Source organism: Acomys russatus, chromosome X (assembly GCF_903995435.1).
Source record: "Acomys russatus chromosome X, mAcoRus1.1, whole genome shotgun sequence".
NCBI classification, from domain to species: Eukaryota; Metazoa; Chordata; class Mammalia; order Rodentia; family Muridae; genus Acomys; species Acomys russatus.
Window position 1 is genome coordinate 21408719 of NC_067169.1, and position 112201 is coordinate 21520919.

General features: G+C 39.6%; 2 protein-coding genes and 1 pseudogene across 4 annotated transcripts; all 3 read right to left on the minus strand.

Moving 5' to 3' along the window:
* Nucleotides 1-5815: 5815 nt before the first annotated feature.
* On the minus strand, nt 5816-57940 carry Rragb (Ras related GTP binding B). 3 transcript variants are annotated; one of them, XM_051142494.1, is made up of 11 exons: nt 57157-57940; nt 56321-56354; nt 53110-53209; nt 48773-48856; nt 46858-46924; nt 45038-45260; nt 37395-37490; nt 35165-35287; nt 30003-30094; nt 24388-24503; nt 5816-6083 (listed from the first exon to the last, which is right to left on the minus strand). In XM_051142494.1, the coding sequence occupies exons 1-11, from the start codon at nt 57246-57248 to the stop codon at nt 6076-6078; spliced, it is 1035 nt and encodes a 344-aa protein (XP_050998451.1). In that variant the 5' UTR covers nt 57249-57940; the 3' UTR covers nt 5816-6075. The 3 variants fall into 3 exon arrangements, with proteins under 3 accessions (XP_050998451.1, XP_050998448.1, XP_050998450.1); XM_051142491.1 differs by lacking the exon at nt 5816-6083 and adding an exon at nt 23212-23463 and having other exon boundaries at nt 57157-57938; XM_051142493.1 differs by lacking the exons at nt 5816-6083; nt 48773-48856 and adding an exon at nt 23212-23463 and having other exon boundaries at nt 57157-57938.
* Nucleotides 57941-73323: 15383 nt separating this feature from the next.
* Foxr2 (forkhead box R2) lies at nt 73324-74211 on the minus strand. The gene has a single exon (XM_051141199.1). It carries the CDS (start codon nt 74209-74211, stop codon nt 73324-73326), a length of 888 nt encoding a protein of 295 aa, XP_050997156.1.
* Nucleotides 74212-89525: 15314 nt separating this feature from the next.
* Nucleotides 89526-96999, minus strand: LOC127184776 (mitochondrial assembly of ribosomal large subunit protein 1-like; annotated as a pseudogene).
* Between the last annotated feature and the right edge of the window lie 15202 nt (nt 97000-112201).

The window sequence follows — 112201 nt, forward strand, 5'->3', positions numbered from 1 at the left end:
TACACCACCATGCCTGGCCATTGTTTTTTTTTTATGATTTTTTGTTTGTTTGTTTGTTTGTTTTTTGAGACAGGGAATTACTCTTTTTTTTAAACAAATTTTAAAAGATTTATTTATTTATTACGTATGCAGTGCTCTGCCTGCATGTACACCTACAGTCGAGAAGAGGCATCAGATCACATTATAGATGGTTTTGAGCCACCATGTGGCTGCTGAGAATTGAACTCAAGAGCTCTGGAAGAGCAGTCAGTGCTCTTAACTGCTGAGCCACCTCTCCAGCCCCCCCCCCTTTTAAAAAAGGTTCTAAAAATTTATTATGTATACAGTGTTCTGCCTGCATATACACCAGCAGGCCAGAAGAGAGCATCACACAACAGGGTAGGCTCCTGGGAGGATATGGCGGCGACTCTTGCTGAGACCCCTAGTAACAGAAGTTATGGAGACTGAAGAGGCCAGGACAGGAGTCTAGACAGGACCCGTAGTGGAGAGGAGAGAACTCCAATCCACCCACAAAACTTCGATGTGCAGGGATAAAGATAGAGCAGAGATTGAGGGAATGTCCACCCCATGCCTGGCCCGACCTGAGACCCACCCCATGGGAGAGTGCCAACCCCTGACACTGGTTTTTGTACAAGGTGAAAGATAAGAATCTAAGTTCATTCCCCTTCAGGTAGTAATTGAATTTTATCACCACCACTTGTTGAATACTTTTTTTTTTTTTTTAACCAATGTATATTTTTGCCTTCGAGGCCAGCCTGGTCTACAGAGTGAGTTCCAGGATACCCAGAGCTACTACACAGAGAAACCCCATCTCAAAAAACCAATATATATATAAATTAAGTGGGCATAGGTTTACTGTTTTATATACAGGTCCTCTATTATATTCTATTTTGTTCCTGTCTATTTTATGTCAGTACCAGACTGTCTTTATCACTATAGTTCTGCAGTATAATTTGAGGTTTGTCATTGTAATACCTCCAGAATTGTTCTTTATTTACTTTTTCTTTTTTGATTTTTTCAAGATAGAGACAGAGGCAGAGACAGGTGGATCGCTGTGAGTTCTAGGCCAGCCTGGTCTTACAAAGTGAGCACAGGACAGCCAAGGCTACACAGAAAATTCCTGTCTCAAAAAACCAAAAAAAAAAAAAAAAAAAAACCACATGTTTGGGTGGTGGGGGCACACACCTTTACTACAAGCACTCAGGAGGCAGAGGCAGGCAGATGACTGAGTTCTAGGCCAGCCTGATCTACATTGTGAATTTCAGACCTGGCAGGGCTACATAGTGAGATTCTGTCTCAACAAAACTAACCAAGTACATGACGTTCATTCATAACCACTTACCCACAATGCACTGTTCATGCCAAATAGTCCAGTAGAAACAACAAAGATTTTTGCATTTAGAAGGATGTGACTTGGAATTTCACTTTCTGTCTGTGGGATCTTGGGCATGTTACTTTACTTTACTTTACTAAGCTTCCATTTCTTTTTCTTTCTTTTAAAACTTTATTAGGCATACAATGTTCTGCCCGGAGGCCAGAGGTTAAGAGCACTGGCTGCTCTTCCAAAGGTCCTGAGTTCAGTTTCCAGCAACCACATGGTGGCTCACAAGCATCTCTAATGAGATCTGGTGCCCTCTTCTGGCCACCTCTCCAGCTTCCATTTCTTTATCTGCATAGTGGAAGATTTTTAAGGCCCATACCGCATAGGATTGTTGGGGAGACAAAATGAGCTCACAGTACTTGATTATGAAATTTCTGTCTTCCTTTACTTCCTTCCATGTGTCTGCTCTGATTTAAACTACCTGACACAACACACTCATCAAGTAGCTCGGAAGCATTCTAGACAGGAGTTTTGTTTTCTTTATCCAGTGTAGTGAGGCTGTGGTTTTCATTCCCCATACCTAAGACACAATATGCAGAATGTGTGTTTGCTCTCATATGGAAACATTTGTTGAAGTTTGGCCTAGAAGGTAAGTGCTTGTTAACATTTAATACCTCATCAGTAATATTATGGAACTCGAGACACAGCTTTAACAAACCTGAGTATTTATATATTAAAGTAGCCAGAAGCATATGCTGTTAATATACAGCTTAATATGGCCATCCTAACTAGTGGAATGGTTTGAGTTATAGAAACCAGGGGAGGTCCAGATAGCATCAATAGGAAGTAACCAACTCTGATGCCCATATCTTGAAATCCAGAAATGGACATCATGGTCTTATTTTCCTCCCCTAAAAAAAGACAACAACAACAAAATACCACTCCCTTTACCACTACTCCCCCAAAGACAAAATACTTGGTTTTGTTTTTTGCACGTGGGTTTTATTTTTTATTTTTATTTTTTACTTTGTTTGTTTCTTCTTGAGAACGGGTCTTAGTCTTCAGTCTAACCTGGCCTGGAACTCACTAATAGGTAGCCCAGGCTTGTCTCAAATTCTCAATCATCCTGCATCAGCTTCCCAAATTCTGGGTTTAGAGGTGTGAGCCATCAAGTTCAGCTAGAAGATAGACTCTGGATGACTGTCTTTCAACTTCATCTGTACGGCTTTTTTTTTTTTTTTAATTCTGGCCCTCTTTTGGTTTTATTTCCGTTTTTTTTAAAAAAAAGATTTATTTATTTATTATTTATACTGTATTCGGCCTTCATTTGAGCCAGCAGGCCAAAAAAGGGCACCAGATCTCATTATAGATGCTTGTGAGCCACCCTGTGGTTGCTGGGAATTGAAGTCAAGACCTTTGGAAGAACAGCCAGTGCTCTTAACCTCTGAGCCATCTCTCCAGCCCTAGTTTTCTTTCTTTCTTTCTTTCTTTCTTTCTTTCTTTCTTTCTTTCTTTCTTTCTTTTATTTTTGAGACAGGGTATCTCTGTGTAACAGCCCTGGCTGTCCTGTACTCACTTTGTAGACCAGGCTGGCCTTGAACTCACAAAGATCCACCTGCCTGTGCCTCCTGAGTGCTGGGATTAAAGGTGTGCGCCACCAGGCCCAGCCCTAGTTTTATTTATTAAGATTAGAAAGAATATATATGTGTGTGAGTGAGTCTGTGTTGGGGCATGTGCCTATAGAGGCCAGAGGAAGGCATTAGATCTTCTGCAGCTGGATTTCCAGGTGATTGTGAACCAGAGCTGAATTTGAGTGTTTTGTGGGAACAGTGCTCCTAACTACAGCACAGTCTCTCGAGCCCCATCCTTTGGTGTTTTGGTTTGGTTTGAGACAGACACAAATTGGCCTTGAATTCCCTATGTAGCTGAAGAGAAATTTGAGCTCCTAACCCTGCTGCCTCCATCTCCCACGTGCTGGGCTTACAGAAGTGGACCATAGTGGTGGGTAGCACTCTATTAAAATAAAGTTACTTTCCTTGTCTCAGTGCTTGTCTCTTGACTTAATTGGCTTGTGGTACAGTAAGGTCGGTAAGCAGGTGGGTCAAGTAATCTTGTAAGCCCTATGGTCTCCTGTTGATCGTCACTCTCAGCTAAGCCCCTAGCCCGTATTCTAGGCTCTTGTTTATCGATGAGCAGTTCTGGAGGAATGTGATGGAGGACACCTTGTACTTATTCCATAGAAGACAGTGTTCTAAAACACTTGGCTCTGGGCTATTGCTAAACACATCCTCGTAAGTTTGGTTGTGCAATATAACTATCATGTGTGCATTTTAGACCTCTTTCACAAAAGAAACATTCATTCATACACACACACACACACACACACACACACACACACACACACACACTATAGGTATTTATCTACCTCGCCCAAAATACTGAAAAAAAAAAATTTACCGCAAGAGAAAAATGTATTTTGTAAACCCAGAAAAGCTATTCCTATACTAGATAAAAATTAGTGCAATCGAGTAGATTGCTCTAATCTAAGGAGTTAGGCAGAGCCCACCTGTATTAGTCAGAGTTCTCTAGAGGAACAGAACTGATAGAATAAATGTCTCTGAATAGAAAAAGGACCTAAGACTGTGGTCTAGCTAGTCCAATAGGGCTGTCTACTAATGGAAGGTACAAAAATCTAGTAATTTCTCTGTCCATGAGCTGGCCTTCAGTATTCTCTGGAATCGCAAAGAAGCAGGCTCTAGTGCCTGTGAAGGAATGGACTTGCTAAGGAGGCCAAAGCAATAGACAAACAGAGCAAGCTTCCTTATTCCATGTCTTTATATAGGCTTTCTTCAAAGGGAGTGGCTCAGAGTAAGAGTGGAGTTTCCCATCTCACAAGATTCGGAGTAGAAGTGGTTCTTTACTCTTCAAATGATTTAATTAAGCAAAACTCTCTCCCAGAGTCCCCAGCCACTTGGGTTTCAGGTAATTCGAGGTGTAGTCAAGGTAACAAGAACAGCCATCACACCTCCACATATTAGTAGCAGAGCTGGGATTTGAAGGCTTGATTCCTGGTGCCTCAGTGGAATACATCTGAGTTGGCAAACTGACACAGAAATGTTTTGTCTCCCTGAGGGAGTGGCCATACCATTGTCCCATTTTTATTTCTCAGTAAGTGGTTTGACAGCGATGCTCAGTGGAAGCACAAAGCATCTGGCCAGAATCCAGAAGTGCACAATTTCTAAGAGCTTGGATCCCAAGCACTTCTCTTTGTTGGGTTTGAGCAATATAACAGCAGAGAACCGAAGGGAGAATGTGCAGATGCAGTGCCACATGCCATTGACCTGTGAAATTCTAGGTACTCAGTCATGGAGTGATTCTGGCACATTTTCTTTTTCATTAAGTCATGTTATATCAGAGGAGATATGAGGAGCCAGCCTGTCACAGCCGCTTTCTAACTGTGACTCTCTGCCTCATAAGTGATGCAGTTCTAGTGACCTTACCAAGTCTCACATGAACACGCCATGTAATGCTTGCTTTGGGTAACCGTCCAAACGTTTCACTTGTATCTACTATGTTTTTAGTTCTGGTTTTGTAAATACATAAAAAATTTGAAATTATTTCAGAGAGTAGAAGGACCAGGGAAGGATCAAAAGGGCTGGATGTAGTAGCACACGCCTTTAATCCCAGCACTGGGTGGGGGTGTGTGTGGAGGGGAGAGGCTGGTGGATCCCTGTGAGTTCCAGGCCAGCCTAGTTTACAAAGCAAGTCCAGGACAGCCAAGGCTACACAGAGAAACTCTGTCTTAAAAAAAGCCAAACCAAACCAAGCAAGCAAGCAAGCAAACAAACAAAAACCAAAAGAGGAAAAAAAAAAAGAAAAAGAAAAAGAAAGATAAAGTAACAGATGGCTCACTTGAGGGCCAGGTGGGGGTGAGGGGTCCTGCCTACATCTCTCATACCTAACAAAGCAGTCTGAAAACATGCTCAGTATTACTAGTGTCAAGCCTAATTTCATTTTTGCAAACTTGGGGCAGGGGGCAAACATGTTCAGGTAAAGGATAAGGATAAAACCCAACTAGATAAATGACACAAATGACTCATTCAGTTTTTGTTTTTGTTTTTGTTTTTGTCTTTTGCAATAAAGATTTATTGAAAGCCTCCTACATTCCAGGCATTATGTTAATCCTAAAGCTATAACAGCAGGCATGGTTCTTGTGCTTCTGGAGCATACAAATATACAGATATACAGCAAAGGATAGATTTTAGTCAGTTACCCTGAGGCTGTATAATTATATACGTGTGACTGTATATTAGTAAGGATCCTCTAGAGCAGCGGCTCTCAACCTGTGGGTAACAAAATCTTTGGGGGTCGCATATCAGATATTCTGCACGTTAGATATTTACACTATGATTCAGAACAGTAGCAAATTACAGTTATGAAGTATCAATGAGATAATTTTATGGTTGGGTGTTGCGACCACATGGGGAACTGTTTTAAAGGGTCACAGCGTTGGGAGAAGGTTGAGAACCACTGATCTAGAGGGACAAAACCAATAGAGTGAGTATATATTGTGAAAGGGGACTTAGTGAATTGGCTTACATGATATGGGCCAGTTAGTCCAACAATGGCTGGCTGGATGCTGGAGAGACTGAGAATCCTGTAGTTGCTCAGTCCACAAGGCTCGATGCCTCAGCAGTCCCAATCTGGTGCTGAAGCCTCGAGGATTCTTGGAGAGCGCTAGTCTTCAGTTTATGTTAGAAGGCTGAAGAAGATGGGTTCTGATGTCAGTGAAGGTAGTAGCAGCAGCAAAAGCAACACAGCAGATGCACTGACCAGCAAGGAGCAAAGGCAGATAAACAACAATACTACCTTTCTCTGGACCTCTTTATATGACTACTAGAAAGTTATGCCTACACTGGAACAACCAAGAGTCATGTTTCTTAGCAGATCCAGATCCAACCAAGTTGATAGACAATACTATTATTTTCCAGTCCCACAAATCCAGATACAATGATGGTCAGTTTCAATTGGCAAGTTCATTAACAAACACCTGGGGTATCACTAAAGCATACCTTTCAGTGTCTGTGAGGGGTTTTCCAGAGAAGATTAATAAAGGGGGGAAGACTTGCTCTGAAACTGTGTGGTGCCATCCATGGACTGGAGTACTGATCCAATAAATTGGGAAAAAGAAGTCAGCTGAGCTTTACTGATTTACCAGGATGTGAACAAGGCAACCTTCCACTGTTACAGACAGGAACTGATCCTGCTGTCAGACCTGCCTCAGGACTGTATCCCCTGATACAGTCCTCCCTTAAGTTGCATCTTGCCAGGAATTTGATAATAGTTATGATAAGAAATGTCATTATATGGGAAGTGGAAGATAAGAGCAAGGGGATAACAATCAGGATGTAATGTGAATAAATTATAAAGAAAAAAGAAATGTCATTATCTATTTTCTTCAACTAAGAAAATCTAGGGGCTGGAGAGATGACTCAGTGGTTAAGAGCACTGGCTATTCTTCCAGAGGTCCTGAGTTCAATTCCCAGCAACCACATGGTGGCTCATAACCATCTATAATGTGATCTGGTGCCCTCTTCTGGCCTGCTGGCTCACATGCAGGCAGAATACTGTATAAATAATAAATAAATCTTTTTTTGTTTTGTTTTTGGTTTTTCAAGACAAGGTTTCTCTGTGTAGCCTTGGCTGTCCTGGACTCATTTTGTAGACCAGGCTGGCCTCGAACTCACAGAAATCCACCTGCCTCTGCCTCCTGAGTGCTGGGATTAAAGGCGTGCGCCACCACACCCAGCAATAAATAAATCTTAAAAAAAAGAAAAAAGAAAAAGAAAATCTACATATTTGGTGTCAGAAATATTAGGAGTGAAAATTACAGGAGTAAAGTGACATACACGATGGCTAAATTTCTCCATTTAACTTGAAGTAGTAAAATACTGCCTCTAAGTAGACCATGAAATATTAATTATGTATAGTAAGATTCTAATACCTTTCTTATGCCCATTTAATCAGAATGGTAGGACATACAATGTAAAGCTATAGTAATAATACCTCTGGAACATTCTGTCTCCCATTCCCTATCCCAGGCAACACTGTAAGGAATTGTAGACCATTTAATCAGCCCTCTTCCCAGATTGTTTTTCATAATGTATGATTTTATATAAAACCATGTATGACCCTTTGCCATTAAGATCTTCTGGGAGTGGGTGATCACATGCTTGCTTTTAAACTTGGTGAATTTGAAGGGCTTCTAGATAATTCTAGTAAAGATATGTGATCATTTGCACTGATTACACAGGCAGATCACAATATCAAGTTGGAAGGCTTCGTATACAATGTAATTTAAAGTCTCTGAGTTTGTTTATACAGAATATGCAGTGAGGGGGAAAGCTTTTTTCTCTTTCTTTTTTTTCTTTTCTTTTCTTTTCTTTTTTTTTAAGATTGCTGTCTTGAGTTTCCATTGCTGTGATAAAACACCATGATCATGTAACTTGAGGAACAAAGGGTTTATTTTCTTTACATTTTGACATCACAGTCCATCAATGAAGGAATTCAAGGTAAAACTCATGGCAGGAACCTGGAGGCAGGAGCTGATGCAGAGGCCACGGAGGGGTGTTCCTTACTGGCTTGCTCTCCATGGCTTGCTAAGTCTGCTTTCTTATCGAACCCAGGACCACCAGCCCAGGGGTGGTAGTTCCCACATCGATCATTCATCAAGAAAATGAATCATAGGCTTGCCCACAGGCCAAAATAATTCTCAATGGAAGTTTCCTCATCCCAGATGGCTGTAGCTTTTGCCAACTTGAGAAGAACTAGCCAGCACAAATACTGAAAACAACAGCCAAAAAGGCAGGGACAGTTGTGCTATCACAGAAATAGAGGAAGAGAAATAAACAAAGGGAGAGACTGTTTCCCCTCAAAGTGAGCAGTAAACATTGCCAAATATTGTCTTAATAATCAGATAAGATGAATAGAGAACGTTCCCATTGGCTTTTCTGACACGCTTGCCATGGTGATATTAGCAAGAGCTGTTTTGGTAGAATGATGAAGACAGACGGAAGACTGGAATAAGCCAAGAAGTGAATGGGAGGTTAACAACTTTTGGTTATAAAAAGAAAAGAGATAAGATGGCTCTCCAGGAAGTATGCAGAATGTAAGTAAATCTTTTGCCCAAAGATGGGTAAAACTTTTTTTGTTGCTTTTGTCAAGACAGGGTTTCTCTGTGTAACAGCCCTGGCTGTCGGACATGCTTTGTAGACAAGTCTGGCCTCAAACTTACAGGAATCCACCTGCCTCTGCCTCCCAGAGTGTTGGAATTTCAGGTATGTGCAACCACATCCAGTGAAGACTTAAGTGGGTGCTCCAGGGAGAAAAGGGGATTCTTCTTACACAGAAGACCCTTCTCTGTCTAGGCCCACAGAAAGAAATGTTATTCTACAGTATGTCAATTAAATGACATTTTCCAAAAAGATCAGTAGATATCAGAGAACTGAGCAGGGCCTAAGGAAGAAAGATTGGCCAGGTGTGGTGGCACATGCCTTTAATCCCAGCACTTGGGAGGCAGAGGCAGGTGGATCTCTGTGAGTTTGAGGCCAGCCTGGTCTATAGAGTGAGGCGAGGACAGCCAAGACTACACAGAGAAACCCTGTCTTGAAAAACAACAACAACAACAACAACAAAAAACCCAAAAAAAAAACCAAAAAAGAGTAAGAAAGATTGAACACCATGGAAAGGCTGGATGGAAGAAACCATCCTGTATGACACTGTCCTTTTATATTTGTCAAAGCCCATAAATTACAGAAAACAGTGAGTCCTAATTTATCATTATCAGTGCATCAATTGTAACAACCGTGCCACACATTTGGCAAAACGTTACTGGTAGTGAACACTAGAGGGAGTTCCGGATATACAGGACGTTCTCATATATCTGTACTTTATAGGAATTATTAGAAAAACCTAAAAATGCCGATTTAAAAAAGAAAGAAAGAAAGAAAGAAAGAAGAAAGGAAAGAAAGAAAGAAAGAAAGAATGAAAGAAAACACAGGCCAGGCACAGTGGTGCATGCCTGTAATCCCATCACTCGGGAGGCAGAGGTAGGCGGATCTCTATGAGTTCCAGGCCAGCCTGGTGTACAGAGTCCAGGATAGCCAAGACTACACAGAGAAACTCTGTCTTGAAAACAACAAAAAACTCCCCCAACCAACTAAATAAACAACAACAACAACAAAAATACAAACACAGTCTACTTAACAAAAAAATCCTTTACCAAAGGCCTTGTGACAGTTATTGGTGTGGTGTCTTTCCAGTATTTTTTCTTTCACTTTGATTTTGTTTGTTTGATCTAGTTTGTTGTCACATCTGTATCTCAAAACATTTGGAGATGATTTTCAGAGAAAATAGCATAAAAGGAAGGCATACTGGCTGTTTTATGTCAAGTTGACAGAGTCTAGAGTCATTTGGGACCAGGGAACTTTAAATGAAAAAAAGGGCCACCAGATTGGCCTATGGACATGCCTGTGGTATATTTTCTCAATGGATGATTCATGTGGGAGGGCCTATTTCACTGGGACAGTACCATTCTTGGCTGGTGGTCCTGGGTGCTATAAGAAAGTAGACTTTGACTCCCTGGATGTTTCCCAAGAGCACCCCACATCCCCCACCAACCCCTGTCCCCACCCCACACAAGCTGCCCTCCTGAGAGGCGAGGCCCCCCCCAAACCCCAGCTTTCCTCACCTGTGTTCCATTTGACCAGCACAGAAATATTAAAGTCCTCTATTTACTGGGGGGGGGGGTGTAAAAAAAGTAGACTTAGCAAGGTAGTAAGCAGCACCCCACCATGGCCTCTGCATCAGCTCCTGCCTCTAGCTTACAGCTTCTTAACTGTTCTGTAGAACTGTAAGTGGAAGTAAACCTTTTCTTCAACTTACTTTAGGTCATGATTTTCTCGTAGCAATAGAAAAGTGACAATGAAGCCTGGAGTGGTAGTACACACCTTTAATCCCAGCAATTGGGAGGCAGAGGCAGGCAGATCACTATGAGTTTGAGGCCAGCCTGGTCTACAAAGTGAGTCCAGGACAGCCGAGGCTACACAGAGAGACTCTGTCTCAAAACAACAACAACAACAACAACAACAACAACAACAACAATAAATAAATAAATAAACAAATAAGAAAGAAAGAAAGAAAAGAAAAGTGACAATGAAAGCAGGTTTCCTAACTCTCTAAAAACAAAACGGGCACTGAGTCCATTCTGTAATATCAAAGCAATTCGTCACAAAAAGTTCCTTTCTCTGATAATCTGTCCAACCAGCTCCTCAAGGACGTACAGTGAAGAAGCTCTCGTAAGTACCGTGAGCAGCACAGTGAGTGCTGGGCATATGCCAAGGTCTCCCAGTCAACCACATAGCCTGTCTCTCATACTCTCTGCAAGTAATGATTCCTGAACATATGTGAACTTCTGTCGCATTACTTTCCACTCTGCAGTCCTTTGGGCAAGCCATTTAAGTTGAAGCCATGAGATCTTGCAAGATGAGCTACCATGCCTGCTCTGGGGCCTCTCTGGGTCACTGATGCAGTCCTACACAGAGATGGTAGATAGGAAGCAGCATCAGTATCCTCTGTACACCCAGCTCTTCTCCCATGTTCTAAGGGAAATCTACTCAAGGGCAAGATAAACGGATATTTACTGACACGTCTAGTCTACTGTGCTCCAAAAATGTACATTTTCTTCTTAGTATCTGTACGTAATTTTATAGAAAATAAAACAGTATACTCTTTCACCTCCTCAAATGACCTGTTCATCTTTTTCGGTGTATGTTCCAGCAACTCGGGATGAGAAATCTTGAAAGCCTTAGTAATTAAGTCATTTCACACAGATGTACATTTGAATTATTCAAGAAAAACTATCTTCCCACTAAAAAGTAAAGCAAAATATCCTTCCTCCTTTCTGCCTATTGTTATAGAGGCAGAAACAGGCACCCAAATGAACAGTTTTCTCCTTTTACAGATTTAAGATTGTTAATGCCTCCTTTAATGGTGGTCTATGCATAAAAGATTTTACCAGTTCATCTCAGATATATAAGCTTGTAGCAAAATGAACTGCTTTTTAAAAATTATTATTCCTACATCCATTCTCCAATTTCTTTAGTGAAAAACATGCTATTTCATTTGGGGATGCAGTTTACCTAATGAAAAGATGACACTTTTTTGTTGTTTTTTTTTTTTGAGACAGGGTTTCTCTGTGTAGCCTTGGCTGTTCTAGACTCACTTTGTAGACCAGGCTGGCCTCGAACTTACAGCAATCTGTGAGTTCAAGGCCAGCCTGGTCTACAAGACAAGTCTAGGACAGACAAGGCTGTCTGGAAAAAACAAAACCAGCCAACCAACCAAACCAAAGCAAAACAACAAAACAAAAGAAACCGGGTTTTTTGTGTTATTTGGTGGCAGTCCAATTCAAGACAATATGATGCTCTATTGCATTACAACTTTAGACAACCATTACGAATCTGAAATGTTCCCACTGTTTGCTATTATTTGTAGTGCAGAATTATTTCTTCTTTAAGAAATTCCTTCAAACATACTTTGGCCATTTCCTTAGTTATTTTTCCTAATAAAAGGAATCATTACATCAAAGTGTTATAAACATTGTGTCACATTAATTCTGCCATTACACTTATCAGAAAGGGCAGGTTTGAAGCCAGTCATGGTGGCAAAAACCATTAATCCCTGCACTCAGGAGGCAGAGGCAGGAGGATCTTTGTAAGTTCGAGGCCAGCATAATCTATAAACCAAGAGAAACCTTGTTTGAAAAAACAAAAACAAAAACCAAGGCCAGGCGGCAGTGGCACACACCTTTAATCCCAGCACCCGGGAGGCAGAGGCAGAGGCAGAGGCAGGCGGATCACTATGAGTTCGAGGCCAGCCTGGTCTACAGAGTGTGTCGAGGACAGCCAAGGCTACACAGAGAAACCCTGTCTCAAAAAACCAAAAAGTAAAAAAACAAAATTACAGGCCAGGCAGTGGTGGCACAGGCCTTTAATCCCAGCACTTGGGAGGCAGAAGCAGGTAGATTGCTGTGAGTTCAAGGCCAGCCTAGTTTACAAAGTGAGTCCAGGACAGCCAAGGCTATAAAGAGAAACCCTGCCTCGAAAAACAAAACAATACAAAAATTTAAAAATTAAAAAGGACGAGGTTGAAGGGACAGTGGTTAAAAGAGAAACTTACAGCTGGTCAGAGTACACAGAATAAGTGACAGTGGAGTGTTCACCCACAAATGGAGCATTTATATAACCGTCCAGGGCAGAGCCCATCACAGAAATGGAGGCAAAGATCATAAGACCCATATGTGAGGGAGGATGGAAGCTAAACAGTGCCTTCTGGATGTGACAGGACTGCTTCACATGTGAGCTCTAGGCAGCTGGGGTTGCCTGTGTAGGATCATGCCAACCAACAGTCTAATCTAGGGGGAGGGGGGCAATTACAAGCCTCCACACATCTCAGGAGCTATTGACAGTTGGTGACTTCTGGGAGATTAGTTTCCTATAAGGTTGGGGTCCCTGGTAAGTTGATCATGCTCCAGTGGATGACCATATGCCCAGGAAGTATATGGGCAACACAAATTGGAATCAATGGATTACTAAAAAGCAAACAAAAAACAAAAAATGATGACACTAAATTAAGAAAGTACAGTGGTGGGGGTGGATTTGGAAGGAGTTGGGAGTGAACATGATAAAAATGCATGCCATAAATTTTTAAAAAGAATGACATTTTTTCAAAGAAAGGACAATTTGGGGACACTCAGAAATAAACAAGTATAGAACTAAATGTTTTGTATTTTGAAAGGTGCATAGTGGTATCTTAAATGCATTTTTATGGCTAATGAAGCAATGTACATTTTCTACAGACTTATCTTCGTGTATTGTTGCATAATTTCACCCAAACTAGATGAAGGTTCTCTAATAGAGCAGAGCCAAATCCAAAACATCTTTAATTTTTAATCTATTGTATTTGTACCACATTGTCAGGTAACAACTGTGATAAGATTTGTGGACTAAATAAGCAAACTATCTTTTCATAGTTTTTGTGGGTGGAGCACTAACTATATCTCTATCTCGAGGTCTCCTTGGGGCTGCCACTCATGGTAGTGATGGGGATTGTGGTGTTATCTAAGGGCTATACTGAAGGAAAATGTGCTTCTAAGATCATTATGTGATTAATAGAAAGCTTCAATAAAGCCTGGAAACTTATTAAATTGAAGTCTTTTTTTCCCCTCATTACTGGCCAAAGGCCACACTCAATCAGTTTGTCTAGGTAAATGTGCAAAAGAGAGAGGAAAATTAAAATGTAACCCAATCCTAGAAGTGACAGCCCATAATTTACAAAATTCTACTTGTAGGAAACAGCCCTCAGGTGCAGTTGAACCTCATGGAATGGACTAGGTGAATGCATGGAGGCTGCTGACTGCAACTGCTGAGAGGCCTGAAGGAAGCATTTGTTGAAAAGATGAATTATTAAAAAAAATCAATATTAAATTTAGACACATATTTAGATTGTGTGATGGCTATTTTTGGTTGTCAATTTGACTACATTTGGAATTAACTAAAAACCAAGTGGCTGAGTACACCTGTGAGGAACTTTTTCTCTTTCTTTTTTAAAAACATATTTATTTATTTATTGGATATGAGTGCTCTATCTGCATATACACTTAGATACCAGAAGAGGACATCAGATCCCAGTTAGGCTCCATGTGGTTGCTGGGAATAGAACACAGGACCTCTGGGAGAGCAGGTGTTCCTAGCCCCTGTGCCATCTCTCTCTCTCCAGCCCTGAGGATTTTTCTTTTTCTTTCTTTCTTTTCTTTTTTCTTTTTTCTTCTTTTTTTTTTTTCTTTTTGGTTTTTTGAGACAGGGTTTCTCTATGTAGTCTTGACTGTTGTGGACTTGCTTTGTAGACCAGGTTGACCTCGAACTCACAGTGATCCGCCTGCCTCTGCCTGAGGACTTTTTCTTAATTAAATCATTTGAAGTAGGAAGATACACCTTTAGTCGGAGCCGCAATTTTTTTTTTTTTGAGACAGGGTTTCTCTGTGTAGCCTTGGCTGTCCTGGACTCACTTTGTAGACCAGGCTGTCCTTGAACTCACAGGGATCTGCCTGCCTCTGCCTCCCAAGTGCTGGGATTAAAAGCGTGCGCTACCACGCCCTGTGAGCCTCAACTTTTGATAGAAGCCTATATAAGGACATGAAGAAGGAAGAATGCTCTCTTTGTCTTCTTGCTATCTTGCGGGCAAGTTCCTTCCTCCACTGGCACTACAGCCTACTTCTTCAGGATTCCAGTGTACACTGAAGACCAGTTGAAACATCCAGCCTCATGGACTGAACAACTCCTGGCTTCTTGGACTTTGTGTTCACAGCCTGTCGTTGTTGGATGATCTGGACCACAGCCTGTAAGCCACTCTAATAAACTCCTTTCCATGCACACAAAGATATTCATTCTATTGGTTCTGTTCTTCTGGAGAACCCTGACTAATAGAGAGTTTGGTACCAGAAATGGCTCTAGAGCAATGCTTCTCTACTTTCTTAATACTGCAACCCTTTAATACAGTTCCTCATGCTGTGGTGACCACCAACCACAAAATTATTTCACTACAAATTCATAACTGTAATTTTGCTAGTTGTTCTGAATTGTAATGCAAAATCTGATATGCTATGCAGGGTATTACTCACAATTGGGTCACAACCCACACGTTGAGAATCGCTGTTCTAGAGTAACAGAAGTATAAGAACAAAATTTTAAAGGATCTGGAATGGCCTTTTCAAGTTGCCAACACTTATAGTTACTGAACACTTCTCTAGTTACTGAAGCCTCTCATGGAAGATCAGAGAGAACTAAAAGCCCATAGTGTGAACTATTTTGCAAATGCTTATCCTAATTTACTGACTGTGAGAGGCAATGGATTTGGTGACGGTATATAAAACATTTCAAAATTTGTGGAAAAATAAGGAAAATGGTGGGACTGGTCCGTTGCTCATACCATCTTTGGATAAATTGACAAAGGAAAAGAATGAGTTCCATGATAAAATTAACCAACTTCTAACATCTCAGAATACAGCAAAGGACAACAATAAATGATAAGATTGCCCATCTCCAGATGTACACGGACAGTCTAAAGAGTTCAAGCAGAGGTCTGGGCAATGTGTGTGGGCATAATTATGATCTGGCATTGCTTTCATTTGGAAATAAAGCATTACATAAGGAGGTAAGACTGTATATTGAGTTGACAAGGGGTGAACTTTGATGCCTATTCTTGGTTGTCAATTTGACTACATCTGGAACTTAAACCCAAGTGTCTGGGTAAACCTGCGAGATCTTTCTTTCTCTTTTTTTCTTTTTATTTCCGTCCCCCCCCCCACCCCCGCACAGGCAGGGTTTCTCTGTGTAGCCTCGGCTGTCTTGGACTCACTATGTAGACCAAACTGGCCTTGAACTCAGAGATCCACCTGTCTCTGCCTCCCAGAGTGCTAGGATTACAGGCCAGTGCCACCTGCTGGATTTTTTTTCTTAGTTAAATCATTTGAGGTAGGAAGATACACCTTTAATCCAGATCTAGGCACACCTTTTCCTGACAACCTATATAAAGGGCACGGAAGAAGAAAGCTTGCTTCCTTTGCTTGCTTGTTTTCCTTCTAAGAGTCACACTGAGGCCTTTCAACCCTCTGACACTTGTGTGAAGTCATTTCTTTTCTGCAAGAGTTAACATTTTAAATTCCCTTCCTCAGTCATCTTATCTACACTTAATGTTTATTTGGTTCACACAATATCAAGACTAAATGTGAATGTCTAGGCTCCATCTCACCTGAGGTAAGACTGCTGTATTAGACTATATCGCTGTTCATGCCTGACATAGCCCAGCAGTTCTTTTCAAGCTGGATTCTCCTGCAGTTACTCAGTTTCAGATATCTCTATTAACCTAGCTACTCAAGCTGAAAACCCTGGCTTATACCTGAATCTCATTGGCCACACCTCATTAGGAACCCCTTTTGGCTGTAACAAACTAGCTAGAATCCTTTTGTTGTTGTTTGTTTGTTTGTGTTTGTTTTTTGAGACAAGTTTTCTCTGTGTAGCCTTGGCTGTCCTGGACTTGCTTTGTAGGCCAGGCTGGCCTTGAATTCAGAGACTGGCGTGCTTCTGCCTCCCTGAGTGTTGGGATTATAGGCATGTGCCACCATGCCTACTGCCAGAATCCTTCTAATTTTCATTATTCTGGGATAAAGTCCCAACATTTTATTTGCTACTCTAAAAGCCTGCATTCCATTTAAACATATCTCAAAACATGTTTTCTAGCAGGAGTTGGGTTTTGAAAGTATGATAATATCAGTCCTTGGCCTAAAAACTCTCTAGTTGCATTCCCACTGTAGTGGGAATGACCATCAAAAACCTCTGTCACCTAAAGAACATGAGAGTCTTCCTCTCATGCACTTATTTTTAGATTTCATCATGTGTGCATGTGGACACACATATGATGGTACACACATGGAGGTCAGAGGACAACTCTGTGGTGTCATTTATTTCCCTTTCCTTTCCCATAGGATCTGGGGAGTGAACTCAGGTTGCCAGGCTTGCTCTATTTCTTGCCCCCAATTAAAAAAAAATCTTATTAAACCATCTCATCTATTTCTCACTACTGTTTCCATCCATTTAGTTATGTTGATCTTGCTACTGCTCTTCTGAGATTCCAAGCATCCTCCCAAAGCACAGACTTTATGCTTATTTCCTCTAATGCACATGGCTCATTAATTTTTCACATCTTTGTTCAAATATCACTTCATCATGGAGGTTATTTCTGCTTTCGCTAAATAAAATAAACCCGTTATTAGTTTCTGTCAACTTGACTAGGCCATCGGTTGTATAAATACATCATGTCCACGACCCAGGTTTTACATTAAAATAACATTTGCACTGGTAGATGGAGTAAATCAAATTGGCTCTTGACTGTGGGTAATCTTTATCCAATGAAGACAACAAATAGAAAATAAAGGATGATCTGTCTGGTAGCAAGAGACTGGCCTGACTGACATACGTGGGGCCAGTCATCCTTTTTCTTCCTGTTTTGACTAGCACTGGCTTTCTTGGGCCAGCATGTGGACTGGAAACCTCAATTCTGCTGTTTCTCTAGCTTTTGTGTTAGAAGGCTGATATCAGAGTTAGACAGTAGATAGTAGAAGCCTAGAGGACATTTAGGTTGGACACCTTCATAGTCAACTGCTTGGCAATAGACCCAGAAAAACTGAGTATCAGAACTGTAATAGCTATCAGAAAAGTTGGACCTGAGTCATATTTCATGCCCTGGGAGGAAACATGGCATCCTTAACTGCATGAAGGGTTAAGTAGGTAACTACTTACACCTGGTGCCAGGACCACCAAACCTTAAGACATAACCAGTGGTAGTTTGAGTGAGAATGGCCCTTATAGGTCCCTATGTTAGAATAGTTGGTCTCCAGTTGGTGGAATTGTCTGGGAAAGAGTAGGAGATATTTTGAGGTTTCTAAAAACCCTGCCCACCCACCTCACCCTCGGATTCTCTGCTTCCTGGGATCTAATAGAATAGTGAGCTCCCAGGTGCGGCCCACCAAGATAAAGTCTAACTTCTGAACTCATTCGGTCAAGTAAATGCTCCCTTCTATAAGTTGCCTTGGTCATGGTGTTTCATCACAGCAACAGGAAAGTAACTCATGCATAACCCAAATAGGCTTAGCAGTCACCTGGACAGGACAATGTCCCTCAGGAATAGCTGCTTATTCATAAGAGAGCTTTTAGAAAATAAGATTCAGCCTGCCTAAACTGCATCTCAAGGCTCTGGTCTCCTTGGCCATTGTTTGTCCTTGCCTCATAATTATATACTCTAAACTAACTGTGTCTGTCTTCGATGCTACATTCTGTGTGTCTCATCAGAATTCTTTTAATGAAGATCACAAGGGCTAGGGAGACAAAGAGAGTCCAGACCAAGATACTGGTGACATATGAATTCAGACTGAGGCATCACTGCCTGTTTGTGTATCTCCTGTTTACCAACCATAGACCCCTGGAACTTTTCAGATCTCTCTAACTACATAGGCCAACCCCTTATATTCACACACACACACACACACACACACACACACACACACACACACACACACCACCACCACCACCACCACCACCACAAAATCCCCACCTCTTTTTCTCTTGAGAACCCCTAATATGTTTTCATTTCTTGCTTCAATAGATTATCCAGAATTTGGTAGTTTGAGGTCATAGAAATTTCTTATCATTCTGGAGGTCAGAAGGATGCCGTGTTTCACAGGTCTGAACTCCAGGTGTTAACAGGGGTATTTCCTTCTTAAGCTTGTTGGAGAATCCACTTCGTCCATCCCTCTGTCAGTTCCTAGTGGCTCTGCACATTTCTTGGCTTGTGGCTGCCTGCTTCTCCTTTTAAACCCCACAACAGTGATTGCAGCCTTTCTCACTCTTGATATTGATTGTGCTGCCTTCCTGGTATAAATTTTAAAAGGCCTTTATATGTTGTGCTACATGGATCGCCTAAGAAAATCTTATGTCTTTTATGGACAGATGGGCAGTAGCTTTAATTATATATGTAACCTCTATTTCTTCTTGTTACATAACATACTGACAAATTCAAGGAATTAGGTGGGAATAATTATTCTGCCTACCTGAATGCTTTCCTCCAATATTGGTTTGTTTTTGTTTTTGTTTTTCGAGACAAAGTTTCTCTGTGTAGCCTTGGCTGTCCTGGACTTGCTTTGTAGACCAGGCTGGCCTTGAACTCACAGCAATCCACCTGCCTCTGCCTCCCAAGTGCTGGGATTAAAGGCGAGCACCACCACACCCAGCCACTATTGTTTTAATTTTCTTCATAATAGTTCTGTCTCCCAATATAGCATACTTGGTTGTTGTCCATCTCCATTGTTAAAATATGAGAGTCCATGAATCAGGGGGATTTTGTTCACTCCTGTGTCTTGGGCTCTGAAGATATTGTTTGAGCTATAATAGATTGTGGACAAACTATCTTCTGACTAAAATTATAAGGCTTGCAATTTTGTTAGTGAGAAATTAGTGTTCCTTTTTAAAGAGGAGCCCTAAATTTACATAGGCAACCATAAGCTGTGTTTTGCAAAGCATTGTTTTTGGAGACCTAAAATGGTTAAACACTTTGTTCCTTCTGGAGTAAAGTGGAGACTATAACCCTTCACTGTAGCAGTTAAGAGAAAACTTAAATATTCTAAAATTGCTTAGGTGTGGCCTAAGTCCTTGAAGTATTAGAGGCTTTCCTTTTGGTTTCTTGTCTTTTTTTTTCTCCAGAGCTGAGTACTGAACCCAGGGCCTTGTGCTTATTAGGCAAGCGCACTACCACTGAGCTGAATCCCCAACCCCTTCCTTTTGCTTTCTTGTTAACTGTTTTGCATCTTCTACTGTGGGAGTTTCTTTCTTTTTTTGAGGGGAGGGGTTCAAGACAGGGTTTCTCTGTTTGGTTGTTCTGGAACTCACCATGTAGGCCAGGCTGGTTTCAAACTCAGAGATCCACCTGCCTCTGCTTCCCAAGAGGTGAGCCACCACTGTCTGGCTTCTGTAAGAGTTTCTGAATCCATGCAGCAAAGCTCCAGGGAAAATGTAGTAGGAAAGATTTGTAAGTGCTTGCTTTACTATTTTTATAGAATAGATCCAAAGGTAGGCTAACAGACAAGTTGCATACACATGGGCACCTCCTACCCATCATTAAGTTTAGGAAGGTCATGTAACTTCATGAATGGGAATGAACTGTGGATTAGACTACCGGAGTTCAATGCTCAGCTTCTCCAATAGCATATAACTATGCTTAAGTTTTTCTTTTCTTTTCTTCTTCTTTTTTTGTTTTGTTTTATTTTGTTTTTCGAGACAGGGTTTCTCTGTGTAGCCTTGGCTGTCCTGGACTCACTTTGTAGACCAGGCTGGCCTTGAACTCACAGCGATCCGCCTGCCTCTGCCTCCCGAGTGCTGGGATTACAGGCATGCGCCACCACGGCCGGCAGTAAGTTTCTTAAACAGTTTCCACTTGCAAAGTGGACAGCCTTAGCTGTCCCAGACTCATTTTGTAGATCAGGCTGGCCTTGAACTCACAACGATCTGCCTGCCTCTGCTTTCCAAGTGCTGGGATTAAAGGTGTGCGCCACGGCCCAGCTAGCCAGTGGTCTCAACCGCTGAGCCATCTCTCTGGCCCATGTTTTGAAATTTTTATTTGGGGTTTATGTGTTTTTCTTGATTGCGCGCGCGTGCGTGTGTGTGTGTGTGTGTGTGTGTGTGTGTGTGTATGTATGTATATATACATACGTGTGTATGTGACATATATGTCACATGTGTACTTGGTGTCTACAGGTCAAGAAAGGGCTGCTGGATACCCCAGCACTCGGTTTACAGATGGTTGCAAACCACCACAAGAGTACTGGAACCAAACTTGGGTCCTCTACAAGAGCAATGGCTGCTCTTAACTGTTGAAAGGTGTTAGCCCCAAAGAATGTTTTTTTAACAAGCTATGTTTAAGCAGTTGTGATGTATGCCAAAGTCTGAGAGCCACTGTTCCATCCCACTCACATATTAGTATAAGCCAACTTCACTATGGCATTCTCCCTTCTCTGTTTTTTATTTTTATCCACATTTCCATATGCATGCTTCCATTGTCTACCTACCCACTTAAAAGCTTTCAAGGGCCTGGAGAGATGGCTCAGAGGTTAAGAGCACTGCCTGCAGGCTGGAGAGATGGCTCAGTGGTTAAGAGCACCACCTGCTCTTCCAGAGGTCCTGAGTTCAATTCCCAGCAACCACATCGTGGCTTACAACCATCTATAGTGTAATCTGATACCCTCTTCTGCAGATAAAGCAATCACATGCAATAAATAAAGTAAATAAATCTTTAAAGGAAAAAAAAAAGAGAGCATTGCCTGCTGCTTTTCTAAAGGTCCCAAGTTCAATTCCCAGCAACCACGTAGTGGCTCACAATCATCTATAATGAGATCCGGTGCCCTCTTCTGGCAGGCAGGCAGAATACTGTATAAATAATAAATAAAATAAATCTAAAAAAAATTCTCTTACGAAGTTCTTTTGAGCCTATGTAACATAGGGTACTTTGCTTAAAAACATATTATTTTCTACTTAATAAAAACTTCTTATTTCTCAAGTGGGAATAATAAACCAAGACAGAGGAAGCCATGCTGGAAGATAATGCTTTTTCTTTTTTCTTTCATTTTTTTTATTTTTTTATTTTTTGAGTCAAGATCTATGTAGACTAAAGGCATACACCCCATACCTGGCACTGGAAGACATTTTATACCATGAGGCATAGGAGCAATGAGATGAGTCAATAGAGCTGTGCATTCCCCAAATACGTGCCTGTGTGTGTGTGTGTGTGTGTGTGTGTGTGTGTGTGTGTGTGTGTGTGTTCTGTTATCATTCTGTTATCAGTTAGTGGAAACCGAAAGTTTAGAGGTGACAGCAATTCTAATTAAGATTTTAAGGTTCATCTCATTTGTAGTTATGGATTATATCATTAAAATGGTAACCACAGCTGGAACTCAACATTTTTCATCTCCTAAATCTTACTTTCCATCCAGATTTTCTTCATTCATTCTCTAGGTGCTTCCTAGAATTACTTTTAATTGTTTAACATTTTATTTATTCAATGTGTCTCTCTGAGTATTCGTTTATATATGTGGGCATCCGTGTCAAGATCTCAAGATAACCTGCAGGGAACAGTCTTTGCCTTCCACCATGTAGTTTTTGGAAACTGAACTCAGCTTGTCTGGCCTGGCGGTGAGGGCTTTTATCCACTGAGCCATCTCACCAGCACTGGAGGCCTAGATGACTAATATAGCTTCTCCAACTTTTGTCAGTCCGTACAATATAAATAAATTAATTTTTCAAAATATTTTTTAAATTTATTATGTATACAGTGCTCTGCCTACATGTACACCTGCAGGCCAGAAGAGGGCACCAGATCACATTATAGATGCCTGTGAGCCACCATGTGGTTGCTCGGAATTGAACTCAGCACCTCTGGAACAGTGATCAATGTTCTTAACCTCTGAGCCATCTCTACAGCCCAAATAAATTATTTTTTAAACATTGAATTCAAATAATTATCTTGCTCAGTAGCTTCTTGTGTTTGGCATTTGACTGTCAAATTCAGATATCATAGCTATCAGACATTTAAACTATTCCCTGGAATGAGGCTAAAATCTGGCTGTAGTCTTTCATTAACTTTGGTTTTTACTTTTCCCCAATAAGCAAGCTCTATTCTCTACCATAAGTGACACTTTTAGCTCTTAGTGCAAAGTTCAAGATAGAAGAAAAAGAAACACAGACACTGAAATCCCTAACAGCACAAGTTTATTTACAATTGAAGTTAAGGAATATATATATACATATACACATATGTCTGTATATGTATATATGATTTTTTTGAGACAAGTTCTTAATATGTATCCCTGGCTGGCCTGGACCTCCCTATGCAGACAGGCTGGCCTCAAACTTGCAGTCATCCTCTTGCCTCTGCTTCCCAAATGCTGGGGTCACAGGCACGAGCCACCGTGCTTGGCTGAGTTACGGAATATTTTTAATTCATGCTGAGAAAACAATAATACTTCAAACTTACATGGATATATTTGATAGTGAATACAAGAGGGTGCTGAGAAGGACTTTGGCATACACAACTACTGAAAGCAGGTTATCAGAACACTGGAAACACCATTAGAATCAAGTTATCAGAACACTTACATATATCACCTACGTATACGTTACACCAACTTCATGGACACCTCATGTTCTACCTCCTCAAGCTATTTGAATAAATAGCATTCAAAGTTAAGCGTTAAGACTGGGAGTAGAGAAGAAAAGACAGAAGTGATAAGCATCACAATATCTCAGAGCCTACATATATGAATACAACAATAAAATTAAGAAACAGTGTTTCAATATTTTTGTGTGAAACAATAGTCAGCAATGTTTAGCGCATGAGAAGACACTGTTTTGGTCCATCCACTTTCTCCAGCTTTTCAAAGTGTTTTCTGGCATTGCGGATGTTGATCAGAGTAGCTGCAGAAGCTGAGGGTGGGGGCAGGGAGACACCCAACAGAGTAAGAAGGGCAGTCAAAGGAATGTCTGTCTAGTAAAAGCAAATAAATTAAAAGATCCAAATCCTTCAATGTATGCCAGAATACAGGAGCAGGAAGCCTCAAGCTATCAAGCTTTAATATTTCTAAAGCAGACTTGCATATATCCTAAACATAAAATTTCACAATCTTTTGGTTTGAGACTAATAGAATAAACCTCAATATTTTTGTTACCTTTAAGTATTAACCTAAAATAGATAAAACCAGAAGAAGAGAGATAATTTAAACACACAGGAATGTTCTGGAAATACTGTGAGAACTTTTATTCTAATGGTTGTAGGAGATATGGCTTCCATGGTATGGAAATGATAAATACTGCCCCTTAACGCCCAGAACAGAAACACAGAGCTGTAGAACGTACAGTGATCCACAAAGTGGCTCAGCTTTAATAACTTAGAGGGTACATGGCTAGTCTTTTACAAGTTCAGAGATCTGGGTTCTCATTTCTTTAAGACTCATCAATTTAGTAATCTGAAATTTTTTTTTAGCAATCTGAATTCTTAACTTCTCATGGAGAAAAACAATACGTGAGAAAAATTATTTTTCATCCCTAAAATTATGCCTATTAAATAAAGTGATTCAACATGACTACAACCACTAGTAGTAAGTGCTTTAACTGTAGCTTTATATGTATGGATGGATGTGCATATGTTATGCATTATTTATGTGTAATATATCAGCTTTGCCATGCTTACCATTTGTAAGTGTCCAGTGCAGTGAGATTAAGGGCCTTCATGTTATTGTACAACGACTTCACCAGGAAATCATTTTTAAATATCTACTAAAGTACTAACTTGATGGCATTTGTTTAAAAATGCTATGACTTTGAAACTTTGTCAGCCAAGTTTAAACTTACGAATGGATGGATCAGACATCACGACCATGACGTAAGTGTTGGATGTAAATATGTCAATGAAAGCAGCAAAGTTAGAGTTCCTCACTTCCATACTCTGGAAAGAGGCAGCCAGCTTGCTATGGGAGAGAGGAAAACGGTAGTTAAAGAAAAGACTAAAATACGTTGCTTTTTATTATATTAGAAAGCAGTATAGTACTGTATCTTAATTTACCACGTTTTAAATGTCCAAGGACACTGTACTGATAAACTTAACATGCTTAGAGAGTGACTGGGAAATAGGATATGGACTGGTGTAGACTCAGAAGGAGAAGTGAGCTTCAATCTAGACATATATTAAAAAGTGTTACCAAAGATTTGCTAATAGTTCTTATAATTAGCATACAAAGTAATGGGTTTTATTATGGCCTTTTACATACACACACACACACAGACACTTTGTTCATATTTGCCCACATTCTCCCAGAACCGTCTCCCCTCATTACTGCTAGCCTCCTTTCCCCAAAAATAGTGTACCTATCTGTTATCATGTCATGTGCTTCACATTTTCCTTTCTTCTCCCTAATCAAACAAGATATCTTACTACTCTCTCATGGTCCCATTTCTTATTTTTATGACCTGCACAGAGTGCCACACATTTAATATTTACTATGTACAGTGTCCTGCCTGCATGTACACCTGCACACCAGAAGAGGGCACCAGATCTCACTATAGATGTTTGTGAGCCACCATGTGGTTGTTGGGAACTGAACTCAGGACCTCTCGAAGAAGAGACAGTGCTCTTAACCTCTGAGCCATCTCTCCAGCCCCCAAGAGACACAAATTTAATGTAGATTCCTCATACAAGGGAAAACACTGTATTTGAGTAGCTTATTTCACTTAACATAGTATTTCAAGTTCTACTTATTTTCCTGCAAATGTTTCTTTTTCCTTATGATGAATAATATTTCATACTGTATATGCATTAAGTTTTCTTTATCTGTGAATCTGTTGATGGGCACCAAGCCTGGATCTATTATAAAGATACTGTTAGTAGATCAGCAATAACATGGATGTCCAAGTATCTCTGAAGATCAGTGGTTCTTCACCTCCCTAATGCTGTAAACCTTTATGTGTGGTGACCCCCAACTATAAAACTATTTCATAGCTGTAATTTTGCTACTGTTATGAATCATACTATAAATACCTGATAAGCAGAATAGCTCACATGCAACTACCAAGGAAGTCATGACTCACCAGTGGTTGAGGACCACTGGTCTATAGTATTCTATTAATCAACATCTGCTTTAGTGTTGGTATCACAACATTTTTGTCACTATGGCTCTGTAGTATATGAGATTAGGTATTGTGATACTTCAAGTGCTGGTCATTCTTCTTGGGACTGCATTGGCTATTCAGGATTACGTGATTCAATATGAATTATAGACTTGGCTTCTATAATTCTGTGAAGACTGTAATTTGAATTTTGATGGAGCCTACAATGAATATTTGTACTGCTTTCAGTAATATGGTTATCTTACAATATTAATATTGCCATCTATGAGCATAAAAGGTCTTCCCATCTACTACTGCCTTCTTCAGTCTTCTATGGTTTTAAAGTTTTCATCTTAGAAGCCTTTCACTTTCTTCATGTGGTCTAATTTAGGTTACTTTTTGAAGCAATTGTGAATGCCATTTTTCCCCAATTTCCTTGGTAGTAAGTTCATTATTGATGTACGAAGAGGACTACTTTAAAAATATTTTAAAGATTATAATATATCATTTCCCTTTTCACTTTCCTTCCTCTGAACTCTCCCATGTACCCCGCCTTGCTTGTGTGTGTGCATGCATTCCTAAATATAAAAATATAGCCAGCTGACTGGGCACAGCAGCACTCGGAAGGCAGAGGCAGGTGGATCTGTGAGTTCGAGGCCAGTCTGGTCTACAAAGCGAGTCTAGGACAGCCAAGGCTACACAGAGGAACCCTGTCTGTCTGTCTTTCTTTCTTTCTTTTTTGTTTTTCAAGATAGGGTTTCTGTGTAGCCTTGGTTGTCCTAGACTCACTTTGTAGACCAGGCTGGCCTCGAATTCAGAGATCTGCCTCCCTCCGCCTGAGTGCTAGGATTAAAGGCATGTGCTGCTGTGCCAGCGCTGAGACTGCTGTGTATAGTACTGTTTTTGTATTTTTTAAAGTGCTGGTTTGGTAGTCATGAATTCTCATAGTTTTGCTTATCTTGAAATGTTCTTGTTTCTTCATTAACTTTAAAAGATAGCTTTCCTGGATATAGCAATTTTAGTTGTCAGTTGTTTGGTTTCAGGGCTTGAAATATATTATGCCATGTTTTTCCAGCTTTTAGGCTTAGTGATGAAAGATTTTATGTTATTTTGACGCTTGCCTTGGCAGTGAGTTGGCATTTTCTCCATAATACATTTCTTTTCATTATAATTTTGGCTGATTTGTCATGGCAGGCCTCTTCTTCAGTCATGCCCACTTGGGGTTGAAAATACCTCATATCTTGCTATCCATTTCTTTCCCTAGATTTTGGAATTTTTCTGTTTTAATATCATCGAATATTCGGCTTATGGCTTTACAATTTTAAAAATTAGATTTATTTCATTTGTTTTGCTTCCATGTATGTCTGTGCACAATGTGAAAATTCCAGATGGTTGTGAGCCACCATGTGGGTTGGAGGAACTGAATTCAGGTTTTTTTTTTTCTGTTTTTGATTTTTCAACACAGAGTTTCTCTGTGTAGCCCTGGCTGTCCTAGACTCACTTTGTAGACCAGGCTGGCCTCGAACTCACAGCAATCCATCTGCCTCTGCCTCCCAAGTGCTGGGGTTAAAGGCGTGCGCCAGCATGCCAGGCTTCAACTCAGTACTCTTTTTGTTTGTTTCTTCTTGGTTTTTCAAGTCAGGGTCTCTCTGTGTAGCCTTGGCTGTCTTAGAGTCACTTTGTAGACCAGGCTGACCTTGAACTCACAGCAATCCACTTGTCTCTGCCTCCAGAGTGCTGGGATTGAGGTGTGCGCCACCACACCCAGCTGAACTCTGTACTCTTAATCACTGAGCCATCTCTCCAGTCTGATGCCTTAACACTTTATCTTAGCTTTTCTCTAAGATTCTTAAGTCTGAGCTCTTGAACATATCCTAAGAATTCCTACAAGTTTTGGCTCTATTTTTCTTATTCTTTTTTTCTGCTTCATTTTGTATGCTGATGATTCTTCTCGCTGTGCTTTTTGATAGATTCTTTTATTTTCTGAAGTTTAGCTTGGTTCTTTTTCAGAACCTCAACCTCCTTAGTGAATGTCTTATATATATATATATATATATATATATATATATATTTTTTTTTTTTTTTTTTTTTTTGCATTTTGCCTCCACACCGCTGACCTTTCCATCTACTTTGATAGTTTTAGTACCTAGGCCCTGAATTGAATTCCTTACTTCAGCCGTCTGGTCATTTGAGTCCTTTACTTGAACACTGGTATCTTTTAAATAGGACTTTGAAATCTTTTCTTTCCAATAGTACGGAGGAACGGTGAGCATATGAACACATGAGCTCAGTGTCACCGTGGCTCATTCTCTCTGGTTATACTTTGCTGTATTTTGTGTATCTGCTGAGATGTGGCTTCTAGTTTTACTGTTTCTTTTTCTTGCTCATTTTGTTTATTTTCTGGGAGTCCTCATGGTGACCTGCCTTTAGTTGGGTTTGTATTTCTCATAATTACTTAGTAAGTGAAGCCAGCCCAGTAACAGAAACAAAGGTTTGACAGAAAGCCTGGTGTTAGCATGCTGTAAAAACCCTTTGTACTTCCCTTCTGTCTTTAAGGTTCAAGACAGAGGGACTAGGGCACTATGGGAAATGTATTTTAGTTGTTTACAGCCAAGATTATTAATGATTAAAAGTAAAAGGAGCAATGAATGTGGAAAAGGGAAAGGAAGGAATAAAGTATAAGAAAAGGAAAAGGCTACAGGTATGAGAAACAATAGAGAAAACAAAGAACAGGTGCAAAAAAAGTAAGATTCTTATAAAGGCTATTCTTGCAAGATACAAATTAAAATAAAAGCATTGAACAATTAAAATACAAGCATATAAGTTAATAACTACATAAAATAATATCTAAAACAAGATATCATAATGTTAGTCTTTCTTTCTTTGGGATGAATATAGTTGCTTCCCACTTTGGTTTTCTCTTTTAGCTGCTTCTGTAGATAGGCAGCTGTCAGTCTCTGCAGTTTAAACAAGTTATAGGCGTATGCCTTCCCTGTTATAAGAAGGCTCTGTGTTGTACTTGCTTTCTGCAGTTGTTTCCAGTCTGAAACACTCCATGCCACCTAAAGCCTTATCTTTGGATTATTTCTGACCACAGCTTCCATGAGGAGCTTTGTGAGTCTGGGGCTCTGAGGGAACACGGAAGTAGGGTCAATACTTGTATTTACTTCTGTCATAGGATGTTGTGTTTGAACCCAGACCCCTGCTGTTTATTTGCTAGTGGCCCATACATCTTGCCTGCAAATCCTTGTGTCCATCCATAACAGCATGCCAGGTTCACCATAACTCTTTAGTGTCATCATGTTATTGCTTGTGCAAGCAGTGCTGGTGAGAGTGCTTTCCCTTTATTCTTTAGCTTAGTCACTCTGGGGCTCTTGATTCTTCCTGCCTTGTTATATGTCTACCTTGGTATCCCTGGGAGTCTCAATGCTCGTGGTGTGTCCAATTCCTGGTTGTGTCTCCAGATCCCTGTTCCTATGACAGTCATGCTCAGGAGGGGACAGCTTCTCCCTGGTCTTCTTAGTGTCCTTGATTCCAGTGGAGGCAGTTTGGTATATTCCTGTCTTGTTGCTCACTGTTTCTACTGAAGATGATTTTTCCTCTCAACTCAGTTTATTTCTTCTCTATGCTGCTCTTATCCTCACATGCCAACACTTTTCACCTGTTCCACTTGTGCCTTGCTGATAGTCTTGCACTCTTTCCTTCTTAGCAACCGTGTTTCCTTTCTAGAAATCGAGGGGTTTCTCCTTCACCAGGTCACAAGTTCCCTTTTCCTTTTCAAAACTTTCTTGGATATTTAAAAAAATATTTTATTTAGTTTTAATTTATGTGCATTGGTGTGAGGGTGTCAGATCTTGGAGTTACAGACACTTGTGAGCTGCCATGTGGGTGCTGGGAATTGAACCTGGGTCCTTTGGAAAAGCAGGCACTGCTCTTAACCACTAAGGCATCTCTTCAGGCCCTGGATATTTTATTTTTATTTCCCAGATGGTATCAAAGATCTCAAAAGGATAGTTGACTTGCATATTCTTATATGTTTTTGTATCAGTTTGGTTCACATGATCCATGGGATTTGGGTTCTTTTTTCTTTAAAATTCCTGAATATAGTAACTTTTTCTCTTAAATTCCCATGAAGAACATAATATCCTTGCCCAATTACTTTTCATGTTCAAAATATAAGCCTATTATGCTTATATGAAAAGGACAATGAACAACAGTTCAATCAGTTGCAGAATCCTTTAGAACTCGACTTCTTATTTGATTAATCTAGTGTAAACATAAATGCAGTCAACCAGTTTATTTGAATGTCAAAAATGACAACTATTCCCCAGGCATGAACAGTCCCCATATAGAAAGTCTCTTACCTACAGCTCAGCTTGAACTGCTTGATAATGTTGCTGATTTTCTCAAATCTGTGAGCATCACGCTGTTCTTTGCACTGATAATGAGAAATCACCTGTGAAAAGGGATATTATTTTTTAATTCATGCAAATACTCATATCACTATTACTAATTAAAACAGACATCTGGAGCCAGGCAGTGGGGTCTCACACACCTTTAATCGCAGCACTCAGGAGGCAGATGCAGGCAGATTTCTGAGTCTGAGGCCAGCTTGGTTTACAAAGTGAATTCCAGAACAACCAGGGCTACACACCTGTCTCAAAAAATCAATAAACAAGCAAACAAGTAAGTCAGACAACTGTGAGTCCTTTGGTCATTCTAGTTTGTTGTTGTTGTTGTTTTCTAGGTGCAGTGAACTTTGTTGCTGGTATTCAATAGAGTAGGGCTCCCTGGGTCCCTCCCATTATTCTGGGGTCTAGGATGGAAACTGTGAGGGGAGATGCTCAGTGTTGGGCTGAGTTGGAACAGGGACTCCTCAGCAGCCGAGGGCCTCTCATTTGCTTTCATGTCCTTACTGGGTTGGGTGGTCCAGGGCTTCTTATTCCTTGGAGGCCATGTAGGCTATGAGGTCCACCACCCTGTTGCTGTAGCCAAATTCATTGTCATACCAGGAAATGAGCTTTACAAAGTTGTCATTGAAGGCAAGGCCAGCCCCAGTATCAAAGGTGGAAGAGTGGGGGTCGCTGTTAAAGTAGCAGTATTTTTGGGTTTTTTGTTGTTGTTGTTTTGATTTTCGAGACCAGGTTTCTCTGTTATCTTGGCTGTCCTGAAACTCACTTTGTAGACCAGGCTGGCCTCGAATTCACAGAGATTTTCCTGCCTCGGCCCCCACCCTCCGAGTGCTGGGATTAAAGGCATGCACCACCACATCCGGCTTTAAAGTCGCAGTTTTCTTAACAGAAAGTTTTTTAAAGATTTATTTATTTATTACACAGTATTCTGCCTGCATGTACACCTGCAGGCCAGAAGAGGGCACTAGATCTCATTATAGATGGCTGTGAGCCACCATGTGGTTGCTGGAAATTGAACTCAGGACCTCAGGAAGAGCAGTCAGTGCTCTTAACCTCTGAGCCGTCTCTCCAGCCTCAGGTCCTAGTTTTAAGAACTGAGCTGTTACCTGGCATCCTTGTTTCTTGGCCTCTGTGCTATATCCTTGTCAACATTTTCCATATTTATTTTAAAAATATACCCAGAATCATTTAGTTATAACTTGATTAGATCATTCATGTATTCTCTAGAGATGATTTTTTGACTCATGATGGTATGACTTTTGGCTTACTATGGTGAGTAAGCAATAGTCAGTAAAAAACATATTTTGAATTTTTCCAGGCTTGGAATATATTGAGCAATATTTTCTTTTGATGCTGAACAGCAACAGGGAGCCATACGTTCCAGAATACAAAGGTCAATTCCCAGCCAGGCGTGGTGGTGCACGCTTTTAATCCCAGCACTGGGGAGGCAGAGGCAGGTGGATAGCTGTGAGTTTGAGGCCAGCCTGGTCTACAAAGCGAGTCCAGGACAGCCAAGGCTACACAGAGAAACCCTATCTCAAAAACCCCAAAATAAATAAATAAATAAATAACAACAACAACAGCAAAGGTCAATTCCAAGAGTAGAAAAGTGAAGGTCTGATCACTCAGGGAATTTGCCCTGCTAAGCGATGAGCTTATCAGATTATAAATCGAGCCCAAGTCAAGAGGCATTTGGTGTCTTCTCAATTATCTCACCCGCCCCCATAGAGTTTCTCTCCTGGACTCACTTTGTAGACCAGGCTGTCCTCGAACTCACAGTGATCCACCTGCCTCTGCCTCCCAAGTGCTGGGATTAAAGGTGTGCTCTTAATCATTAAATCTTGCCTAATTAAGATGGCCTCCAGATTACAATAGTATAAAGTGGAAATAAATAAAAATATCAAACTGCTCTTGGGCAGTACCTAACGTTTAATTTTAAAGAAGTCTATAATAAACTATTTAAAAGCCTTTGCTAGATGAGCCCAAGTCTTGACTAGCACAAATGACAGACACCCACAATAGCTAAAATACCTTCCTAACATCTTCCAATTTAAAAACCACAAGTACACGAAAGGCTGACAAGAACTTGTGAATTTCTAGCAGAAGAAATCCATCCACATCATTTGCCAGAAGAGAATTGGCACAGAAATCCTGACATGTTAAATATTTTCTTTTACCAATGATAGACCAGATAGATGCATCTTGAATTTATCTCCCTCAATACAAATCATCAATCACACAAAAGCTGTCTGTTAGGAACAGAGTTTGCATTGGGCTATCACTGTATGCTAAGTGTGGTAGGTAATGACAAGCAAATACCACCGAAGCAAGGTTTGTTGTGCCATATACGTCAAAACAAACAGAACAGCTTACATCCTTATTGTTACAAACATTAGCCAGAAAAAAAAAATTAGGTTGAGTAGTAATTCCGGGAAAGTAAGCCATACCAGTGGGCTGACACAGAGAGGTACTCTAGTTAGGACTCTTAGCCTGGGTTCTACCAGCTAGCAGGAAGAGTGTGTTTGCATAAAGGATGAGGTGAAACTACATACATACATTCTCTATCCTCTGCTACTAAATACATGCCAAGGTTTGTGCTGGCTGCATACCATTATCCTGTTCCATCTATCTATCTGAAGATCGCTCTATCTATCTATCTATCTATCTATCTATCGATAGGGTTTCTCTGTGTAGCCTTTGCTGTCCTGGACTTGCTTTGTGGACAGGCTGGCTATCTACTTATGTATTTTTTTTTTAAATTTGGAGACAGGATTGTCTGTGTGGCCTCAGCTGTTCTGGACTCACTTTATAGAGCAGGCTGCTCTCGAACTCACAGAGATCCACCTGTCTCTGTTGAGATTACATATGTGTGTCACTGTGCCAGGCCCTGTCCCACTTTAATGCATACAATAAACCTATGATATAAACATTGTTCCTCTTATTTTGTAGAAAAGGCACAGAATGATTAAGACATTTGAACTCACCCAGCAGTGGTAAAATTCAGAAACTTAGTTCTTCACTTGGAGCTGTTTTTAGCCTTACATTAAATGAGCTTACTAAAATTACTAATGCACTGTGCTCTGACAAATTAGCTTTTATTACTATTTTGGTAGTGATGACGCCCTTTCAAGACAGTGTTTCTTTGTGTCACTGTCCTGGAACTTGCTCTGTAGACCAGGCTGGTCTGGAACTCAGAGATTCACTGCCTCTGCCTCTGCCTCTGCCTCTGCCTCTCCAAAGCCTATGCCATCACCACTCAGAGGCTATTACTACCATTTTTCAATGTATACATTGGGCTGGAGAGACGGCTCTGTGATTAAGAGTACTTCCTGATGTTCCAGAGGACACAAGTTTGGTTCCCAGCACCTATGCCAGGCAGATCATAAGCGCTTGTGTCTCCAGCTCCAAGAAATCTGAATACCTTCTTCTGGCCTCCATGGGTACCCAACACACAAGTGGCAACTTCACTCTTAGACGGACAGACACACAGGCACACACAGACACACACACCCACACATATCTTATATATATGTATATATATGTATATATGTATACACACACACACACACATACATATATATGGATAACACAGGTTTTTGCATCACCCACTCACAGCTGATATTGTGTTAAATTCAATTTTTTTCCCTACGGAGAAAAGGTTTATTTAGATTCATAGTGTTCTACATTCCAGCCTATAACTGGTTGAACCCACTGTGGCAGGCTGAACACAAGGCCTGTTATCACAGCTGGAATGCATGGCACAGTGAAACTGGAGGGAGGGACAGAGGAAGGAACAAAAGTCTCCCAATTCCCCTCAAAGCCATATCCTTAGTACTTAAGGACCTCCCTCAGGCTCCACTTTGAAAAGTTCTAGCATTTTACAATTACTTTCATTGCTACTCCATAACTATAATTTTCTTACTGTTACGAATCATAATGGAAATATCTGTGTTTTCCAATGGTCTTAGGCAACCAATGTAAAAGGTTTGTTGGACGCCCCCAAAGGGGTTATGACACACAGTTGAAAATCACTGCTTAAGAGTGACACATGGGCTGGGCGTGGTGGCTCACGCCATTAATCCCAGCACTTGGGAGGCAGAGGCAGGCGGATCACTGTGAGTTTGAGGCCAGCCTGGTCTACAAAGCGAGTCCATGACAGCCAAGGCTACACAGAGAGACCCTGTCTCGAAAAAGAAAAAAGAAAAATAAAAGAATGACACATGGGCTCTCAGAGAACACTTGGGATCCGTACCGTAACAACATCATAGACAAGAACTTTAAATAGGCCATGCTAAAAAAAAAAAAAAAAAAAAAACATGAACTTTTATGAAGCGTTACATTTAATTTATAAGAAAAGTAGAACTACCAGCATGTCTCTACCTGCTCCACTCCTCCATCTGAACACTGAACACTTTTTTGTTTTATCTTTTTACTTTTTCTTTCTTTCTTTTTTATTTTTGAGACAGAGTTTCTCTGTGTAGCCTTGGCTGTCCTGGACTCACTTTGTAGACCAGGCTGGCCTTGAACTCACAGAGATTCACCTGCCTCTGCCTCCCGAGTGCTGGGATTAAAGGCATGTGACACCACTCCCGAGACAGGGTTTTCCTGTGTAGCCTTGGCTGTTCTGGACTAGCTTTGTAATTTAGGCTGGCATCAAACTCACAGCCAGCTGCCTGCTTCTGACTCCCTGAGTGCTGGGATTATAGGCGTGCGCCAGCACACTCAGCCTCCATCTGAATTCTTAAGTAAGTCATTGAGTCTTTTACATGTTAGAAGTTTTCATGTTGTATCAATGTTTTTGAGACATGGGTGGGAGCTTTCTTAATAAAGGTTGGTGGGTAATAGTAATCCTTTATCATAATTGTATAATTATTACTAGAACTAATTTGAAGTCTCTGACAAGGCGTACCTGCCAAAAATCTAAATCTTACTACTTACTGAAAGGTTATTTACCAGAGGACTTTTTCCACGCCATTTGCATTCAATATTGCTCTATAAATAAGAACATACCTGCTGATGTGAATGGGCGTGGTTCTTCCTTAAAGTAGTAACATGCTGGTTTTTGACTGCAAGAAGACAGTTTGAAATCTATCTGTAGAACAGAAAGTCCTTACCAAAAAAGTAGCTCTCTCAAACAGAAGCACTTCATCAGCCTCAATGATTTCAGCAAAATTCCGCAGGTTCATTTCCAGTTGCTGAACATTGGGAATCAGCTGATAAACAATGCTGGACCAAGCCTAACAGGACAGAAACACAACTGACTATTACTAATAGGTAGCTAGTTCAAGGCCTTTGCAATGAGTAAGTACCCTACAAGAAACAAGACAGCAAAACACATTGATAATTGAGTCATAAAAATACAGACGTTAAATATAACAGAAATGAAACATCAAAATTAACCTAATACTTGATTTGTATCCTTGAGTTGAATTTCTAGAGATCAAACACTTGAGAAATGCTAGAGAAATTTCTTTTCATGAGCAAATAGGTAATTTAGTGCCATCATGTAGCCTTAGGAAAAAAGTCACAAAGTATGACCTATTGTACTAAAATCCTTCTAATCCAGACATCCAACAAACATTGAAGTCCAACATGTCCACAGCTTTAAAAGAAGAAATAATGCTATATTCAACATACATCCAAGAGCCAATTTTTTTTGAAAATATCAGAGCCACAATGAGAAATAGGCCCTCCCTTCAAAGATAGAATATGTCATTATAAAAGGAACAACTGGGATTATGATTTTCAAATGTTTGGTGACATCTGTAAAAATTACTGATTCCTTTGAATTTTAAAAGGCCTATCATATGACTGTGTGAAACTGACTTTATCCAGGACTATGACCAATGAATGCATGCAGATGAAATTTGTTTTACCCTCCTAGTATTCTCTTAAAGTGCTTCTTTCATATTTCTGCTATAAAATCTCCTTTACTCTCACTCCCAATTTGCCTGGTTAGGTGTACTTTGTTCTTCTGTCTCCTATAAGATGTCAGGAATCTTATCTCAGTCATTTGTGTAGGTGACAGCATCCAGTAGATAGACAACGAATGCTTGTTGAATAAAACTTAATATAAAAAAATGTAAGTCAGTTCTATGCAACATTAATGTAAGAGATAGTAGTAGCGCCATGTCTCTGTTCCAATTAGTTTTTATTACTTAGGCGTAGTGTTCCAAATTCCCAGGTTGGTGTTAATGTCACTGCTGAATTTACCTTGGAGAAGGCACCAAAGCTAACCACAGCAGAGACATTGTCACTCACAGCAGTGTTGTGATTAGCCAATTGTCTTTGGTCGTGTTTCACACCGCAGCTGGTTCTTATCAGTGCGTCATGTCGATCCTTATCACGGTTACCTGTTCTATGGGAATAAGGCTTTGAGAGAAATTCGGCCCATATTAATCTAGAACAGTACTTCCTAGACAGGTATCTCAAAATGTTGTTATTTAGAGTGAGCCTGGGACAACATTAATACTGGGGGGAAATGAACTAGTTGAAAAAAAAATCAGTGGCTATTTTTAAAATTCCAATGGTTTTCCTCCTTGCAAGTCAGGTTTCTGTGCTTCTGGTTGTAGATGCTTGTCAGATGAGTTGATACTGAAGGTCTAGCTACCAGTGACAGAGAAGAAGCCTGTACCACCCAGAGTCACACTTGTCAATGAATACCAGAAGCAGTCTGAAGGAGTGGTTTGACCATATGAGGACACAAAGGTAGTGAGTCTTTAAACCACTAGTAAGCCAGAAAAACAGAAGCAGAAGCTTCAACTTCATCCACAGAACTACTGAGGTAACAGCCTCTAGACTGCAAATAAGTGTGATAGCCATTCCAGCAATACTAACAATGAGGGTTGAATGCTCCAATTCCACATGAAAGCTGAAGTTATACTGTACAATATACATATCGTATCTTGTTCTAAGATTGGCTTCTCTCATTTATCCACTAAATATTTTTCTTCTGGGGCTATCTGAATTTAGGCACATTAGCATATACCATTAGCCCCTGCACATTAGCCACAACTACAATAATCATCGAGACCATAATGGGTCAAAATGGATGGTGGATGTTAAACGACAGTTTTGCTATGACAAAGAACAGTAGCAGATTAATCATATCCAAACTGGCAAATCCAGTGTGACTTGGTGACAATGTTGATCCAATCTAAGACTAAAACCAAAATTGTTGGACGTTAAGTTTGATGTTTTTCAAACAATTTGTTATAGATTATTTTCTTTTTAGTACAACAAATCTAGATGGGTATGAAATAGTTTAAAATATTTTAGTTTTGTTAATACCTTTTTTAATGTTTATTCATGCTTTTACAGTGCAGAACTGGGAAACATACACACCTTATACAGAGTTTCATCCCAGATAGATGTTCGGAAACACGAACATTCTAACGGACGTGATAAACGCCTTAAGTCTTCTTCGCGTTCTTTAAAAATCTGAATTAAAAAATCCAACAACTGATCAGCACATAACAGCTCTCCTCCTTCATTGCAAAATCTGATTTGTAATTATTTTATCATATTTTGACAAGGACCTCTTACTCTGGGTTCATAGGAATCTTGAGTGTTATTATTTCTCAAACAAGGCTATCAGTATGTTAATAACTATTAATTAGATTTCTTCAGGCTTATCCTGTTTTTGCTAAATATTCATAGAGATCACTATGATAGAAAATAAAATTAATCATACACATCTTTTTCTGTTTTTGTTTTTTGAGACAGGGTTTCTCTGTGTAGTCTTGGCTGTCCTGGACTTACTTTGTTACCAAGTTGGCCTCAAACTCACAGCAATCTGCCTGCCTCTGCCTCCCAAGTGCTGAGATTAAAGGCATGTACCACCGTGCCCAGCATAATCATACACATCTTAAAATATATGTATACTCCAATCTGCCAAATAGAAATCATTTTAATATGGCAATACCTTTATTAAATTTTTACAAATCAAAATATGTTTAGTTCTCCAGTATTATAGAAATACTGTTTTATTTATTTTTTGGGTTTTTGAGGCAGGGTTTCTCTGTATTGCCCTGGCTATCCTAGAACTCACTCATTAGACTAGGCTGGCATCAAACTCACAGAGATCCACCTGCCTCTGCCTCCCAAGTGCTGGGATTACAGGTGTGCAGCACCATGCCCCACTCAGAAATACTTTTTAATAACATATGTTTTAAAAGATTTATTTATTACTTATACAGTATTCTTCCTGCATGTGAGCCTGCATGCCAGAAGAGGACACCAGATCTCATTACAGCTGGTTGTGAGCCACCATGTGGGTGCTGAGAATTGAACTCAGGACCTTTGGAAGAGCAGCCAGTGTTCTTAATCTCTGAGCCATCTCTCCAGCCCTTAATAACATATTACATGATTATATCCAAACTCATATATTTATATGTTTAGTGTACTTAATTTGCCATACATATAACCCACACAAACAACTAAGCTCTAGTCAACTAGGATTTGTTTCTATGTATACATACCCATATATACAGAGAAAATATTTGTATAAAGTCTATACACTCAGCCGGGCACAGTGGTACATGCCTGTAATTCCAGCACTCAGGGAGGCAGAGGCAGGCAGATCACTGTGAGTTCGAGGTCAGCCTGGTCTACAAAACAAGTAAAACCCTGTCTCAAAAAACAAACAAAAAACCCATGTATATTCAGATGTTTCCCTATGTGGGTGGATTGCTAGTATGCATGTACACATAGTGATGGCCAATTCATTTTAATTTTTAAATTACATCTTAAATTAAAATATACTGCTTTCCCCCTTCCCTTTCCTCACTCCAGCCCCTCCTAAGTCCTCCCTCTCCATTTCGTCCCTTTCCCCACTTCCTTCTTTTTTTTTTTTTTTTTTTTTTTTTTTTTTTTTTTTTTTTGAGACAGGGGTTCTCTGTGTAGCTTTGGCTGTCCTGGACTCCCTTTGTAGACCAGGCTGGCCTCGAACTCACAGTGATCCACCTGCATCTGCCTCCCGAGTGCTGGGATTAAAGGCATGCACCACCACTGCCCAGGTCACTTCCTTCTTAAAATGATAGTCTTTCATTTTGTTAGTATTGTCATATGCATAGCCACTAATAAATAAAGACAACAGCTTCATTTTTTTGCTGTTTGTGTGTATTTGGTTTAAGGGCTTACTACTTTGTACTAGGTAGCCAACTGCTGTCTAATTGGACTTAAGGTCCAACAAGAGAGAAATCATGCCTGACACTAGAAACCTAATTAACTTCCAAGGACTAGTGAAGTCATTAATATTTTTCTTCCTTTTTATTTATTATTTATACAGTATTATACCTCATGTATACCTGCAGGCCAGAAGAGGGCATCAAATCACATTATAGATGGTTGTGAGCCACCATGTGGTTGCTGGGAATTGAACTCAGGACCTCTGGAAGAGCAGCCAGTGCTCTTAAACTTTGAGCCATCTCTCCAGCCCTAAGTCATGGATCTTAGAAGCGAATTTACTATTGCCACCTTGCTAGACCAGTATCATTCCCTACTATATTCTGAAACACATCCCTTATACCTACATATAACTACTATCCCTTATCAAAGAAGCCCCTCTTTACAGGAAATGAAGACCATCACAGGAAACCACAACTGGACACAAAGTAGACATTAACAAATCTTGGGGAGCCCAGGCCCAATGGCTAGTTGTACATCACAGCTCTTGCATCTGTGGCTCAGGGAATTATTACAGAAGAGGGGCGGAAAGGATGTAAGAGCCAGAATACTAGGAAGTATTCTGTTAAACACTCTTCCCTAGGCATGTCTAACCTGCCTTTTCCCCCTTTTTAAAAAATTTAATTTATTCAGATTACAACTCAATTGTTATCCCATCCCTTTCATCCTCCCGTTCCTCCCTCCATCCCGCTTTCACCCTATTCCCCTCCCCTAGGTCTATGACCGAGTGGGACCTCCTCCCCCACTATATGGTCATAGGCTATCAAGTCTCATCTTGGTAGCCTGCTTATTCTTTCTTTTAGAAAGAATAACCTGCCTTTTTATGCTAAGTACAACACTGAAGGTTTATGGTTCTCTAGAATTTTGGCCTGCTCTCCAAATTTCATCCTTGCCAGCCCCCACAATCAGTTGAACTACTTGCTTACAATAAGTCAATCTCAACATCTACTCTCCCACCCCCATTTCACATTCTGTGGGTTCTGCTGCTCTGAAGAATGTTTAATAAAAGATTTTAGTACTGAGAGTAGGTTCTACAGTAAAGTCCTTTTCATTATCCAAGACTATTTCATAAATATACTTTGACCAAATCCTCCCTCCTCCTAGATCCTCCCCTCTCACCCAATTCCATGTTTTTTCTCCCTAAAAAAACCCTCAAAATCAAAACATTGCTATACCCCTAGAGCAGTGCCTTGTTGAACCATCATCAGAGAAGCTTCTTGCAATAGATGGTAATTATCAGAGACCTACACCTGGTGGACACGGTGCTCAGAGTAAGAGCCTTTGGCTGCTCCAAATGAGATGTCATTAACCCCAATCCTGATAGGCTTTGGTAATCTACTCAGAGAGGAGGCAGAAAGATTCTAAGACTTGGAGTAGAATCTTAAAAAAAAAAAAAAAAAAAAAAAAAAGATTTATTTATTATGTATGCACTATTCTGCCTGAACAGCAGAAGAAGACACCAGGTCTCGTTACAGATGGCTTTGAGCCACATGTGGTTTCTGGGAATTGAACTCAGGACCTCTGGAGGAGCAGCCAGTGCTCTTAACCTCTGAGTCACCTCTCCAGCCCTAGAGTATAATCTCAAGGATGCGTTTCTGGATTGGTTTTGGTATAACTGGGATTAGTTCTATAATCTGATTACAATTAAAGGTGCGGTTTCAATAAGTAATGAGAACAGTCAAAAGAGTCTGGAGGTTATGTGGAATTCAGATACTGAAGCATACAAATTAAATAATTATAGAGACTATATTCTGACAACCACAAATGTGACTATTTTGGTCAAAATGAGTATAATGGATTTGTCAGCCAATCTCAATTTTGCTGTACGAAATGGATAACGATAAGAATGAGCTCAGATTTGAATATCCAGTTCAATTCCAGTATAGAGGATCTAAAGTTTCTATATCTGCCTTGAAAGATACCTTTACTTCCTACAGCCACAGGTCTAAGATTGCTGCAAAGTAAACTTGGAATCTCATCCTGTGAGCAGATAATTTACAGTGCAAACTAAACGCCGGCTCCATGACACAGCTGCTTGGAAATCATGGCTCCTGGCTATGCGGGAATGCGATTCTGGAGGGTGGACTTGGTCTCATAGAGGAAAGCTTGAAGAAGTGGGGGATGCCTTAATTCTCAACTCCTTGCCCACAGAAACTGCTACTACGTTCTTATCTAAGAAGAATCCAACTTTTCCTGGAAAAAAAAAAAAACCCAACTGTAATGGCCTCCTCGGAGGTAGCTACAAGAGAGCTCTGATTTGTTTCTATCATTGTCCTTTGCTTCTAGGTCTATACAGATTCAAGTATCAGAAGATTTCTATAGGTGACATACAAAAACATGACCCATGAGGAATTATTCTACTCTCTAAAAGAACTATATGATTTTTCTAAAAATATAGACAAAAAATTCAGGGATAATTGTGAGACTAGATATTAAATGTGGAGACTATAGTAGAAGGAACATAACATTCACTCAGGCCAAATCGATTGGTATGGATCCAATAAGCAGAGGATTTGGAGTGAAGGGCTAAGAAAGCATTCTGTTTGTTCAGTTCCTGGCTGAGATATGAATGAAAACACGCTATGCTAGCTGAAGTTAAAATGTCAGACCTGCACTGATCTGCGACACCAGAAGGAATCTAAAGGCTTAGGGAGATCACCATGTTCCAGATTTGTCATCTATAATCTATTTATCAAGACTTGGAGGTCCAGAACACAGTTATGGTGAGAAACAAATTAATAAGAGGAACCCTAGCTCCCTTCCCCAGGTCTCTCATCACTTTCCTCTACAGGCCAAAACTTACTGTGGCAGTTGCTACCACTTAACTGGGAAGCCTATCAAAGAAAAAGTGGGTGCTGGAGGAGCAAGAGCAATGTGGAGACATTTTATCATCAAATACAAGGAGGGTACACTTATTTGATTGGACAGAAGAACCAAGGTACCAACTGACAAAACCTATAGTTTTGACTAGTTGATCATATAAATAAATAACCTATGAACGAACTAGATGGGATATCTACTACATTTTTATTTGGTCTACATAAACGAAATTATTTAGGTCACATGATCAAAAATCTAGCATGAATCATAAAATGTCATGGCTCTTCAACTGGTATCCAGATTTGTGCCACTTTGTAAATCCAGAACTGCTTGATTGAAAGAGGAGGCTGGGTCAACTTAAGAAAGGATGCTGAGGAACAGGAGTGGGATGTGGTGGCTCATGCCTGTAATCTCAGCACTGAGGGAGGCAGAGGCAGGTGGTTCTCTGTGAGGTTGAGGTCAGCCTGGACTGCAAAGACGGCCCTGTGTAACAGAAAAACCCCATGTCAAAAAACAAGGCAAAACAAAACAATAAAATAAATAAATAAATAAAGGAAAGAAAGGATGCTGACACAGTTACATTCAGGTTGCTTTCCAGATTTCAGACTTCTTCCAGACATGGCTTCCAGAAGCAGTTGAGCTAATTCCTTAAACGAAACACCCTCCTATTTCTTTATGTCTTTCTCTTTCTATACAAAAACACATCTGATTGGATCTGTTCTCTGGAAAACTCAAACACACATAAACATATATAGAAACATTTATCATAGCTGAAATTGTTATTTTGTGAAATTTTTATTGTTAGACTTTTTAGTTTAGTAGTTAATGAAATAAATGATCTTCTCAATTAAGTGAAAAATCTCTTAAGACAGGGCTGGAGAGATGGCTCAGAGGTTAAGAGCACTGTCTGCTCTTCCAAAGGTCCTGAGTTCAATTCTCGACAACCACATGGTGGCTCACAGCCATCTATAATGAGATCTGGTGCCCTCTTCTGGCCTGCAGGCATGCATGTAGGCAGAATACTGTATACATAATAAATAAACAAATCTTTAAAAAAGCCTCTTAAGACTATTAATATATATTTGATGATATTTATATGAGCATTTAAAAATCAGTAAGAGAAATTAAAAGTGATTGAAACATTCAAAAGGAGCTCGTTTGATGGAATGTCTAGATTTTCATTACAATTTTGACTAAAATTTGTTTTTAAAAAATGTGGTACTGGGGATTTAACTCAAGGTATCAAATAGGCCAAGCAGCACCCTACACTGTTATATCCCCAGCTATTGAAGTTATTTTTAAAATCACAGAATAGCCGGGTGGTGGTAGTGCACACCTTTAATCCCAGCACTCAGGAGGCAGAGACAGGTGGATCGCTGTGAGTTTGAGACCAGCCTCGTCTACAATGCGAGTCCAGGACAGCCAAGGCTACACAGAGAAACCTTGTCTCGAAAAACCAAAATAAATAAATAAATAATAAAATAAAATCACAGTATAAGGAACTGGAGAGAGGGTTCAGTAGTGAAGAACATTTGCTACTCCTACAGAGGGCTCAAGGTCAGTTTCTGGTTCCCAGCACATATGTAATTCCAGCTCCAAGGGATCAGACAGTATCTGTGGGTTATGGAGCATGTTTTCCTTACTAAACCAATTATCAAAAGCTACTTTAGTATGAGGCTCCCCTTAAGACTCCAAGCCAGGGGCTAGGCGACAGTGGTTTATAACTTTAATCCCAGCCCTCAGGAGGCAGAGGCAGGTTGATCTCTATGAGTTCAAGGCCAGGCCTGGTCTACAAAGCAAGTTCTAGGACATCTAAGATTACACAGAGAAACAGAAAAACCCTGTTACAGGGAAAAAAAAAAAAGAAAGAAAGAAAGAAAAAGAAAGAAAAAAAAAAAAAAAAAAAAAAAAAAAAAAAAAAAAAAAAAAAAAAAAAAAAAAAAAAAAAAAAAAAAAAAAAAAAAAAAAAAAAAAAAAAAGAAAGAAAAAAGAAAAAAAAAAAAAAAAAAAAAAAAAAAAAAAAAAAAAAAAAAAAAAAAAAAAAAAAAAAAGACTCCAAGCCAAGGAGAAACTAAATTTAAATTCTATATGACCAGTCTAATCTAAAACTATTTTGCTTAGTTCTTCTCTATGACATAGAGAAGGATTTTTAAAAAATCTTATCCTTAATATCTAATGCTATTATTTTACACCAAACAAACTGAAGGTAGACTACATCTATGCCTTACTATCTCATAGATAGTTAAGAGTTTGCCTATTAGCCGGGCGTGGTGGCGCACGCCTTTACTCCCAGCACTCGGGAGGCAGAGGCAGGCGGATTGCTATGAGTTCGAGGCCAGCCTGGTCTACAAAGCGAGTCCAGGCCAGCTAAGGCTAACACAGAGAGACCATGTTTTGAAAAACAAAAACAAAAACAAACAAACAAACAAAAAAGACTTTGCCTATTTTACTACATCTCTTCTGTACTGAGCTCCTTTCTGGGATATTTTGGCCTATAGGTAGTTAACTTTATGTGTTTTTGTTGAAGAGATGAAAGTTGATATTTCCTACTCTACCCTTTTTAGTCATCGCAAAGTTATACTCATGCATACTAATTCACTTATGCCAGGGCAGTTGTGAGGGATCCTGAGTAGCGCTTGACACAGTGTGGTAGGCACCTGAATTGGTACATATCACTTTCCTAAATTAATCCAGTGACAATAGCAACCTCCCCTCATCTTACTCCTGGTGGGTGTATTAGCTGTGTTTTTAAAATGATAATGGTTATTTAGTGAAAGCCCATGCTCAGATTCTTACCAAGTTCTGCAATACAGAAGGCTACAATGACCTATACTTTATATATATATATATATACACGTATGTATGTATACACACACACACACACACACACACACACACACACACACACACACACACACACACACATAGGAAGTCAACAAAGCACACAAACCATTTGGTACAGCACCCTTTCAGTTTCTTACCAAGTCTCGCTGATCCTCCTGTACCAAATCCATTTTGTGTACCAAGCAAAAAATTTTGGCTTCTGGCGAATTCTGCAGAATAGCCTCAAGGCATGACTGATAATAATGCATGTCCTTTTCAAGTTCCCGGCTCTCCACATCAAAGACGTAAATCAGAACCTCCACATTTCGAAAGATGTTGTCACGCTGGCTAGTGAAATAATTTTCCATGAAGGTGTCTTGTCTGGTAGGGAAAAAAAAAATCTAGATAGTAAACAAATCCTCTGCTCAATCACTTCTGCTTGAAATGTTATTGTTCAGTTAAGTAGGATATGATCTTAAACTTTAATTCAAAGAGCAGTAACTAAATGTTAGTTAGAGCTCTACCTCTCTCTAGCTCCTCTACTCCAGGGTCATAACTTGCAGTCTTGTAAAATCCTCTGCCTTTCTTTTTATATTTGCTTTTGTTGTTCTTGTTCTTGAGACAGGGTCTCACTATGGAGCCCTGGCTGGCATAGAATTCACTATGCAGACCAGGCGGACCTCCAACTCACAGAGATCCACCCACCTGTGCATATTCACCATGCCTCTTGTCTTTTAGTGTTAAACACCACTTACCTTCTGTTCATTCTTTTAAGTCTGTAGCATATATTAGTCACTCTTTCACATGTTATTTGCCTCCTTTTTCTATCTAATTAACTCCACCTTGTTCCTTAGTTTTCAACCCAATCCATATGTCCTCACAGAAACCATCCCTGCCTTGTGCCAGCTCACTCACTATAGCCCCTTTAACCAACACATTCCTCTCATTTCCAATGCTTACCATAGATGCAAGACTGTACTTATTTGTATGAGGTTTTGATTAATAGTGTTCAATTCTGGGGGGAGGGGAATGTGAGGGTGAGACTGGGAGGAGAAGAGGGAGGGGGCTGAGATCAGGCTGTAAAGAGATTAAACAAACAAACAAACAAACAAATGAAAAGTGTTCAATTTTCTATACAACCAAACAAGGATCATCTGTGATATTATCCTCTGCTGTCTTACAGCTTTTTTTGTTTTTGTTTTGTTCTGTCTCACAACTTTTAAAAGAAGGGTGAGCATGGTGGCACATGCCTTTAATCCCAGCACTCAGGAGGCAGAGGCAGGCAGATTGCTGTGAGTTCAAAGCCGGCCTGGTCTACAAAGTGAGTCCAGGACAGCCAAGGCTACACAGAGAAACCCTGTCTCCAAAAGCCAAAAAATAAAAAATAAAAAATAAAAAAAGATGATGAAGATGACAACTACCTAGAAGTAATTACTAAAATGACTAAGAATAATCTGGCAAAAGAAATATTAGCTAAGAACTCAATATTGGTGTCAGTCAATCTGAGGAAGAGATCTAATTTATGCCACTGAAAAATAGGCATGATCTATCCCTTAGTATACATACTTAGATGAAGTTTATATTGGAGCTACTTAAATATGTCTTCTGTAGAGGGAATGTTCACAGTTGTACAAAATGCACATCTTTCTTTGTTTCTTTCCTTCTTTCTTTCTTTTTTGGTTTTTTGAGACAGGGTTTCTCTGTGTAGCCTTGGCTGTCCTGGACTAGCATTGTGGACCAGGCTGGCCTCGAACTCACAGGGATCCACCTACCTCTGCCTCCCCAGTGCTGGGATTAAAGGCGTGCGCCACCACTGCCAGGCGCACATCTTTATTAATCAATGGACAATTGTGAAATATTTTTAGCTACTGCATCCATGCTGATGATAGCTTCTCTAGGTGTATTTACCATGCTGATTATACTAGCTGACATCATTACTGCCATCAGCTGCATAAATGAATAGGCACATAGTACTTACCCACCACAATCCCACAGGTTCAAAACCAGGTTTCCCAGAAATCGAACATGAGAATGTTCTACATCAACTGGAAGATAAATGTTATAAATCTAGTATTTGTAGTAAACATAAAATTTAAGGCAAATAAACCACAAGCCCATGGTGTTTAGAAGGACCAAAGTGGAGTGAAATGCTCAAAGCCATAACAAGAAGGTGATTTTCCGTTTAGTCATGTAGTTTAGTGGCAAGGTGGGCACCTACACTACCCTAAGCTAAGGAATTGGCTCTTGTGTGAGTCATTTTTAAATTTCAGTAGTTTAGTACCCCAAGCAGAAACAATCTCCAATTATAATATTAATGTTAAAATTTAGCACGCAAGACAGTGACATACACCATTTAACAGAGATTTCCAAGCCCACTTTCTTTCACTAGCTGCCCCACAAAAATTAAAGACAGAAACGAACATAGAACAAACAGAAAACACAACAAAACTAACTACTATACTGACTTCCTGTTCAGTTAATGAGTCTACTGTTTTTTTTTTTTTTTTTAACTCTCCTGACCATATTCAATTCACTTTGAGTCCTTTGTAGCATCTCTTAGTTCTATTCTTTATTTTATAATCTATCACTCAACATGAAGGAAGGCCCTTGGCCTCATAGCTACACTACAAGAAAGCTCTACTTATTACATCATCCATTAGGCTATTGCAAGGTTCATCTTCTTAACACTACTTTGAACATATCACTCCCCATTCAAAACACTCCCAATGGCTCCTCCATGTTTAATGGGGGTAGACTCAAGGTCCTTCTCATTTTTACTTTCAATCTACCTTTATAATCCCCAGTAATTCACACTAACAAATCCTTTTACTTCAACCCGTTATGTTTTTACTCATAGTCCTCCCAGCCCTGCTACCTCCCCATCCCCCACCATATTTTACATTCAGGGGTCGCAAACTTGCAAAATCAGGCCATGTGAGCAAATCTATACCATTTAAGCTGGCTAAATATGAGGGTAAATATCTACCATGGTCTCACAGATGTGTGAGTTATTCAACTATTGTTCATTTTCCATGCAAAAGTATTGGCTTGGGTTTACTAGATCTTTATCATTTTAAATAGTAGCTTAAACGTTCCATGTTAATGAAAATTTTTACTTGAGATTACTACTTCCAATTTTTCCAAAACAATGCACAGGCCAAAGAAAACACATCTACAGGCCTTATCCAGCACACAGGCTGGATGTTTGCGACCTCTGCTTTATTGCTCCCTCCCACTATCCACTGCCTTTTCCATCCTTTGCTACAAAGCCCCTTCTTCCTTTCAAAGTTAATCCTAAAACCCAGACTAATTCACCCCTCCTCCAAAGGCCCTCCTTGCCTGAAAAAAAAATCCCAGTTACCATGAGCTCTCCCTCTGAACTCATTCAAACATTTATTAAGCAACTACTCTCTGCCAGGCACTAGAAACCTCAAGAAGGACTAATGAAAGAGTTTATCATGAATATTTCCCAAAGTCTAGCAATTTTATTCTATATAATTGATGGGATAGTTAACTCAGTCACATGGTGATCATTCTTATGGCTATCTCCAAGCTGTTACCCGAACAAACTGCTATCTACGTTTTTTACAATTTTATCTTCTTATGTATAGACACAAACCATCATGATAAAGTAAATCATATAGACTTTCAAGTCAAACAGACTTTAGTTTATATAACAGCTCTACCACTGTATGACTTTGGGCAAGTTGGGCTTTTAGAATTAGCATTCCCTTCTGTGAAAATAAGAAGGAAAGAGTGCCGTATTGACCTCACGGGAGTGCTGTGAGGATTCAAAAAGCTATGTACATAAAGTGCCTGGCACATAGCAGATGCTCAAACTACTTCCTTTTCCCCCTTACTTCCCCCTCCTTGGAAAAGGAATCATATCTTACATGTCTTTGTATTTCCAACAGAGTCTACGAGAGAGTAGGTGCTCAAACTGCTATTAATTTGAAGACTATGTATACGGTCTAGTACTAAAAAAAAATGGAAAGAAGTGCTACTGAGAAAGGGAAAGACAATAACAAAAGAAGTGACAGGATTCAGTGACATTTTAGATATGGGGTATATGGGATAGAAATCTGGTTTCTACTCCCATATCCCAGAAACAGTTCTCACCAAGTGACCAATGGCCCCATTGTCAAATCCAGTAGACTTTTTAGTCCTTGTCTTACTTTCTGCAGCATGACACTGTTGACTACTCTCTTGTCCTCAAAAATAATTCTCTTCTCTTGGTCTCTGGCAGCACATCTACAAAACTCTCTGGAAGATCCTCCCTCATGGGTTCCTATTCTTCTTTCTGTCCCGTAAATGTCAGGGTTCTTGGGGACTCCGATAGTGGCTACCTTCTCAAGGTTAAATAAGTGTCATAATCCTACATTTATAATTTAGATACTAACTAGGCAACATTAGTGCAGATTTCTCTATTTTCTGACTCATATACTATATGTCTGTACTGTAAGTATCCCAAAGTCAATATAGCCAATTAACACATCTCTCCTTTCATCCCAACCAATCTGATCCTCTTCTGGTTTTCTCCATCTTGGTGAATTTAACCAGCTGACTAATTTAAAATCTCTCATCCTTTCAGTCTTCTTTTTCCCTCACAACTCTCCAAGTTTCCCAGAAAGTTTTATTGACTCTGCCATTTAAGCATGCCCCCAACCCAGTAGCTTCACACCATAACTACCACTACCCTGGTACAAATAAAGCCCTGGCCAGTTCCTAAAGTTTTGAAAAACTATAGAAATTTACTTCTCACAGTTCCAAACTCTTGAGAATTCTGAGGTCCAGCCACCAGTGAAAACCAGGCTTATAGGTGGCACCTGTTTCTATCCTTGTATCACTCCAATCTGTCATCCATATTACAGATATAGTGATATCTCCAAATTACTGAGCTTTATAACATTCTTTTAAATGACCATGACTGTGCATGCATAACTGTATACACTGAGAAGGCCAGAATGGTAACCTCAGAAGTACTGATAGTGGTTGTCTCTAGAAAGTTGGCTTGACAACAAAGAACACAATAGACATCTTATACTTAGATAATGTTCAAAGCTTTCACAAATATTATTTTGAATTAAAAAGAATAACTGTGATCATGCTAGTTTTTTGTTTAAAACTCTCTCATGGGTTGACTACCTTTCTTGATATAGATAAGATATTTTATATACACACCTCATTTCCTGATTCCCTGTTAAATTTATGCTCCCTGTATGTCCCTCTGGTTCTCCTATTAACATTCCTGCTCTGTTATCATGAGATCAACTGAAAAGAATAAAAAAACAGAGCTTTGGGGAGTCATAGACACTTATGGGGCAGAAAGAAGAAAACATTATAATTAAGATTATCTTTTCTTTTTAAAGCAGGGAGGGGTAGTTAAAGACAATGGAAGAATCCGGGTAATAAAGCATTAAATAAAAAGCCAAGAGAACAGAATTGTGAGAAGACAGGAAACTTGGAGCTGTCAACAGTGTTTTGAGACTAAAATACTTCATTATTATTTTAGTGACAAATTTACCATTCCAACAAACACATTTTAACATCTAGCTAATAAATTACTATCATCATTTTTCTTTACTTCAAATTTCAAAATGCAGACGTTAAATTTAACAAAATAAAACGACTTTTTCCAGGAATGATAAACCAGGAAAACACACACACAACATTTTAAAAGTAGTATGCTTTTTACTACCTTTAAAGAAAATCAGTAACCGCATCAAAAAGGGATAACGAATAAAACGCAATGCACTACATGTATTCTGAACTACATTTAGCAACAAACACAGAACTTTCTTCATTAGTGACAAACTTGTTAATGATGATATGCTAAAACATTAAGACCAATATTTTTCATTATATTTTTTATTATCTTTAAGAACATTCAGGAAATACTAACCAAGTACCAATCAACTTTACTACATGAGATATTCTTAGGGGCAGGAACCCCATCCTACTGACAGCATCTGGCAATGCAATACTTCCAGATACATACTTGTTGAATGAATGGCCTATTTAAATGACTAGGATTATATAATTTGTACCATGCTGCTCATAATGATGCTGCTGGATTAGGCCAAAACTATTTTCAGCTGTATCAGTAATTCTGAAATTCTTGGATTCAGGGTAATAAACTAATTCTGCTGATCAATTAGAAACAGAGATACCAGCGGTACTGAGAAAAGATGTTTCAATCAAGTGTATAGAGTTTAAAGTATGAAGAAAAGGTCTTCCAGAAATTGATGAATAATGTTATATAGACAATGTAATATGGACAATATCACGTAATATTGACAAATTATTATTTGCCATAATAAACAGAAGAGTTATACTTTCATCATCTATTAGAATAAAGATAATATGAAAACTAGAATAAATGATAGCGGGTATAAGTTACAGTTGTTGAATAAGCATCTCTATTGTACTGAAAATATACAGATATTAGGCCTATATATTTAATCTGGAAGAGAAAAAAATTTAAATATATCAAATCAGGACATAAGACAGAAAAACATTTAGACAAGTGCACTTTCTAGAGGCTAGGTGTCAACTCTACAAGTGTGACAAGCCATAGGAAACTATCTTGATCAACATTTTTTGACAATGAATTCAAAATATAATTAAACCATGTCTGCATTCAAGTCTTATAAGAAAAAATATACCCCTACCCAGATCTAGCCAATGGACAGGACATTCTCCACAGTTGAGTGGAGAGTGGGATATGACTTTCTCACGTACTCTGGTGCCTCACATTTGACCATGTCCCCTGGATGGGGAGACCTGGTGGCACTCAGAGGAAGGATAGCAGGCTACCAAGAAGAGACTTGATACCCTATGAGCATATAACAGGGGAGGTAATCCCCCCTCAGTCACAGTCATAGGGGAGGGGAATAATGGGAAAATGGGGAGGGAGGGAGGAATGGGAGGATACAAGGGATGGGATAACCATTGAGATGTAATATGAATGAATTAATAAAGAAAAGGGAAGAAAAGAAAAAAATCTAGACAAGTTTGAAGAAATCTTTAAAAATTTTATGTCAAATGAGGAACCAGAGATGTTTAAAAGGTAAGGATAACACAATTGGGGAGGTAGAGAATGAGTAAGACAAACTAAGATATTAAGTATTCTCAAATATTTGTAGAGACCAGAAGAGAACCATAATAAAAAGAAAGAAATATAGACTTGGTCCTTTTTATCTAGGAAGTAGCTTTCTTTTACTTTTGTTTTTGTTTTGTTTTTCCCTCTGTGTAGCATTGACTGTCCTGGATTCACTTTGTAGACCAGCCTGGCCTCGATCTCACAAAAACCCGCCTGCCTCTGCCTCCTGAGTGCTGGGAATAAAGGCGTGCACCCCCAAGGAAGTAGCTTTCTAATCACCAAAACTGCTTGAGTTATCAAACTCTACAGTGTACTCCAAGCCCCACACAGAGATAAGGCTCCTTCTCCTTTGTATCCCAGAGTCTAGAACATAATGTCATCAAAACCAGATAAGGGCACCTTATAAAACAGTGCTAACATGTTGCTAAAAGTACTAAAGATGCTGGAAGGCCAGAGTGGAATCTGAAGGCCAGGCAGAACAATGCCCTCCTTACCCAGAAGCCAAGAACAAAGGCAGAATTCAGATGCTTCAAAGTAGGGCACTCCCAGGATCCCTGATTCATTGTTTTAGTAGCCATGATAGCCAAGAAAGTCTATACGAACATTCTAGCTATAAAGTTCAGTAAGATATTTCCCAACTCAGAGTATATGTATATAAAGAAAGAAAAACAGCAGAGTGCAGAGCAGGTATCCCTCTCCCCTTACTATCTCCAGGTTTGCCTTTTAATAAAGACAACGACTAACTCCTGCACTGAAAACATCTTAGGTTTTATCGCACACTAGTTAATACCTATGATTTCCCCTCTGTATAAAAAGTTATAAACAAGCACTCTCCTCACAAGATAAGCAGGCAAAGGGTCCCTATGCTTATCTATGAAACAGCAGGCTATATAAGAAGTTAGCTAGGAACATTCCACTTTGCAGGCAACCTGGAAAGGAAAGCAGCCCCCCAGGATAGTGAGCAATCGTAACCAGAATTAGGCCAGACATTCTGAGAACTGCAGAATGGGAAAGCATGCTCCAAAGCAAATTCATCAACCTGTGCATTCTCAAGCCACTGCGATCAAGTGTGTTATGCGGATTAATAGCCAAGGTCACCTCACTTTACAATAAGATGAAGCATCTTACTTGTTGCACCAAGTCGACGAGTGTCTCTGGCAATATAATTTGCAAAGATAATAGACCTCATGCTGGTCTTACCAGATCCACTTTTACCCATCAACAGCACCTAAGGACAAAGTAAGGACAAAAGTTAGCAAATCTAGTGTAAAGAGAGCCATTTTCCCTCTGGAACTGGCATTTTATAGAACCAATGACTAGTATGGCTACTTGTAACCAACAGTGATCCCATTCCAAGAGCCACTTACCTGCTGTGAGGTACACAGCATTTTAACAATACAACTGTGGTGAGTTTGTTATTAGACTTAATATTTATTTAGAACTACGGTAGAAAAGTATCACCTTAGTGGAAACCTAACCCTATTCTCTTATAATCAACAAGCAGATTCTAGTATACCTACTTTTCTGTTCAAGGTCAGTTTTTTTTTCCACTCCAGCCCATGATTTCATCTCTTCCACATAGGTCTACAATTTCCTTTCTGTCTCCTCCTCTTCTTCTTCTTCTTCTTCTTCTTCTTCTTCTTCTTCTTCTTCTTCTTCTTCTTCTCTCTCTCTCTCTCTCTCTCTCTCTCTCTCTCTGTCTCTCTTTTGGTTTTTCAAGACAGGGTTTCTCTGTGTAGCCTTGGCTGTCCTGGACTTGATTTATAGAATAGGCTGGCCTCAAATTCACAGAAATCCGCCTGCCTCTGCCTTCCAGGGTGCTGGGATTATAGGTATGTGTTACTAGGCCCAACTTCTGTCTCTTCTTTTTAAGTTTCTTATGCCCTAACAAAATTGGGCACTTAAATTACACCTAAGACCAAGCTTATTGCTGGTTGGTGGTGGTGCACACCTTTAATCCCAGCACTTGGGAGGCAGAGGCAGGTGGATCTCTTTGAGTTTGAGGCCAGCCTGGTCTACAATGTGAGTTCAGGACAGCCAGGGCTCTGTTACACAGAGAAACCCTATCTCAAAAAAAAAAAAAACCACCCCCCAAAAAAAAACCCAAAGAAGAAGAAGAAGAAGAAGAAGGAGGAGGAGGAGGAGGAGGAGGAGGAGGAGGAGGAGGAGGAGGAGAAGGAGAAGAAGGAGAAGGAGAAGAAGAAGAAGCTTATCTACATGTAGCTTTACCTCTTAATTCTCCTAACCTCCAAATTTTAGCATTCAGTCAATTTAACAGAATGCCTTATAGTCTCTCTGCTTTCAGCCATCTAGGGAGTCCTGACTCTATGTCTGTATCCACACTGTATTCTCTACCATCATTTATTCTTCTTTCTACTAAGTCCAACTTATCCTTCAAGACTTGGTTTCACCAATCATCTCGAGAATTTTTCTGGAGCTGGGGATGGAGCTTAGTACTAGGGTACTTACCTAATCCAAGTGAAACCCTGCGTTCAATCCCCAGTGTCCTCCCCACAAAGTTTCTCTGACCCAAATACCAAATGAGGCCAGCATTTCTCAACCTGTGGGTAGCAACCTCTTTGGGGGGTGGTGTCAAACAACCTTTTCACAAGGGTCACCTATGACCATTGGAAAACACAGATATTTACAATTTACAGCAGCAGCAAAATTACAGTTATGAAGTAACAACAAAACTAATTTTATGGTGCTGGTGGTGAGATCACCACAACATGAGGAATCCTATTAGAGGAAGCATTAGGAAGATCTAGAACCACTGCCTTAGGCTGACAGGTATCTCGCCTGCCCCCCAGTGGCACTACTTTGTCATTGCAGACCATAAATCTCTGCAGTCTCTCCTTTTGGTAACTGTTTCACAAGACTCTAAACTCTTGAAGGACACAGGAAGCATCTTTGTATCCTTTGTATCTCCAGGGCCTGATATATAAAAAAAGAAGCTTGAAATATACTCAGCAAATAATGAACAAGCTATTAAAATAAAGATACAATGACAACTATCTGGTTGAAAGCAAGACCTTACAGCCATCTTTTTTGTGTTAGCATTTAACACAAGAAAAACACCTGTGAACAATGCCACATATTCTTACACTAGGACACAGAGTAAAATGACTTTCAAAGAGGCCTTTCAAACACCAAGCTTATGAAATACCGTTCAGTTAACTTTCCTTTCCAAATGAAAGGGCTACTTATTTTACCTTCCAGCCTAAGATATTTTATTGAAATGTCTGATTATAAATATAAGGACATTAATGAAAACATATTGGAAATGGGCTTATTCAATCCAACAATTTAGATATATAGCTTTACCTAAGAAAATGTAATTTATTAGCTAGTCTAAAATTAATATGGAGGTTTTCCCTGTCCTTTGCAAAAAAATTAAGTAAATGATGAATGAAATTAACTAAAAGTTAATTAAACAACAACTGTATATATTTCAGATGGAGGCTGGCTGTGGTGGCACACGCCTTTAATCCCAGCACTCAGGAGGCAGAGGGTGGAGGATCTCTGTGAGTTTGAGGCCAGACTGATGTACAAAGCTAGTCCAGGACAGCCAAGGCTACCCAGAGAAACCCTGTCTTGAGAAACAAAAACAAACACAAAAACATTTCTGGGGGTAAAACGGATCCTTTAATGCATGGATATTGTAGAATGATTAAATCAAATGAATTTTTGCCCTTTCTTTTCACAGTTCTTTAAGATTTTCACTGAATCTAGTTTTTGCTCCTAATTATGTAGAGATTTCCATCATTTTTAGGCATCCTTGTTGATAGCAACATTAGACATTCATCAAAAACATCCTCCTAGCCAACTTGAGGCCCAGAATTAAATTGTAGATGAAGTCAGGCTAGAAATATTAGACCTTTCCATGAAAGGGCGAGGGTAATTATATTTGTGCTCTCCAGGGAGCATACTCATGCAAACTTCCCAATAGCCCTCCGAGGGTTATTACCAGCCCTTTACAAACGACACTAAATCCCCAAAAGGTCAAGAAATGTGCTTCAGAGCAACATTCTTAGGGATACTGTCTAAGTCCCAATATAAAAGTGCAAAGCAAAGAACATCCAATTCTAGCTAGAAAAAATAATGCGTGTAACATTTGACTTGGGTTAAGGAATAAATGTGCACATGGGGCTGTGCAATATTTGTATATGGCTTGTCTCAGTGAGATTAACTTTAGACAAAGTAAGTCTGACATTAAATAAAGGGATGAGAGTCTAAAAGACCACATAGGTTATCACCGTAGTCCAGAAAAAGACAGATTTCCTGAACTGCAGCCTCTTACCTTGTCCTTCGTGTTTTTGCTGTACCTAACACATCTTACCTTTTTCTTCATGGCTGCATTTGGCATTGCCCACCTGTAGATATAAACCAAAAGATAGTGTCTCCATGACCTAGTTGCCTTCGAAATAATTTTAAAAAGTAAACAGGGTGCTGCAGAAGAATACTCTTTAAAACAGCTAAGTACGTATGAGACCTCGTTTCAGAAGTTTTCATGCTCCTAAATTATAAAACCGGGTTTATGTTCCCTGTTTCCTTCGGAAAGCCCAGGGGATGCTTCCTAGGAAGACATATTTAGGAATATAAACCATTTAAATACAAGATTTGGTATTTTGTCATAAAACTGAAGCAATGCTGTGGGTACTTCTATACACCAAACGATATTTTCATATACTGTTTGGAATACTATTTTTAAAATTCAGCTTCTTATTTTTCAAGCCTGGAAGCATCTTTGGACCTTCAATCGTCCTTCCAAGCTATATTTCATTCATTAAAGGCACAAAATACATATAACGCAGCTCTCAAATAGGCATGTTGCACTATACGTCATTGGTCAGCAAATGTCTGTCCTCTCCCTCTTTTTTACCACCAACAAGGTGATATCATCAAATCACCTTAATAGAAAACGCAAAACAACACAGAACTGTCTCAATTAGAACACTACGCATAAACCAGGAATCTCAGCTCCAAGCAAAGGGCTGTTTCTGTTCTCTTTTCCGTTTTTTGTTTTCTGTCATCAAGGGCATGATGCCAATCAATCCTACTGGTAAATTAAAGCAATTTATCACTGGAGGTTAGGGGCTATTGCATTTCACAATACACTTTACAATTAGCACGCCCTCCCTCCCAGGTACCACATAATAAATACCCTTCACCCACCCAAGCGATCCTTCGGGTTCCCCCAGTGGAGGCTCCACTATTGGGCTCAGGTTCTCTTTCTCCGTCTTTTTCTCAGAGTCAGATTCTTCCATCGCGCAACAAGTCCTTCACAGCGCCTTCTAAATCCGCAGTACTCTTTTCTTCTGGCTCACCTCCTCTACTGCCTATCTACGCTCAGTGCCTGCAACCCGCGGGGCCTGCTCTACCCCTGCCTCCGCCTTTGTCCACTGGGGGGCCGCTTTTCCCACAGTTACCTTTACCGACCCGAACTTAGTCTCAAGGCAGGGCCGAGCAGGCCAGCCCAAAGGAGCAAGCAATTCAGTGCATGCAAAGGAAGAGATGGAGGAGAGGGAGGGTAAGGTGGATGAGGAATTGGTCCTGAGTTTGGGCCTTACTCCCCAAGGTCTCAAGACCCAAAGGTAACTTGGTCCGCTTCTGTGCAGACTGCAAAGGCTGAGGTAACGGAATGAGCTGACCCGAGCTGCAGAAGCAAAGCGGTCACTGCCTGGTGGCTCCTCCCGACCTCGCCGCCAGTCAGAATCCGCCTGAGGACGCCTTTACTTCCGCGCCCGCCCTTCAGGAGTGCTGGAACCTCACCGCAACCACGCTACTGCAGCCCGGGATCACGTGGGAACCTGCCGTAGTCCCAGGCCTGTCACGTGCCGCTACCCTTTGGGGGTGGCGGGAGTGCTTGGAAGAATACCATAGAGACTGCTCTAGGAAAGCCAGAGTGCCACCCGCCATCATGTGGCAGGGGCTCTCATTTCCGCGCCATAGGCCCTTAGGGCGGCCCGCAGGCTCTGTGAAAGTGATGGACGTGGCCCCACCCACCCACTGCTCAGAGTTAAAGGAGAAGGTTGCAATTCCAGCACCTGCAAGCTAGCTGTTTTTGCACTTTATGCTTAGGGTTGTGTGCAGAAAAGGCTATTGTGGTAACTTCCTTCCGTTAGTCCTTATGACATTTCTAATAATTAAAAAAAAAATCAATACATCTAAAGTGCTTTAAACTGCCTTTCACATAGAAAACTCAATAAGTTGTTATTGCCAAGACCAGATACACACACAGGACTTTAACACATTCACCACTTAACATTCAAAATTGCAAATGTATTTAAATATTTTAAATTAAGTGTAGTACTTTTACACACAGAATTTAGTATGGAAAATAAGTTCTCATAAGGAGTTAGGAAAGTATAAAACTGATAACAGAGCATGTTTACTATATTTGGGTATAGAGATTGCCAGAAACAAGACGCCAATTAATAATTCAAAATAATTGCTTCTGGAGTGCAGGACAGAGAGTAAGAGGTGACATAAAGGGAGTGTTAATTTTCATCTTAAACCCTTATGTATTAAATACAAATTACATACACATTATGTATATGCACACATTACTCTGATAAAAGGTAGCAAAAACAAAACAAAAACAAAAACAGCCATTAAACCTTTCCTTTAATCCCAGAACTTGGGAGGCAGAGGCAGGTGGATCTGTGAGTTGCATGCCAGCCTGGTCTAGATAGCATGAGTTCCAGGACAGCCAGGGCTACACAGAGAAAAGAGAAAAAAGAAAAGGTAGCAAAAGTATTGTAAGCTTCCACCAACCCTAGCTGGAGTCTTGTACAGTCCTTCCTCCACACAACTTCCATGCCTCCTGAAAAGAAATCCTCTATTGGAGTTACTCTTTTGCAGCCCCAATACTACCATCAGCCTCCTCCCATCAAACATTAACTGCCAAAAGGGGAGAGAGGGACCCAGCAATGACCAAAACAAATGAAAAGAATTAGGATAAAACTATATGTCATCTAAAACTTGTGGAATACATGGCACTGGAGAGATGGCTCAGTGGTTACGATCACTGTTTGTCCTTCCAGAGGACCGGGGTTCAATTCCCAGCAGCCACTTAGCAGCTTACAACTGTCTGTAACTCTACTTCAAGGGGATCCAACACCCTCACGTAGACAGAGCATCAATGTACATTTACTAAATTAAATACTCTGTTAAAAATTCGATGTTAGAAAGCCTGGTGGTGGTACATGCCTTTGATCCCAGCTCTTGGAAGGCAGAAGCAGGTGGAACTCTGTAGGTTCAAGGCAAGCCTGGTCTAAAGAGTGAGTTTCAGGACAGAGAAACCCTGTCTGGAAAAATCAAAACAAACAAAAGCAAAAGACATAGGAATACATGTAGATCAAAGGAGAATAAATAGTAGAACATATTTCATGCAAATAAACAAAATGAAGCTGAGATGACCACATTAATAGCTGATAAAATGACATCAGCTCAAGCCTAAAACTCCAACTTTGAATGCAAGCTATGAAAGAGACATTATCCAATGATAAATAAGTGACTCTACCAAGAACATGTAACAAATATACATATGTATGCACCAAGCATCCCCTAAATATATGAGGTAAATTTCTACAGAATTGAAGAAATAGACAAGTCCAAATAAATAGCAGTTATAGACTTATATACTTAATTTAAAAGCAAATTAAACAATCAGAGAGAAGATGTATGAAGAAGTGAACTTGAGAGAAACCATAGACCACCTGGCCTAACAGAAATATATAGACTATTTCACCCAACACAGTCCAAATGTTCAGTTTTTCACTTGGCTAAAGCATGTGGTCAAAGGTAGGCCATATGTTTGACTATGTCCAGCAAAAAAAAAGTTGAAAAAAAAACTAGCATTGGAATAATAAAAAAAGCTTTTTTGATTACAATGTAATAAAATGAGAAATAAATTTCAGAGGAAACACTAGAATGTATTGAAGTTTGTGGAAAGTAAACAACAGTCTTGAACAGACACTGGTCCAAGGAGAAGTTTTTATTTTATACTCATTTGCAGTTCCTTGGTAGCTCTTTAGTTTTCAGCATTCCTGCATGAATGAGTCAGTATATAGGGATGGAGAGATGGCTCAAAGGTTAGGAGTGCTGCCTGCTCTTCCAGAGGTCCTGAGTTCAGTTCCAGGCAACCACATGGTGGCTCACAACCATTTATGATAGAACCTGATGCCCTCTTCTGACCAGCAGGTGCACATGCAAGCAAAACACTGTAAACTTAATAAATGAGTGAATCTTTAAGGAAAAAGAAAAAAAAGATCACTATGTATTTGCTGAGTGTTTATTATGTTCAACACAGTGTTCCAGACAGCAGGTTTAATCCATTTGGTGCCTGTGTTTTGCTTTAGTCTCATATTTTATTTTTTGCCTTTGTTAGTGTCAGTTTTTAAAAAAATACCTGTGGTGTGCCTCTTCCTTTTCTTTTCTTGTCTGTTTGTTATGTTTCTACATGTGAATTTGTGTTTCCCCTTTGATAATCTTGACACTTTTTTTTCCAGTTGTAGCTGGTGTGGTATCTATAACTTTTCACATTTAAGCCTCTGTTTAGTCAACTATTAGTTATTAGGAAATACCTTTTAACTTCCACTTGAAAGGTGATGAAATATATGTCTTGTTACCTATTCTTCTGCTTGTTGTATTATCTTGATTTTGGCTTTTCTAGTGTCCAAATTTACCCATTTAAATTAACTGGGCTGTTTTTGTTTTGGAGACAGGGTCTCACTGTGTTGCCCAGCCTGGTTTTGAAGCCATCTTCCCGCCTCAACCCTCCAAATAGCTAGAACTGCAAGAATGTGTCGCTGAGCCCAGCTAAACAAAGTTTTTTTAAATAATGTGTCTAATTGGTACTTGATTTAGTTTCTGTCCTGGCCCTTTGTAGTGTTGGGACCAGGCTATTTGTCTCACTCTAAGGTACCCTGTATTGCAGAAAATAGTACTTTTCCAAGCAGCTGTCTCTATGCAGATCCATACTCTACACTATCTGTTAGGCACCACCTATCTAACTCAGACATTTAAATTTAAAGAAGATTGTAATCATATTAAGTTTCTTTTCTGACTACTATGATATGACACTCGAAATAAGCAGCAGAAAGAAACTAGTAAAAATCCATAGGTGTGTGAAAATCCAACAGTGCACTCATGTGTATACCCAGTGAACAAAGAGGGAATTACAGGAGAAAACCAAAATGATGTTTATAGCAAAAATGCCTACATTAAGAAAGAAAATAAATTAACAAAATGAAACAACCCCATGTTCCTTCTCAAGTAACTACAAAAAAGTTCGAAGTTAGAGGCATAGTTCCATCTAGTAAAGATCAGAGCAAACCATTGAAATACAAATAAGCGAAACAATACAAAAGCTCAACAAACCTTTTAAACTTAAGTCGAAGTAGCAATCCTTTAGCTAGGCTAATTAAAAAATGGCCCCTCCTCCCCCAACCCTTAAATTGTAAAGGAAACAGGAGCGGCTACACCTGACACTGCAGAGAGCCAAAGGCTTATAAGAGATTTGCTGTGAACAATTTTAGGACAATAAACTGAATACCCTGGACAAAATGGATAGATCCTTTTCAAATTGTTTTCTTTTTCTTTCTTCTTTTCTCATACAATACATTCCCCAGCACAGCCTCCCCTCTTCCCAGGTTCCCCTCTCCCAGCCTCCCTTCCCCCTGCTCCTTTGTTTCCCATCAGAAAAGAACCAAACAATGTGTATTCTTAGAAATACAAAAGGGAAGCAGGAGGAAACAGACCATATGAACTGATCTCTAAAAAGTAAGGAGATTGAATACTCAAGCATGTCCTACAAAGGAGAACTCCTGGATAGCCTCATGGCTACATTCTATCAAACATTTTTTTTTTTAAAAAAAAAAAGAGAGGACTACTTCTAAACTCCCTTTGGGAAGAACAGAAGAACTTCATGAATTTTCTATTTATTTAAATATATATGTAAGTGCGTGCGTGCGTGCGTGCGTGCGTGCGTGCGTGCGTGTGTGTGTGTAATTTAGAGAACAAAAATACCCATTACCCATTCACCTTAAAGGGCCCTTGAGTATAAGAATTTACTAATATATTTGGAACTTTTTTCTCTACCTCCACAGGTGTAATCACTATGCTGGATTTTAGTAAATCTCAACTCACTACTGTTTTTTATCATATGTATATCTAGTCCTAAATGATGTGGAGGTTGGTTTTTCATGGTTTTGCTATGTATATTCTGTCTTGATTTGGTTGAACCTAATCTGAAGATTTATATTCTTCATAAAATTATCATGACCCCGTCACATTGTAAACACTCTAAATACACTATTATGAGGGTTAGTTTTAATTGTTAACTTGAAAGAAATGTAGAGTCCCCTAGGAGATGGACCTTTGAATATATCTGTGGCAATTATCTTTGTTTTTATTTTTTTGGTTTTCTTTGAGATAGAGTTCTCTGTGTAGCCTTGGCTGTCCTGGACTCACTATGTAGACCAGGCTGGCCTTGAACTCCCAGACATCCACCTGCCTCTGCCTCCCCAGTGCTGGGATTAAAGGTGTGCGCCACTGCGCCTGGTTTGTGCTATTATCTTAAAGTAGGCAGCATATCCCGGACTATAAGAGTGAAGAAAGTGAGCCAAACTCTGGCATGTTTGCATTTTTTGTTCTGTTATAATTACGTATGTAATATGACCAGCTCTATCAAGCGCTTGCCACCATGACTTCCCTGCCATGACGAACTGTTACAAAGAACGACGATACAAAAAAAAAAAAAAAACAAAACAAAACAAAACAGAAAAGCCCTTCATCCCTTCAGTTGCTTTTGTCAGAGTATTTTATCACAGGTACAGAAAAGAAACTAAGGCTAACAGGTTTCAAAGAAAAAGAGAGCTAAGTTAACTGTAAACAGGACAACTTTAGGGTTCATGTACTAAAGCTTTGGGGCCTCTAAACAGCCTCAGACGAAACTTGTACTTTACAGAGAGTAATCTGAGGTTGAGAACGGTAACAGTAGTTTCTTATATGCCAATCACTAGTTGTATGAAGAACAAATTCCAAACAATCTCTCTCTCTCTCTCTCTCTCTCTTTCCGCCCCCCAGAGTTTCTCTGTGTAGTCTTGGCTGTCCTAGACTCACTTTGTAGACGAGGCTGGCCTCGAACTCACAGCGATCTGCCTGCCTCTGCCTCATGAGTGCTGGGATTAAAGGCGTGTGCCACCACTGCCCGGCCCTAATCTCTCTTATTAGGACACCATCTTGTTGTTACAAAGAAGAAAATGACATAAGGCAGAAATACTTTTGGCCCAAAAGACCCAGTGTACTATTGCTTCTCAATGTCTGAGAACCCTGAGACACAAAGTTGTAAGGACCTGAAAGGATCTGTGAGAACAGACATTCTACAGATGCATAATATGAAACCTTCGCTATGCAAAAGTGTTCTGAGGACCCAATGAAAAGATACCCCACTGAGAAAAACCATAGGTGTTGCCGATACCCCATCCTACTGGTGCCACACCAATCTCAGCAGATTCTGTGTGACAAATTCCACAGTCTGAGGTGGAGGTCCAGGAGACCTCAAAGGAAGGAGGTCTCCTGGAGCCAGCTGTAGAACGCTTGGCTGGAAAAAAAATATTGAGCCATAATTCTCGTGGCAATTTATCTATTCTATTCCTCTTCCTATCTAAGAGATGTTCCTGATAGCCTTGGCTGAGATTTTTAGCGAGAAACTGGAGAAAAGATCATCCCTTGAGATGGAGTCACTAGCCATGACCGTATCTCTGGGAGAACCAGTGCTTCACTTTATAAATCATTTATAAAATTACAAAATAGTATCACGATTAATAAAAATTTTCCCAAAGACAGAATTTTATTTGGCTATACGTATGTTGCTGGAAGTGGGCTTTAGTATATGGTTAAGAGAGCCTTAACTAACAAAATTAAAATAGTTTATAATAACACTTTAAGGATTTACAGAAATGTAGGTTTTTACTGACCATAAGAATCTTTAACCTGGCTGGGTGTGGTGGCGCATGCCTTTAATCCCAACACTCAGGAGGCAGAGGCAGCTGGATCTTTGTGAGTTCGAGGCCAGCCTGGTCTACAAAAAGAGTCCAGGAGAGCCAGGGCTACACAGAGAAACCCTGTCTCAAAAAACCAAAAACCAGAACCAGAAACCAAAAAAAAAAAAAAAAGAATCTTTAACCCGCTCTTGGAATTATGCCATTCACCTTGGATAATTTTGTACTTTCCTGTGCCAAAATAATAATGATGTTATCTGTCCCATCTGTGATTGCTTCACTACACACGTCTTCTGTGTTCTGTCTGTGATCACTTCAGTGAACACATCTCCTAAGAGTTGTAATACTTGTTTCATTATATATAAAAATCCTTGCTCGACTTTTTATACATAATATATATAATAACTTATTGTATCACTCTAGGTTCAGAAACTTATGGTAGGTAGGCCAGTTTCAGATAGTTTCATTTCACCTGTAAACTGTATCACTTTTACTCATATTATAATTTTCAAATGTATAATATATTTACAGATATGCCCTTAGTCGGTTTGCTCCTGCTTTGATTTTTTTGTTTGTTGTTGTTTTTGGAGACAGGGCTTCTCTGTGTAGCCTTGCCTGTCTTGAACTCGCTGTGTAGACCAGGCTGGCCTCGAACTCACAGCGATCCACCTGCCTCTGCCTCCCGAGTGCTCTAGGATTAAAGGAAGATTTTTTTCTTTGTTTGTTTTTCGAGACAGGGTTTCCCTGTGTAGGCTTGGCTATCCTAGACTCGCTTTGTAGACCAGGCTGGCCTTGAACTCATAGAGATGCGCTTGCCTCTGCCTCCTGAGTGCTGGGGTTAAAGGCGTGAACCACCACCCGGTTTGTTGTTGTCGTCTCCTGACTGCATGCCAAAAGCTAGGATGCTTCAAGCCTGTGTACATCAGTGAGGCATCCTTGAGCTTTAAAGCATTGAACAAACTAGAAATTACAACATGCTGCATACTGAACTAAAAGTCTGTGTTTTGTGTTTTTTTTTTTAATAAAAAATATCAATAAGTTAAAAAAAGATTGATTAAAGAAAAAAAAAAGAAGAAAGCTACAAAATACACTCAGATTCAAACTGCCTCTGTGTTTGTTTCTGTTTGTCGTCACCAAATCCTTACCCACCTAACCTTCAAGGACCCTCATCCCAGAGACCCCAGCTGGGATGGTCCGTGACATACTGGGAAAGAACCAAACCTGTATTCATGCTTTCCATGTGAAAAGAGCACCCCATGGAAATTGGTAACTCCCACAAAGGATTAAGAACTTCATTTTCCTACCATTTGTGATATAGATAATGTACTCATCCCAAACAGAGTTATTCTAGCTGATGAGATAAGCTGCTCTGAGAAGCTGATGCAGGAGGATGCTAGCCTGAGGATTGTAGTATGCCCTTTTCCTCGGGGAAGTTGCTGAAATCCCATAGCTCAGTGCATACCCAAGAGCAGGAAGAAAGCTGGAATCAGGCATAGCTTCTCTCAATACTCTTCAGCCTTGGGCCCCTGGCTGTTACTGTGATGGATAGAGCCATGAGATTGCTTAAAATCCCGGTCAGCATGCTCCCTCTGGGCAAGGCAAGAGTGGGAACTATGTCACCCTACCAGTAAGGGGCAACTGAGCATAGTATAATAGGGAGAGATGGTGGAAATTTCACAAGCACTTGGTCCTGGCAATTGCATGGGTCTGCATGCAGCTGGCCATGTTCTTAGTTACAGGGCAAACCTGATCCCTGCTGCGTTACTTCACCTATACCCTACAGTGCATGGCGCTAAGTGAGCTTGGTTCACAGTCACTCTTACTGATCCAGATTAGGTTTAGGTAGCTAATCTAGCTAGTGTAATAGGGCCTAAGGGTTCCCACAGCGGGGGGGGGGGGGTGAGGGTGAAGACTCAGGGGTTTCTAACCCATAAAAAGGCCAAGGCATACAATAGCTTCTTCTTGAGATAATTTTTGGTTCCGGCACCCTGGGGGCTCACTGGGAGCTGATATAAGGTCCCTTCTCAAAGCAAGGCTACTCTATCTATTTCACATTATAGGGCTGGGCTACCACTGTGTGAGTACTCTGACACTTTCTAGTAGCTTGAATCACCAGCATCCACACTGGGAGAGTTTACTGGGATCCTGACTCTCCCCTACAAAAGGAAGCCTCCCCCTCCTGTGGCTGGGAAGCTTGAGTAGCATATAGTGGAAGGTTTTGTTTCTCTCTCTATGCTATCGTAGGTCTATGGGTATTAGAAAGTCATACGCCTTTAATCCCAGCACCCGGGAGGCAGAGGCTGGTGGGTTACTGTGAGTTCGAGGCCAGCCTGGTCTACAAAGCGAGTCCAGGGCAGCCAGAGCTGCACAGAGAAAGCCTGTCTCGAAACCACCCCCCCCCCCCGCCAAAAAGAAAGTTATACCACCCTCGTATTGACTTGCCCCACAGTCATTCATCTCAAAAGGCAGCCATAAATCTTTGTTCTGTTTATGGAGGAGAAGTCAGTGCTGGGTGATTTAATTCATCTGTCTTTTTTGTTTGTTTGTTTTTTTGAGACAGGGTCTCTCTGTGTTAGCCGTGGCTGTCCTGGACTCACTTTGTAGACCAGGCTGGCCTCAAACTCACATCGATCCTCCTGCCTCTGACTCCCAAGTGCTGGGATTAAAGGCATGCGCCACCATGCCCGGCCTAATTCATCTGTCTTTAAAAGTTAAATTTGGTATCTCTTTGTCTGACTCCTCCAGGATTGGGAAACCCTTACTGAATATGATTATAATGGTTAAAGTAACTATTGGCATAAGAAAAAGGACAAGACGCTCTACATTGTTACCTTGCTATAATTGAACAGTTGTTAAGGTTTCAGCTACGTCATATTTGAGAATGAAACTCATTTAATTGATAAAACCAGAGAGCTTGAAAGACTTAAGGTTGCCCTTCTGGGATCAATGTTTCTAAAGCTTTTCTGAGAAAGCCAGAATGGCATCAAGCTTGCAGGGTCCCACAAATTTAAAGTCACTTCCAGGTGGGCCCAGCCAGTTGAGTGTATTTGGGGACTTTGAAAAGAGAATTTTCTCAAAATTGTAAATATTACAGTGAAATCTGAAATCTGATAGTGAGTCATTGTCTCTTACCTAGCATCACAAAATATTAAAAGTTCCACCTCAGAGTCCTAAAAAAAAAAAAAAAAAAAAAAAAAAAAAACTCTAGAAAAGCAATAATTATCAGGCAGAATCTAGTAAGATCATTGTTGTGATTTTGTGAACAAGAATAATCTTTCCTTGAGATTATTTTTGATTAAAAATGGAAGGGAGACTAAGGAGATATTTTGTCTTTTAATGGGGAATTTTTCATTGATTGCACCATTTCAGTTGTCAAAAACTGAGCATTGTTTATTATCTTTGACTTACCTTGAAACTCTTGGTCAATTGTAGGTAACTGGAATGCATACATGTGTCTTTTAGGTTTATATATATTGAGATCGCATCTCTAGTTGAAAAATCACTTCTGCATTTCATCTCTGTGTTCCTTTAATACATATAAAGCTGAAGTTTGACTTTTTTTTTTTTTTTTGGTTTTTTGAAACAGGGTTTCTCTGTGTATCCTTGACTGTCCTGGACTCACTTTGTACACCAGGCTGGCCTCGAACTCACAGTGATCCACCTGCCTCTGCCTCCTGAGTGCTGGGATTAAAGGCATGTGCCACCACTGCCCTGCGTGAAGTTTTTTTAGTGAGAGAGGAAAATATGTGTGTGCACGAGTGTGGCTAGAAGTCAACCTGAGATGTCACTCCTCAGAAGACTCCCACCTTGCTATATGAGACTGGCTCGCTCCTGGGAACTGATGCTCAGTGTAAGTTAAGAGTCCCAAGAAGCTACTTGTTTCTACTTCTTCAGTGCTTGGAAAATAAGCATGCATGACTGTACCCAAGTTTTTTTTTTTTTTTAAGATTTATTTCTATTTTTGTATACAGTGCTCTGCCTGCATGTACACCTGCACACCAGAGGAGGGCATTAGATTTTTAAAAGGTGGATATTGAGGCTTGAACTCATGTTTTCATGCTTGCATGACAAACACTTGATTGAATGAGTTATTTCCCCAGGTCCCAATTGTATACTTTTTAAAGCTTTTTTTTTTTTTTTTTTTTGAGGTAGGATGTTGTGTGTTCCAGTCTGGCCCTGAACTCACCATATAGCCAAAGATGACACTGAACTTCTTATCTTTCTGCCCCTAACTCCTTAGTGTCTGCAATATAGGCATGTGATACCACAGTAGTTTTATGATGTGCTAGGGATTGAATTCAGTGCATGCTAGGATGCACTGGATTTCCTAACTGAAATTGTTGGGTTTGGGGTGGAAGCTGAGAAAACTCAATTCAGATGTACAAGCTTAAAAGGAAAGCTTTATTTTCTGAGCTCAAGGAGGCGACTAGTTCGGAATCTGAAATGCTTCCTTGAGGGGAAGTAGTATTGCTTTAAAAAAAAAAAGATTTTATTTATTATTATGTAAACAGCGCCAGCGCTTGCCTGCATGTACACCTGCAGGCCAGAAGAGGGCGTCAGATCACATTACAGATGGTTATGAACCACCATGTGGTTGCTGGAAATTGAACTCAGGACATCTGGAAGAGCAGACAGTACTCTTAACCTCTGAGACATCTCTCCAGCCCGGAAGTAGTATTGCATAAAGGTGAAAACCGCATAGTTAAAGGTGAAAACCGCAATTAGCTCATACCAGTGGGGGTGGAACAGAGGGGCACAGATGGAGAACAGAAGTTCTAGCTAACCTTGATAGTGTGCCTGGCAGTTGGGGCCAGCTGGGCTCGTGGTTGGGATTTTTTTTTTTCTGATTATAAGGTGGAGGCACGGCAGTGGTGGCGCATGCCTTTAATTCCAGCATTTGGGAGGCACAGGCAGGCGGATGGCTGTGAGTTCGAGGATAGTCTTGTCTACAAAAGCCAGTCCAGGACAGTTAAGGCTACACAGAGAAACCCTGTCTCAAAAAACAAACAAGCAAACAAACAAAAAATAAAGCCAACCAACCAACCAAACAAACAAACAAAAAACCCAACCCAAACCAAACCAACAGTGGTTGGGTATATTGAACATAAACATAGTTTATGGTCTTGCTACCTAGAAAGAGCAGGCCTCAACAAGTATATCCTTGGCTACTCTTGTTCATTTTGTGTTTGTGTTATTCATGTTCTTTACCTTTTCTGAAGCTCATTTTTTGTTTGGTTTTCAAGACAGGGGTTTTCTGTGTAGACTTGGCTGTCCTGGACTCACTCTGTAGAGCTGGCTTGAACTCACAGAGATCTGCCTGCCTCTGCCTCCCAAGTGCCAGCTGTGTGCCACCACATCTGGCTTGAAGCTCACATTTTAACAGATTGCATAAATAAATTATTGTGAAATGGTTCCCAATTTAATTTTCCTGTTACTTGTTCAGGTCATTTGATTTTTGCCTGCTGATACTGATATCTAGAGAAATTAAAGGTAGAGATTTGGTAAATGAATTTAATGGAAATCCTTATATTGTTTATACAGATGATGAAGACAAAAGCTCTTTTGTTGCTGATGTTGTTGTCTTGTCTTGTAAGCATGGAGTGGGGAATGGCTAAGTGGTTAATAAAACTTGCTGAACTTCCAGAGGACCTAAATTCGATTCCCAGTAACCACATGGCAGCTCACAATTGCCTGTAATTCCAGTTCCAGGAATTACATAGGCAATCATAGGCCTCTGACTTCCCAGGGCATTGCACTCATAACCTGTGGCACATAACCCACCCCACCCTCCCCCATCACATATACATAATTAAAAACAATAAAAGTAAATTTTCTTTAATGTATGAATGTTCTCTGTGCATATATGCTGCATTCCAGAAGAGGGCATCAGATCCCACTATCAATGGCTGTGAGTCACCATATGGTTGCTGGGAATTGAACCCAGAACCTCTGGAAGAGCAGACAGTGCTTTTAACTGCTGAGGCATCTCTCCAGCCCCAAAGTAAACCTTGCTTTTTTTTTTTAAAGGCACCTCAAAACTGCTTGTAATTCCACTTCCAGGAGATCCTAGGCCTCTGGCCTCCCAGGGCACTGCACTTATATGCACACAGTCCCTAACTCCTACCCATACATATAATTAAAAATAATAAAAGTAAATCTTTAAAGCATAAAATGAGTATAAATGTACTATTTACTGACCTTTTTTGTTGTTTTGTCTTTTTTCTTTTCTTTTTTTCGTTTTTTTTTTTTTTTTTTTTGAGGCAGAGTTTCTCTGTGTAGCCTTTACTGTCCGGGACTTGTTTTGTGGACCAGACCAGGCTGGCCTCAAACGCACAGAGATCCACCTCTCTGTGCTGAGACTACAAGCATGCACCACTACACCCTGCTTTTACTGACTGGTATTAAAGGCAGTTCTCAGAGATGGGGAGATGGCTAAGTGGTTAAAACACTTGCTGATACAATGCAAGACCCAGAGTGCGTGGGTGAAGCAGCCTGCCTATAATTGCCATCTGGCAGGCAAGGCTAGCCAAATTAGTGATCTCTGGATTTGACTAAGAGACCATAGCTCAATGTAGAAGGTAAATGAGTGACTGAGGATGATTTCTGATATCAACCTTGGGCATCCATATGCACACGCATGCACACATACACAGTTCTTAAATTGAGACAAAGAAAAATCACAGATAACACTTCTTTAGTAGAACTTAATCCAACAGGTATGGTGGTGCACTCCTGTAATCCCAGTCCTCAAGGAGGCAGAGGCAGAGGCAGAGGCAGAGGCAGAGGCAGAGGCAGAGGCAGAGGCAGAGGCAGGCAGATCTCTGTGAGTTCGAGGCCAGTCTGGTCTACAAAGCAAATCCAGGACAGCCAGGGCCAACACAGAGAAATCCTGTCTAGAAAACGAAAGAGGAGGAGGAGGAGGAGGAGGAGGAGGAGGAGGAAGAAGATCCTATGAGACCTGTGAAACTTTTTTTTCTATTTTGTTTAGCTTCAAATTCTTGAATAAATAACACAAACTCAGTGGTACCTGAATCTCTGGGGATGAGTGAAGAAGTGCTGTGACCAGTTACTGCTTCATTTCTGGAACCAGGGCAGAAAGAAGGAGCAGAAGAGCTTCAGAGATGAAAAACCCAAAAATGTCAGGATGCACACATACAACATGGTTAAGCTCTAAAACCAAAAGGTCCCCCTTTTAGGAAATGTACAAGTGTATATGAAGAATGCCATTTGTGAAAGTTACAGAACGGGTACATTAGGAATCAAATTTATATGTAAAAATAGTCTTCGGAGTTTCAGAGCAACATATTTCACTTGTAAGTGTTCATTTCATGAAATCAAGAAATAAACATCAACTCCCTTCTGTAGAAAAATTTATTAACTCCAGAGTGTTCTATCAGCATTTTCAAAGTAACTATAATACAGAAGTAACATTAACAATTACTTTTGGAAATAACTTTATTTCTTTTGCAGCCTTTGCATTTAAACCTAAACAGTTTTGTATCTGCTCCTAAAAGGTAAACTCTCCCATGTTGTAATCATATTAAATTAGTTGCTTTTTTATGGTACAGACATTTTTATACTCTTGGCAACTAAATGTGTCCTTTTTTTTTGTGGTTTTTTTTTTTTTTTTTTTTTTTTTTTTTTGGTTTTTCAAGACAGGATTTCTCTGTGTAGCCTTGGCTGTCCTGGACTCACTTGTAGACCAGGCTGGCCTCGAACTCACAGTGATCCACCTTCCTCTGCCTCCTGCGTGCTCGGATTACAGGCGTGCGCTACCACCGCCCGGCCTAAATGCGTGCTTAAAAGCTATTTTCTAGATACTGGTATACATTTTAAAACGTATTAGCACAAAAGGCAAACATTGTGTTTAAATCTCACGAACTTAGTGCCTACAAAAAATATATTTTGAAATTAGAAAGCCAAAGGCTGAAGTATTTGTTATGTTGGTATTTTGTTTGTGCTTTTTAGTACTACACAAATTATGTCTCTTAGATCTGTAGAGCCTGAAATACGTAAGAACAACTTAAAACCGGTTTGGTTACCTTCCTTACAGCGGCTCCTGATCTTAGTGTAACTGTTGTTCCAGAATTTGCTGAACGCCTGGCTAAGGCTGTTCACATTGTTGCCCCTATAACTTCTCTTCTCCAGTTTATATGCTCAGCAAATTCCCCTTTAGTCTTCAAAACTAGCCAAAAGGCACTTCATTTTTAATGCTTTCCTGTTTCCAGGAAGGATATCTCCTTGTTTCCATGGCAACCTCACACCCCTATTTTATCACACATAAATTATCTATGCCTCACAAATATGTGTTTGCTTTCTATCTTTAACACCTAAGATGGACCTTACATTTTCTCAAATTACGTTTGGTGAAAAACACAAATGGGCACCAACACACAGTCATCAAAAAGCGTAGGGTTAATACAGAATCAATCTGAGGACTCTGAATTGTCAAGCAAATAACAGCTGCTTGCATTTGTCACTATTGGAACTGGATAGCAGGAGAACAAAGCTGTTAAGTCTAGGACTGGAAAAAAAAGTGAGGCTCTGATGGATAAAATAGGTCACCTCAAAAGAAGATGCAACTGATGAGTGGTAAAAGGGGTTATCTGAGTCTATACTTTAAACATCAAACCTAGTTCACATGGCACTGGAAGTTGCCCAGAGCCTGGCTTTATTTCATATTCATCCTTTCTATTTCACAGTTTACTCCAATAAACACAACATACTCTTCTTGCCACGGTTCCTAAGACTTTCTGCCTGTGCTTAAAGTGTAGTCCAATTGCAGCTGTTATATAACTTTCCACCACTCTACATCTGGATTTACTCTTTGCCTCCCCTGTAGTCACCTCTGACTACTTAACAGTGGCTAAAGACAGGCTTGGTGCCAATCAAACAGGGTAGGACTGCAGATGAGTAAAGGTTAGTTGGGCACAGTAAGTAGGGCAGTGTTCCAGAAAGTGAGTAAATGTACTTCAAAAATGAAAGCGGAGGCTGGGGAGATGGCTCAGCAGTTAAAATGCTTAACATGCAAGCAAGAGGACCTGCGTTCAGATCTCTAGAACCAAACTGGGTGGGCAGAAGGACCTGCCAACAATCTCAGCCTTGGAATACAGAGACAGGGGATCCTGGGAGTAAGCTGGCTAGTGAGACTAACAGTATGTATGAGCTCTGGTGTTTAATTGACAGACCCTTCCTCAGAGAATAAGGTGGAAGAGCAATGGAGAATTCTTGATGTCAATCTTAGTGTCCACACACATGTGCACATGTATGCCCCCACACATACAAGCATGTATATACACACTTACACATACCACATACACATAAGAAGAAAACATTAAAGATGAAAGAGGATGTCTAGCAGCTCTGGCCGGCACATGCACTGTTTGATGCTCTTCTTTCGAACAGAAGCCAAGACACGGGTTTCCTCCTGAAAGAAGCGGTGCCCCTCATCAGTGAGCTTCCAGAGGAAAGAGTGAGACTTTCTACCCATGTCATCTTCAAGGTCAAGTGGCAACTTATCAAAGTAGGCCAGGGAGTAGAGGTTGTGGCAAATGGTGTTTTTCCAGCCCTCTGGTGCTTTCTGGAAATAAGGGAAATGCTGTTGAGTAAAATTGTAGATCTGTTGCACCCTGAGGCCACAGGAAGGGCCATTTTTTAATGCTAGAGCAACTACATGGCTGTAGTTGAGAGGAGGGCGTGTCCAGGAGTCCTTCTTCTGGTGAAGGCCATGGTTCAGTGTGTGCTTCTTGGTGTTTTTCTTAGAGGATGTGCATTCTTCCTTTATCTTCTTTTCTATGAAATCAGTGTCACGGGTGATAACGGGCAGGTTTTGTTGCTGACATTGCTCAGTGTGGTGCACCACTTTATTATTCTCTAAGCAGTCAGATTCATCAGTCTTTGGCCATGGTGCACTTGGTGGAAATGTATGACTGGGATTTGGAGCCTTATGCATGGCAGGGCACACAAGGTTGGGATTCACCCACATCCATAAGTTGGGTTCAATGGTAGGACCATCATCATTAGAATTGGGTTTCTTCTCCTGAGGCAGTGTTGGTGGTTTTATCAGTTGCATTTTGTATTTGGCTAAATTCTGCTCAGCAAAAGAACACTGATCTGTGGTGCAACGCAGGAAAAATTCATTCCCCATGTCCCATTCCAGCATCCCTGGGACTTGGCCGTGGAGACTGTACCAGAAGTCCCGATCTTTTAGCTTTACTTCCATCTTTTCTGGAGAGATAGATGGAGGAAAACTTCCAAATGGATCAAAGTCTCTCCTGCCCTTTGTAAAGCCTGGGTACTATTTAATGCAAAATGTCTCATCCAGAGTGCATTCTATCAGTTGGCCTGCTGGAAGTGCTGACACTAGAATGCCGAAATTTCACTGATCCAAGGTTTGGCTCTGAGAAGCCTCAGCTTTCTGGAACACAGCACAAAGGAGTCCCCAAGAAGATTATTTTAGCAGGAAAAACTGCTTTTAGATTTTTTTCCAAGTCTTTCCTCACTGTTGATCACAAATGATGCTTTGATAGCTCTGTAAGGTAACATGGTGTATATCATTAACCCATTGTCACAGATTTGGGACGTGACATTTACAGAGTCTTGAACAGTATACCTAAATAAGTACAGGATAGCTGGATCTACAACCCTTTCATAACCTTTCACAGTACCCATAGGCTGCTGATCTCATTCAATATACTAAATAAAGTAGGCATAAAAACCCAAGTTGGTACATTTACACTATGGAATACTACTCAGCTATTAAAAACAAGGAATTCCCGAAATTTGTGGACAAATAGATGGAACTAGAAATTATCATAATGAGTGAGTTCACCCAGAAGCAAAAAGAGACAAACGGTATATACTCACTTATATCAAGACACTAGTCCAAGGGATACGTCCCATGAAAAACTTTACTTACCAAGAAAGTGGGTCAGAAGAGAGGACATCCTATTGAGACTTTAGGTGAGAGTAGCATGAGAATGGGGAAATAGAAGGATCCACAGGGTCCTGGAAACCTACAAGAAGAACTTTATGACAGGTGGATCTGGGTCCTGGGGTCCTCCTCAAACTAAGGCACCAGCCAAGGAGAATATAGGCACTAAGCTTCAAACCCTTACCAAGACCTAGCCAATGAACAGGATATTCTCCACCGGTGAGTGGAGAGTGAGATCTGGCTCTCACATGAACTCTGGTGTCCCTTTTCTGACCATGTCCCCTGGATGGGGAGGCCTGGCAGCACTTAGAGGAAGGATAGCAAGTTACCAAGAAGAGACTCGATATTCCAAGAGCATATATAGGGGGAGGAGGTCTCCCTCAATCACAGACATAGGGGAGGGGAGAAGGGGGGAAGTGGGAGGGAGGGAGGAATAGGAGGATACAAGGGAAGGGCTAACAATCGAGATGTAATATGAATAAACTAATAAATTAATAAAAAAAAACCCAAGTTGTAGAATACAACTGTAGCTATGAGAAGGCTGCCCCTGTTAGACTCACACTCATCCTATTTTCAATCCTCTTCTGAGAATCAGCATCCTTCTACTTCTCAGCTTATCTTCTTAGGCTATGGCTTCTAATTTATACTCGAAATACTGCACCATCAAACGTTTGCTATATCATCGGAGAACTTAACTTTCATATAGGTTCATGTTAAGAAAAATTTCAAGGACAAATAGGAAGATGCCAATTGGACAGTCTCAAAAACTCTATAAAGTATATGATTGGACTAAAACCATTATATAGGGTTATATCTCAAAGGTTCCAACAAATGCCCATGAGAACTAGTAAAGGGCACTGATTTCCTATGCATTCCCATTTTATGGTGTTAATTTGCTCAAAAATATTATTTCTATAAGCTTCTAAATGACTTTTTATTATACCACTCTAATAACTAATAACAATAGTATGAATAGTCAATATTTATTGAACTCTCTAAGTATATTATGTGATTTAACTCTATGCCAAAGATTACTCTATGAAATAAGCAACCACTCTCATCTTATGTACTAAAAAATTCTAAAAGTAAATCACACAGCTAGATAATGGTAAAACTGACTTTCAAAGCTATGCAGAGCATCTGCCTTTATTCCCCATTTTAATTTGTACAGTCTCTGTATCACAATTCAGAGTCTTAAAACATAGTTATCATTTTAGCATCATTGCTTTATAATTCATGTGTCAGAAATACAAACTTACTAGGATTTTCACTGTGTATTCTGCCTTTTTCCTATGTTGCGTTGATCAAGAACTTCTGCCTAAAATGGCCTGCACTCAAGTACCTTGGCTTGGCTAATATCTACTCCTCTTTCTATATTTAAATTTTAGTGTCTCTCTCTCTCTCTCTCTCTCTCTGTGTGTGTGTGTGTGTGTGTGTATGTGAGAGAGAGAGAATGAGAATGCATGTATGTATGTAGGTAGGTAGGTCAGAGGAGAATTTTTAGGAATTAGTTCTCCCCCCCTTGAACTCAGGTTATCAGGCTGGACACCAAGGGTCTTTATCCATGGAGCCATCTCATTAACTTGCCTCTGCTGGAATTAAAGGTATGAGCCACCTCACTCAATTCTTTTAATATTCAGAAGCATCCCTGTTCCCTGATATTGTTTCTCACCCAAAGGACTGGTAAAGGAGATGGCTGGTAAGTTTTAGGTTATGAAAAAATATTCCAAGTAAATCCATACATTGTTACAAAGCTCCTGAATTGTTTCAATAATGTCAGAGGTAGCATTTAAAGGATGGAAAACCACCTTCAAGAGTCTTCCATACATAAAATTTAACTTTTGACCATACAGATTATCATTAACTGAAACATTTCAGGAGTAAAAGACTGTGTGAGTGATATCCAAAACTTATGAAAAGAACAAATATCAGGGTATTTAAGGTCTGTTACTTTTGCATAACAAAATGCATGAATATTTATTTTAAGAAAATGCAAATGTAGATATATACTTCTATATCTATATGTATCTATAAATGTTTCTATAAGTGGCCAAGCAGGAAAGAACACAGGAAATGCAATGAGTTAACAATAAATTTTTTCAGAAGAATAAATACCATATCAATGGCTGTTATATATTATTATATAGATTGTCTAAATCTATATAATATAATATAATATAATCTATATTATATAGATTATTATGTAGATTCTGTACCTAAGAACAGAATATGAAAGGCTGTCTATTCTTTGTTTTCAAAGCCAGGTGCCCCAGTTCTGGTCCTGTGCCAATCTGCAGAAGGTGCCTCTTCCCTTCTTTTTTTCTTTTTGTTTTTTGAGATAGGGTTTCTCTGTTTAGCCTTGGCTGTTCTGGACTCACTTTGTAGACCAGGCTGGTCTTGAACTCACAGTGATCCACCTGCCTCTGCCTCCTGAGTGTTATCTAATTCATACGGGAGAGTCATTTATTCATCCCACACTTGTAGAGAGGGACTCTGGTTTCTAATTCATGCACTGACCAGCACCCACATAACTAAGAGCTTGTAAGAATTATAAGCATTGATTGGTACACATAATAATCAGGTAGAAAGAAATCCAGTAAGATAAAAACATTTTTTAAAGAGAATATTAAAAAATCCAATTCCTTATCTATAAACTTATGCAAATTATAATAAAATTCAAAATGAATATATAAATCTGAATACTGCTAAAAGACTAGGTACATAGTAAGAGGTCAGGATAATGGGAATTACTAAATATTCACAAATTAAAGAATGCTTCAGTGTTCATAAAAAATGTTACAAAGAAAACAGTTCTAAGAGATGACAAATGAAATGCTGTTAGGCTACCAGCCGAGGGCTGGGGAGGTGGCTCAGAGGTTAAGAGCACTGGCTGCTCTTCCAAAGGTCCTGAGTTCAGTTCCCAGCAACCACATGTTGGCTCACTGCTGTCTATCATGGGATCTGATGCCCTCTTCTGGCATGCGGACCACTCACATTAAATAAATAAACAATCTAAAAATAAATAAATAAATAAATAAATAAACAATCTTTTAAAAAGGGGGTGGGGGAGATATTGTTTAAAACATTAAAAAAAAAAAAAAAAAATAAATAAATAAAAGGCTCCCAGCCCATCACTCAGTTCAGTATCTGTGAGACTCAATAACCAGTTCTATTCTTTTACCTTGACAAGTCTGAGATGTGTTTTCTAGGTAGTTGGGTAGTTAATGAATTCAAAAGTAGTAAAGTCCTAAAAAGACACCAAAACAAAACAAAAATAAGATTAAATGAAGGAAGCAGGAACAAGGGCAGGAATAAAAAGCAATAAATTAATCCCACTGTGTTTGTACTTTATAATAGGCTTAAAAGTAACTATATGAACTATTTTTAATTATTGTATTTGTATAGACTTAATATGCTACTCAAGCCATTTGATTTGTTACCAAAAAAGCTACATTAAATTTGTAATTACAGGGGCTGGAGAAATGGCTCAGCGGCTAGGGGCACTGACTGCTCTTCCAAAGGACCTGGGTTCAAATTCCAGCACCCATATGACAACTCACAACTGTCTAACTCCAAGATCTGACACCCTCACATGCATATACATGTAAGCAAAGCACCAATACACATAAAATAAAGGTAAATAAATTAAAAAATTGTGATTACAGTATATAGCTTTTAGGGAAATAAGTTCATCAAATTTATAACCAATGGACAAAAAGTGATTTAAATATAGTTTAAACATCTGGTTTATGAGCTATCTGAATTTAATAAAGTTGAGTAGTAAATAAAATGCAAGTAGTAACGAATTGCCCTCAATGTACAAAAACCACTGGACACTAAGAAGCATGTACAAATATTTTATTTTCATTAGTTTCTCTTCCTAGCAATCTGATTGAAATTTGAGTTCCTAGATACTTTCTCTACCTATATACCAAAATTGATGGGGGACATGGCTCTGTGGTGCTAGCCATCAAGTTTGATGACTTGAGTCTGAACTCTGAGACTCACACGATGGAAGGAGAGAATTGACTCCACAAAGTTGCCCTATGATTTCCATACATTTGTGCACTGCGGACTCTGAACATCCTCCCCACATGAACACATACATACATACATATATACATACATACATGCAAGAAGGCCACAACACGGTATAGGTATATTTAAAGATGTGCACGTAGCAAATTATAGTAGACATTGAAAATAAATTATTGTCATTTTACTCACCAACTTATTTTTGCCATGCTATACTGTTTCCTCATTTATAAAACGTAATAAAAATTTACAATCCCAGCACTCGGGAGGCAGAGGCAAGCGGATCTCTGTGAGTTTGAGGCCAGCCCGGTCTACAAAGAGAATCCAGGGCAGCCAAGGCTACACAGAGAAACCTTGTCTCAAAAAAACAACAACAAAAAACCCCCCAAAAAACAAAACTCATTTAGTCATTGATATCAAATGAAATAATGTAAACTATTTAATAAGTTAACTAGGTATATCAATAACTAATTTTAATGTTTAATATATGAAGTCCCATAAATATAAGATCTTATTTATTTTATTCTTTTGCAAAGAGATATTGGTTCTTTAAGACATTTTAAAGTTCATTTAATTATTTCTCTCTCTCTCTCTCTCTCTCTCTCTCTCTCTCTCTGTGTGTGTGTGTGTGTGTGTGTGTGTGTGTGTGTGTGTATCCACGTATGTGCAGATGTATGGAGACTGGAAGAGACTATTGGAGCCTCTGGAACTGTAGTTGCAGGTGGTTGTGAGCCACTCAACATTGATGCTAGGAACCAAACTTGGGTCCTCTGAAAGAGTAGCAACTGTTTTGAATCACTAAGCCATCTCTCCAGCCTGAAATATAGGTTTAGAACCGTGAATGTTTCATACATTAATCCTGTTAGAAGATAAGGAGAACTGATTTTAACAACTATATGAGGAAATCTTGACATTCTTTTTTTTTTTTTTTCCAGACAGGGTTTCTCTGTGTAGCCTTGACTGTCCTGGACTTGCTTTGTAGACCAGGCTGGCCTTAAACTCACAGAGATAGAACTGTCTCTGCCTCCCAAACTCTGGGATTAAAGGTGTGTGCCACCACGCCCGGCCCGAGTCTTGACATTCTTAAGAACACACTTTTAATCTTTAATTTTGAAGGCTCTTCGAACTCTGCAATATGAGTTCAAAAGCCTCATACAAAATTTTGTTTTATTTTATTCCAACACTTGAAAAGTCCTGAAATGTGGGGAGACTCACCAACTTATTCAGGATCCCTTTGCAATGATAGGATGTGCTGAAGGCTAATTAACTCCTTTATCTCTTCGTGTTTTCCAAAGGTATGACCTCGCCTTCCTGGGTAAGCAAAGGAGAGTCTATGAAACAAAGCCAAAATTATGTCAAATAAAAAGCTTGTCTAGACAGTTACCAACAGGGGCAAATTTCACATAACCAGCGCAAAAGGTTCGATTACAATAGGTACTAAAATGATTTATAAAAATGTAGACCGTGCACAGAGAAGTGACAGGCTTTTAGGTCTAGTTCATATTTCATCTGCTTTTGTCATTCTCAAGGGGACAGTTCGCAACAGCATGCATATGTTAAATGTATACAAATATAGTAGCCAATTCAATTTGGCAGAGTGATTTCACATATTTTGGTAAAGCCTCTCCTGTTTGTTTCCAACATATAAAGAATAGTAAATAAAACTTCATAGAGATACATCACACAAGACAATAAATCTCAAACATTAAAAAAAATCCCTCATGATACCGGAAATGTTATAAAAGTGATGAGTAGAACTGAACTCATTGGCTTGCTAACATTTTGACTATCAAACAGGAGTTGGAAATCCAGAGTGTGACTGTCACAATGTCACCCAGAATCCTCATCCTGACATTTAATACTGCACTGAAAGCTGGAGTGCCAGCAGGGAGCTTCTGAAACTATTTTAGAAAGAAGTGGAGCATGTGTGAGACATTGGTTGCTGTGAGAGAGCACATGTGCAAAACAACTTGGAGAAAGACTTATTTTGGCCCCAACAACCTCCAAAATAAATCTTTGTGTTTGAGTAGCTGAATTCTGGGAACTTACAGAGGTGTGCCCTAGCCACCAATTGTCTTCTCAAAAACGTTATTATCAGTGTAAAAAATAATAATCCTTTGCACTCTTGACTTGGAAATGGGTGGGGTCTGGCCAGTTCTTCAGATTCCCTCATGACATATTTCCTATTGCCGTGATGCAGAGCACTTGAGTTCATTTTAATGGCCCTAATCTTTAAAGCAGCCACCATTTCCTTGGCTCCAACTCTACACAGGCTTCTTTTCTCTAGGCAAGTGGCCTTTCCAAAGTCCCAAATGTTGGGATGCCATAAAATTTCCTCTACCAATTAGTCCATTGTCTTTTAACTTAGTCTTCCACTCTTAGGATGGAGATAAAATGCAGATCAAGTCTTTGCCAGACCGAAATCTCTCTGGTATAATTCCCAACTGTGCTTATTGCTACCTGAAGCCTCATAAACAGAGCCTTCACTGACACTATTTATATAAGCACTCTGAACTTCTGGGAACCCGCGTCTCTTACCTATCACACTCCGGGTACAGTGGTTTATGCTTTCTCTAGCTCATATCACCAACTTATAAAGGTTCCTCTCAAAACCTGACTCCAAAACTCAGGAAGGGGAAACAAGAGGTTGAGGGTGGGGCAGACAACTGTCTGACAGAAACAGAGAGTGAGAGCCTGAGCCTGGACTCCACTGCTTTTCTATGTTCCCTCACCTAATTCCATGATTGTTGCTAGCCTATAAGATGGGATGGTACCACCTACATTCAGAGAAGGTCTTCATCCCCTTACTTCTTTCTGGAAACAATTTCATAGAAACTTCACAGTTGTGTACTTTACTTATCTCTTAGATGCTTTTAAATCTAATGAAGTTAACAATCAATATTAATCATCATGAGGAACATAAACTAATGAGTAAAAGTATATAAGAATAGAAAATCAAGCCGGGTGGGAGGCACAGGCAGGTGGATCTCTGTGAGTTCAAGGCCAGCCTGGTCTACAAAGTTAGTCCAGGACAGCCAAGGCTACAGAGACTCTGTCTTGAAAAACCCAAAAACAAAACAAAACAAAGACAAGACCAACAACCAAAATCAACCAAATGGAGGCAAACAACAACCAAACACACAAAAGTTATTAATAAGAGAACTTAACAACTATATTATGAATACATTCACAAAATCATAAGCACAGTTGGGAATTATACCAGAGAGTATTCGGAATGCACCACATTCATCCATTCTTCTATTGAGAGACATCCAAGTTATTTCCAATTTCTGCCTATTATGAATAGAGCAGTAATGAACATGGTTCAACAAACATCTCTGTGGCAGGATGAAGCCATATTTGGGTACATGCCCAAGAGGGGTATAGCTGGAGTTTAAGGTAGATCAACTCCCATCTTCCTGAGCAATTGTCACCCTGCTTTCCATGGTGGCTGTACAAGTTTGCACTCCCTCTCCACAGCATATGATGTCACTTGTTTTGATCTTAGCCATTCTGACTGGTGTAAGATGAAATCTCAGAATTTTTATTTGCATTTGCCTGATAGCTAAGGATGTTGAGCATTTCTTTAGGTGTTTTTCAGTCACTTGAGTTTCATCTTTTGAGAGTCCTCTGTTTACAACTGTACCTCAATTTTAATTAGGTCGTTTTTCTTGAAATCCAGCTTTTTGCGATCTTTATACACTTTAGATATTGGCTTTCTATCAAATGGTAAAATTATTTTCCATTTTTGTAGGCAGGTGCTTTGTCTTAATGATGGTTCCCTTGGCTGTGCAGAAGCTTCTCAGTTTCATGAGGTCCCATTTATTAACTGTTGATCTATTGCCTGTGCTAACAGTGTTCTCTGTTCACAAAGTCTTCTCCTGTGCCAATGCATTCAAGGCTATGCCTCACTTTCGCTTTAGCATATCTGGTTTTATATGAGGCCTTTGATCCACTTGGAGTTGAGTTTTTTGGTAGTGTGGTAAGTACGAATCTATTTGGATTCTTCTAAGCACAGCTGTCCATTTTGACCAGAACTATTTGTTAAAGATTCTGTCCTTTTTTTCCTAGTGTGTGTTTCTGGCTTCTTTATAGAAATATCAGGTGTCCTCCATAGGTCCTCCACTGATTACTGTGTCTGTTGTTTTTTTCCCAATACATGCAGTTTTTATTACTATCGCTCTCTAGTACAACTTGAAATCAGGGATGGTGATGCATCCAGCAGTTCCTTTATTGTTCAGGATTATTTTATCCATGATGGGTTTTGGTGTTTCCATATGAAGTTGAAGATTGTCCTTTGAAGGTCTGTGAAGAATTGTATTAGAATTTTGTTGATGATTGCATTGCATTGAATCTGTAGATTGCTTTTTGGTCGGATGACCATTTTTACTGTATTAATCCTACTGATCCATAAGCATGAGAGAACTTTCCATCTTCTGATATCTTCTTCAATAACTTGAAGGTTTTTTTTTTAATCATACAAGCCTTTTACTTGCTTGGTTAGAGTTACACCAAGATACTTTATATTATTTGTGGCTATTGTGAAAGGAATTGTTTCCTTGATTTCTTTCCCAGTCTATTTGTCATTTGTATGTAGGAGGGCTACTGATTTTTATGAGTTAAATTTGTATCCAGCTCCTTTGTTGAAAGTGTTTATCAACTGTAGGAATTTCCTGATGGAATTTTAAGGGTCACATATGTATACTATCATTATCATCTGCAAATAAAAATACTTTTTTTTTTTTTTGCAAATAAAAATACTTTGACTTCTTTCTTTCCAATGTGTATTCCCTTGGTCATCTTTAGTTGTCTTACTGCTCTGCCTAAGACTTCTGGCTTTTAGAGTTTCCATTGAGAAGTCAAATGTAATTCTAACATGTCTGCTTTTATATGTTAACTGGTCTTTTCCCCTTGCAGCTTTTTAATGTTCTTTGCTTTGTACATTTAGTGTTTTGAGTAGAGGGGACTTTCTTTTCTAGTCCAGTGTACTTGGTGTTCTGTATGCTTCCTGTACTTTTACAGGCATCTCCTCCATTAGGTTAGGGAAATTGTCTTCTATGATTTTATTGAAAATATTCTTCTGTTTCTCACCTGGCTGCTTCTCCTTCCTCTATTCCTATTATTCTTAGATTTGGTCTTGTCCCAGTCTCTCAGATTTCCTGCATGTTTTGTGCCAGGGGTTTTTGAGGTTTAGCATTCTCTTTCATCAAGGTATACATTCTTTTTCTACCCTGTCTTCAGCCCCTGAGATTCAATCTTCCATTTCTTATATCCTATTGGTGAGGCTTGCTCTCTCAGGTTCCTATTCAAGTTCCTAAATTTTTAATTACCAGATTTCCCTCAGTTTGGGTTTTCTTTATTGATTCTTTCTCCACATGTAGGTCTTGAAGTGTTGTGTTAGTAATTTCCTACCACTGTTTGTGTTTTCATAGATTTCCTTAAGGGATGTATTCATTGCATCTTTAAGGACCTCTATCATATACATGATGGCTGCTTCAGGGTCTTTTTCTTAGGCTTCAGCTATGCTGGGCTATTCAGGGCCTGCTGTTCTGGGTTGCTGGGCTCCAGTGGAGACTATACTGTCCTGATTGTTATTGTGTTTTTGTGCTGGGTCTAGGTAGCAGGAATTGAGAAGATCTTAATTTCTAGGTGCTGATACCTGGTCTTAGATTTGTTTCTTGGTGTCTGTAGCCTCTTTGGTTCTTAGAAGAGCTCTGTGGCTGTGTGTTGCCTTGTAGGAAATTCTTCTGGAGTCCTGACAGATTTAGCCCCTGGGGGTTCCAATTAAAATATGTTTCTGGGTATTGAGAGCTGATGTGTAGGAACAGAGATGGGCTAGGGGGTTCACAGGAGGAAGGAAAGCAGGGTGCTCCACCAGGATCTGTTTAGTCCCCTGGGAATGGGGGCAGAGAGTGAGGAGAGGTCACAGCAGAAGGGCTGCTATAGAACTGGAGGATGGGCCTAGAGGATTGGACTTGGAGGAATGGAGGGAGAGGTGAAGGTCTGCAGTCGGCCTATTTGTTTCCCTGGTCAGAGAGGCCTGTGAGTTCCCAGGGTGCCTGCAGGTGTTGGGGGCTGGGACAGAGCAATGAGTGGGTGGAGAGAGGTTAAGAGGGGAAGATCTGTGGATCCAATGGAGATAGAGGGGGGAAGGGAGGCTGCAGCAGGTGTCTTGCTGCAGAGCTGGGGATGCAACCAGGGGGTTGGGTTTGGAGGAGCAGAGGGAGAGGTGAAGATCTGCAGGGAGCCTACCTGCTTCCCTGGCCCGAGTGGCCTGAGCTGTCCCAGGGAGTGCCTGCTGGAGTTAGATGCTGGGATAAGCAAAGAGTAGGAAGAGAGACTAGGAGGGGAAGATCTGCGGGATCCACTGGAGATGGGGGCAGGGTGGGGGAAGGGAGGCTGCAGCACGTGGTCTGCTGCAGAGCTGGGGATGAAACTGGGGGATTGGATTTCCAGGAGCAGAGGGAGAGGTGAAGATCTGCAGTCAGCCTACCTGCTTCCCACGCAGGAGTGGCCTGTGGGTTCCCAGGGAGTGCTTGCTGGAGTTGGGGTCTGCGGTAAAGCAATGAGTTGGGGAGGGAGGTTAGCAGGGGGGAAGATCTGTGTAATCCAGTGGAGGGGAGAGAAGGGAGATCTCAGCAGTGGTCTGATGCAGAGCTAGAGATGAGACTGTGGGGGAGGTGGGAATTGGATGTAGAGAAGAGCCAGGAGAGGTGAAGATCTGCAGTCAGCTTACCTGTTTCCCTGGCAAGAGTGGCCCATGGGTTCCCTAGCAGTGTCTTTTGGCGTTGGGGGCTGGGATAAGCACTGGCTGGGGTAGGGTAGGGGGGAGAAGGGAAGCTGGCAGCAGGTGTTCTGTTGCAAGGCTGGGGATGAGGGGAGAATTGGATTTGGAGGAGCAGAGGGAGAGGTGAGGATCTGCATTTAGCCTACCTGCTTTTCTTTGGAGTGGCCTTAGAGGTGGGGGCGGGGGTGTACCAGGGAATGCCTGAAGTAATTATTTTCTGACTCCTGCATGTACAATGTGGTACATGCATATGCACACAAGTGTGTTCATGCATGCATATACAATAAATGTAACAGTTTTTTTCCAATTGGTAAATGAAAATCTTATGGTCAAAGAAGTGATCAATAATCTGGAATTTCCAGATTGATATCAGTCAACACATAGCAAGAGTAACAACAATATAAAAGCACAATCGGGAGAAGTGGAGGCTATACCGAGATTATGTAACATTCATCTAATAGAGCCATCAATGGAGTATTAGGTGAATGATGAAGAATTAATAACTTAAAAGAAATTACTGCTAATTCTCTAGACTTGAATAACATCATACATTTTCATATCAAAGCATCATAAAATGCTGACTTACTCTTAGACACAGGGAATAAAAATCTCATAACATCAAGGAAAAAAAAAACATAGGGAAGAGTGGATGGGGGCACACTGGTCTTCAGAATTTCCCAGAGGCCAGATACATTCTATTTCTGAGATGTTATTTATCTAAAATAATCTTCTCTCAATATTTACAGGATTGTTTGAAATGCACTACGTCACAATGATGAGCAAATTCTGTTCTACTGCCATTAGAATCCAGACTTCAGCAGAGTGTACCTAACTAGAGACAATTAAAGCTACTCTTATGCAGCAGTGCACCAATAGTAAATATTGATGCGGAGGCTGTGTCAGAAGCAGGCTAGTCAATGGTGTTAAGACTTTAATTGCTAAAGCCAGAGTACAGGCATAAAGCCACCAGTTTATTTTACAACATGATGATGACAATGGAGGTTGTAGCTCTGTGCGATGCAAACTTGCTGTATAATTTGGAGAACATGCAGGCCTCAATACTTCTTTTCTTTGAAGAATTGTCCCAATAGTTCATGCGGACTTTGAGACCTTGCTACAGGATGACAGTTGAATGCTTCACTCTATCCCAGAAGGTACTGAGACCTCTGTGCAGGACACTTACCACAGAGTAGTACTGCCTTCTTACACATTTAAAATTAGAAATAATACATATAGAATGCATATAATGTACATATTCAGTTTGATCAATTTTGACAAATGGATACATATATGGTCTTTTTTTTTTTGTTTTTTTGTTTTTTTCTTTTTCAAGACAGGGTTTCTCTGTGTAACAGCCGTGGCTGTCCTGGACTCACTTTGTAGACCAGGCTGGCCTTGAACTCACAGCGATCTGCCTGCCTCTGCCTCCCGAGTGCTGGGATTAATGGCGTGTTCACCACCAGCACCTGGCTATGGAGACATATATGAAAATGCCATCCAGAATAACTTTTAGAACATCTATCTAACCATAGAAGATTTTCTAATCCTTTTTGTAGTCTCTGTTCACTCATTCTTGCAGGCTATTTCTTTTTTTAAATTTAACTTTATTAATTTATTCAGATTACATCTCAATTGTTATCCCATCCCTTGTGTCCTCCCATTCTCCCTCCCCCATGCTTTCACCATATTCCCTTCTCCTAGGTTGCAGGTTATTTCTACCTTCTATTGTTATGGATTGCTTGTGTCTTATGTAAATAAATTATATAGCAATAACAACAAACAATAACAATAAATCTTATGAACCAGCTGAAGATTAAAAGAAATCTCTTAAAGGACCATCAGTTAGACTGAGGAAGGTAACAATGGATGCTGGAAATATTTTAAATATTGAAATAAAATAACTTAGATCTTTGTACTTTCTAAATTAGTCAGGTGTGAGGACAAAATAAAGACCTTGTCAGAGAGGTTCCTTAGAGACCACTACATGCAAAGATACGCAATAAAAATTTTGTAGCCATAAGAAAACGAAAACAGAGAAAATGAAACAACCAGCAAACTATGTTTAATATTCTGTGTTCAAAATGGAAAAATATAAAAATATCCAAAATATAATGAAGCATTATATGGTCAGTTCAGACACACTAAGGACTCTGTCATTGTTAATAGGACAGAATTACTGAAGAAGGCTTTGGTAGAAATTTTGCAGTTTGGTACCTGCTTACTAATATATCTCTCTATAAAAGTATCTATATCCATCTATCATTTATCTGTCTATTTAAGTTCAAAATAGGATGAATTTAAATGTCATTTATAACACCCAAAGCAGAATAGAGAGACTAAGAAGCCAAGAGAGAAGATGCTAAACAGTAAACAAGATAATTGAAATGAGTGAAAAATATATTAATAAACAAAATAATCTAAAAAAATTAACCTCACTCTGTAAAACCAAGATTATCAAAAGATTTTTCCTAAAATTTTCCATAAAACCAGTTTATTTTACAACTTACCCAAAACATACCCCTTTTAACAACCCAATTCATCTAGCATTCATATTTTTTTCATATAATGAATTTAAATTGCTTAAAAACACAGAAACTGCTTGGAATTCAGAGATGTATTTAAGGTCAGAGTTCTTCCTCGATATTTGATTTTTTTTCTCCAGTATTGTGGGTTTTGTTTGTTGTTTTGTTTTTAAACAGGAAGGTGCTACATTTCTAGCTGCTGGCTTCAATTCTACCATGCTTCACATCTAGCTTTTTGTTTGTTTGTTTGTTTGTTTTGAGACAGGGTCTCTCTGTGTAGCCCTGGCTGTCCTGGACTCACTTTGTAGACCAGGCTGGCCTCGAACTCACAGCGATCCGCCTGCCTCTGCCTCTCAAGTGCTGGGATTAAAGGTGTGCACCACCATGCCCGGCTCATCTAGCTTTTTGAGTGTGGTAAGTGATGGTTTACTTTCATCTGAGCTAAGTAGTTTGGAGTATCTGCTACTTAGAGGAATTCTATAATTGAATTTGCACTGACCATATATGAATCATTTCTAGTCTATAATGTGCCCTAAATGCAACTTCATCTTTCAAAATCCCTGATACAGAATAAAGCTTTTTATTATTTGCCACAGCTTCTGCATTTTGTTTTCTTGAGGTTTTTAAAAGAATGTATATCTTATACTGGGTAGCAAACCTACTGGAAGGTTACTTTTTTCCAGTCCCTGGTACATTAATGTGAACTTTGATTATTAATATGCACCTTGATTATACTATTTAATATGAACTAAGAATTACAGTTGTGCATAGTTTTCTCTAAAATTCTACTTTCTTCTACCACTGGAAGTATTTTGGAAGGGTTATAAAGATCCTAACCTAGAAAAATGTCCTATTACTTACTACTGCTGTACTCACTCATCCTGGAAACACAAGATTGGGGGGCAGGGGACTGATGTGGGTGGGGCTTTTTCAAGCTGCAGCCATCCCATGGGAAGCAAGCCTTGCATTTAAACAAAGTTAATAATCTGAGCAGTGCGCTTGAGTTAGTCATGAAGTCAGTGCTACCTGGGTTAATCCTGCTAGGCTCCCAAGAGGAAAGACAGTGTGCTGCAATTTGGGATTGAACTATTGGTTCGTGGTCTGCGAGTTAATTTACCAACACTCTCTGCACAATAGCCGGCGTGAGTGTTCAGGAAATAGAAAAGACTGGTTGTGACTGAGCTGGGAGAGATAGGACCTACATTTCCAGATAGCTCAGTAATGCCTAAAGAATGAAAGACATTCATTTGGTTTTATTTTCATTTCAACTGCACTGGAGTCAAGGATGAAGTGTCACCTTTTACTCTAAGAATGAAGCCTTCAGGTAATGTCTCAGGTCGGCTCCTTTCTGAGCTAACTGGTCATCAAAAGCACATAGAGTCCGCAGTTTCTGACCCCCCTTTTTGTTTGTTTTGTCTTTGGTTTTTGGAGACAGGGTTTCTCTGTGTAGCCTTGGCTGTCCTGGACTCACTTTGTAGACCAGGCTGGCCTTGAACTCACAGCGATCCGCCTGCCTCTGCCTCCCGAGTGCTGGGATTAAAGGTGTGCGCCACCACCGCCCAGTCCATAATTTTTCTAATTTGTAAGTTACTCTGGTCTCTGGAAGGATCAAATGGATCATGCCATACTGCCAAAGTTACACATAGCCAGCCAGTCAGTCATCAGTGTCCTTCCTTCCTTCAAGAAATGAAATCTTCACATTTCAGGATGTAGCAGGAATAATATATTTTCTAGATGGCTTGTAAGCATCAGGTTGATGTCCCCATTGCCAATTACGAAGTAGTCTGCATATCTCTTTTCTGGAGGAACCCTGTTCACACAAATCTCTCTTACATTTTCTTGCCTCAGAGGTGAAACCAGCACATCCATACTTGGCCGCAGTGTGATATGTGGAGCCAACCTGCAGGTGAGCATCACTATCAGTCCGCTCCTCCTACTGAGGCTCACGGTGCAGGCCTCACATCATGTCCAGGGGTACCTGGTCAGGCTGATATAGGCCAGAGTCAGGCAGGTCACTGCCCCTCGGGAAGCCCAAGCCACCACAAGGGTTGCACATCTCACCCTAGGCCTCAGCAGAGACCATAGCCACAACTAAAAATATTTTTGGAATTAAGTTATAGACTATTAAAGCTACCCTTAAAAAAACAGCAAAACATTAACTATTAAAAAGATAGTCTGTAGCTGGGCGGTGGTGGCACACGCCTTTAATCCCAGCAATCAGGAGGCAGAGGCAGGCAGATTGCTGTGAGTTTGAGGCCAGCCTGGTCTACAAAGTGAGTCCTGGACATCCAAAGCTGTTACACAGAGAATCCCTGTCTTGAAAAACCAAACAGTAGGCTGTGTATATGTGTGTGTAGGTATGTTTCTTATGTATATGTGTGTGTGTATTAACATGCACTCCTCTGTTTTTGAGGGGACACTTGCTTATGCATAGGCATATGGAGGCCAGAGGTCAATATTAGGGATCTTTATCATGTCCTATATTAAAAAAAAATACATATATGGGGCTGCAGAGTTGGTTCAGTGGTTAAGAGCAGCACACCACCTGCTCTCCCAGAGGTCCTGAGTTCAATTCCCAGCAACCACATGGTGGCTCACAACCATCTGTAATGAGATCTTATGCCCTCTTCTGCAGATAATGCACTCATAGGCAATAAGTAAAATAAACAGCTCTTTAAAAAAAGAAAAAATACGTATATGCAGGTAACAGTACTTAACAAGAAAAAAGCTAGGAGCTGGAGAGAAGGCTCAGAGGTTAAGAGCACTGTCTGCTCTTCCAGAGGTCCTGAGTTCAATTCCCAGCAACTACATGGTGGCTCACAACCATCTACAATGTGATCTGATGCCCTCCTCTGGCTTTCAGGTAGAAATGCAGGCAGAGCACTGTCAACATATAAAAAGCTATACAAAAACAGAAATAAGACAAGTGGCAATATTAATAATGAGAAATACAATAAAAAGTACGCTATATCAACAATAAAAAGGATGTTCCAGGTCTGAAGAGATGGACTAGCAATTAAGAACACTTGCTTATTGCTCTTCTAGAGGAATCTGGTTCAGTTCCTCGTACCCACACCAAGCAGTTCACAACCTCCTACAACTGCAGTTCCAGAGGATTCAATAGTCTCTAGCCTCCATGTGCACCTAGCACAAACGAGGTACATATAAACTTACACGCACACACACACACACACACACACACTCATGTACAAGCACACACAAATACGCTTTCATTTAAAAAAAAAAGGATACTCCATAAAAATAAAGAAACTATGTATTGGAACATATGGAAAAGCTAGATAAAACGTTTAGAGCAAGACTGATAAAATTACAAGCAGACATCTACACAAACAGGAAAATTAAAAACCCCCTCTTCTGTACAGATGAAGAAAAATAACGGGAAACTTTAAAGAATGCAATTAAAAATAGTGACAGGAAACAGAAAATACATCGTATTTAAGGATTTACAAAAAATTAACATGAACTAGGTCACAGTGGGAGTTTAAAACCGTTGACTAATCTGTAACACACAGATACTTCACTGCTGACACTGAAAAAAGCCAAAAAATATTGCTTTGAGTCTTCCAAGTCTTCCCACTGAATGAGTGATTGGAAACTGGAGTACATTATGTTAAGTCTAAAGGAAAAAATGCAAGTGTCATATGTCTTCTTTCAAACGTGGGGGCCAAAACTGTTTACCTAAACTTAAAGTAGGGACAACCAAAGGTTGGGAAAGGTTGGACACAGTGAGTGAACAAAGGAAGGCTGTATTTAATTAGCTCACATTGTATATACAAGTTAAAGTATCATCTTAAAAGCCATTATTACATATATTACATACACGATGAACAAAAATACATTATTAAAACCAATTTATGAATAAAATGCTCATTACTGAAAGAACTCATAATGAAAATGACAGCATATTCTAGGCCCCAAAATAATAATGGATTTTTTTCCATCATGTACAAAGTATATGTATTAATGGCTCTTTTTTCTTTTCTTTTCTTTTTTTTTTTTTTTTTTTTTTTTGGCTTTTCCAGGCAGGGTTTCTCAGTGTAGCTTTAGCTATCCTGTATTTGGTTTGTAGACCAAGCTGGCCTCAAACTCACAGAGCTCCTTTTGCCTCTGCCTCTCTAGTGCTGGGATTAAAGGTGTGTGTCACCACTGTCTGGCTGTATTAATAGCTTTTAAGATAATATTTTGAGATGCAGTAAAGTGGTATTCAGAAAGAACAGTTATATCTATAAAGGAGCAATTATATCGAAAACCAAAACACATTTTTCATCAGTAATGCCTCCTACCAAAATGACAGGAAAGGCCAGTCAGTGGTAGTACACGCCTTTAATCCCAGCACTCAGGAGGCAGAGGCAGGTGAATCTCTGAGAGTTTGAGAGTTCAAGTCCAGCCTGGTCTATAGAGCCAGTTCCAGGATAGACACGGCTACAAAGAGAAACTCTGTCTCAACAAAACAAAACAAAACAAAAACAAAAAACAAAAAATAAAAATAAATTAAAAATAAAAGTGACAGGAAAGAAAAAAAAAAGTTAACGATAATAATGAAGTTATATACCATACATATATATTGCAAAGCTCAGTATATAAAAAAATCTTGGTTTTGCATTATACTCTGAAAATTAAATATTTCAGTAAAAACCCCAAGGTTATAGAAACAAAACCTTTAAAAGTTAATCCAGATATTGCAGGGAAATGCAAATACTTATAGTTACAGAAAGAAAGCACAGTAAAGGGATTTGTCCTACCAGACAAATAGTTAAATAACTAGAATATGACTAAGACTGTTATTAATGAGGAAAGCAAAGAACAACACAAATCCACATATAAATCCTATTATCAACACATTCATTGCTATCATATATATATATATATCATATATAATCATATATTATTCATATTATCAAAGCATTCATTCCCTAGCATGCTATAAAACTATTATTTGTTATTTATGCTCATTTGATGATATGGTCAATGAAGATTGGCATTTATCCATTTCAATTAGATATTCCTACTGCCTTAAAAAATGTGGAGCCTCAGTAAATACTGGTTTATAAATAAAGACACAAGTGTAAAAAAAAAAAACTAAAATTCTTTTTAAAATGCAGAGAAACAGTTACATTATGTCCTTGGACTATGGAAGGATTTCCTAGAAATAGAAAAAAAAATAGATCACGTAAAATTAAAAAAGGCATGGGTACTCGCAGACATGACAAAATGTTGTAAATAAAAGCCAGAAATAAGCTACTAAATACTTGGAAGATTTATAGGACAAAAAAGCCGGAAGATATACAGGACTCAGGAATGCACAAGGGATTTACAACTGCATAAGAGCCTTAGGACCCCATAAGGAACTACCGCATATCAATAAGAAAAGATCAGGCAACTTAGTAGAACTGGCAAACTACATACAGAGCTCAATTTGCAGGAAAAAACCCCCACACCTAATAACAAAAAAACCGCTAGGGGCCTGACTATTATTCAAAGAACCTCAAGATAACCAACAACAAATTAGGTGACACTGCATCATATAGGTAACAGCAGGCATTCTGAAAGTAACTCAGGGTTAGAACCTAGAAACTGCAGCTTGAAGCACATATACAAGAGATTCTGCCATATTTTTCACACTTCTTTACTTTCGAGTAGTATGTTTAACCTAGGTTATTATTTGTCAGTTTATTTCTGCACCTACTAACTCATCCCCTCCCATTTTTTTATCTTTTATTTCTTGAGAGTATAATATAATTACATCATTTCTCCTTTCCTGGTTCTCCCTCAAATTAATAGCCTCTCTTTCTTTCTTTTTTTTTCCCCATTTTTTTATTAATTTATTCATATTACATCTGGATTGTTAGCTCTTCCCCTGTTTCCTCCCATTCTTCCCTCCCTCCCGCTTCCCCCCTTCTCCCCTCCCCTATGTCTGTGATTGAGGGAAACCTCCTCTTTCTTTTCATTGTTGCTGCACACAGACAGACGCGCACGCACGCATGCACACAAAATCTGTATTAAAAAGCAACAAATGAAAGAGACTTAGTTTGGGTTAGAAGGGGCAGACGTCTGGAAAAGCTACAAAGGTACAATGCTGATATGAACCAAATTTTGAAGGAAGCTTATCTGGAACCTGGTTGGTCAGAGTTAAGTCAGAGGTATAAATAAAAGCATGAGAGATGAAAAAAAGAAAAATAAATCCACTAGAGGATAAAATAGTAAAACAAAATGCAGTCAGGCAGTGGTGGCTAGAGCCTTTGATCCCAGCACCTGGGAGGCAAAAGCAAACAGACAGTATTTCCAGGCCAGCCTGGTTTACAAAATGAGTTCCAGGACAGCCAAGACTATACAGAGAAACCCTGTCTGCTCTTCCAGAGGTCCGGAGTTCAATTCCCAGCAACTAAATGGTGGCTCACAAGTATCTATAATGTGACAAGATGTCCTCTTCTGTCTTGCAGGTGTACACGTAAGCAGAACAAAGCATACATAATAATAAATACATAATTCTAAAACCAAACCAAAACAAAACACCAAAGAATTACATAGCCAGGCACGGTGGCATGTACCTTTATTTTTATTTATTTATTTATTTATTTATTTTTGGTTTTTCGAGACAAGGTCTCTCTGTGTAGCCTTGGCTGTCCTGGACCCGCTTTGTAGACCAGGCTGGCCTCGAACTCACAGCGAACCACCTGCCTCTGCCTCCGGAGTGCTCGGATTCTAGGCATGAGCCACCACGTCCGGCTGGCATGCACCTTTAATTCCAGCACTCGGGAAGCAGAAGCAAGGCCATCGCTTTGAGTTCGAGGCCAGCCTGGTCTACAAAGTGAGTCCGGGACAGCCAAGGCTACACAGAGAAAGCCTGCGGTCGAAAAACAAAACAATCTAACAACCACCACCACAGCAAAAGGGAACGAAACAGCAAAATCACATTAAAGAATATTATGCGGGTTCAGAAATATAATATTTTTAGGAATACTGAATATAACCCATGAGAGCCGACTAAAAAAATTGTTTCAAGTTTGAGTAAACTACGAGAGGGTTACTATCAGTGACAGGAGACCACAGATATACGAAAATGTCACCAAATGCCTACCTATATTTGAAGAGAAACGACTCTAATGTCCCAGAGCTGTCCACACGACTGGAACGAGCGGGAGAAAGCTTTCACCGCCACCCCTCACAAAAGCCAACAGAATGTTCCAGAGGCAAGTCTTACAGGCTTTCCTATTGGACAAGGCTAATGACGTAAGCACCGGATTTGGCCAATGAACGACAAGGTTATGGAGGCGGGGTTAATTCTAAACCTGCCAATAAACGATAAGGGTTTTTGAGTGGCAGCATCACGGGCCAGCCTAAAGCAAGGCCTCTAACATACCGGAAGCATAGGTGCTTACCGCGGTGATCACACACACAAAGTGCTCCTTACAAAGGACCCTGCAGGGACTGGAGAGATAGCTCAGAGGTTAAGAGCACTGTCTGCTCTTCCAGAGGTCCTGACTTCAATTCCCAGCAGCCACATGGTGACTCACAGACATCTATAATGTGATCTGGTGCCCTCTTCTGGCCTGCAGGTGTACATGCATTCAGGGCACTGTGCACATAGTAGTAATAAATATATAAATCTTGAAAAAAAAAAAAAAAGAATTACAGAGCCAGGTACAGCGCCGCCATTATCGGGAAGCAGAAGCAGGCCGATGCCTGTGAGTTCGAGGCCAGCCTGGTTAACAAAGTTACTCCAGGACAACCAAGGCTACACAGAGAAACCCTGTCTCCAAAAACCGTACAACAACAACAACAAAAAACCCAAAACAAAGCAAAACCCAGTGTTATGACTTTCCTTGTGTATGTGGCATTAAATCTCCTTTTCGTACCTAATTTTAATTTTTATAGTTAAGATATAATAACATATTTAAATGTAGAATATAGTAGTATTATATCAACATATTAATCAATATATTTCAAGTCATAGAACAGAATGTATAATTTATTATAATATGCAGAATATAATATAGTATGATTATATGATATGATAACATTAATTAATTGATATCAATATTTTATGTGTATAATGTTATGCTATATTTTATTATATTTTGAGTTTGAGATATATTTCACTTTGATATATCGAAATGTATTTTAATGATATTTATCTAAGTAATTACTTAATTATAATTATATAAATATAATTATACTCCTTGTGTATCATGTTACTTTGATTTTTACAATTTCACGGATGACAATTTGGTATTGCGTAATCGGTTTGTAGAATCTTCACTGGAGAAAACTGTTTCTCCCAGTCTTAGCATTCTTTGTTGTCTTAGTTCTTTATCTAGGGTTAAGGGGGTCACATGAATGTTCCCTCTTCCATGTTAGCAAGTTTATTGGTTTCCTCCTCATTCTTGTTTTGTCTAGGCAGTCATATTGCTAAGACCTTCTGGATATAGCTTCCCTAACATTTCTAAGAGACACAGTCTCAAAACAGAAGAAATTCTTGGCCTCTGGCTCTTTGACAATCTTTCTTTCCTCTCTTCTGCAAGGTTCCCTGAGCCTTAGGTATAGGAGATGTGTTGCAGATGGGACTGGGCAGCAGAGGGTGACTTGTTCTCTGCAGTTAGTAATTACACTGCTTTAGAAAAGGGCCAGTTCTAGGTGCTCCTCCATGATCCATCACCTCCCTAAACCCTGGTAGTTGGCTAGGGTTCCTGTACCAGGCATGATTTTCCTCATGTTGTGGGAGACTAGGTCCAATTAGAGAACTCTTGGCTTCTGATGAGATATGGAATGCCACTATTTCACCTTTAGGATTATCATTGCATTCTGGTTGTTGTGGTAGTTCATAGGTTTATGTAGACTTCTCATAAGCTAGAATCATCTGAGAAGAGGGAGCCTCACTTGAGAAAAAAGTCTCTGTGTGATCAGTTTGTAGATAGGCCTTAAGAAAATGTAGCAGTTTTTCTTAAGTAGTGATTGATGGGGAGGGTGCAGCCCACTGTGGGTTGTACCATCCCTGGCCTTGTAGTTCTGCGAGAAGCAGGCTAAGCAAGTCTTGAGAGCAAGGCAGTAGGCAGTCCTCCTCCATAGCCCCTGCATCAGCTGCTACGTTTGTAGTAGAAGTGCATGGAGAGCCAGGTGGTGGTGACGCACGCCTGTAATCCCAGCAGAGGCAGGTGGATTGTTCTGAGTTCGAGGCCAGCCTGGTTTACAAAGCGAGTCCAGGACAGCCAGGGCTACACAGAGAAACCCTGTCTGATAAAACAAAACAAAACAAACAAACAAAGAGAAGTGCATGGTATCTTTAGCAATAGGTCCTCTAGCTCTTCCAATCTACGTTACCCTTCTTCTATGGCTTCTTAGTTGTAGGTGTTGTTGTTTTAAATGTATCAATTGCTGTTGGGTACTCTGTGTTTTGACCAGTTGAGGCTCTTTGTAGCACTTTCTATTTGCTGCAAAAGTAAGCTTCTTTGATGAGGGATAAGAACTACACTTATCTGTGGGATAAGGGTAAATGTTCAGAATGTATTAGAAATTATGCTGGTTTAGGTAAGTGACAATGGCTGCTTCTCCTCTACAGTCTGTGAGCTCACCAGCCATGAGTAGTGGCTAGGTTTCTAGTACCAGCTATGATTTCCCTCTTTGAGTGGGCCTTACTCAAATTTGATAGATGTTGCTTACCAGGAAGGTGTAAGTGCCACTATTGCATAATTGGTAAAAATTGACATTTTTGTTCTTGGCATCACAACTGTTTAAGACTAGTGATTAAATTTTTCCTGTGAGACTTTGCATAGTACCTTCAAATTCTCTGAGCGCCAGTGTTCAGGGACAGGGTTCTATGTCAGGTATCGCTCTATTTCTCCAAGTCCAGTGTGTGAAGTGTATGGTTCTTCAGCAGCAGAGTTTTAGCTTCAATTTTTGGGACATAGCCAAGGACAATCACAATCACCTATATTGTTTGGCGGGGGGGGGGGGTGCGGATCTTTTAGACTCCCCTGATGAACAAGTAAAAGGGAACTTTCTTATGGCTGGCACTGGTGTACTTTTTAGATAATATAGCTGCTGTTAGGGGAGCACTATCAACTTAAATGGCATAACTTCATTTTATATATATATATATATGATATATATCCAGTTATTACAGCATAGAGGGGGGAGTTGAGCATGAAGTTCTACCTTAGCTAGAGATGTATTTGCCATCGTTAGCTGCTGCAAAAGAATAGTTTTTTTCTAGCAATGTAGCCCCTGAGAAGTTGACCACTCTTCAGTGGAAAATCACATATCCAAGACTATTTGGACAGCACAATTTGGCCTTGATATGAAGAAAAGAACACAGATTTGGGTGAGAGGACAAGAGTGGATGGATTTTGAAAGAGTTGGAGGAGGGAGGATGAATAGGATCAAATATATTGGGTGAAATTCTCAAAGCCCTAATAAAATATGTATTTTAAAAAATTTAGCTGGGTGGTAGCAACACACACCTTTAATCCCAGCACCTGGGAAGCAGAAGCAGGCAGATGTCTGAGTTCGAGGCTAGCCTGATCTATAGAGTGAGTTCCAGGCCTCCAAAAGCTACACAGAGAAACTCTGTCTCAAAAAATGAAAAAAAAAAAAAAAAAAAAAAAGATCTTAAACTCACCCTGAATACAAGCTGTAAACTTACACTGCTCCTACTGTAGCTTCCAGAATAGCTGAGCGTACAACCCTATGCAACCAGCCTGGCCTTTTGGTTTATTTATGTCATCTTTGTTATTTTCTTTCTTTTTGCTTCAGATTCAGTATTCATGTTACTTAAAAATAAATTAGTATATACAATCTTAGGTTTCATTATGACATTTTAAAACAAACTTGGTATTTGTTAATTCTCCTCTCTATATTTTTCCATATCCCCCTGTTTTCCTCGTTGTACACTTCCACCCATCCGACAGATAGCTTCCTTTCTGCTTTCATGTCACATACATCCTATTGACCTCCCGATCACCCGCAACACCTCTTGTAGTTTCTCCCTCTTGTAGTCTTCTTACTAGTTTCATAGCCTATACTCACACTCGGCCCCAATTCAAATATCCATAGAAATTATATTCCAGGTGCCACATATGACAGATACAATATGAGTTTCGTCTAAGTCTTGATTATGTAGCTTATTATCTTTTGAGATCTACCCACTTTCATGCAAAATTTATTATTTCATTTTTCTTTACAGCTAACTAAGTAAATATGCAGCTAACTTTCCTACATATATGTATATGAAATCAATGCTTTATGTAATCTAGATATTAATCCCTGTTGGGAAGTATAGCAAATATTTTCTTCCATTCTGTAGGTTGTTTCTTTCTTTTTTGAATTCATACACACAGTTCATAGAGTATTTATTTCCCACCCAGCTTCATTATCTCTAACTTTCTTTTTCTTTTACATATACATTTATGTTATTACACATATATACAATAAACTACTTACATCAAGAAGAACCATGAAACAACCAGGAATCATATAAATGCTACTTTCATTGTATTTGGCAGCGTTGAAGAAAACCTCTTTCCTATCTTGGTGTGTCTAAAATTCTGAATGTAAAACAATATCTATTATATCTTGTCATTATCAACTTAAAACATCTATCTAGACCTAAAAAACATCTTTTTTTCCCCAGACAGGGTTTCTCTGTGTAGCCTTGGCTGTCCTGGACTCGCTTTGTAGACCAGGCTGGCTTGGAACTCACAGAGATCTGCCTGCATCTGCCTCCCGAGTGCTGAGATTAAAGGCATGTGCCACCACTGCCCGTCCTAAAAATATCTTAACCAGGAGATGTGGTGGAGCATGCCTTTAATCCTAGCACTCCAGAGGCAGAGGCAAGGAGATTGCTATGAGTTCCAGGCCAGCCTAGTCTACAAAGTGAGTTTAGGACAGCCAAGGATACACAGAGAAACTCTGTCTTGAAAAACAAACCCCATCTTAATCCCTAAACAACTAGGGTTAATTGGAAAACAAAACTATGTGGTTTTCTTTCTTTTAAAAAATTATTATTATGTATATAGTGTTCTCTCTGCATGTACACCTGCAGGCCAGAAGACGGTACCAGCTCTCATTATAGATAATTGTGAGCCACCATGTGATTGCTGGGAATTGAACTCAGGACATTTGGAAGAACAGTGCTCTTAACCTCGGAGCCATCTCCTGTAGGTTATTTTTTTATTCTGTTAATAGTTTCCTTTGCTGTGAATAAAATTATTCTTTTCATGTCATCTCATTTGTTAATTTTCAGAGCTAATTCTAATGCTGTTGGAGTCCTATTCAGAAAGTTTTTGCCTATACTTAAACCTTCAGGTGATTTCTTATGTTTTTCTCTAGCAGTTTTACTATTCTTTTAAAATTAAGGCCTTTGGTCCATTTTGAGTTTATTTTTATGTAGGGTGAAGATGCAGATCTCTTTTCAATCTTCTATAGAGATGCTCAGTTTTGCCAACAGCCAGAAGGACAAATTCCCCATGTTCTCACTTGTTTGTTGATCCAGCTTTGAATCTTTAGAGGTGAATGTATAACCTGGAATAACCACAGAAATCATAAAACTACAAAGGGACTGTGCAAGGTGGGTGAGGAGTACCAGAACAGGATACAAGTGATAGGAAGTGGGAAAAGAGAAAAATGGGGGAGGGGAATAGGGAGGGAGAGGAGGAGGAAGGATGAATACAGAATGAGGAGGGGAGGGGAGAAAAACAACTCTAAGGGCATTTTAAAAAGCCATAAGGAAATCACATTATTTTTTTTATTTACCTAAGATTGCACATAATACACATATATGTATTATATATGCATAAGTATACATATTTTTAATGAAATTATGCCTCTTGGATTGACAATGGTCTCATAAGAGCCATAGGCTATCTAACAAAAGTCTTAGTATTAGGTATGAGAAATATCCTTCCTTTCTTTTTAATTTTTTTGTTATCTTAATTTATGTATATGGTTGTTTTTCCTGCATGTATTTCTGCACACTATGTACAGTATACATATGGGGATCAGGGCTGGAATCTGACAATTTTGCTGATAGTATGATTCTTTCATCTACTCTTGTGATTATTATAGTTTTATACTGTATATTTAAATCAGGAAATGTGTTTCTTCCCATTTTTGTCTCAGTTAATATTTCAAGACCACTTGTGATTGCATATAAATTTTAGAATGAATATTTTAAAATGTTATTAGGATCTTGGTGGTAATTCCATAAAGATGTAATTTGCTTTGGGTAATACAGTCTTCCAATCCATGAAATATGATGATGCTTTCCCATTTATTTCTGTTTTTAGCCATGGTTTGTTTGCCTGTTTTGGTGTACATTTCTTTCATCTATTTTGTAAGAATTCTTTTTACATTATTTTACTGAAGCTATTCATAGCCTAGAAGTCACTCTGTAGCTCTGGCTGATCACATACACTTGATTTTTATGCACTACCACATTCAGCTTGCAAATGGAGATCTGTCTTTTCAGGACGTTAGCAATGGGACTAGAACTGTAACTGGCTTTTGCAAACAGATATCTTTCCTGTTACTTGGCTGTATTCAAGTATTAGTTCTAATATGTATTTTGCAGAATCGTTAGAATTTTATAAAGTCATAGCCTCTATAAACATATAATTCACTTTAGTTTTCCATTTGAATGCTCGCTCATTATATTTGTTTCCTAATTAGTCCAATTTCCAGTATTATGTTAAATACACATGGTGAAAGTAGGGCATCCCTGCTTTGCTTCTGATCTTTCAAAGAGAGCTTGTCGTCTTTATCTATTGAGCATTATGTTATCTGTGGGGTTTGCATATGTGACCTTTACTGTGCTAAGTAGTAGTAATAGTTTCTCCTTCACTTTTTATTCTGAAAACACATTGAGCTTCGTATAATGTTTTCGGCATTAAGGCATTGGTTCTTTAGTCTATTGATTTGATGTATATATACTTACCCAGTGGTGACCGTATTTTTGGTTAACTTCCTTCTAGATGTGGTTTTGAGCATCTTTCTGGATGGTGTTAACATTTAAATTACCGAAAAAAAAATAAAGCATATTACATATTCCATATGGGTGGGTTTCATCCACCCCACTGAATGAAACAAGTGGCAGGGCCCGCAAGGCTTTGTCTTCTCTGCATACTGCCTTCAGGTTGGAACATTATTCTTTCTAGACCTTCAAGTTGGATTGCAGCTATGCCATATTAATGTTCTTGAGTCCTTGCCTTACTCATTACTGATCTTTCTTCTTAATTATGTGATTGAATTCCTTATAGAAAATCTCCCTCTTTCCTTCCCTCCCTCCTTTCCTCTTGTCCCTTCTCTCCCTGATAGACAGCACTGATTGGTTATCATCTTAAGAACCCTGGCTCAGCTAGATCCAGGACATTGTTTTACTCCCCATGAGTCATGAAACAAGTAGGTTTATTTATTTACTTTTAGTTTCAGCTCTGCCGTAGATTGCATGTGTGTGTGTTAAATAAGGCCCTAACTGTATAGTTGGTAGTGAAAGTATAAAAGTAGAGTTGGAAGGGAAATTCCATGGCTTCAGAATGGCCATTCTAAATGTACAGCGTTTAACTCAGGTGCATAGTTTGGAACCGGACAAGCATTTGGGTAGTTTCCTTAATCTAGCTCGGTGATGTTTACATAGGTGAGTTACAATGTTTACAACAAAGTGACTTTAAAGGTTAAATCACCAAAACTTGCATTTTCAAAACAGTAAAATAATCATCAAATAGGTGTGAATAGAACCAGATTAGTGACAGGGGATGCTGTACAACATGGATGCACTGACCACCACTGAACTTTGTGATCCACAGCGGCTTTAGCTTTAACTCTACATTAGATGTGCCTTACCTGTGTAATAGTTTAGAAAAAGAAAACTTTTCAAAGAAAAACTTCAGAAATACCTATTGGTGTATAACTGTGATGAATTTTCTTGACATTTATTTTTTGTAAACCACATAGATCTACTGTTCCTCATATAGTCAATGGTTGTTTTAATTTGTGTTTGGTTATTTTTTCACTAGCTGTTTGGATTTCTTTTCATTTCTTTTTGAGCATATTCTAAATACTTTTACTTGTGGTGTGTGTGTGTGTGTGTGTGTGTGTGTGTGTGTGTGTGTGTGTGTGTGTGATTGCCTTGATCCCTCCCTTTGCACCTTTGTCTTTTGAGACTGATTGTGAAGCTTATCAATTTGGTAGGAGTGATTAGCCAATAAACTTTAGAAATCTGCTTGTCTCCACCCCTTTTTGCCCCCCTACCAGGGCTGGGGTTAGAGGCACATTCTTTTAAACACGGGTTCCAGAGATCCAAAATCTCAGGTCCACATGCTTGCATGGCAAGCACTCTAACAACTGAGCTACATCTCCAGTCCCATTAAATATTTTCTTTGTTGTTATCATACCAATTGCATATAATATCCTGACATAGTAACCAAATTTTAATTAATTCCATCTCAACTTCAGTCATATTCAGATCTCAACTTCTTTTGAGATGTACCATGTATTTTACATTATTGATATAGACTTTATGATATAATCTGTGCCCCATTTCCCTGAAAATTGTAACAAAGATTTAGAATTCTTTTTATGTGTGTTTTTAGTTCAATGGAAAATAAAAAAGAGAAGTTAAAAACGTTACAATAATACTGCTTTATATTTTTGTCTATATATTTACATTTACCAAAGGCATTCTTTTTCTTTCTTTCTTTCTTTCTTTCTTTCTTTCTTTCTTTCTTTCTTTCTTTCTTTTTCAAGACAGGGCTTTTCTATCCTGGACTCACTCTGTAGAGCAGGCTGGCCTCGAACTCTCAGAGATTCGTCTGCCTCTGCCTCCCAAGTGCTGGGACTAAAGGCCTGAAGTATCACACTGAGCTCCAAAGGCATTCTTAACCTTCAAGTAGATTTGGATTACAATGAATAAAGCAACCTTTTTTACAGTTTTTTTTGTGAATAAAGCAACCTTTTATTTTCAATGTTTAAAATCTCCCTTCAACATTTTTTTTTTATGGGAGGCCTTGTGGCAATTATCTTCCCTAGCTTTAGTTTATTTGAAAATATAGATTTCTCTCTCATTATGAAAGGTCTATTTTCAGTGATTTTAGAGTTCTTGTTTTATGGTAGTTTTTTCTTTCAGTGTTCTGTGTATAGTGGTGTGTGTGTGTGTGTGTGTGTGTGTGTGTGTGTGTGAGAGAGAGAGAGAGAGAGAGAGAGACAGAGAGACAGAGAGACACAGAGACACAGAGACAGAGAGAGACAGACAGAGACAGAGACACACAGAGAGAGACAGAGAAAGAGAGAGGAGATACATAGATAGATAGAGAAAGAGAGAGAGAGAGATCATTCTTTGCTTTCTGGTCTTTAATATTTCTTGCTTAAAAAATAAGCTGATAATATCACTGAGGATCTTTTTAATGTAATCAATACTTTCTTTTGGCTTTTAAATTTTCTCTTGACCATATCCCAAATATCCCTTCAAGTTTGTTCCCTTTCTTCATTTATTTATTTATTTATTTAGTTTCTTCTTTGACTCGATTTCAAATGCCTTGTTTTCAACGTTTCATTTTATTCCTTCTAGCTGCTCAGTTAAATTGCTTACTGTTTGTTGAACTGCTTACCCAACACTGCAATACAGTTACTGTATGTTCAGCTCCTGGAACTTTTAGTCCTTTTATCATTTTTGTTCCTTTTATAATTTTTATTTCTCTTGGCTGATATGCTCATTTTATGTTATTTTAATGGAGATCTTGTATTCTTGCTTTTCTTTAGCCTTTTAAACATATTGAAGCTGTTGTGGGGCTGGTTAAAGAAGACTTGGTTCTCTTTTAAAAGACTGGAGTTTGGTTCCCTACACTCATGTTACGTAGTTCACAACTGCCTTGGCCTCTGATCTACAAAGCGAGTCCAGGACAGTCAAGAGTACACAGCGAAACCCTGTCTTGAAAAACAAACAAACAAAAAGCAAAAACAAGACAAAAAAAGTTAAAAAAAAACCATATGGATGGAATCGTAGGAAGATGGGAGAGGGTAGATTGTGGGAGTGGTCAATATGTATTGTGTACATTTGTGAAATCATCATCATCATCATCATCATCATCATTATCATTATTATTATTATTATTTTGGTTTTTTGAGACAGTGTTTCTCTATGTAGCCTTGACTGTCCTGGACTCACTTTGTAGACTAGGCTGGCCTCCAACTCACAGCGATCCACCTGCCTCTGCCTCCTGAGTGCTGGGATTAAAAAAACAAACTTGACAAAAATATTTCTAGTTGAAAGCATATTTTCATTCTGTAAAAACAAAGAAAGAAAGAGAAAAGACTGTTGTTGCTAGATCTGCACCATTGAGGAAGAGCATTGGTAATTGTTTTGTAGGAAGAGTTTGGGAAACTTTGGCCAAGTAAACTCGAGAAAGCCTAGATTGCTAAAGGTGGACCTTCAGGGGTGGCTCTGGTGACGGCTCAGGGGATCAGAATGCTGAGGGATAAGAGCAGGCCAATGAGAGCTCAGATAAAGATGAGTACTCTAACAGAGTGGCCATCTTACACTGTGGCCACTAATCTGGAGGCATCTCGAGCGGTTCTAAGATTTTGGGAGAAGCTGAACTGAAAAGCAGACAAACTAGTTTATCTGCTGGAGGAAACTGCAGCACATACTGGCGGCAGCGTGGGCATGACTGTCTGCTTTTAGTAGGATTGACAGAGTCAGGAGCAAAAATGATTCAGGGAGGAATGCTATAAAAGCTTGCAGTTTACTGAGAAAATGAACATAAATAAAGTTACCAGACAGTGAGAGTGTCTTAGTTACTTTTCTTATTGCTGTGATAAAACATCCTGACAAACATACCTCCAGGGAGAAGGCATTTATTTTGGCAAACACTTTGAGGGGACAGTCTCCCGTATCAGGAAAGCTGATGGTAGGAGTTTGTTAGCACATTACATCTCCAGCCAGGAAGCAGAGAATGATGAGCCTCGGTGTGCAGCTGCCATCCACGATTGCTTGGTTCTTCCTACTCCCATTACCTTAAGCACAGGAACCCTTCACCGGCAGACCCAGAGGCTTGTCTCTCCTAGTTGCCTTCAGATACTGTCAAATTGATAAGCACCGCCAACACCACAGAGGGTACAGGTGCAGCCATTAGTGCCATTAAAGAAATTAAAAGCAAAACGACATCAGCTTGGAACTTTAGAATACAGATTTCTCTACACTTGCATACCAGGTCATGGGCTAAGAAAAGCAATTGTCATGTCTAAGGAAACACAAATTAGAATCTGTGAGAGACACAGTTTGAGAATAGTTCTTTATAATAAAAGAAAGCAGGTGTTTTATAATCACAATAGGAAATAGTCCTAAAAAGTATCTCAAGAATTACTGTAAAAGAAAGAAATTATTTACTATTACCTGAGGTGATTTTTTTTTTCTTTTTAGTTCACAAGATTGTCTTCTTCCTGGCTTTCCTTTGGTGAGAAAGTAACAGAATTTGAAAACTGTCTGTGGTTGAAGCATGCTTATTTGAATAACAATAACAGATGTTTTATTCTTTGAAAAGTTTATGCATGTATACAATGTATATTGATTATGCCCATCCACGGCTACATCCTTTCAAAGGCACTGAGTATTCTGGGCCTGCAGCGGCAGTAGCAGGCAAGTCTATACTTTGTTACAAATAAGAGGCAGAGAGAGACAGGGGGCCCAGAGACAAGGGTTCTTCTCTTCCAGGGTGTTCTTCCATTGGTATACTGCTCCTTACTTACCTACGTACTAAAGTTACTAGAACCTTCACAGATAGCGGAACACTTGCTATCAAACTTTAACATATGGGTTTGAAACAGTTTCTCAGGAAAGTCATCGATCTCTGAGAAATTTCTGAGAGATGCAAAACTAAATCAGGCCCTGGAAGCAATCCCCCCAGGAAGATGGCAGATAAGTCATGGTGTACAGTCACAACTCTTGGTGAGTTAGGCTAACACTGCCCTTTCTGGCATCAATAAGACACACCAAAGAGTGGGTAACCACCACCATGGCCACTACTTTACTGTAGCGGGAAAGATCAGAGGTAAGAGAAAAGGCCCCAGTAACCTAGCCTAAAAAGTTTCAGATTCTTTTCCTTATGAACTCACCTTGTTGTAGTTTTTTTTTGTTATATTTTAGGGTTTTGACATATTTAATTCTGATGGCTGTTACCTTCAAAGATGGTTACATCTATGAAGGGATGGGTCCTGTACACCCTCTACTTCACCAGTCTCAATGGCATCACACATTGATTTGTTTTTAGAAAGAGTTCACATTATTCAGAAGGTGAAACCATTTTCCTCTGCAGATGGACTCTTAAGCAGCTGTAACTGAAGACTTGTTTCTTTCATAAGGTAAGTGCAGCCCATCCAAGTGTATGCTGTCCACTGTTTACCAGGCAAAGTGACATCATGGAGCTACGTGGAATGTTATGGAGATCCTTAATGACTCAGGAACATATCATTGATCATTTCTTTTGCTAAGAACTATAAAAAAAATCCCTGAAGCTTTATTATAGAAAATAACTCAATTTTTAAACTCTTGGCCTAGTTCCCGAGTTCCGATACCAGTCAAACAGTGCCCATTGGATGAGCTGTGTTGTTATTTGCTGGGGATAAAAAAAAATGACTTGCTCGAGAAGAGGACTAGGACTTTATGTTTAAAAAGGTGTGTGAAGTAGTGAGAGGGTATGTGCAGGGTAGTCAGAGGGGAGTAGGGGTGTGGTACGAGGGATGGGGTGGACATAATCAAGATACATTGCATACGTGTATGAAATTGTCAAAGAACTAAGTTTTGAAAGGGAAAGATCTGTGCAGGCTGTGTTTGCACATTACCATTATCTGACTACTTTCGTAATCCAAGTTACTGAAACTTACAAGTATTTAAAACTTGGAGGGCTACAAGTGTGCCTAAATTGGAAGTGTTTGCCCAGCATATACAGAGACCATTGTTCAAACCAAAACACCACACAAACTAGACATGGTGTTATCTCAGCCCTCGGGTGGAGGTAGGAGGGTCGGAAGTTCAAGGTAATTCCCCTAGCTACAGAGCAAGTTTAAGGTCAGCCTGAGATAGATGAGATCTTGTCTCAGTTTTTTGTTGTTTTTTGTTTTTCAAGACAGGGTTTCTCTGTGTAGCCTTGGCTGTCCTGGACTCACTTTGTAGTCCAGGCTGGCCTTGAACTCACAGGGATCCGCCTGCCTCTGCCTCCCGAGTGCTGGGATTAAAGGCGTGTGCCATTACGCTTGCTTTGTCTCAGTTTTGTTTACTAAATGACATATTACTTAACCAAGTTAGTGGTCTTATGCAGTTCTCTAATAAATCTAATAAATCTCTATAATCAGACTGTAGAAACCACTCAAGAAAAAATTTTTAAATAGAATGATAATAGTTCCTTTCATATTCACTTTGTCATATGCATTATGTTTACATTCAATTTGACTCAAATATGAACTGATAGATTTAACTGTATGTTCCAAAATACTGTTCCGTCTTTATCTGTGCACACTGGGAAGAGCCTTTCTCTCTTTCAAGTTGGGAAAGAAGAATGTTTGAGGAGGCGGTAAGAAGCTTCCAAAAGGACAGATTAAACTAAAAAAATGATGATTCTGAGGGCATGAAAAATTGGTGAGAAGGTTCATCTGAAGCAGCAAAACATGTACTGGTATCACATCATTGTCAGAAGTCCAAGGATGGAAAGAGTTGTTTTTTTTTTTTTCCTAATCTTTCATAAAAGCTATTTCCATAGCCTTAGGTATTGGTGAATGATCAAGTAATAAAGCAAGTAGCTCAGGGTCAATTAATTGTGTTTCAAGGGGGATGACCTCAAAGAGAATTAAATATAGGTGAGCTGAAGACTATTTTCTGTAATGCGTACCTTCAGTATGAACTGATCCACAATTGATATGATGGGAAACGATACAGTAGGGAAAGTAGACAGTTTCTTTATAATACACAATATGTGAAAGCAATGTGAATATCCGGTGGATGAGGGCTGGAGAGATGCCTCAATGGTTAAAAGTACTGACTACTTTTCCAGAGGATGCAGGTTCAAATCCCAGCATCCACATGGCACTCACACCTGTCTATAACTCCATGATCTGACACTGTCACACAGACACACATACAGACAAAACACCAAATGCATGTAAAATAAAGTGAAATCCAGTGGGTGAATAGATAAAGAAAATAAGCCAGGCACAGAAAGATAAACACCATACAATATCAGTCATGTAGAACCTAAAACAGTTTATAGTATGGAAGCTTGGAGTAGAAGAATGGTAAGGAGGAGATTATGTTGTTGAATGGTTGAGTGATGTTGGCCAAGGGATACAAGATTTCAGTATCGAACAAGGGTGAATAAGTTCAAGAGATTGATTGTGCTATACAGTGGCTATAACTAAAAGCACATTATATTATTTTTAAATATTTATTTATTTATTATGTATACAGTGTTCTACCTGCATGTAATGACTGCAGGCCAGAAGAGGATACTAGATTTCACTATAGATGGTTGTGAGCCATGATGTGGTTGCTGGGAATTGTACTCATGACCTTTGGAAGAGCAGCCAGTGCTCTTAACTTCTGAGGCATCTCTGCAGCCCAAATTATACTCTTGAAATTAGTAAGGCAGTGGATGCTAAGTGTTCCTATTACAGGAGTGATAAATTTAAGAGGTAATAAGTGCCTAATTACCTAGAGCTAGTCATTTTACTATATATGTGTGAAACACATATGCATGTTTTAAAACATCGTGTTATACATATAAATGTAATTTTTAATCTGTGGATTTGAAAAAAATGTGATTAAAGTGACATGAGGATACCTAATTCCTGTGAAGGAATATATCCTTATACTAAATACCTATAGTTAAATAATGATCATCATAGCTTAAAGCAATGCTTATTTATTACCTCACTTAGTTTGAATTAGGAGTTTAGGCAAGCCTTAATGGATTCCTCTTCATCAAAACTTTATCAGTTACTAGTAAATTAATGACCAGCTAATACAACGTAAAGCTTTTAAAGAAAGATTCAGATTGTTGTAATCTGCTATAGCCTCAGTTAGCTGTCAATTTGGTCTAGAAGACACCTGCATTTCCTCATGAAGATGCGGACCTGTCTCTCTATAGGATGACACACAGTGCTTCATCAGGATGAGCAAATGGCAGATCATGGCAGAAGCCACAGTCGTATGCTAATCGTGGAACTGGCACCCCATTATTTCTGACATTAGAAGCAAGTCACTAGGTCAAGCATGTATTCGAAAGGAGAAACAATTACAGAATATGACTAGTGTGAGGTGGAATCGTTGGGAATGGTCAAAGAAATAGCACTGGCAGTTGATCTACCCTCCAGAGCTTCACGGTGAAATCAAGAGAAGATTAGTATGAGATGTGTGTTGATTGAGACAATTCTACAGCACTACTTCATGTCAGGACTTCTGGCACAAAAGGGCACTACTATATTGACAGTGAAAGAAGGTATTACCTGGAGATCAGGCTATGGTTTCCCATGAAGAAAATGTTTGCAAAAGGATAGAAGTCTCTTAATACATCAACTCTGATTGTTCTCTTCCGGGAGTGGATCAATCCTAACACAGAAACAGAAGCTCCTCTCCTGCCCCATGTCATGAAGCAGACTCTAACATGGCTATTCTTACAAGTGATCCATCCCTCAACTCAGTGACTACTTATATCCCCACACCCCCATAGTCATAGCATCGGCTAGTGTCTTCTGAAGTGTGCGTCGTGTCTTTATTCAAATGAAATCTTAGCAACTATCCCACAGTTCAATGTGTCAGATGATAATGACATTTTATCATAGATAAATAAAAATTACCTGAAGTTGCTCTGTCTGCTGTGGAATCTGGTGTGGCTTGTGGCCTTGGTCCTGCTGAGATGTTTCAAAGCCTTGTTAAGAATGCCTGGGTCCCCACAAAACCCTACTATATTGGGGTTTGCCAGGAAATTTGGGTAGGAGTGGGTTAACGACCCTAATCCTTTATAAAATCAGGAGTGCTCTGTATAAGAAGAAAAACCTTGAAAGTCTCCAGTCCTGCACCTGCCCAGGCCCATCATTAACCGCTCCCTCATTCAACTCCCAATGAATCAGATGAATCCTGTCAGCTATACTTAAGCAAGCTGTGCTAGATGGGAGCACCCATGTATACTTACCGAAGGACCATTTACAATGTGAAATTAATAAATGTATCTGAGAGAAAAAAATCACTGGAAATTACAGGTAATTAAATATAAAAGACATTTAAGTTGAAAAATGGCAATAAATGGATAAGTAAACTTGGGGTTGGAATGACTTTTTGGAACTTTTAAAAATCATTATTAAGCCAGGCGGTGGTGTTGCGTGCCTTTAATCCCAGCACTTGGGAGGCCGAGGCAGATGGATCACTGTGAGCTTGAGGCCAGCCTGGTCTACAAGGAAAGTTGTAAGAAAGCCAGGGCTACACAAAGAAATCATGTCTCAAAAATGTCAAAACCAAAACAACAACAACAACAAAAAAGTATATAGAATCTTAGAAAGCTAATAAAGCTTTAAGTAAATGAGTTGACAATCACAATTCATGTATTTTGGGGTAAATTTTAAAATATTTTCACTGATATCATTTTAAAATAAAATTTTGCTGTTCTTTATGGTAAGATTATGCCATTTGCAAGAAAGTGGATGCAAGTGGAAATTATCATATTAAATGAATTTACTCAAGGCTTAGAAAGGCAAATGTCACATCTTAAAATTATTTTTGGGTCTGGATTTTATCTAGAAACATGAACTAGTGTATGGGCATATGGCATGAAATTAGAGGCAAAACTGTAGGTGAATGAAAGGGACTAATGAGAGTAGGAAGGGACAGAAATGGGGACGGTAGTGCAAATAGGAACATGGTTAAAGTACATTTTATGAGCTGGAG

Excerpts from the sequence above, each read along its gene's own strand:
- Rragb (XM_051142491.1), bottom strand. The coding sequence starts at position 57,248 with ATGGAAGAATCTGACTCTGAGAAAAAGACGGAGAAAGAGAACCTGAGC. Across the intron at positions 46,925-48,772 it reads TGTTGGAAATACAAAGACAT|TTGATGTAGAACATTCTCAT; the intron begins GTAAGATATGAT and ends TTTATCTTCCAG. Across the intron at positions 24,504-30,002 it reads CAGTTCAAGCTGAGCTGTAG|CAAGCTGGCTGCCTCTTTCC; the intron begins GTAAGAGACTTT and ends TCTCTCCCATAG.
- Foxr2 (XM_051141199.1), bottom strand. The coding sequence starts at position 74,211 with ATGGAAGTAAAGCTAAAAGATCGGGACTTCTGGTACAGTCTCCACGGC.